The 144,179-nt window shown below is 44.9% G+C and overlaps 1 protein-coding gene across 1 annotated transcript; it reads right to left on the bottom strand.

Moving 5' to 3' along the window:
• Positions 1-44,326: 44,326 nt before the first annotated feature.
• LOC115136850 (stAR-related lipid transfer protein 13-like) lies at positions 44,327-134,003 on the bottom strand. The gene is given in 18 exon segments (XM_065024512.1): positions 44,327-46,252; positions 46,385-46,561; positions 46,769-47,265; positions 47,525-47,639; positions 49,189-49,402; positions 49,602-49,800; positions 49,919-50,078; positions 50,208-50,378; positions 50,741-51,785; positions 51,788-52,148; positions 53,123-53,186; positions 56,426-56,507; positions 59,701-59,772; positions 106,342-106,372; positions 115,055-115,225; positions 117,514-117,663; positions 122,484-124,095; positions 133,605-134,003. Coding segments are annotated over 17 exon segments (5,049 nt in total). The 5' UTR covers positions 123,906-124,095; positions 133,605-134,003; the 3' UTR covers positions 44,327-46,134.
• Positions 134,004-144,179: the final 10,176 nt, after the last annotated feature.

Here is a 144,179-nt window from a genome sequence, read left to right as displayed (position 1 = left end):
CAGCACTGGGAAACAGCAGAGCCCAGCACTGGGAAACAGCAGAGCCCAGCACTGGGAAACAGCAGAGCCCAGCACTGGGAAACAACAGAGCCCAGCACTGGGAAACAACAGAGCCCAATACTGGGAAACAGCAGAGCCCAGCACTGGGAAACAGCAGAGCCCAGCACTGGGAAACAGCAGAGCCCAGCACTGGGAAACAGCAGAGCCCAACACTGGGAAACAGCAGAGCCCAGTACTGGGAAACAGAGCCCAGCACTGGGAAACAGCAGAGCCCAACACTGGGAAACAGAGCCCAGCACTGGGAAACAACAGAGCCCAACACTGGGAAACAGCAGAGCCCAGCACTGGGAAACAGAGCCCAGCACTGGGAAACAGCAGAGCCCAGCACTGGGAAACAGCAGAGCCCAACACTGGGAAACAGCAGAGCCCAGCACTGGGAAACAGCAGAGCCCAGCACTGGGAAACAGCAGAGCCCAGCACTGGGAAACAGCAGAGCCCAGCACTGGGAAACAGCAGAGCCCAGCACTGGGAAACAGCAGAGCCCAGCACTGGGAACACAGAGCCCAGCACTGGGAAACAGCAGAGCCCAACACTGGGAAACAGCAGAGCCCAGCACTGGGAAACAGCAGAGCCCAGCACTGGGAAACAGCAGAGCCCAGCACTGGGAAACAGCAGAGCCCAACACTGGGAAACAGCAGAGCCCAACACTGGGAAACAGCAGAGCCCAACACTGGGAAACAGCAGAGCCCAGCACTGGGAAACAGCAGAGCCCAGCACTGGGAAACAGCAGAGCCCAGCACTGGGAAACAGCAGAGCCCAACACTGGGAAATAGAGCCCAGCACTGGGAAACAGCAGAGCCCAGCACTGGGAAACAGCAGAGCCCAGCACTGGGAAACAGCAGAGCCCAACACTGGGAAACAGAGCCCAGCACTGGGAAACAGAGACCAGCACTGGGAAACAGCAGAGCCCAGCACTGGGAAACAGCAGAGCCCAGCACTGGGAAACAGCAGAGCCCAGCACTGGGAAACAACAGAGCCCAACACTGGGAAACAGCAGAGCCCAACACTGGGAAACAGAGCCCAGCACTGGGAAACAGAGACCAGCACTGGGAAACAGAGACCAGCACTGGGAAACAGAGACCAGCACTGGGAAACAGAGCCCAGCACTGGGAAACAGCAGAGCCCAGCACTGGGAAACAACAGAGCCCAACACTGGGAAACAGAGCCCAGTACTGGGAAACAGAGCCCAACACTGGGAAACAGCAGAGCCCAGCACTGGGAAACAGCAGAGCCCAGCACTGGGAAACAGCAGAGCCCAGCACTGGGAAACAGCAGAGCCCAGCACTGGGAAACAGCAGAGCCCAGCACTGGGAAACAGCAGAGCCCAGCACTGGGAAACAGCAGAGCCCAACACTGGGAAACAGCAGAGCCCAACACTGGGAAACAGAGCCCAGCACTGGGAAACAGAGCCCAGCACTGGGAAACAGAGCCCAACACTGGGAAACAGCAGAGCCCAACACTGGGAAACAGCAGAGCCCAACACTGGGAAACAGAGCCCAGCACTGGGAAACAGCAGAGCCCAACACTGGGAAACAGCAGAGCCCAACACTGGGAAACAGCAGAGCCCAACACTGGGAAACAGAGCCCAGCACTGGGAAACAGCAGAGCCCAACACTGGGAAACAGCAGAGCCCAACACTGGGAAACAGCAGAGCCCAGCACTGGGAAACAGCAGAGCCCAGCACTGGGAAACAGCAGAGCCCAGCACTGGGAAACAGCAGAGCCCAGCACTGGGAAACAGAGCCCAGCAGAAACAGCAGAGCCCAGCACTGGGAAACAGCAGAGCCCAGCACTGGAAAACAGCAGAGCCCAACACTGGGAAACAGCAGAGCCCAGCACTGGGAAACAGCAGAGCCCAGCACTGGAAAACAGCAGAGCCCAGCACTGGGAAACAGCAGAACCCAGCACTGGGAAACAGCAGAGCCCAGCACTGGGAAACAGCAGAGCCCAGCACTGGGAAACAGCAGAGCCCAGCACTGGGAAACAGCAGAGCCCAGCACTGGGAAACAGCAGAGCCCAGCACTGGGAAACAACAGAGCCCAGCACTGGAAAACAGCAGAGCCCAACACTGGGAAACAACAGAGCCCAGCACTGGGAAACAGCAGAGCCCAGCACTGGGAAACAGCAGAGCCCAACACTGGGAAACAGCAGAACCCAGCACTGGGAAACAGCAGAGTCCAGCACTGGGAAACAGCAGAGCCCAACACTGGGAAACAGCAGAACCCAACACTGGGAAACAGCAGAAACCAGCACTGGGAAACAGCAGAGCCCAGCACTGGGAAACAGCAGAGCCCAGCGAGGTTGTGTGACTGGATTACAGATGAACATACAGCATGTGATGATGATCACACCGGGGTAAACAAACACAGGAACAACACAAAGGACAACTCTCTGTTGAAACACTGTAGAAATTAGAGGGTTACAGTCATATTACTGTTGAGACGTAAACACGTGATCCGGTCTACACAGATACAGTATACTCTCCTCCATGCTATCACGTGGACATATAGATGGTCCAGAATGATCAACTCCACCGCTCAGTCAGGTGTGATCTATGGCAGATCTATTTCCAGTCAATAGGGCATCACATTACTCTGCTCCCTGACCCATGACCCAGCATCATGAACATCTGGCCCGCCCCTGTTCATCATGAGAAAACAGATGTCTGTCCATGTGTGGGAGTTTCCACCTCCTTTGCTACAATGCACGCACACATGAAATCCTCTTCCTCCTGTCCTCCCCATCCTCCTCTCCTCCAGCTGATTCAGTTGCACCAATTTATTTTATCAAACAGGTCATGATATCAAATCAGTAGATCCTTTGTGAGTGCTAGAAAGACCTGTGTGATTTATTGAACAGGAACAGAACAGGAAGGTTGTCTCTGAGGCAGAGAGGAGAGATGTCCTGAGTACCAACAAATCAACCTACAGAGAAAAGAGAGGGAGTAGAGAAGGAGGAGAGAGGGAGGAGAGAGAAATGATAACGGGGAGAAAAGAGGGGAAATAGAGAAATGAGAGGGAGGAAAGAAGGAAAGAGAAGAGAGAAATGAGAGGGGAGAGAGGGAGGAAATAGGGAGTCTAATTACCAGGGAGGAGAAAGTGAGAAAAAGAGCGCTAGAAGGGGTGGGAGGTGAGATGGAGAGAGGGATGGGAAGAACAGCAGTAATTTTCATCACCTTCTCTCCACATAATAAATCAGGGGGAACATGAAATGTATTAAATCCCAGAAGAACCAGCCAGCTTCATTTATCTTAATGCTCACTGCTAACATTACCTGTAGAAGCACAAGTGCCATGACATTTACTATCTGAAAGGAAATGGAATAAATTGTATAAAATAGTGGAATAAATGGAATGTTATATCATTGTCCAAGGTACACGAGAAGATTATCAAGGTAAGCATAAATCCTGTAAAGAAGACATTGTATCAACACCAATACACCCTACAAAGCCAGAAGAGGAGAAAGGAAGTCTAACGGAGCTCTAGAGGAGCCTTGAGGATGTGCCATGACCAGGCCATGCAGTCTCTGAAAAGGGTCAGCACTGCAGATCAACATAGGTCCTTGTCAAAAGTATTGTGCTAAATTGGGACAAACTGCTTAAAATTCTACCTAGCCGGAAGTGGTTAATCTCATACTTTTAGTCGTATCTTATGTGCGCCGCCAACACAGGGAGAAGTGGGAAATTGAATTGAAAATAGAACTTACCAAGGATTGGAGTGAAAGCGCTATAAAAAGTAATGTGGGGTCAAGGGGTCTGAATACTTTCAGAATGCACTGTATATGTTGTATATATATTCACTGTCTCATTTATAACATGTTAACATTCATTGTTTTCAAACCATGACATATGTAGGCCTATGCATCTTATATTAATAGTATTTTATTTTATGTATTTATTTGTATTATTATTCATAATTGTTTTCCCGGGATGGAATGTGAGGGTGGGACAGGGGTAGGTGGGCACGAGTGTGGAGCTGTTCTTTGTAAAAAAAAGAAATATAAAAAAACAATCAATGGTGCAATTTTAATCTTTAATTAAAGAAACTAACTAATTAGGGAATGAAGGCCATTTGGGATGAAGAAAAGTGAAAGTGCGTCTGACTCCATACAGACAGACACTAGCTGCCTGTCAGTATTTCAGCACTATGGACAGTTCCTCTCTGGTGAAACCTCATTAAACCTCACAAAGCTGCAAGTGTAGAGCCCCACTGATCATGCTGCCTCACTGCACAGACAAAAACAGGTTAACAGACATGTAACATGCTAATGACATACTTTATATGAAGTGGCCTCTTCCAGCCTTCTGGTCCGTGGCAGGGCCTGTTAAGATGAACAGCCAATCAACAGATAGCAGGTCTCTTTCATCTCTGGCCAGCCTCATACTAAAGCCCATAGGCTGGCAGCCATGCTGTGTGTGTGTGTGTGTGTGTGTGTGTGTGTGTGTGTGTGTGTGTGTGTGTGTGTGTGTGTGTGTGGTAAAAGCACATCAAAGCCAGTGATCCTGGCCTGCTTCTCTTAAACTTCAGTAGAGGCGAGAGTAAGAAACCACTTAGTATTTTGTCCACCAATTAATCACACCCTGGGGTGGATCCTAAGGTCAGTACAGAGAGCTCCCAGAGACACTGTGTTCTACCTCCCTAACCCACCAAGTCACTTCACATTCACAGCTCACTGTGAGGGACAGAGACACAGGTCTGCTTCCCCATCTGAAGGCTTTTCAGCTCAGTTCCTTTCCTCTCCATTCTTCTTCCTTTCCATTCCTCTCCTTTCCTTTCCATTCCTCTCCTTTCCTTTCCTTTCCATTCCTCTCCTTTCCTTTCCATTCCTCTCCTTTCCTTTCCATTGCTCTCCTGTTCGCTCCATCCATTCCTCTCCTCTTCACTCCTCTCCACACAACCCCTGCCCTTCTATCTTCCTGCCACTCTCTACTCCTGTGGGTATCTCTCTCCCTCTCTCCATCTCTTTTCCAGTGAATACTCAGATTGTCAAACAGGTTGAGTAGCGAGCGTTGCCAGTCCAGAGCAGGAGAGAAAATTAAAAAGCAATCTTGCAGGAAATAAATCTGGTGGAAAGGAAGAGGGGCTGAGATGTGAAAGGAATACCAGGAGGTCTGGGGAGTGTCGCTACAGATTACAGAACACATACACACACGGGCCTGCTGAGTTCAAAACCACACCACATACAGTAGGTACACACACACCACATACTGTAGGTACACACACACACACCACATACTGTAGGTACACACACACCACATACAGTAGGTACACACACACACACACACCACATACTGTAGGTACACACACACACACACACCACATAGAATATTAGAAGACATGCATAGAAAAACCTATTATACAGCATCTCAACATGCAGACAGACATCATGGGAGATGCTGTATGTTAAGATAACATATGGAATTGTTTTAACATTTTCATACCATGGATCATTTAGCTATTTGATTTTAATTTTAGGAACACTTTATGAGTCCAAAACATATGTAAACAATATTTGATAAAATATTGAATTAAGAGTTTACTACTATAGCCCATAGAAACTCATTGAATAACACATTCATTAAAGGCAAAAAAAAGTCAGTCAAAAAATTAATCTTAAGGAGTAAGGTTTTGAAGTGTCTGTCCTATATCTAGGAGATTTAAGAAAGCTCAGGAACATGTGTTATTTTTACACATATTTAACCCCTTATTTTTGTAGGCCAAAACTACCTCCATACTTCCATTCGTTTGTATGGGTTACCTTCAGGCGAGTCCCGTGACGCTATAGGCCTTTTCGTGAGAAGAGCGAATTTGACAAACACCCCTGTAGCTCGGCCACCTTCCACCACAGATGTGGAAGGCTGACATAGGTGGATATGGTAGATTGAGACTCAGTCCATGCAAAAAAACTGATATCTCTAGTTTAATGTGACAGATTTGGATGGGAATTGTTTTATTATGTTACTTAGAATGACGCAAAGGTGCGTCAATAGACTCTTAAGAATTAAACAACTCCATGATTGGGAGTTGCAAGGACTCACGGTACAATATGTGTGTGTGTGTGTGTGTGTGTCTGAAGGTGAGGAATAAGTACAGATGCTTCGCCGCTGTTTCCTGTCAGATCGTCTGTCTGTCTTATTAAAGATACGCCTGGAGCCATCTGGTGCTCACGCTCACACACACACACACACACACACACACACACACACACACGCTGTTGTTCCACAATGAAAGAAAGGTTTAAAAAGAGTCACAATCAATCATTATCACAACCAAACCTACAACAGTTGGGATATCTAGCGGCAGTATATTTATCTGTGATATCTATTCACTGTATATCTATCCTCTGACACATAGATGCATGCTTCAGTGCTCCAGTCACCTTGGAGCAGCTCTGCACTGCAGCATTCATCTGTGCACACCTCACCTTGGCTGGGGGTTGCATGGTGCAGTGGGACAGGAGTTCTCCTGTCTCTCGCTCACAGCAGAACAAAACAGAAAAGCAGGTGAGGTCACCCAAGCCTGTCTAATCATCTCTGCTAATTGAACAGCTCCAGTCAGGATAAGAGTTGTCAGAGTCATTAACCTCATTAACCTGCAGATACACTTCCCCGTTCTGTTCCATTATACTGCTATCACAGACACAGACTGGAGGCATATGGAGAGGGATAGCTGGGGGAGAGAGAGTTGAAGGGATCCCTACTGTAAAGTGGTGTACAAATGTAGGATCTTAATTTGATCACCCTGTTGCAGGAGAACTTTGCTGCAATGCAGGAAATGTAAAACTTTTAGAACATTTAAAATTGCTTCTGAAGTTTTGAGACTTGATTTTCCCTTACGTAAAATGTATCAACCCCTACATAACTCTCCATTAACTACAATCCACATAAGAATTCACATTTCCTTCTGTAGCAAACTGTCTCAGATTAAGATCCTACATCTGTATAGAGAGAACAGAGAGAGAGAAAGGGAGGAGAGGAGAGAATTGCCTCTACAGCCCTAAACAGCGATGAGAGAGAGAGCAGCGCACTGCAATGCAGAGAGAGAGAGACAGAGAGAGAGAGAAAGAGAGAGAGACAGAGAGAGAGAGAAAGAGAGAGAGAGAGAGAAAAAGAAAGAGAGAGAAAGAGAGAGAGAGAGAGAGAGAGAGAGAAAGAGAGAGAAAGAAAGAGAGAGAAAAAGAAAGAGAGAAAAAGAAAGAAAGAAGAGAGAGAGAGAGAGAGAGAGAGAGAGAGAGAGAGAGAGAGAGAGAGAAGAGAGAGAGAGAGAGAGAGAGAGAGGAGGAGTCACCAGGCTGAGAGGAGGACCAGGACATCATGTACTCCAGATAAAACTCCACACACACTTATAGCAGCTGAAAGTCATAATCTCAGGATTATGATCTAAAGTAGATCCCTCAAACTCAGCTCTGGACCTTGAAGCTAGTTCCACTGCATTCTTTTCATTGTTCCCCTCTTATCAGAGACTGAATTAGACCTGGGACACCAGGTGGGTGTAATTAATGACCAGGTAGAACAGAAAACCAGTAGACTCCAGACCTCGTAGGGTAATAGTTGACTACCCCTGATCTAGATGAGAACTATCCTTCAGAATCTCTGAACCACAACTCACATTAAAACACAACTCACATTAAAACTCAACTCACATTTATTTTGATATACAGTACCAGTCAAAAGTTTGGACACACCTACTCATTCAATGGTTTTTCTTTATTTTTACTATTTTCTACATTGTAGAATAATAGTGAAGACATCAAAACTATGAAATAACACGTATGGAATCACGTAGTAAGTAAAAAATTCTTCTTTGATTCTTCAAAGTAGCCAGCCTTTACCTTGATGACAGCTTTACACACTCTTGGCATGGAAAAAACTATATTGTTCCCGCCCCAGCTGGATGTCCTTTGTCATAATATCAAACACAACAACATCAGAACAACAGTAAAACAACAGTAAAACAACAGTAGAGATGTTTGTTATTCTGTTAAGTCTCAGTGTAAAACTGCAGAGGGAATGATAGAGAAAAGTACATTAGAAATAACAGCCATTTCAGACAGAAATCAAACAGTGCTGTTAATGAACGTATGATGGAGAAAAGAGGTCAAGTCCAAAGCGGCCAGTCAGAATCAAACCTCATCAGGGCCTCCCGAGTGGCGCAGTGGTCTAAGGCACTGCATCGCAGTGTTACTAGAGATCCTGGTTGAAGTCCGGGCTCTGTCGCAGCCGACCGCGACTGCGACCAGGAGACCCATGGGGGGGGCACACAATTGGCCAAGTGTCATCTGGGTTAGGGGAGGGTTTGGCTGGCAGGGATGTACATGTTCCATCATGCACTAGCGACTCCTGTGGTGGGCCGGGTGCAATGCATGCTGACACGGTGGCCAGGTGTACAGTGTTTCCTCAGACACATTGGTGTGGGCGTTATGTCAAGAAGCAGGGTGTCACGACTTCTGCCGAAGTTGGTGCCTCTCCTTGTTCGGTCATCGTCACCGGCTTTCTAGCTGCCACTGATCCACGTTTCTTTTTCTATTTGTTATGTCTTGATTGTACACGCCTAGTTCCCATTAAGTTACTATCATTTCCCTATTTAACCCTCTGGTTCCCATTCTGTTTTGTGAGTGATTGTTCCTCGTTTATGTTAGTCTTTTGTGTTAGAGTTTGTTATTCCCTGCGTGAATTTATTTTGGCTGATTTATTTTTCAGAGTAAAGTACGTTGTTTTACTCAGTTCTTCGTCCTGCGCCTGACTCCGTCCTCACCTGTGCACAACTGACAGTTGACACAGGGTTGGGTTGGGTTTCAGAGGATGCACAGCTCTCTACCTGCAACAAGACTCTAACTACCAACTGGGTACCATGAAAAACGGGTAAAAAGAATAACAATTTAAAAAATATTAAGATTCTAAAAAGATTCAAACCTCATCGCCTTCCATTACAGACACCAGGAACCATGGAAGAAATTAAATTAGCCAGACAGTGTATGTGTGTGTGTGTGTGTGTGTGTGTAACTATACTTGTGTGTCATGGTTCCTCCTGGCATCAGAGGGTGGCAGAGACTACCCTAGAAACTTTTATTAGACTCGTGTGTCTTATTACGCGCTCCAACAGGTATATCTCACTGGTCATCCCAAAGCCAACACCTCCTTTGGCCGCGTTTCCTTCCATTTATCTGCTGCCAATGACTGGAACCAATTGCAAAAATCACTGAAGTTGGAGACTTATATCTCCCTCACTAACTATAAACATCAGCTGTCTGAGCAGCGAACCGATTGCTGCAGCTGTACGCAGCCCATCTGTAAATAGCCCATCCAATCTACCTACCTCATCCCTATATTGTTTTTATTTACTTTTATGCTCTTTTGCACACCAGTATTTCTACTTGCACATCATCATCATCTGCACATCTATCACTCCAGTGTTAATTTGCTAAATTGTAATTACTTCGCTACCATGGCCTATTTATTGCCTTACCTCCTCACGCCATTTGCACACACTGTATATTGACTTTTTTTCTATTGTGTTATTGACTGTACGTTTGTTTATTCCATGTGTAACTCTGTGTTGTTGTTTGTATCGCACTGCTTTGCTTTATCTTGGCCAGGTTGCAGTTGTAAATGAGAACTTGTTCTAAACTGGCCACCTGGTTAAATAAAGGTGTGGGGGGGGGGAAATGTTTATGATTGTTTCCCCTTTAAGAGAGGTGTGTTTTCTGTTTCCTTTTGTTAGTTCTTGAATTCAGTTTCCTGTATGTTTACCCCATGTGAGTTTCGAGTTTTAGTGTTTGTTGTTTTTGGTTTGAAGTTTTCTATATTATTACGTTCTCCATTATTCAAGTAAAGGTATTACGTTTTTCCCAAGTCGCTGATTCCTGGTCTGGTGCATTCTCTGCTCATGGGTTCAACTCTACCACGTCACATTGTGGGGATAAACACAAATTTGAGCAACTGGGGACATTTTCTTAGTCCCCACAAGGTCAAATGAGACTTCTAGGGAGGTTAAGGTTAGAATTAGTGTTAGGGTTTGAATTAGGTTTAGGTTTAGGGTTAGGAGCGAGAGTTAGTTTTAGGTTAGGAGATAGGGTTGGGGTTAAGGATAGGTTTTGGGGTTAAGGTTAGGTTTAAGATAAGGGTTAGGGTTATGGTTTAGGGAAAATAGGATTTTGAATGGGACTGAATTTTGTGTCTACACAAGGTTAGTTGTATAATACTGTGTGTGTGTGTGTGTGTGTGTGTGTGTTTGTGTGCTTCTAGAGCAGTGTGACTGATGGCTTTGTTATGTTAGGTGTTTATTTGATGATGTAATTATTTCTCGTCTGTAATTACTTCTCAATGATGCTGTAGAACAGACTCAGTCTCAATGTAGAGCTGGCTAAGCCAATAGTCTAACTAACACATGCCTGTCCTTCTCTTTTATACACACACAATAACCTTAGGGCGGAGTTCTGATGGGAACAGTCACCTGGGAAAGTCTAACGACAGATTGAATGGCCAGCCTGGGTCGGGAGGTGGGTGTGTGTCGCCTGGCAGCATGGGGCTGGCAGAGCAGACAGGTGGCAGAGGCATAGCTGTAGAACCTGACAGAGCTAACAGAGACAGAGAGAGAGAGCGAGAGAGAGAGATAACAGAGGTGTTCACAGTGAGAGCTGCTTTCTACCTTGGTCTCTAAGCAGCTCTACAGACACAAACAGAATGTTTACTGATCGTATAAGACACACGGGGATCGAAAACAGGGACGTACAGTACCAGTCAAATGTTTGGACACACCTACTCACTCAAGGGTTTTTATTTTTACTATTTTCTACATTGTAGAATAATAGTAACGGCATCAATACTATGAAATAACACATGGAATCATGTAGTAACCAAAAAAATGTTAAACAAATCAAAATATATTTTATATTTGAGCTTCTTCAGTTAATGCCTTGATGACAGCTTTGCACACTCTTGGCAATTTCTCAACCAGCTTCATGAGGAATGCTTTTCCAACAGTCTTGAAGGAGTTCCCACATATACTGAGCCCTTGTTGGATGCTTTCCTTCACTCTGAAGTCCAACTCATCCCAAACCATCTTGGGTTGAGGTCGGGTGATTGTGGAGGCCAGGTCATCTGATGCAGCATTCCATCACTATCATTGGTCAAATAGACCCTAAACAGTCTGGGTTTTAGCTGTTCTTGCCATAATATGGACTTGGTCTTTTACCAAATAGGGCTATTTTCTGTATACCACCCTTACCTTGTCACAACTGACACAACACAACACAATTGTCTCAAACGCATTAAGAAGGAAAGCAATTCCACTTTTAAGAAGGCACACCTGTTAATTGAAATGCATTCAAGTTGACTACCTCATGAATCTGGTTGAGAGAATGCCAAGAGTGTGCAAAGCTGTCATCAAGAATGGCTACTTTGAAGAATCTCAAATATAAAATATATTTTGATTTGTTTAACACTTTTTTGGTTACTACATGATTCCATATGTGTTATTTCATAGTTTTGATGTCTTCACTATTATTCTACAATGTAGAGAATAGTATATAAAAAAACTAATAAAAACTGGAATGAGTAGGTGTGCCCAAAATGTGGACTGGTGCTGTAAGTGTAAACGTTATTGCTCTCTGGTGGTTCAGAGCACAACAGCATTGCACAAACCATTACATAATGAAAAACAGAGCTGGAATATAAATGTATGCGTCCCATGTGCGCCACCCTATTCCCTATATAGTCCACTACTTTTGACCAGAGCCGTATGGGCCCTGGTCAAAAGAGTTGTGCTAAATAGGGAATAGGGTACAATTTAAGATATACCCAAATCATGTTATCATGGAGCATTACAGGGTCCTGAACCAATACAAGGTCTCTGTAGCCTAGGGGATAAACATAGCCCACATCCATATAAAACAGTTTTTATTACTACCACAGTATTTTCATTATTTTTCATTGCATTCAATTACTACATTATTGCGACAGAAAGAGAGAGAAAATCAGATCACTGTACTACAGTCACCAGATGACTGTCACTGCCTGATGAGGGAGGTGAGTGCAGAGATCTGATTGGCTACCCTGAGGAACTGACCAGTCAGGCTAGAGGAGAAGCCCTACCCTCCAGATGGACTCAACCCACACCTCCTTTATGTTGTTTTAACTACCCAGCGATACGCTTGATCTCATATCTGCAACTGGAACCTAGTCTCCACATGACTGTCCAGGTTAGAGCTATCACACATCTCAATGCAAAAACTCTCTCTCTCTCCCCTCCCTCTCTCTTTATTTATCTCTTCCCCTCCCCCTCTTTCCCTCCTCAGTAATGTAAATTACAGTTTCTTACAGTAGTTGTGACATTTGGGAGACTGAGGTTGCACCCCAAATGGCACCCTATTCCCTTTATGGTCAACTATACTTTTGCACTATACTGCCCTATGGGCCCTGGTCAAAAGGAGTGCCATATAGGGAATAGGGTACCATTTGGGATGCATATAGGTCTTCATGATTCAGCTCCCAGGTATTGGTAGACTGGGAGACTTCGATCTTATTATGTGGCAGGCCAGTCCTCTATTCCTCCCCTCACTCTACTCCATTTCACCTCTCACTCTCTTTCCCTGCTCTTATGTAGAGCACACTCAATCAGCTCAGGGCTGCTTCTGCTGATGTGATATGAGCATGCCTTTCAGAGCTAATGTCAGAACTGCAGCTCATTCTTTCTCACTGCGTTTTGTTCTCACAGTGCAGAGGGTGTGTGTGTATATGTGTTGCTGTCTGTGTGTGTTTATATGTTTGTGTAGCTGTCTCTGTGTGTGTGTGTGTGTGTGTGTGTGTGTGTGTGTGTGTGTGTGTGTGTGTGTGTGTGTGTGTGTTGTCAGGCAGGCAGTGAGCGAGAGGGATTTGATAGCTTCCGGCAGCATGCTTGTTTCCCTCCCTGCTGGACCAGTGTTCTGTGTTCTGGAGCTAGTTTATGAGATTGAGTGTGACCTGCTATACGAAGGTCGACCTGACCGTGTCACAGTGGATAGAGGGAGGATGGAAGGGAGGGAGAGAATGAGAGAGGGAGAGAAAGGGAGGGAGGGCTTGGTATTCTGTGCAGTTCTTCAGTTGGACACTCCAGGCAACTCCAGAAGTGATCTATTGTAAAACAAAAAGTAGGTCTGACTCCGTTTAATCGACTGGCCGATTGTTTGGTCGATAGACTGTTGGTTGACTGAGATTTCTTTAGTCGAGCAGTAGCAAAAAATAATAATTTCATGGTGTACTAGTAACCGAAAAGTTGCTCTATCAAATCCCCGAGCTGACAAGGTAAAAATCTGTCGTTCTGAACAAGGCAGTTAACCCACTGTTCCTATGCCGTCATTGTAAATAAGAACTTGTTCTTAACTGACTTGCCTAGTTAAATAAAGGTAAAATAAAATACATTTTAAAAAATGACCACCTGTCTGTGGACTAATCCATTGTGGAGGCCGTGGGGATGGCACAATCCATCACTAAGACATGTGCTGCTGAAGTTGTATATGGTTATATTATATAATAACTAACTATGTAAATACTAATGTACAATTTTTTTTAAATAAAAAATGCCGTGAGCACCAAGCCTCACGCACCCACAATATGTTGGATTAACAATTTCACAAATTTGGCGTTTTTTTAAATTGTATCTTTGCTATGCTGTAATAAAGTCTTTACACTTTTTTTGTTCATTAGAACAGCCTCTGGTATTACTTAGAATGTATTTACTGTTGTTTACACTCTTCCAAATTGTCTGAAAAATTATATTTATAATAATAACCCTCATTTTTCTTGATCACCTTATTGTTATTATTTTTACTGCTACTACCACTATCATCATAATTAGTAATGTCATTATCATTAGTAGGCTAAGTATAGCAGCCTTGTATAACCACCATCGAGCTGTAGGACAAAGTGTGCATCCTGTTGAGTCTTAATACCATAGCTTACTTAGACATATATTTCAATAGTTATATAGACTACTGTATCAATCAATCATCTGTTCATGTCATCACACAGCATATGTGTAACGAACACGAGGGGAGACAGAGCTGGTTTCATGCGCAGGGCGCAGCAAGTGTTTATTGCAAAGGACCACAGGGGGAGGCAGGCAGCTGGGTCCAGGGGCAGGCAGAAGGTCATACACAGGAGGAGGCAGGTAACTGTGTCCAGGGGCAGGTAGAAGGTCATACACAGGGGTTCCAAAAGGGCAACAGTACAGGCAGGGAAAAGGCTAGTAACGTAGTCCGGGAGATCAGGCAATAGGTAGATGACAGGAAATCCGGCTAAAGTACAGGCAGGGAATAGGCAAAAAGGCATCATTAGTGAGGCAGGCCAAAATTATCTTACACGGGAGGAGTAAATCACGGGAAAAACAGAGCTCCGAAAGACATGTGTCACAAAACAAACTATACCTCACACAGATGGGGTGCAAAGAACTGAAATAAAAAAAAGTGTGTGATAATGACTTACAGGTGTGTGAACAGGTGATTAGAATTCAGGTAATTGGGATCTGGAGAGTGAGCTGCGTTCAGGGGATCAAGGTGTTTGAGAGTGTGAGCTGGAAAGTGGGCTGGAAAGTGAGCTGCGTTCAGGGGATCTATGTGTTTGAGAGTGGGAGCTGGAGAGTGAGCTGTGTTCAGGGGATCTACGTGTTTGAGAGTGGGAGCTGGAAAGTGGTCTGGAAAGTGAGCTGCGTTCAGGGGATCTAGGTGTTTGAGAGTGGGAGCTGGAAAGTGGTCTGGAAAGTGAGCTGCGTTCAGGGGATCAACGTGTTTGAAGGTGTGAGTTGGAAGCAGACATTACAATATGAGTCATTCATGATTTGAAATGCAATCAAGCATTTTACTTTCTAAAATAAAATAAAGCGACCATTGAATAATTAGAGTAAATAAATAGAATGTGTCTATATATGGAAAAATACACGTTCAAACATTTTGACCAATCGATTGGACTAAAAAACAAACAGCTCTCAGTTGACCAAGATGTGTTTTTGTCGGGGACATCCCTAGTAAAAAGTCTGGTTTATGGTCTTCACTGAACTGGAATAATTATGATGATTATTATGCTAATGCTCATATATATTGCATGTTCATCAGATCTGCAATCCTGGCAGGAAATAAGAGTTAGGGTATGTCCCAAATGGCATCCTATTCCCTAATAGTGCACTGATGTCAGACTACTCTCCCCATTGAGAGATGATGACCAGTATGTTCACATTTACATGTTAGTTATTTAGCAGACGCTCTTATCCAGAGCGACTTACAGTTAATGCATTCATCTTAAGATCGCTAGGTAGGAGAACCACATATCGCAGTCATAGTAAATACATTTATTCTCAATAAAGTAGCTATCAGCAAATTTAGAGTGGGTGGGGGTGCTGTGGGATTATTTAAGATACTCTTTGAAGAGAAAAGCATTGCAAGTTTGAATTTTTTTAAGTTAGTGGGAGAGGTTGAAAAAGTATTGTTATCGATCAATAATAACACACCTCTTGGCATTGACAACTCAGATGGAAAGCTACTGACGATGGTAGCTGACTCCATAGCCACTGCTATCTGTCATATCTTTAATCTGAGCCTAGAGGAAAGTCTTTGTCCTCAGGCCTGGAGGGAAGCCAAAGTAATTCCACCACCCAAGAGTGGTAAAGCGGCCTTTACTGGTTCTAACAGCAGACCTATCAGCTTGCTACCAGCTCTTAGCAAACTGTTGGAAAAAGTACAATGCTATTTCTCTGCAAACAAATAACAACATAATTTCAGCATGCTTATAGAGAAGGGCACTCAACATGCACTGACACAAATGACTGATGATTGGTTGAAATACATCAAACAACAACTAAATATTGTCATATACACATGGTTAGCAGATGTTAATGCAAGTGTAGCGAAATGCTTGTGCTTCTAGTTCCGACAGTGCAGTAATATCTAACAAGTAATCTAACAATCCCCAACAACTGCCTAACACACACAAATCTAAAGCGGTATATGAGAATTGGTACATGTAAGTATATAGATGAGCGATGGCCGAGCGGCATAGGCAAGGTGCAGTAGATGGTATAAAATACAGTATGTACATGTAATATGAGTAATGTAAGATATGTAAACATTATAAATAAAATACAGTATATACAGTGGCAAGAAAAAGTATGTGAACCCTTTGGAATTACCAGGTTTTCTGCATAAATTGGTCATCAAATTTGATCTGATCTTCATCTAACTCACAACAATAGACAAACAGTGTGCTTAAACTAATAACACACAAATTATTGTATTTTTCTCATCGATATTGAATAGATAATTTAAACATTCACAGTGTAGGTTGGAAAAAGTATGTGAACCCCTAGGCTAATGACTTCTCCAAAAGCTGATTGGAGTCAGGAGTCAGCTAACTTGGAATCCAATCAATGAAACGAGATTGAGTTTGCTATTCACAAGAAGTATTGCCTGATGTGAACCCTGACTCGAACAAAAGCGATCTCAGAAGACCTAAGATTAAGAATTGTTGACTTGCATAAAGCTGGAAAGGGTTACAAAAGTATCTCTGAGAGCCTTGATGTTCATCAGTCCACAGTAAGACAAATTGTCTATAATTTGAGAAAGCACTGTTGCTACTCTTCCTAGAAGTGGCCATCCTGCAAAGATGACTACAAGAGCACAGTGCAGAATTCTCAATCAGGTTTAAAAGAGTGTCAGCTAAAGACAGAAATCTCTGGAACATGCTAACATCTCTGTTGACGAGTCTACAATAAGTAAAACACTAAACAAGAATGGTGTTCATTGGAGGACACCACAGAAGAAGTTTGTGTGCACCTGGATGTTCCACTGCGCTAATGGCAAAATATTCTGTGGACAGATGACACTACAGTTGAGTTGTTTGGAAGGAAGGAACACACAACACTATGTGTGGAGAAAAAAAGGCACAGCACACCAACACCTCATCTCAACTGTAAAGTATGGTGGAGGGAGCATCATGGTCCGACCATCACCCCTGGTGAGACAAAACTGCGACTTGTCAGTGAAGAGCCCTTTTTGCCAGTCTTGTCTGGTCCAGCAATGGTGGGTTTATACCCATAGGCAACATTGTTGCCTGGGTGTCTGGTGAGGACCTGCCTTACAACAGGCCAACAAGCCCTCAGTCCAGCCTCTCTCAGCCTATTGCGGACAGTCTGAGCACTGATGGAGGGATTGTACATTCCTGCTGTAACTCGGGCAGTTGTTGTTGACATCCTGTACCTGGCCCACAGGTGTGATGTTCGGATGTACCGATCCTGTGCAGGTGTTGTTACACATGGTCTGCCACTGCGAGGACAATCAGCGGTCCGTCTTGTCTCCCTGTAGCGCTGTCTTAGGCATCTCAGAGTACGGACATTGCAATTTATTGCCCTGGCCACATCTGCAGTCCTCATGCCTCCTTGCAGCATGCCTAAAGCACATTCACGTAGATGAGCAGGGACCCTGGGCATCATTCTTTTGGTGTTTTTCAGAGTCAGTAGAAAGGCCTCTTTAGTGTCTTAAGTTTTCATAACTGTGACCTTACTACTTACCGTCTGTAAGCTGTTAGTGTCTTAACGACTGTTCCACAGGTGCATGTTCATTAATTGTTTATGGTTCATTGAACCATGGGAAACAGTGTTTAAACCCTTTACAATAAAGATCTGTGAAGTTAATTGGATTTTTACAAATGATATTTGAAAGACAGGTTTCTTTTTTTGCTGAGTTTACATCTAGAAGAATGAAAACAGAGGAGAGTCAGCTTTGGCAGTGCGGAGAGCCTCTGTGACACAGAGAAGAGCAGTCTCGGTTGAGTGACCAGCCTTGAAGCCTGAATGGTTAGGTTCAAGAAGATCGTTCTGAGAGGGATATCGAGAGAGTTGGTCAGAGACAGCACGCTCAAGTGTTTTGTAAATAAAAGAAAGAAGGGGCTGTTTTGATGTTAGAGGGTTAGAGTGTTGTTTTCTTGAGGAGGGGAGTGACTCTGGACATTTTGAAGTCAGAGGTCAGGGTTGAGTTGATGAGGAAAGTGAGGAATGGAAGAAGGTCTCCAGGGATGGTCTGGAGAAGGTAGGAGGGGATGGGGTCGAGAGGGCAGGTTGTCAGGTAGCCAGACCTCACTAGTCGCAGTATTTCATCTGGAGAGAGAGGGGGAAAAGAGGTAAAGGCGTAGGTAGCTCTGTGTGAGTCGGACAAATGGACTCAATAGGCTGAGTGAATGAGGAGCGGACGTTGTCAACCTTCTTTTCAAAGTGGTTGACAAAGTCGTCCGCTGAGAGGGAGGAGGATGGGGTGGAGGATTAAGGACAGAGGGGAAGAGTTTCCTAGGGTTAGAGGCAGAAGTTCAAAAATGTATAGTGATTGAAAGTGCCTTTAGCAGTGGATACAGAAGAAGAGAAGGTAGAAAGGAGGGAGTGAAAGGAGGATAGGTACTTCTGGAAGTTTAATTTTCCTAAATTTTCACTCAGCTGCCCTGTTCTATAAGCTCGCAATGAACGGGGCAGGAGGGGAGGGCCAAGTCGGCCCAGAAGGAAAGGGGACAGTGCAACTCAAAGGATACAGAAAGGGAGGAGCATCTGGTCAAAGATGCAGAGTCAGCAGATAGTAGGGAGAAGGATTTAGTAGACAGAAGAGAGGATAAGATATAAGATGAGAGAGTAGCAGGAGAGAGAGAGAGTGAAGATTGCAGCGGCACATGACCATCTGAGTAGGGCCCGAGTGAGTAGGGTTGGAAGAGAGTTGGAGAGAAAAGCAAACAAAGTAGTGACCAGAGACATGGAGGGGGGTTGCAGTGAGATTAGTAAACGAGCAACTTCTAGTGAAGATGAGGTCAAGAGTATTGCCTGCCTTGTGAGTGGGAGGTTACTGGGAAAGGGAGAGGTCAAAAGAGGAAAGGAGTGGAAAGAAATCCATTGAAGTCAGACGATGGGGATGTTAAAGTCACCCATTTCAATGAGTGGTGAGCCATCATTAGGAAGTTTGCCTATCAAGGTGTCAAGCTCTTTGAGGAACTCAGGGCACCTGATGGGCAACAGATGTCCACTCAAGCTTAACATTGTTGTCAAGTGACAGTGACAGCATGGAATTCAAATGAGGAGATGGACAGGTAAGTGAGGGGGAAAAGAGAAAATCTCCACTTAGGAGAAATGAGTAGCCCTGTGCCACCACCACAATGACCAGATGCTCTTGGATTATGAGAAACGTAGTCAGATGAAGAGAGAGCAGCAGTGTTCTCTGAGGTGATCCATGTCTCTGTCAGGTGCAACAAGTCAAGGGACTGAAGGGCAGCATAGGCTGACATGAACTCTGCATTCTTGACTGCAGATCGGCAGTTCCAAAAGCTGCTAAAGACCAGGAATTCCACATGGGTTGGGTGTGCAGGGTACACTAAATTAGAAGGGTTGCAGCCAAGGGGTGGGGGTAGTGTCTGTAACGCCTACAGGGAGAGGAGCGAACAGGTATAGAAATCACACACATAGTTGCCAAAGCTACAAAAGAGTCAAATTAAATCTGAAAATAACTAGTTAAGATGCTCAAGTGAGAGAGTGGTGTGGAGCCTTCTTCTCATTCCTTCCTCAAATAACTCGGCAGAAACACTCGTCAGAACAGTCTGTGGCAACGGTCTTAGTTTTGCAACTGCCGCTGATAAAACAGAGGAGACTGAAGTACTAACACGAATCCTTTCCTTGCAGATGTGAATAGCACACCACTCATAACTAATTGTTGATTGCCTAGGATAGGAGAAACCACTCCCCTTCCAATACAACCACTGATTATGAAGACAACAACATTCACAAATTGCCCTGCCCATTCATTCTGGTTGATGTGTCAACCATTTACCAGCTAGTTGATAGCAGTTAACAGTTCACACACCAAGTAGGCTACTGGGAAGACAGGCAGCACTTAGAGTAGATGGCCCTAGCTACGTAGCAAAAAGACAGCACAAGACAACAGATTAAGACAAAAATGATACCTATCACTCCTTGAGATATCAAGAGATATAGAATGAAGCATCATTTTTTTTTTGCATGACATAGACTAACCAGGTGAATCCAGGTGAAAGGTATGATCCCTTATTGATGTCACTTGTTAAATCCACTTCAAATCAGTGCAGATGATGGAGAGGAGACAGGTCAAATAAGTATTTTGAAGCCTTGAGACATGGATGGTGTATGTGTGCCATTCAGAGGGTGAATGGGCAAGGCAAAAGGTTTAAGTGCCTTTGAACGGGTTATGGTAGTAGGTGCCAGGCGCACCGGTTTGAGTGTGTCAAGAACTGCAATGCTGCTGGGTTTTTCACCATCCAAAGGAAACCCAACCAACTTGACACAACTGTGGGAATCATTGGAGTCAACATGGGCCAACATCCCTGTGCTTTCGACACCTTGTAGAGTCCATGCCCTGATGAATTGAGGCTGTTCTAAGGGCAAAAGGGGGTGTAACTCAATAATAGGAAGGAGCTCTTAATGTTTTGTACACTCAGTGTACATTTTATGTCACACTCTCAAACTTTTACATTTTGCATGAGCTAATAGCTAATTCATTTGTTTTCAAAACAACATTAAATGTGTTTCTTGTTTTGATTCACTCATGCACATGTAAAGAAAACTTGTCAACTGTAATATTATCTTTACATTTAACCACCCGATCTGAGTAATAAAAACACTGAAGCTTTGTTGTTTGAACTTTCTTCCCCTCTCTCTCCATCTCCTGGAAGCGGAACACAGAACCAGCCATTTAGGAGATCTGTGTACACACACACACACACACACACACACACACACACACACACACACACACACACACACACGCCTCCTCTCAGAGCTTGCTGATCCCCACAGAGAGACAAGAGGAGACAGATAATCGGCAGATTGGACAGCACAGTGTGTGTGTGTGTGTGTGTATATAAAAGGACAGCCAACAGAGACACTGTGATAATAGAATACAAGGCAGAGAGAGAAAGAGGCCTGGATGGGAACATCCAGGGAACATCAGGCCCAATAGAACCAGAACCAGGCAGAGACTGTTCTCTGTGATAACAGCCTACTAGCAGCAGGCTTAAAACTGAGCCTCTGGAGAGAGATCTGGGCCCATATCCACAAAGCGTCTCGGGAGTGCTGATCTAGGATCTGTCTAACAGCAGAGATACTTTGCGGATACATGCAGGCTTCCTTTGAGATGGAGATAGCTTTGTGAGGCATATTTGTTATGTTTATGAATGCTCTATAAAGCCTTTATATCATATCAGGTTGTTAGTTTAAATGTGTTGTAATGCTTCTATCTAACCATTCTGAAGTCAAATGTTTTCCCCTCAGTCTTGATATAATCGTAACCCTGGGACTAAGGACCCTGGGACTTAACACCTCCCTCTGCAACTGAATCCTGGACTTCAGGACAGGCTGCCCACAGGTGGTAAGGTTAGGTAACAACACATCTGCTAGGCTGATCCTCAACACGGGGGCCCCTCAGGGGGACGTCCTTAGTCCCCTCAGGTACTCCCTGTTCACACACGACAGTGTGGCCAAGCACAACTCCAACATCATCATTAAGTTTGCTGACGACACAACGGTGGTAGGCTGATTACCGACAACGATGAAACAGCCTATAGGGAGGAGGTCAGAGACCTGGCAGTGTGGTGCCCGGGCAACAACCTCTCCCTCAACGTGATCAAGACAAAGGAGATTATCGTGGACTGAGCACACCGGGTAGCCATACACCCCCGAGCACACCGGGTAGCCATACTCAAATGGCTACCCAGACTATTTGCATTGACCCCGCCCTTTTTTAAAACAGTGCTGTAACTCGTTTTTTTATCTATACATAGTCACTTTACCCCTACCTAGATGTACATATTATCTCAATTACCTCAACTAACCTGTACCCCCACACATTGACTCTGTAGTGAGGTGCGTACTGGCGGCAGAGAAGTCAGGCGCAGGAGAGCGCAAAGTGATTTACAACGGTGTCGTTTAATATCCATAAACAACCGTCAACAGAACAATACAATAAATGGGTCACACAAAACCCGGTAAATACCAGCATACCGTGCATAAGCACTACAAGAAACAATTACCGACAAGGACATGAGGGGAACAAGAGGGTTAAATACACTACATGTAATTGATGGAATTGGAACCAGGTGTGATGGAAGACAAGACAAAACCAATGGAAAATGAAAAGTGGATCAGCGATGGCTAGAAGGTTGGTGACTTCGACCGCCAAACGCCGCCCGAACAAGGAGAGGGACCAACTTCGGTGGAAGTCGTGACAGACTCGGTACCGGTACCCCCTATACAGTGCCTTGCGAAAGTATTCGGCCCCCTTGAACTTTGCGACCTTTTGCCACATTTCAGGCTTCAAACATAAAGATATAAAACTGTATTTTTGTGTGAAGAATCAACAACAAGTGGGACACAATCATGAAGTGGAACATAATTTAGCACGCCCAATTTTTCAGTTTTTGATTTGTTAAAAAAGTTTGAAATATCCAATAAATGTCGTTCCACTTCATGATTGTGTCCCACTTGTTGTTGATTCTTCACAAAAAAATACAGTTTTATATCTTTATGTTTGAAGCCTGAAATGTGGCAAAAGGTCGCAAAGTTCAAGGGGGCCGAATACTTTCGCAAGGCACTGTATATAGCCTCGTTGTTGTTATTTTATTTTGTAACCATTTTTTTTATATTTTCTTAACTCTTATTTTTCCTTACTGCATCGTTGATTAAGTGCTTGCATTTCTTTGATTTGAGCATGATAAGAGAACAGAACCATTTTGAAAGGCTATGCCTCAAATAATAATAATTAATTGGATTTATACAGCGCTTTGATCCCAATATAGGGCACTACATTTGAACAGGGTCTATAGGGTTTATAGGGAATAGGGTACCATTATATAGGGAATAGGGTACCATTTGGAACACAGACAACAATAACAGAACAGACCCATTGTGAAGCCAGACAGACAGTTGAACTCAGGATCCAGATCAGCTCCTCGGCTGATTTCAGAATGCAGCTCCTTTCCTTAGCATGCAAGGCGAAGCTGGCCAGACTCAAACACTTCCACATGTCACTACAGATATTCTCATTGGCAGTTCAGGGACACACTCCACAGACAACGTGCACTACAAGTCAATGAGGCCAGTCAGCTCAGAGGCCTGCAGGTGGTTGGAGCCAGGGCTGAACAGAATGGGAGTCAGTCAGGAGAGGACACTCTGGGATTGGGGAATGTGGGATGTTAATAGGCAGGGGTACATGGTTTTAACTGTCATCAGGTCTGTGCTGTAACCTTCATGGGATATGGATTATTCTTTCTTGAATTCTCTATGAGAACAGGAGTGTGAGGCCTGAGGGATAGAGCCTGAACAGACAGACAGACAGTAGCTTGGTCAGTGTTCATAGTTTAACACACCCATGTGAGGGATGTCCCAGACTTCCAGAACAAGCAGACAGACATACAGCAGATAGCAGGAACCTATCCTGTGACATCAGTGATTGCAACCCAAATGAAACCCTATTCCCCATATAGTGCACTACTATTAACCATGGCCAATTGAGCTCTGGTCAAAAGTAATGCACTATATAGGGAATAGGGTGCCATTTGGGATGCCCCCTCTCTATACAGAGCAGGACTATTACTTCCATAGAGACTCTGTATTCTGTTTAAAGCAGGAGGTATCGAGGCCTCCTGTGTCTTCAGCTGAACATAGACAGCCTGAGAAGAGGTTACAATTTATACAAGACAAGAAGCTAGTCTAAACAGGACTAGCAAGTCTGTGGTAATTAAAATGCTGAGGTGTTTAGATAGAACACACAACGTCCCCCAGCTCTCATGGATGGTAATGAAGCCTCAGTTTGTGTCCCAAATGGTGGATGGGCCATGGTCAAAAGTACTGCACTATATGGGGTTCTGGTGAAACGTTCTTGTCAATTTGGGACGCATCCTCTGTTGACCGGAGATGTTAACAATGTCTACAATATGACAAGACATTGTTCTCTGATGAGACATACTTCCTATTGTCATTGGTAACATCAAGCTGGCAGCAGGTATGTGTGGCTAGGCTAGCCACTCTCAGTGTGCGACGGAAATGCCTCAGAGCAAGCCAAGGACGTGTCAATGCAGTGTGATGTTTCTGCAGAGAAGCCCCTAATCCTCTGAGCCATCCTAATATGGTTTGGTCCTCCTCTGGTGCTCTGGGGATGAGAGAGAGAGACCGTGCTGAACTGAACCTTTAATGCAGTGTTTCCCAACTCCAGTCCTCCAGTACCACCAACAGCACACATTTTTGTTGTGGCCCCAGACAAGCACACCTGATTCAACTTGCCAACTAATCATCAAGCACTCAATGAGTTGAATCAGATGAGTTGGTCTCGAGGACTGGAGTTGGGGAAAAGTGCTTTAATTAACCTAAAGAAAACGTATTTCCAGGCCTATTTACTGCCTGTTCTCTGCTGCTACTCTACCCAATCTCCAGTCTAAGACGTGTTGTTACTCCAAGGTCAACAGAGGTCAGAGCATCAGAGAGCGCATCCCAAATGACACCCTGTTACTTATATAGTGCACTACTTTTGACCAGAGCCCATAGTGCTATGGTCAAAAGTAATGCACTACATAGGGAATAGGGTGTCATTTGGGATGCACAGAGAGCACCAGGCCAGCTGGCTTCCTGCCACCAGAAACACAGCTCTCTGGGGAGCAGTGGGAGAAACACAACCTGGGTTGAGTTATTCACCTGCACTGCAGCTGCCACTACCACAAAGCCCTAGCACACACACACACACACACACACACACACAAAGCATCCACCATTTCTTCATTGCACTTCTTTAGATCCACACTCTTAGAAATAAAGGTGCTATCTAGAACCTAAAAGGGTTCTTCGGCTGTCCCCATAGGAGAACCATTGTTGGTTCCAGGTAGAATCCTTTTGGTTCCATGTAGAACTGTTTTGGTTTCCAAGTAGAACAGTTTTGGGTTTAATATAGATCCCTTTCCACAGAGGGTTCTACATGGAACCCAAAATGCTTCTACCTGGAACCAAAAAGTTTTTTTACCTGGAACCAAAAAGGGTTCTCCTATGGGGACAGCCGAAGAACCCTTTCGGAACCTTTGTTTTGAAGAGTGCAGAGATGATGCAGAGCGCAGACCTTCTTCACTGAGCCCAGAAGTAGGAAACTATCATCATAATGCACAGAATTGGGGCAGACATATTCAAGCCTCTCCAAAGATGGAGGGATTTTCTGTCAGAAGCCTGGAAATGTGCCATGTGCTTTTCAGCGCTGCAACAATAACCCCAAAAATGAGATAGGAACATCTCCATATGGAAAACGGATTGTCTAGATGAGAGAGAACATTGGACCCAAATACGTTTTCTCATTTCTGTCCCAACTGGCAGAGAATGAAACATGCTCCTAACACTGAAGGACTATGGCACTGTTACAGCCACTATGCTATAAGAGGCCTGCAGCATTCACGATAAGAAATATTATAGAGTCACATACAGATGCAGGATCTTAATTTGAGCCAGTTTGCTACAGTAGGGAAATAATCCTGCAGCAACAGGAAATGGGAATTATTATGTGCAATATAATAAATTTACATTTTTGTAGGGTTGATACATTTTTTGTTAGGGCAAATCAAGTCTGATATTTCAAAGTGGAAATACAAACTTTAGAAGCATTTAAAAACTTAAATACACTACAAGTTTGCATTTCCTTCTGTGCAGGACAATTCTCAGCAACAAAATATTAATCAGCTTAAGATCCTACACCTGTAGCCTTGTTTCTCTTTTGTATAATACAACAGTATAAATCCTTGTTATTTCTCTCTATACTGGTTGAGGAAGTGTCCCAAATGGAACCCTATTCCCTATTGGCCCTGGTCAAAAATAGTGTGTATAGGGAATAGAGTGCCATTTGGGATGGATCCTATGCCTTGCAGCTCAAAACAGAACAATAGGCAATAAGGGGATAAATAACCACAGGGCTGCCAAGCTGAAATCCTACATTTTCTTAATTAAACTATGGGAATGGAACATGTTCAATTGTCCATTACTCTCTCATGAATATATGTATGAGCCACATATCTTAGTTAGAGGCAAACTGGAATTAAATGACACTGGAATCAGCAGTTTCATAACACAGACGTGTCTTAACAGTGTTATTGTGTGGAAACAAAACACAAAGCGGATTTGAGTTCTTTAGGAAAACATCATTATGTTCTCATCCAGAGTCACATTTATTTATTTTCAAGCTATAGAGCCCCAAAGTGGAGTGTCATAATACCCATAAAACCTAGCGGTCAAACAGGGAAATGGTTCAAATAATTTTCCACCCTTATTTTAGGGGATTTTAGAAACACTTCAAATAAGGGCTGTGTTTTGTGTAGGCTTATCGTGGCGTGACATTTGATAAACTTGCACAAGACAGTTCACAGTATTGGCCATTTAAAGAAATGTAGCTACTTTATTCATTGCTACATTTAGCTAACATTAGATAGCTAATCCAGAGATTCTTACCTTTGACTCGATTTGGCAGTCTCGTCTAGATCATCATGGCATTTGTAGTTCTTTCTGATAGCCACATTAGCAGCTAATTAGCGTTTCATTTTGGGGGGGGGTAAATAAATCAAATTGTATTTGTCACATGCGCCGAATACAACAGGTGTAGTAGACCTTACAGTGAAATGCTTACTTACAAGCCCATAACCAACAATGCAGTTAAGAAAATGCCAAAAACAAAGTAAGAGATAAGAATAACAAATGATTAAAGAGCAGCAGTACTCATTGAAGAAGAACATTATGTACAAAACCAGTTACGAACAACGCGAAAAGACAAACAACATAGCACGGTTGGTTAAGGGCCAATGAGACGGCCGCCCTCCCCTCCGGCGCCATCACTTGTCAAAAGTACAAGCAGAAATATTGATAAAAGTCACCTTGACATAGAGAGATTTACACAGTTATCAAAACGCCACGCCAGGGTATGTCTACATGGAACACAGCCCTTATTTTAAGTGTTCCTAAAAAATAAAAAAAAAACGATTTGAAAAATGAATGGTGGTAAAACGATTGGAACCATTTCCCTGTTTACCGGTAGGATTCATGGGTATTATAACTCATACTGTGGTACTCTATAGCACACAATATTGCATACAGCAGGTTTTTAAAAGGACAAAAGAGTTTGGTCTGCTTCGTGTTTTCATTTTTGACGTGGAAAAAATATTGCAATACTGGTATTGTCACAACCCTAGATGACTTACATGCCCTGGATGCCTCATTAGCATAAATATGCATATCTATTTCCAGACAGAAGCAGTCGATGATAGTGGAGATGGAGGAAGATGACACCAGACAGAAGGGTGAGAAGGTAAGGTGTTTAAAGAGGTAATTAGAGGGATTGATATATCTTAAATAATCCTCCCTACGTGGAAAAATCATTGGATTTGCAAAAAGTCATCAACGTAAGGGAATGTAGTCTTTTTTACCCAACATTTAACCTAAATCCAATGACATGTCAAATGTTTTGTTTATTTCACGTTGAATTCACACTAGTTGACAACTCAACCAAATGTAAATCAAAACTAGCTAGCCAGTGGGTTGTATTACTTAGTTATCTTCTGGGGTGGAGTAACATAGTGTCTAAGTTATAACCCAAATGTTGAAATGATTGGCTAATGTAAATCTTTTTTTCTTCCCTGTGGTGGGGGGTTTAAGTTTTTTATTAATGTCTACAGAGAAGTATTATAAAATGTATTGGCAAAAACACTGTCTGCATCCCAACTAACACCATATTTCCAGATATAGACCTAGTGCAGCCCATCTCCTCTCTCCTCTTCCTACTACCCACCTCTCCTTTCCTCTTCCTCTCCTTCTGGAAGACAGCAGGCAGCAGCCATATCCTCACCCCCACCTCTCCTCCTTTCCCTTCTCTGCTCTCCTCCTCTCCACTCTTCCTCCTGCAAGACAGAAGCCAGCTGTGCCCCCATCTCATCCCCCAGAGCCCCATATCCCCTCTCTCCTCCTTTACTCTCCTCCTCTCCTCTGTTTCTCTCCCCCTCCAGCCATCTGTAGCCCTATTTCCTCTCCTCCTCTTCCCCCTCTCCTCTCTTCCTACCAGCTTTGCCCCTGGTCCCCATTACCCAGAACAGGAAGGCATGGCCTACAGCCCTCTTATGCTAATGTGGGGAGGCAGTGAGCACATAATGTTCCATCAGGGCCATGCTAATGTAGGCAGCTGCCAAAAAATCCCCCATCAGCAATTCTCCAGGGTTACCACGCATGAACGAGAGAGAGAGAGAGAGAGATCCATGGCCTTTGCAGTGGCTTGTGGCCCATCTCTTTAACAGCTCCTCTGGGCTTTAGTGGTTTGTTTCCAGCGACATAGATACTTCATCCCAGACACAACACAACATAGGGACACAACACAGAGAGACAACACAGAGAGGAAACACAGAGACACAACACTGGGACACAACACAGAGAGACAACACAGAGAGGAAACACAGATACACAACACTGGGACACAACACTGAGAGACAACACAGAGAGGAAACACAGAGAGGAAACACAGAGACACAACACTGGGACACAACACTGAGAGGCCAAAGCTGCTGGCTGCCATCTCTCAAATGGCACCCTATTCCTTATATGAAGCACTACTTTTGACTGGGGGCCTGGTAAAAAGCTGTGCACTATGTAAGGAATAGGGTGCAATTTGAGACACATGCACTGACTCCCACAGTAGCAGAGAGGATCTAAACAGTCAATAAAATCGAATTAAATAAAATAACATTTTATTAGTCGCATACACATATTTAGCAGATGTTATTGCGGGGGTAGTGAAATGCTTGTGTTCCTAGCTCCAACAGTGCTAGTGTAGATTTGTCACTATAACCTGGAGCATGGTATGTAAAGGGACTACATGACATCACTATAGAGAGCAGTTGGAATGAAAAGGCAGATCACTACAGAGGAAGAGGTCTACTACAGAGGAAGAGGTCTAAACTAAACAGATGTCAGACTAAGCAGGCTTTGGTAGATTCTTTTTTTCACACAAGAAAATACAAAACAATGTGATCAGAGTTTAAAAGGAAAACTAAATGAGCATGTGCAGGAAAGGTAGAAACCCCTGGGAGGCTTGTAAGATACCTCCCCATTTCAAATTATATGGAAGAAATGTAAATGTAAACAAGTAGTAAATAGATGTAAACAATATGTAAATAGATGTAAACAATATGTAAATATATGTAAACAAGATGCAAATAGATGCAAACAAAGGCAGGAGGGTTTCAGCGGAACTGCAGGCAGGTCTACTATAAAAGGGAATAGGGTGGCATTTGGGTCACAGTCCTACTTGTCTGCTCTGTCTCACCACCAGGCTGGTCTATGTTACTTCTGCCCCGTCACTCCGGCTGCATCGACCCAGGATTGATCCCTTCTGCCTGGGACAAACAGGAGGCTGCTCTGGGACAGCACAGATAGACTGTGGTTCCTAATTAAAAGGCTATACTGCTGGCTGCTATAGCCATTCCTTTATTCCTAGTCAGTAGATTGTACGGGGTTGATGTGTGTTGTGAACAGGCCCAGCAGCCCAAGGGCTCCATTGTAGTGTTTCAACTTCAACCAACCGCGGGAATTTAAAAACAATCAAACACGCTCAGAGGGCCTGCTGGGTTTGGGATTTGTTGTTTAGAGAATGAATATTCCCAATGTGAGTCGAAATGTGTTCTGAAAATCAACAATATTTTTTAAGACTCACGTTTCCCCATCCAAGACATGAGCCCATAGTGGGAGAGAGAGAAAATGAGAGAACAAGGGAGAGAGAGAGAGAGAGAATGTCTGTCCCAGAGTGCAACAGCAGCAGTATGGCAACATGGCTTTAACCCAGAGAAACTCATCCAGAGAAACTGGGACAACATGAATTTTAGATGCCTGCCATGAAAAACAAAAAGAAGCATCTGAACTGAGAAGCAGGAGAAGAAGGAGGAGGGAAGTCTCCCAGAAGCCATCACCACTGAGCTGAGCAGAGCTGAACAGAGATCTGATGTTAATGTAGTGGTAAATCAACCCCTACTCTCCTGATTGATACAAAGCTATTCCCTCTAGATCTGATACAACCACACATCTATCTATGATCTATCTATCTACAGACAACCCACCACAGGGCTGTTGTAACAGTAGACGCTTGTTTCAAATATGTCAGCCAGCTTTTGGTCTTTTGAAAATAATTTCTCTTGAGGAAAGTAACATCATGAAAGAGACATGCATACTGACACAACATATGTTTTCATCCAGAGATGTGGAGCTGTGATGTCTGTTTCTTCACGTCAGACCCTCCTAGCTCTCTCAGCCTGAGTCCCAAATGGCATCCTATTCCCTACATAGTGCACTTCTTTAGATGAGAGCCCTGGTCAAAAGAAGTGGACTATATAGGGTAAAGAGTGCCATTTGAGATGCAATCACACTCACAGTCCGGCCCAGCCAATGAGAAGAAGGGGGATGTTAATATGTGACATAACATTGGCATGTTTACATGTTGTACTCATTATTTTCTGGCAGTGTCATCAGAACCTCCAGACTGTTGTCTACTTCCTGGGTGAAGAGCTGACACAAGCTGAAATATGCCTGTCCATTCCTCAGATACGTTCTGAATGTCCATGTCTTCAGGTAAATGTTTAACTTAATTCTATGAAGCTCAAATTCCAGACAAGACAACAGGACAGAAGTCTCCCAAGCTGTAACCATGTCTTCATCACCTCAATATGCCTTTTAATGGGAATTGAAAGATCATGGCCCAACTAAGTACATCCAGTAAATGTGGCTGAAGGTTTCAATTTGCCTCAGGCAAAAAACATAAACATCAGTAACACGTTTGTTGCGAGAAAATAAACTGCTTTTCTCAGCAAAATATTGATGTGGGGACTAGCAGCATGAAGACCAAACAGGGACTGTGGTTTTCCATTGTCGTTAGTTCCAGAACGTTGCTCAATGAAAATTATAAGAGGCTGCACAGTGTTGGTTACCAAGGCTGATTTTGAGCTTAGCCTGGGATCTATCCCAATGGTACCCTATCTAGTGCTCTACTTTTGACCAGAGACCTATGGACCTTGTTCAAAAGTAGTGCACTATATAGGGAATAGGGTTCTATTTGGGACATGGCCCTGGTATTTTCTCTGTAATGTCGGTCAAAGGCTACTAATCCAGACAGGTATGTAGCACTACAGGGGGCAGGGCGCATTAGAAAGTTTCCTGTACTAAGAAGCATTATGACCCAGTAACATAACAGATACAGACAGACCAGGCCTAATGGCAGCCTATTCCTTATTTAGTGAACTCCTAAATATGGGCCCAGGTCAAATGTAGTGCAATATATAGGGAATAGGGTTCTATTTGGGACGTACCCCAATACATACCGGATTTCTGACCATTCAACTCTGCTCCCAGTGTCACGCCCTGATCTGTTTCACCTGTCCTTGTGATGGTCTCCACCCCCTCCAGGTGTGGATTATTTTCCCTGGTGTTTTTATCCCTGTGTATCCGGTCTCTCTGTAGCAGTTCATCTTGTATGTTCAAGGCAACCAGAGTGCTTTTCCCATGCGCCTGCTTTTCTATTCTTACTAGTACTCCCAATTTTGACCTTTGCCTGTTTTTCTGGACTCCATTCCCACCTGCCTGACCATTCTGCCTGCCCTGACCTCGAGCCTGCCTGCCCTGACCTCGTGCCTGCCTGCCATTCTGCCTGCCCTGACCTCGTGCCTGCCTGCCCTGACCTCGTGCCTGCCTGCCATTCTGCCTGCCCTGACCTCGAGCCTGCCTGCCATTCTGCCTGCCCTGACCTCGAGCCTGCCTGCCATTCTGCCTGCCCTGACCTCGTGCCTGCCTGCCATTCTGCCTGCCCTGACCTCGAGCCTGCCTGACCATTCTGCCTGCCCTGACCTCGAGCCTGCCTGACCATTCTTCCTGCCCTGACCTCGAGCCTGCCTGACCATTCTTCCTGCCCTGACCTCGAGCCTGCCTGACCATTCTGCCTGCCCTGACCTCGAGCCTGCCTGCAATTCTGTACCTCTGGAACTCTGAACTGGTTTTGACTTTTTGCCTGTCCACGACCATTCTCTTGCCTACCTCTTTTGAATTGTTAATAAACACCTTGGACTCTAACCATCTGCCTCCTGTGTCTGCATCTGAGTCTCGCCTTGTGCCCTTATATCCAAACTGTATATACCCACTAAGACTATCAAGCAGCATGACATCCTAAACAGACACGCAAGTACACACACTGCTTTGTCATGTTTAGACAGCAGGATATAAGCCATGTGACAAACAGTAGCCTGAGTTTAGTCACATCACTATTACTGATTTACATTTAGATTTCAACTTAAATCATGGAAAATATAAAGATGAGAAATAGTGATCCTTACACTGAGACTGAGTGCTTAGACATTGCATGCATGGGCGGTCCTTATGAATATGGGGCTGTCGTTGTCTGCATCCCAAACAGCACGCTATTCTCTATATAGGGAGCCATTTCAAACACACTTTTATATTACTGCAGCAGCAAGGTCACTGGGGCTGTTCTCCTGGGGCCGTATAGATGAATAAAGCTGGTACACTAACACAGTTAGGCTACACATCACACTGTTACTGTAGGCCTACTGCATCATCTATCACACTGTTACTGTAGGCCAGCTGCATCATCTATCACACTGTTACTGTAGGCCAGCTGCATCTATCACACTGTTACTGTAGGCCTACTGCATCATCTATCACACTGTTACTGTAGGCCTACTGCATCATCTATCACACTGTTACTGTAGGCCAGCTGCATCATCTATCACACTGTTACTGTAGGCCTACTGCATCATCTATCACACTGTTACTGTAGGCCTACTGCATCATCTATCACACTGTTACTGTAGGCCAGCTGCATCATCTATCACACTGTTACTGTAGGACTACTGCATCATCTATCAAACTGTTACTGTAGGCCAGCTGCATCATCTATCACACTGTTACTGTAGGCCTACTGCATCATCTATCACACTGTTACTGTAGGCCTACTGCATCATCTATCACACTGTTACTGTCGGCCTACTGCATCATCTATCACACTGTTACTGTAGGACTACTGCAGCATCTATCACACTGTTACTGTAGGCCAGCTGCATCATCTATCACACTGTTACTGTAGAACTACTGCATCATCTAAAACACTGTTACTGTAGGCCAGCTGCATCATCTATCACACTGTTACTGTAGGCCTACTGCATCATCTATCACACTGTTACTGTAGGACTACTGCAGCATCTATCACACTGTTACTGTAGGACTACTGCATCATCTAAAACACTGTTACTGTAGGACTACTGCATCCTCTATCACACTGTTACTGTAGGCCAGCTGCATCATCTATCACACTGTTACTGTAGAACTACTGCAGCATCTATAACACTTACTGCAGGCCTACTGTATCATCAATCACACTGTTACGGTAGGACTACTGCAGCATCTATCACACTGTTACGGTAGGACTACTGCAGCATCTATCACACTGTTACGGTAGGACTACTGCAGCATCTATCACACTGTTACTGTAGGCCTACTGCAGCATCTATAACACTTACTGCAGGCCTACTGTATCATCAATCACACTGTTACTGTAGGTCTACTGCATCTTCTATCACACTTTTACTGTAGACCTACTGCATCATCTATCACACTGTTACTGTAGGCCTGCTGCATCATCTATAACACTTACTGCAGGCCTACTGTATCATCAATCACACTGTTACTGTAGGACTACTGCAGCATCTATCACACTGTTACTGTAGGACTACTGCATCATCTAAAACACTGTTACTGTAGGACTACTACAGCATCTAAAACACTGTTACTGTAGGACTACTGCATCATCTAAAACACTGTTACTGTAGGACTACTTCATCATCTAAAACACTGTGACTGTAGGACTACTGCATCATCTATCACACTGTTACTGTAGGCCTACTGCATCATCTATCACACTGTTACTGTAGGACTACTGCATCATCTAAAACACTGTTACTGTAGGCCAGCTGCATCATCTATCACACTGTTACTGTAGGACTACTGCAGCATCTAAAACACTGTTACTGTAGGACTACTGCAGCATCTAAAACACTGTTACTGTAGGACTACTGCAGCATCTAAAACACTGTTACTGTAGGACTGCTGCATCATCTATCACACTGTTACTGTAGGCCTACTGCATCATCTATCACACTGTTACTGTAGGACTACTGCATCATCTAAAACACTGTTACTGTAGGCCAGCTGCATCATCTAAAACACTGTTACTGTAGGCCAGCTGCATCATCTATCACACTGTTACTGTAGGACTACTGCATCATCTAAAACACTGTTACTGTAGGACTACGGCATCATCTAAAACACTGTTACTGTAGGACTACTGCATCATCTCTCACACTGTTACTGTAGGCCTACTGCAGCATCTAAAACAATGTTACTGTAGGACTACTGCAGCATCTAAAACACTGTTACTGTAGGACTACTGCATCATCTAAAACACTGTTACTGTAGGCCTACTGCATCATCTAAAACACTGTTACTGTAGGACTACTGCATCATCTAAAACACTGTCACTGTAGGCCTACTGCAGCATCTAAAACACTGTTACTGTAGGACTACTGCAGCATCTAAAACACTGTTACTGTAGGACTGCTGCATCATCTATCACACTGTTACTGTAGGCCTACTGCATCATCTATCACACTGTTACTGTAGGACTACTGCATCATCTAAAACACTGTTACTGTAGGCCAGCTGCATCATCTATCACACTGTTACTGTAGGCCTACTGCAGCATCTAAAACACTGTTACTGTATGACTACTGCAGCATCTAAAACACTGTTATTGTAGGACTACTGCATCATCTAAAACACTGTTACTGTAGGACTACAGCATCATCTAAAACACTGTTACTGTAGGACTACTGCATCATCTAAAACACTGTTACTGTAGGACTACTGCATCATCTAAAACACTGTTACTGTAGGACTACTGCAGCATCTAAAACACTGTTACTGTAGGACTACTGCAGCATCTATAACACTGTTACTGTAGGCCTACTGCAGCATCTAAAACACTGTTACTGTAGGACTACTGCAGCATCTAAAACACTGTTACTGTAGGACTACTGCAGCATCTAAAACACTGTTACTGTAGGCCTACTGCAGCATCTAAAACACTGTTACTGTAGGACTACTGCAGCATCTAAAACACTGTTACTGTAGGACTACTGCAGCATCTATCACTAGCAGCCTCTGATCCATCCATCAGCCATCCATCAGCCACCCATCCCTCACCTTGTCAGCCACCCCGTAAAACAGATGTGGGATAGGAAGTGTGGCAACGTGCCAGCTGCCACCCAGAGACACCACCAGCCAGGCAGAATGGTGATGGGGATCTGCGGTGGCTGACCAGAATCATAATCATATTCTAGATGACTAGTTCTCTGACCTAGTCAGTAATATCCAGAATATGCTAATGTAAATACACTGTGTACTGGTCCCTGATCTTAGCATTATTGGGTTTCAGAGAAGCACTTTATGAACATGGTGTTATTACATATTTAATGAACTGCTGGGACAAACTACAGGTGAAGAACAGACTGCTGATCAAAACAGGTTTTTAATTTTGTTTAGTCCCCACACTCCCTCAATGGTCATTTTTCTCCCCCACCCCCTCAACAGTCTTTACTCTGCCTTATTTATTCTACACTGCTACAGTTGTTATTGTACATAGCATATAGTGCTATTTATATTCATATTGTTGTTGTTTTTATTACCATTTAGATCATTTTAATTAACTTAGTCCTGCATCTTGGAACTCGAAGCCTAAGATTTTCACTGTACCCAGCAATCACACCTGCAACCCTGTACATGTGACTATTAAACACTGAATCTGAATGTTGCTAAGTGAAAAAGTCCTGATTAATCTCATCCCTCATTAAACAATCAAATTCCTGGGTAGTATTCACTAGAAACCAAACGGAAGAAAATAGACCTGAACTTTTCCAATAAGAAACGGTCATTTTCGTTTACAAAATTTTTTCAGTTGCGAAACGTTTTGCTACGGTGTGCATTAATGAATACAACCCTGCTGAATGAAACCCACCTAGAGGGGAGACTTAATTCATTATGACACGTTATCTTATTTACAGCTTTATTCAGACTGGCTTCTATAGAGAAGATAAACGAGCTAACCAGGCTTAATGAGCTGAGATGATGGAAGGTGGCACCGTGGGGCAGGATACTGCCTTATAGCATCACAACACAGTGTTGCAGCATCTGTCTGATAGGAGGTTCATTATTCTCCTCCATGGGACAGTGTGCAGTTGATGTGTCAGAATGGATTTGAACCCTTTAAGACCCAGGAGTGGTGTTCCATCATCTAGGTTGGCCCCCCAATGGTGGAACAAACACCCTCACGACGCCAGGACAGCGGAGTCAATCACCACCTTCCGGAGACACCTGAAACCCCACCTCTTTAAGGAATACCTAGGATAGGATAAAGTAATCCTTCTCACCCCCCTTAAAAGACCTAGATGCACTATTGTAAAGTGGCTGTTCCACTGGATGTCATAAGGTGAAAGCACCAATTTGTAAGTCGCTCTGGATAAGAGCGTCTGCTAAATGACTTAAATGTAAATGTAAATGTAGGTTGCATCCCAAATGGCACCCTATTCTCTATACTGTAATGTCCAGTACTACTTTTGACCAGGGCCCATAGTGCACTATATAGGGTGCCATTTTGGACATAACCTAGTCTAGATCGAGGGATGGCCAACTTCAGTTCTCAGCCATATTTATCCTTTAGTTTAACTAGGCAAGTCAGTTAAGAACAAATTATTTTTCACAATGACAGCCTAGGAACAGTGGGTTAACTGCCTTGTTCAGGGGCAGAACGACAGATGTTTTAATTGTCAGCTCAGGGATTTGATCTAGCAACATTTCGGTTACTGGCCCAAAGCTCTAACCACTTCGGCTACCTGCCCCCCAAAATACCCTAGTTATTCATAACACTAGCTAGATTCAACATGCCAGTCCATAAGTTCAGGATGCATGTACACATCAAGATCATGTGTACAAGGTTTTTACATGGCCTCATACGATAGATCACTATGGTCAAGTTCCTTCCCAAGTACATTGCAAATGCATGCAAGATCTTACAATGCCTGGATAGGTACTGTATTTTTAACACATCAGCTAACCACATCATATGATATTACCATCTGATGCCCGACTGCATAGTCGATGATGACGACATAGCACGCAACCATTGGTTGACTCAATGCAATGCCTGCAAATCTAGTCGGGCAGGAACTTGACCTATATCTCTCTTCCCGTCCTACTCCACCTCTTCCTACTCCTCCTTTCATCCTTTCATCCACTCATCATTGTCAACCTGATCCTACTTGACTCTGCTCTCAGTCGCTCCACGTCTCTCTCTCCATTGTTCTGTAATCAGACTGGTCTCTGTTCAGAGTCCTGACCCTCTGAATCATTCATTCATACATACAGGAGAGACACGATTAGCATTATATTAGCATTATGCTAAAATGTTCCCTCCATCCCACTGTCTCTCTCCAATTGAGACCGTGCTGCTACGGTATGTGTTCATCCAATCTCAAGTGAACTGTGGGGATATGAATCAGACAGATGCAGCCCTGCACACTCATATGGTGCATCCAAAATAGCACTCTATTCTCTTTATAGTATACTGGTCAAAAGTAGTCCACCGTATAAGGAATAGGGTGCCATTTGGGATGCATTCTACATCTCTACCCTAGCCTGCTTGTGTCTGTTTTCCATTACAGCAATCACCTTTTTAGATTCCATTTTTGCTCTTTAATAATCCCTAATTGAGTGTTATGCTATTCCTTCTAGTTCTCATGCACTGTAGTTTCTCCTGCCTGATGACAGAGACGTGTGAATGGAACCATTAGTTAGAGGAGAGGAGACATTACTCAGAAAGAAACATAATGTTCTCCATACAGAACTGTTCACCATCATACACACTGTTTCATCATTACCAGGGGCACATTAAAAACACACCTCCTGACATGCAGCACTAAAAAACATCACATGAAACACAGTATGTTCACACATGGAACTCTATTCCTATAGTTCACTACTTCTGACCATAGGGCTCTGGTCAAACATAGTGCACTATATAGGAAATAGGGTGCCATTTGTGACTCAAATACAATTTCCACTTCTACAAGGAGTTGATGGATGATGGTTAATATAGACAGTTTTTCCATCCAACACATCTCTCTACAAATGAAAGCTATCATATGAAACAACTATAGCCTATTAGGACTGATATTTCACCATTTACCCAGATATATTAGACAGGAAGCCTAAGAGGCCAAATGGGAACTATTAGTGAAATATGATGACTGAATGGACTAGTTCCATCTTCATACCTGCAATAGCCACCATTAAAGTTGCCTCTTATGCTTCTACATCTGCATTGCTTGCGGTTTGGGGTTTTAGGCAGGGTTTCTGTACAGCATTTTGTGACATCGGCTGATGTAAAAAAGAAAAGGCTTTATAAATACATTTGATTGATTGATTGGTGAAGTCTGAACTAGGCATCAGTCACAGTTAGGATTTACTGTTACTACCAGCCTTCACTAGCCAATGTCCACCTATATATATACACACACACGTCTATGTCAAATCAATCAATGAAATGTAATTTATAAAGCCATTATAACATCAGCCATGTTAGCCACAGAGGAATCTTCCCCATTGAAAATGATCACAATTTAGTCTCAATTTCACACTGAGTGCCAAGTTCAACTCCACTAAGCTGAAGCCTGTCAACAGATTGGTCCATCTCCTGGAAACATTCATATCATGTTTCCAATTTGAGCTACTGCCATCCCTGGGGTCCATATGGTCATGATAATGGGTGGTATTGTGGTGGCTGATAAAATATTGTGGAAGAGCAAAAGGGTCAGTCTGTGAACACCACGGCATGAGTCTGCACCTGATGCAGAGGGGCTGTAGACATGTGTCAGTGTGCTGGGGATATCTGGTGTGTTTCTTGTTCCCCTGGTGATTTATTTTGACCATTATTTAACTAGGCAAGTCCGTTAAGAACAAATTCTTATTTTCAATAACGGCCTGGGAACAGTGGGTTAACTGCCTGTTCAGGGGCAGACAGATTTGTACTTTGTCAGCTCAGGGGTTTGAACTTGCAACCTTCTGGTTACTAGTCCAACACTCTAACCACTAGAGCATGACAGAGTATACAGGTGGAATGGGTCTTGCAGCCAGACCACAGCAGCACACATCTCTGCCCTGTACCTGCTACAGACACATGCATGAACACACAGACAGACAGACATACAGACATACAGACAGAGACAGACAGACACACCCCACTGGGCACAGACGTCAGTTTAACATCTAGTTTTGATTGACATTTGGTTGAGTTGTCAACTGACGTGAATTCAATGTGAAATCAACAACAAATGTCACCATGTCATTTAGGTTAAAAACTTGGGTGAAACAAAATAGGAAAAGCCCTTACATTGATGACTTTCTGGAAATTCTATCAGTTTTCCCACCTTCATTCAACATCACTTTTATTTTTGGGGTTGAAATCACGTGGAAACAACATTGGCTCAACCAGTTTTTGCCCAGTGCGACACCTTTTGTGGTCCCATCCACCACATCAGATCGGGGCACCATGTATCTGATCTGATGTGTTCTAAATATTGCAAATGGGTCATGTTATGTTAGCTGTCATCTTCAGATGTTGAAATGTTGTCTAACAAGCACAAACTCAAATGAGGAAACAGTCACACTCCATAAGAGTTCAGAGTAATGCCTCAATCCCTAATAAGAATGAACCCCATCTCTAATAACACCCTATCTGTAATCTCTAGTTACATGTTCTCTAGACTACAATATCAGACCTGTACAGAACAGAACACATGCAGCAGCAGCAACCCCCGTTTTGCCAGGCATCGAGTCATCCACTGAGACCCTGTGCGTGTTGATGATGTGTTTGTTGCATGGGTAAAATGCTGTTTCTGAAATGGTTTATATTTCCTTACCAGGTTGAGCACAGTCTCCACGATATCCCTGTTGCTAACCTCCCCCACCTGGATCAATCCGATCAGAACCGCGAATTTCATCTTGATATTCCGGATGGGCACCTGCGGGTTGATTATCCCGCCCGGTAGAACCATAGAACCCGAGCCAGATACCATTATTTTCCCGGTACCAGAGCACCCTTGCTGCCCACGAGCCGGGGGGATTTCACGGTCCGAAAGAGACACAGCTCCCGGCATCTTCACCGCCGGCCTCTCACTTGTCGTGTCCATTCAACCAGATCGATATCACCTGCTTTAATCGCTGTTCAACTGCATCAATTAATTAGGATACAAAATAGAAGATTCTGGAAGAACCTGACGAAAGGGAAACCCCTATATTGTTTACATCCACTCTCTCTGCCGTGCCCGAATAGGAACCGCAATCTGGTAACAATTTATTGAGCGTAGAACGAGCAGTGTCCTTCCCTGTACTCCGACGTCTTCTGTTAATCTGAACAGATTGAAGCTGAACAGCGCCGCAACCGCTGCAGGGTCTCTGGGCTATGGCTCGGTCATGTTGCCCCCTGCCTGCGGGAAGAAGCGCGTCACATGAGGTGTATGTCATTTTAGGAGAGAATACTTTAAAGGGATTCAACAAAGCCCTTTACAGTTGAATTGGTTGTGAATCAGTCCATCTTTGTGGTTGTATTGCTGTCTAAACTTAATTTATCAAAGCAGTAGCCAATAGAAGGGAGGAAAAGGTTACTCAAAAGCTTTTTAGTGAACGCGCCAGTAACACAATAGAGAAAGCACTTTATTAAAGATTAGATTGTGAAAAGCTATGCGGGTAGTTTGAATAATTATTTTATTAAAGGTAGCCTAAATACAAGTGGCACTCTATTTCTCTTTATAGTCCACTAGGCTCTGGTCAAACGTGCACTAAATAGGGTGCCGTTTGCGACTCATTTTCTGAGTTATACGAGTCATACAATGGGAGGACACTATTCTTAACATTTCTTTTTACTTCCAGACAGCTTCACCGTAGTATATCATTCATTCTATTGAACCATTACTGCACCAAATGTTGGAAAATAAAAGAATACGGAATTACTGTACATTTCCTGTTTAAATTTAAGTCATTACAATAAATCATTTGAATGAATCACCCTTATTCCTTGTGTAATTTCTGCACAAAACCACAATCACACACACAGAAAGAGAGAAAGAAAGAGAAGACACGCATGCACGCGCACACAAACACAGACAGCAGAAATGACTGCACTGTCAGAGCTAGAAACACAAGCATTTCGCTACACCCGCAATAACATCTGCTAAACATGTGTATGTGATTTAATTTGATTTGACACACACACACGTCAGGGTAAGGCTGTCTACTTGTCTTTTATTTAATTATGTAAATAGGACTCCTGGTGTCTCGCAGCTCATTGAACAGTCCATAGATGTGGAAGTGACCTTGGAGAGTCTTCCTGCAGAACCACAGAAGAGCAGACAGAACAGAAATAACAGGTTTGGGGGAAATTACTAATAATGTGTCCCTAATGGCACCCTATTTCCTATATAGTACACCTCTTTGGACCAGGACCCATAGGGCTCTGGTCAAAAGTACTGTACTATGTAGGGAATAGGGGCCACTTGGGACGGGACCCTGGTCAAAGTAATGCACTATATAGGGAATATAGTGGCATTTGGGACGCCAAATAAATCTGTAACCTTATGAATCCAGTCTGTTTGATGAAGCTGTATTGTTCAGAAATCAGATGATGCTATCTAGTGGATAAATAAATACATTATTTCAGTGAATATGGGAGGAAACAATATATGGCCCAATCCCAAATCAACCCCTAGAACAGGGGTGCCAAACTTCATTCCACAGAGGGCAGAGTGTCTACGGGTTATTGATTTTTCCTTTCAATTCAGACCTAGACAACCAGGTGAGGGGAGTTCCTTACCTATTGTTGAACTTAATTAACCAATCAAGTACAAGGGGGGAGTGAAAACCCATAGACACTTGGCCCTCCATGGAATTAGTTTGACACGTGTGCCCTAGAACCATCCCCTATGCACTTGATTGGTGTATGCAGTATGGTGAAACATGTGCCTAGCAAATCAGAGTGCAACTTGGAGCTATTACAGTATTTCTCTGCCTGTAAAATCCTCTCATATCGCCACAAGTGCACAGGGCATAGGGTCTAGGGGTCAATTTGGGATAAGCCATCTTTTGTGATCCCTCCATCATTAATCTGATCATTTCAATAAAAGATATTCCATATGTATGAAACACAAATAAAAAAAATGTACAACCCTGAGTTGAGAGATAAACAGACTGAAGGTTGTAATGCACAGTATGACCACCAGGGAGCAACAACATCCTGTAAATAATAAATAATCATCATCATTTGGTGGGTGCTTATATTTGTCCTATTTCACACATGCATAAGTGTGTATTAATACACGTGAGATTTGTAAATCGTTTCTTTTTACATATTCTAACTTCCCCTGAGACACCCTCGGAGAGTGGAGTCAAAGCCAGGGTCTGCCATTATCAACGGCGATCCTGGAGAAATTAGGGTTAAGCCTTGCTCAAGGGCACATAGGCAGTTTTGTCTTCCACCCTGTCAAAAAAACTGGGTGCTATTTAAAGGAAATATTTCAAGTTTGGTATCACTCTGTTCTCTCCCTGATTCCATTCCACTATGTGCTCCCAGGCCTCGCTGGCCATTGTGTTCTTTTTTATTTATTCATTTATTTTTACTCCGTTTTCTCCCCAATTTCGCAGTATCCTATTGGGAGTTACAGTCTTGTCTCATCGCTACAACTCCCGTACAGACTCGGGAGAGGCAAAGGTCGAGAGCTGTGTGACCTCCAAACACAGCCCAACCAAGAAGCCAGCCGCACCAATGTGTCAGAGGAAACACAGTGCACCTGGCAACCGTGTCAGCGTGCACTGCGCCCGGCCCACCACAGGAGTCGCTATTGCGCGATGGGACAAGGACATCCCAGCCGGCCAAACCCTCCCCTAACCCGGACGACGCTAGGACAATTGTCGCCGCCCCATGGGTCCTCCGGTCGCGGCCGGCTGCGACAGAGCCTGGACTCGAACCCAGAATCTCTAGCCTCGACGGTGCTCATCTCCAGCTAACTCTGTTCTGGGACGTTTTCTTGACCTCATCCCAGGCGGTTTTTGCCTTTTTCATCTCTTCCTCATTCATCCTTCTCCATGTCTTCTTTAGGCGGCCTGTGACTGTGTGTGGTGTTGTGGTATTCGGGAGAGAGGTATGTAAACATGATCTGGTATATTGTTGCTGTCTGTGTCCCTGACATCACATGGGTGTTCTCTATGGTGTGGAACAGCTATGTGGGGTCAGGGGTGAAAGGTCATTAGAATGCTGGGAGGCCAGTAGATTGTTATAGATGGTCTTCTTTTGGTTTGGTTAAAACAAATTCCCTGAAGATAAGTTGACTGAGAACAAAATCTCATTTACTGCAACAACCTGGGGAAAAGTTATAGGGGAGAGGGGTGATGAATGAGCCAATTCAAAGCTGGGGATGATTAGGTGGCCATGATAGAAATTTTGCCAGGACACCGGGGTTAACTGTTACGATAAGTGCCATGGATCTTCAGTGACCACAGAGTCAGCACACCTGTTTTAACGTCCCACCTGAAAGACGGCACCCTACACAGGGCAATGTTCCCAATCACTACCCTGGGGTATTAGGATCTGTTTTCTGCTTATTTTTTACCAGAAGTAAGATTGACTGGCCCTCCAACACCACTTTCAGCAGCATCTGGTCTCCCATCCAGGGACCGACCGAGTTTGACCCTGCTTAGCTTCAGAGGCAAGCCAGCAGTGAGATGCAGGGTGGTATAGAGTAAAGGTTTGGAATGCATCCCACATGGCACAAAACTAGGGCTTTGGTCAAAAGTAGTGCACTATGTAGGGAATAGGGTGCCATTTGGAATGTGAAGTAGAAAACACAACATGTGAGGTGAGGTGTTGACTAGCAGAACATACAACTCTGAAAATAAACAAACTACAAGTGGAGTGAAAAGAGAGCGACTTTCAACTAAGCAAATTCCCTTAGAGCAATTAAGTTTCTATTCTAATCCATTCTAATTGCATTTGTCTGTGTAAAAATAAACACGCAATATAAACGTTTCATAAACATTTTTTACGTTGTTTAATTAAAAAATCTTGTCTCTGGAACTAAACTGAAGCTCAGTCCAGCCAGCTCTCTACAGCAGGTCTGGAGATCAAACCTGAGTCACATGGGCTCCTTCCCAAATGGAATCCTATTCCCTACATAGTGCACTACTTTTGATCAGAGCCCTATGGGGGTTCTGCTAAAAAGTGGTGCACTATATAGGAAATAAGGTGCCATTTAGGATGCAAACATAGTTTTCAACCTTAAACACTAAGGTCATATAGAATAACATTACAGCCATTCAGACACACACAGCACTGTTAAAGCCCAGTAAAACCAGCTTACAGATTAGTACCGTATGAATTACAATAACAATGATGCAATGCTGGAATCAATATATAAGTTGTAGCATTAAGCCTTTCAAATATACAGTATATACAGCTAGTATGCTTACATGTATGTTTTCACACACACAGATATATACAGACACATGCGTACACACACAGCATATCTAACATAAAGCATGACATTTTACATGAATAAAATAACATACAGCTTCCCAGAAGCTTTGAAGAGCTTAAATGTCCTAGACATAACTGTAATACTAAATACTAATGGACATTGGGAGCATCATTCTGTTCTCCTTTCGGTCATAATAATACAAATAATAATAATAATAATAATAATAATAATAATAATAATAATAGGTTAATTATAATCATTTGATAATAACATCCTGATAACGTCTTAATAACATCCTGCACCTAAGAAGGTCTTCTTGTGTCGTTGTGCAGAGAGTCCAGAGAAGCTCCATACTTTCTTCGGTCTCTGTGTTCTGGCATCACATGTCAAGACAGACCAACATGAGCGTTAGCCGTGCACAGTAACAGCAGATCACCTGCTGGGGTTCAACAACCGGTGGTGATTAAACATGTGGAATCGTGGGGAAATAAATAAAAAATGACGACTGATGTTCGGCGGTCAGATGCGATAGGGCGGCCACCCCCTGGTTTTAACCATTCCTCAGCATGGTCTATTTTATTCTTTAGCGCTGCAGCTCTGCCTATTGGCTTCATGACTCTATGAATATATACTCCTCTAGCACCAGACATGGTTGGCAGGCCATGGAAGGCATGGATGGGTCTAGCACCAGACATGGTTGGCAGGCCATGGAAGGCATGGATGGGTCTAGCTCCAGACATGGTTGGCAGGCCATGGAAGGCATGGATGGGTCTAGCACCAGACATGGTTGGCAGGCCATGGAAGGCATGGATGGGTCTAGCTCCAGACATGGTTGGCAGGCCATGGAAGGCATGGATGGGTCTAGCTCCAGACATGGTTGGCAGGCCATGGAAGGCATGGATGGGTCTAGCACCAGACATGGTTGGCAGGCCATGGAAGGCATGGATGGGTCTAGCTCCAGACATGGTTGGCAGGCCATGGAAGGCATGGATGGGTCTAGCTCCAGACATGGTTGGCAGGCCATGGAAGGCATGGATGGGTCTAGCACCAGACATGGTTGGCAGGCCATGGAAGGCATGGATGGGTCTAGCTCCAGACATCATTCTCTAGTGTAACAGACGTCACTGTGCTTCCTTGGTATAGCTTCCTCACTCACAAATCCTTACTGGACCAGCATCTTGACAACGTCTTAGCCAACTTCGCTACCGAAAAGTTAGCAGTTCGATAGCACATGTGGAGACATTTAAGGCTGGGGAGTGAGGTTACAAATCCAACTCGGTTAGACTGGTTCTAGGCTAAGCAAGGTTGGGTCTAGTTCCCTCCAGGTATGTGTGGGTCTAGCTCTATGGATGGAAGACTCTAATGTCAGATCTTGGTCTCTGGCCCCTCTGTGCTGATTGGTTGGAAGGAGTTGCGAATACGAGCAGCTTCAGCAGCACAGAGGTGACCAAAGGCCTTGTTGTACCACTCTGGACTCCTCCCCCTGGATCAACAACAACACATGGTCAGGTTCAAACAAAACCAACAACAACAACTACAACAACTACACAATCTTCTGAAAATAATGAACTATATTTATACAGTATATGCTAAGGTATGTTAGGTGTGGACTCACTTGAGGTCCACCCTGCAGATGTGAGTGAGTCTGGACTTCCCAGAGCCGCAGGGTTCTAGAAGGTAGTTGGACTCTAGAACCACGGCCCTCACCCCACCGACCCGGGGACAGTCCTCATGTTCTACAGACACACAGACCAATGCGCATGTCCCCTTGGGAAGGTCAGTCCTCCACGACCTGACAGAAAGAGACAGAAAGAGAGACAGAGTCAGCTTCATTCAGTACAGACAGGTAGAACAGACAGGGCTTTATGTTGATGTGTGCTCTACAGAAACAACAAACATAGCATTTAACATGCTCTTGGGGATTCACCTTTCCTCTAAGTTGAAATGTCAATGTCAAAATTCTAAATAGAAACACGCACACGCAAACCCACACACTCACCGTAGGACCAGGAAGTCTCTGCTGGGGTGTGGGGGCATGCGGTTGAGGACATAGTGGAACACCTCAGTGTGTCTGTCCAGAGTCTCAGCTACCTTCCACTGTAGCAGGTCCACATCCCACAGGTGGCGCTCTCGCAGCACACGGTTCAACAAAACCGAGGGAGGGGCCTCCACTTCCACCGCCACACGCCACTGCCGCAAAGGGTTCCCATCACCCACCTTCTTACAGTAGAGCTCAGTGTTGTCTGAGCTGGTGCAGGACACCCAGCCCTTAGCCTTCTCTCTGGCCTCCTTCAGGAGCTCCTGCAGCCTGCTCTCTACGTAGCTCTGGTACAGGTTCTGCGGTCTGGTCTCGGAGTGTGTCTGGCAGGGTCTGGCCTCTGTCTGGTAGGACGCATCGTCCTCCTCCTGCTGTCTACAGAGCTCCTCTAAGGTGGGAGCGTGAAGGTCCGCCTCCACGTACGAGTTCCTGGACTGAGTCACCATCTCGTGAGGAATCTGATTGGTCGGAGAAGAAAGATCAATCAGAGATCAGGTCGCTAAGGATAAGAGTGTCTGATAACTGACAAAACATGTTTTTAAATGGTTCGCACATAAAAGGCTGAAGGAATAATGCTTTATATCTTACCTGTCAGCAGGTATGAGCCTTTTTAATGTTTTATAATGAGACTTAGAACATTTTATGAAATCCAATGTATCTAAGGCATGTTAGTAGCATTGTTGATTAGTAATGAAGTATTCTATTCAGGTCTATTACCTCAAACAGTCGGTTGCACTCTATGATCATGTGGGCGAGTCCCTGCGTCGCGGCAAGGTTCTCATTCAAGTCCTTCTGGTCGGGCCGGCCTGTTGTGTACTTCCTCTGCATGGCCCTGAGGATCATGAATAACAGTTACTAACACAGCAGAGGATCATGGGTAATGAGACAATTATGAACACAGCAGCCAGAGTCCATCAGCCGAGGTGCCAAATGAACGCATTAACTTTTTCCCTCTCTCCCACTGAATACAGGTAGTTAACCTCCCTCCCAACCTAAGAGAGTCCACCATGCAGCTGAGACACCCACTCGTCACAGCTCCTCTCCCTCTCTCCCCTCTCCTTCCCATCCCTCTCTCCCTCCCATCCCTCTCTCCCTCCCATCCCTCTCATCCCTCTCTCCTCTCCCTCACTCTCCTCTCCCTCCCACTCTCTCCTATCCCTCCCATCCCCTCTCCCCTCTCCTCTCCCTCCAATCCCTCTCTCCTCTCCCCCCCATCCCTCTCTCTCCTCTCCCTCCCTCCCATCCCTCTCTCTCCTCTCCACTCCCATCCCTCACTCTCCTATCCCTCCCATCCCTCACTCTCCCTCCCTCCCACTCCTCTCCCTCCCATCCTCTCCCTCCTCCCTGCCATTCTCTCCCTCTCTCTCTCCTCTCCCTCCTCCCTGCCATCCCTCTCTCCCTCCTCTCCCTCCTCCCTCCCATCCTCCCTCCCATCCCTCTCTCTCCCCTCCCTCCCATCCTCTCCCTCCTCCCTCCCATCCCTCTCTCTCCCTCCCATCCTCTCCCTCCTCCTCCCTCCTCTCCCTCTCTCTCCTCCCTCCCTCCCCTCTCTCTCTCCCTCCCATCCTCTCCCTCCTCCCTCCCATCCTCTCCCTCCCCCCTCCTCCCTCATCCTCCTCCCTCCCCTCCTCCCTGCCATCCTCTCCCTCTCCCTCCTCCCTCCCTCCCCCTCCTCCCTGCCATCCTCTCCCCTCTCCCTCCTCCCTCTCCCTCCCTCCCTCCCTGCTCCCTGCCATCCTCTCCCTCCTCTCCTCCCCCTCCCTCCCTCCCTCCTCCTCTCCTCCTCCCTCCCTCCCCCCCACCTCTCCCTCTCTCTCCTCCCTCCCATCCTCTCCCTCCTCCCGGTCATCTCCCTCCTCTCCCTCCCCCCGGTCATCACAACATCTCTCTCTGCATGCTGTCCCTTTGATCCTGTAATCCTTAAAGAATAACTCCCACCAGTTAGTTAAATGAGAGGCTCCTGTTTGTACACAGCGTGATGTCATAAAACACTGTTTTAATGAGTACCCTGGAACTCCAGAACCTTCTTAATAAAAACAGGCCAGAACCAAATAGCCAGTCTACTGTAGTTAGTTATTCCACTGTAGTTGACCCCTGATGCCTGAGCCAGACTCCCCCTGGTTAACATCAGTCTTCATAGAGACCTAGTTAGGAGGACATCACCACTGGCGTGTCTAAAAGGAGGGCATACTGTATATAGGATCATTATTTATTATAGAGCACAGCAAGGTGACCCAAATACAAGACCCAGTGGGTTATAGTTATATCAGTCTATTATACACACTTCTGGAGGAACAGTCCATGGTGCCTCGTTTGGTCTTACTTTAGGGCTGATCAGGTGATGTTTGTGTGTGTGTGTGTGTGTGTGTGCGTGCGCGTACCTGGGTGAGAGGTTGTCCTTCTTCAGGATGTTGAGGTGGAACAGGGACGGGGCCAGACACACAGCGATGTTCATGGGAGTCATCTGGTTCTCCTCCACAGAGGAAGTAACATCAGACAGGAAGCAGAGCAGCATCTGGAGCACCTCCCTGTTCTCGTCTGACATCAGCATGATGGCCGTCTGCACAGCCTGCAACCGCTGGTCCTTAGGAACATCTGGAGGGAGGAATCGATTGAGGGAGGGAGGAATAGAAGGAGGAGAGGACAGGAGAGGAGAAGAGAGGAGAGAGAGGGAATGAGACAGAAATAGTGGTTGGAATTTCCAACCATGGGAGAGATACCGTAGTATGATTTGTCTGTCTGTGTGTGTGTGTGCATGGCGCGCGCGTGTGTGTGTGTGTGTATCAGTCCTTACACTGGTAGATGTGTAGGAAGGTCTCTCCCAGCTTGCTGGTCAGTAGAGGTTCAGGCAGGTCTCTGAAGAACTGTTTGACCATGTCTGCTACGTCATACGCCGACTGGTCCTCGTAGCTGACATCATCAGGAGACGACTCATTCATCTGTCTCAGCGCCTGGATACGAGACTTCACACCAGACTTACGGAACAGACCCACCTACAGACGGAGTAGAGCAGAACGTTTAGACAGACAGACAGACCTGGTCTACACACTGACAGACTGACCGGTTCTACGGAGAGTGAGACTGACAGTCTACAGTCTACTGACAGTCTACCTGGTCTAGACACTGGCTCCTGAGGTATCGGAGGGCCTGCTGCAGGCTGAGGGGGAGGGGCTGACCAGAGCGCTGGACGTGAACGATCAGAGGAACACCAAACACATTCTTGTCCTTGTAGTCAGGAACCTTCATCCTCTTCATGAACTTTGGAACTGACCTGACAGAGAGACAACACAGGATGAGTCCCATGTCTACTCACACACACAGGATGAGTCCCATGTCTACTCACACACAGGAATAGGGTGCAGCCTCGACAGGCTTAGCTTGAATGATTGATAGTACCCACCAGGTCCATCCGTGTTTGTTGGACATGGAGTATTTCTCCATGATGGCAGTGAGGCGGAGGAGAGAGAACTTCTGCAGCAGGCTGAGCTGGCCTGCTGATTGGTTGGTGATCTGGAGCGAGGCCACTGAGTGGCTGAGCCGGTTGGACATCTGGAAGCTGGGCCATCGCAGACTAATGCCAGAGAGAGAGAGGACAACAGTTAGTATAGGTTCCAAATTGCACCTTATTCCCTATATATTGCACTACTTTTGACCAGATCCCCAGAGGAAAGTATGCAGGGAAAAGGTGCATTATGTAGTGAATAGAGTGCCATTTGGGATGCAGGCTTGGACAATGATGTCAACTTGAAAATGTGTAAATGTATCAAACTACTGAAACTGGCCACAAATCATTCACTAGACTTCACCTCTAAAAGGCGGACGTTTTGAGTAAGTATTCAGCACTGTCAGTACGGAAATAACGACAGGATAAGGATTTCTACAAGGAGCTAAAAACTGAGATGTTAATAATAATTTGAGGACTATGATTCTTACCGGTTGGGTCTGGTTAGTGATGCTCCCACCCCTGAGTCCCTCCTCTCTCTATGTCCTGTACAGTGAGTCTCAATGAGGGACACGCCGTCTCTGTCCCCGTCACTGGATGTGCTCTGTCCCTCCAGAACAGACGTCCCCTCAAAGTCCAGCGTGATCTGGCTGGATGACTTCAGACCTGCAGGCTGGATCCCCTGTCCGTCCAGGCCTGCAGAGGGCAGAATGTTCTTGGACCAGCGGTCCACTATCTGCTGCAGGCCGTTGACGTGCTGCAGGATGTCATCCAGGTGGGGGAACAGGTCTTCCTTCTCCAGGTCCAACAGGTCTCCAGTAGAGGCATAGAGGTGAGACCCAGGGACATTGTCGTACACACTGATCCTACTGCCCCGTGGGCAGAACTGGGTGAGCGGACGATGGTAGAACTCCCTCGGGTTATAGGTAGGTTGGGGGTTGGACTGGGGCTCCAGGCTGTCTCCAGGCTCTCTGTGGCAGGGGACAGAGGCCCCCAGGATGGGGGAGAGGCTCTCTATGGACAGGGCCTTGGGGAAGGTGCCAGGCTTGTGGTCTTTGGGGATGTGGACCACCAGGTTCTCGTAGGAGCGGAACTCGTTACGCTGATTGTGTTCGGCCACGCCCCTCTTCCCCTGGGCCACGCCACCGATCCGCTGCAGGCTGGAGAACATGGCCAAGTCCTCCAGATACATGCCACTGCGCTTGGCGTCGGACCGGTCCGTCCGCTGGGAGTGGGGCTTCCTCTCCTGCAGACTGGGGGATGAGACAGTGCTGCCGCTGGAGTGGCTGCCCTCGCTGCTGGAGGGGCACTGGGGGGTTAGCCCTAGGATAGGTCCCCCAGTGGTTACCTCCGCCCCCGACCTGTCCCCATTGGTGATCTCCACGCAGCGCAGCGTCTTCAGGGCCTGTGGCTCTGTCTGCAGTACCGGAGCGCTGATCACCAGCTTCTTGCAATGCCCCCTACCCAGCGTGTCCCGGGAACGTAGGGTCTCCATGCGGTGCAGGAAGTCCTTGGCTCGGGTCCGTCCAGCGCGGCCGTTTTGGCGGGCAGCGAGCCGTAGTAGGGGAGGTGCTTAGGGAGGTGTGGTAGGGTAAGGGAGGTGGAGTCAGGTTCAGGCATCGCTGCAGAGTAGTAGTTCCGGTTAGAGCTGTCGGAGTCCTCTGTGCTCACAGCCTGGTGGCCACTCCCCCCACTGCTCTCACTGTGGAGAGATGAGACCTCTGGTTCGCTGAGGTCAGTTAGAACACTCTCGCTACTGGTGGTGGTCTGCAGACCCTGCCCCTCCCCCTCACTGGGACTATGCCCCTCCCCCTTTAGTCTGGACCAGCGGCGGCTCGTACACTCAAACGTCCATCTGTCACTGATGGCAAACAGGTCCTCCTCATCAGAGTCTTCACTCTGAATACACAGGGAGACAACACAAAATCAATTATCAACACATGATCACCTAGTCAGGTAGAAATCTAAACCTGTTAACAGTTACATGAACACACTCATCCGAGTCTTCCCTCTGGACACACAGGAAGGGAGAAGACCCATAGCGCTGTCAGTACACCTTTATTAACACATGGTAACAAGATACAATCCGACTGATTGGTTGTATTTATAAGCTGATGGGGCAGCTGTATCTAGATATTTTGATTGTGAGATCTGTGAGGGTGTGACATCACAGCCTGTCTGTATCTGTATCTGGTCCAGGAAGGAGAGGCAAATGTCATTTGCGTTTTTTTCCAAACAGTAAAAAACGGAGCCAGAGGATGTGTCTGTTCAGTTATAATCACATTACAGTTCTATATCGATCACATAATCATGACGATATAACAGCACTTATCTGGTTCTACAGCCATAAATAAACCAATAGGAAACATCCTGAAGCCTAGAGGGGCTTCTCTCCACACTGAAGGAAGAGGTGATGTGTGCGTCCCAAATGGCACCCTATTCCTTATACTAAACTTCTTTTGATCAGGGCACTGGTCAGAAGTAGTACCGCCTTTAGAGAATATAACAATGGACAGATCTCACATGTCACAGGATCTGAGTTAGAGGGGTGGAAGGATAGAGGGGTGGAAGGATAGAGGGGTGGAAGGATAGAGGGATGGAAGGATAGAGGGGTGGAAGGATAGAGGGGTGGAAGGATAGAGGGGTGGAAGGATAGAGGGGTGGAAGGATAGAGGGATGGAAGGATAGAGGGCTAAGAGGAGGAGTAGTTTTGTGTTGGCCAATATCTTCAGTATTCATTACCATAATACCTTAGAAAGGTATACATAATATCCTTTGACTAAAGCTGTTATACATTTATCACTGCGCAACTGAACAGGATCATAGTGGTCATAATATAGAATAATATAATAATAATTAAAACCTCGACTTACCTTTTTCTTAGGGAGGTTGACGTCTAGTTTCATAGAGGCACACTTGTTCAAGGTGTTGAGTCGCCTGGAAGAGAAACAAGCCAAATGGATGTAAACAATAACATCAGAGTTCATCCTTCTCTCCGAGAGAAGTCACCAGGAATAGACACAGTCAGCCAGTGTAGTTCGATCTGTTCTCCAGTCCAGGAGCTAAATGACTGTGGGGCTGACGACTACACAGCCAGAACAGTCCAAACCTAATCATGCCTGCTAACTGCGGCTAATAGCTTAATGGGCAGATGCTCTGGCCTCTCTATCTTCCTGCCTGTCTGTCTGCTTCTGGCCTCTCTCTCCCTGACAGGGACCTAATTGGTGAAGACTGCTGAGGTCCTGAGGGGCTGAGGGTAGCCTGCTGTGGTAGTCATTAGTCTATTCGCCTGTGGTTCACAGAAATTCTCCAGCAACACCTAACGGACTAGTCTATGTTGCTTCCTCAGCTGCACACAGACTTCTTGTTCATGCTCCCTCTTAGTCACTCTCTCCTTCTATCCAGTAGAATTCATAAACACAAAGGAAACTAAGTTCATGTTGATATTATTGGGGCGAACCAGCTCTAAACAGCTCCATAACTGTTAAAGTTGGTTTCAATTCAATCTCACCCACAAATTGCTAATTGTAACAATGGGAATTTACAATATACCTCACAACAGTAGGAGAGTATGGGCCTGTGGGACAGCTAGCCTGGCAGAATGTAGGTGAGTAGGGGTCTGTGGGAGAGCTAGCATGGCTGAGAGTAGGAGAGTAGGGGCCTGTGGGACAGCTAGCCTGACTGAGAGTAGGAGAGTAAGGGCCTGTGGGACAGCTAGCCTGGCAGAATGTAGGGGAGTAGGGGTCTGTGGGAGAGCTAGCCTGGCAGAATGTAGGGGAGTAAGGGCCTGTGGGACAGCTAGACTGACTGAGAGTAGGAGAGTAAGGGCCTGTGGGACAGCTAGACTGACTGAGAGTAAGGGCCTGTGGGACAGCTAGACTGGCTGAGAGTAGGAGAGTAAGGGCCTGTGGGATAGCTAGTCTGGCTGAGAGTAGGAGAGTAAGGGCCTGTGGGACAGCTAGTCTGGCTGAGAGTAGGAGAGTAAAGGCCTGTGGGACAGCTAGACTGACTGAGAGTAGGAGAGTAAGGGCCTGTGGGACAGCTAGACTGACTGAGAGTAAGGGCCTGTGGGACAGCTAGATTGGCTGAGAGTAGGAGCGTAAGGGCCTGTGGGACAGCTAGCCTGACTGAGAGTAGGAGAGTAAGGGCCTGTGGGACAGCTAGACTGACTGAGAGTAGGAGAGTAAAGGCCTGTGGGACAGCTAGACTGGCTGAGAGTAGGAGAGTAAGGGCCTGTGGGACAGCTAGTCTGGCTGAGAGTAGGGGAGTATGGGACTGTGGGACAGCTAGTCTGGCTGAGAGTAGGGGAGTATGGGCCTGTGGGACAGCTAGTCTGGCTGAGAGTAGGAGAGTATGGGACTGTGGGACAGCTAGTCTGGCTGAGAGTAGGGGAGTATGGGCCTGTGGGACAGCTTGTCTGGCTAAGAGTAGGGCAGGCTGGCCTATTGTAGAGGTAAATAAGGCAGAGACAATCAGGCCAACAAGCTGCCCTGCCTAAAGCAACAACAACTACAACTACAGAGGAAAACATAACAACACATTCCTAACCAATCCCACGGAGAAAGGACAAAATAGTGCTCGATGGAAGATTTGTGGTATGATAGTCGTAACGTTTTACCACTCCAGATGCTGTCCCATGCAGGGTTCATGTGGATTCAGTGACAGTGAAAAGCCAAAGACGTGCATGTCAATTAAGGCAGGCCTCCGCACCTCTCTGATTCAGAGGGGTTGGGTTAAATGCGGAAGACACATTTCAGTTGAATGCATTCAGTTGTACAACTTACTATGTATCCACCTTTCTCTTTCCCTTTCCCAGATGTAGCAGAGTTAGACGAGGCTAGCCTCCTCCTGCTGCACTGGAGCCACCAGGATACAGTAGGGCTGGAGATCTGTGTCCCAAATGGTACCCTTTTCCCTATATAGTACACTATTTTGACAAGGGCCCATAGAGCTCTAGTTAAATGTATGGCACTATAGGGAATAGGTTGCCATTTCAGGTTAGTTCCCATGGCCCTTACAGAAGCTGTTGGAGCGTGTAGAGCCTATAGAGAGTGTTGAGGGCCCCTAACTTCTCAAGACTAAAACGCTTTGACTATAGAGCATAATAGAGCCTGAATAACCAGGGATCAAAGAGAAAACAGCAGTGGAGAGTGTGACATACTGTATGTATCTGTTCCTCTCAGCTCCATGGTCAGTGTGAAGGCAGGAAGTGTCACTCTGCTCACCACACAGTGACAGGCAGACAGCATGTTTTACCAGTCTCCCCTGGCTCCAGGTGACCATAAAGAAGAGTCAGGGATGGTGTATGGGGGTGGCACTCACAGGGAGACCGAGTCACAGGGAGGTGGGAGCTGGGAGGCATTGTCTCCAGGGCTAGTTTGGAATGCAGATGAGTTGCTTAAGTGTTGTTTATCGTCACAGTGTGTTAGGTTGTGAAGGCAGCCCTTCCCTCCTCCTACCTTGGTTTCATCCCAAATAGCACCCTATTCCCTTTATAGTGCACTATTTCGACAAATTCCTATGGGCCCTGGACAAAAGTAGTGCACTATATAAGGAATAGGGTGCCATTTCAGACGCAGACCTTCTCTCTGCTGACCGTCTCTGGGGAAAGTTTCCATAGCAATATAGGGCAACATGGAGAACTAAAGGGCTGTTTTGAACCCAATCAGAGACAGTTAATGTCTTGGCATAGCAGAGGGGAGGTTGAGCTTGACTACTAGTCTTGCCAGACAGAAGCAGGTTAAAATGGGCACAGACATAACTATTGATTTTCTGGTCGATTAAACAATGCCTATTTCAATTTGATCTTACCATAAAATCAAAAGTTATTTCACTATATTTAAGTTAGCTGGCTAACGCATTGATCTTACTTTGCAGTATACCCCTCTGGTCTGGCAGGTTGGCTCATCTGTTGTGTTGCTGTTTTGTCCTGTGTCGTCTGTTTAGTAAAGGACTCCTAGATGCGTGAGTGACGTGCTTGTTGTTCACAAGTGATTATCGCTCTGTCAGTTTAAGTGATGTAGATCCATTTCACATCCCTGAGGCTCAAACACTCAGCTCTCTCTGGTGTTACCTCACTGACTGGCATACAAACTCACACATTCAATGTCAACTGAATGACACTGCAATCGGTATGGAAGCCGTCTGGAAAATCCAACCAGGTTTAATCCACTCACCTGCAGAGAGGTTCCACCAGGTCGTTGTCCAGAAAGTCATGGTCTTTCTTCACAGGAGAGATGTCGATGGGGAACTGAGAGTCTGAGGAAACAGATTCAACTCTGCTCTCAGATGAAAGATAAAAACATTTCTCCTCTGTAGTTATCTAGCTCCTTAATAGGGCAGCAAGGCTGGAAACACGTGGCACTTTTTAACTCAGGAAGTTAAACAGAAGAGCTCTGGGAAGGAAAGCACATTGTTTCCAGAGAGCTATCCAGGGGTGGGCGAGAGAGAGAGAGAGAGAGAGAGAGAGAGAGGGTTTGCCCAAATAACGGCGCTGAGACGTTGAGCAGTAGCAGCATTACGTCTGTCTCTGGGTATTGGCCTCCTGTTATGTAACACACAGCAGTGTCCCAAATGGCACCTCATTGCCCACATAGTGTACTACTTTTGACCAGGGCCCATAGTCCACTATGTAGGCAATAGGGTACCATTTGGGACACAGCCACAGATTCACTCCAGACCCTCCATATTACATTCCACTGCATTCATGTGGTACCATGAACTGTTTTATGAAAGCAACGTAGCGTAACGTCTGTCACATAAGGAGAAACACAGATATCAGAATACACTCAGACAGGTCTGGGTGCTGGGAGCCGCAGCCGGCAGGAATTTGGAAATGGTTTCAAAATGCAGTTATTTTACACTCAATATTCACGTCTACTCATCAGTGTCTACCTCAATACAACAGCTTCACCTGAATTGAAACACTACAGTCTTGAAAAACGTTGTTTCCTTTAGTGAGCAGGATGTATGGAGCTGAATACAGGGGGACAACATGTGGATAGCACTTCTTTCCATACACACTAATCCAACCGCAGTAGTGGTGAGGAGAGCTGGCTGCTTCTAAACCATGATGATAAAACGTTTTCTCATGACCTCTTTGTTTTAGTGTGCTGGACATGTTTGGGTCGTAACTCTAGCCAGGAACTATCCAGACCAAAGCCCAGCCGAGTCTCTCGCTTTCTCTCTTTCTGCAGTCCTCCTGTCTCTCTATCACTTATCTCTCTTCCCTCCCGTGAGAGGAAAGGAAATGAGTGGAGAGGACATGAGAGGAAAGGAGAAAACTTAAGAAGAGAGGACATGAGCGGAGAGGAGGGGAGAGGACATGAGAGGAGAGGACATGAGAGGACATGAGAGGACATGAGAGGACATGAGCGGAGAGGAGATGAGAGGACATGAGAGGAGAGGACATGAGAGGGCATGAGAGGACATGAGAGGAGAGGACATGAGAGGAGAGGACATGAGCGGAGAGGACATGAGCGGAGAGGACATGAGAGGACATGAGAGGACATGAGCGGAGAGGACATGAGCGGAGAGGACATGAGCTGAGAGGACATGAGCGGAGAGGACATGAGCGGAGAGGACATGAGCGGAGAGGACATGAGCGGAGAGGACATGAGCGGAGAGGACATGAGAGGAGAGGACATGAGAGGAGAGGACATGAGCGGAGAGGACATGAGAGGAGAGGACATGAGAGGAGAGGACATGAGAGGAGAGGACATGAGCGGAGAGGACATGAGAGGACATGAGAGGAGAGGACATGAGCGGAGAGGACATGAGAGGAGAGGACATGAGCGGAGAGGACATGAGAGGACATGAGAGGACATGAGCGGAGAGGACATGAGCGGAGAGGACATGAGCTGAGAGGACATGAGAGGAGAGGACATGAGCGGAGAGGACATGAGCGGAGAGGACATGAGCGGAGAGGACATGAGAGGGCATGAGAGGAGAGGACATGAGAGGACATGAAAGGAGAGGACATGAGCGGAGAGGACATGAGAGGACATGAGAGGAGAGGACATGAGCTGAGAGGACATGAGAGGAGAGGACATGAGAGGAGAGGACATGAGCGGAGAGGACATGAGCGGAGAGGACATGAGAGGAGAGGACATGAGAGGACATGAGAGGAGAGGACATGAGAGGAGAGGACATGATAGGACATGAGAGGACATGAGAGGACATGAGAGGACATGAGAGGACATGAGCGGAGAGGACATGAGCGGAGAGGACATGAGCGGAGAGGACATGAGCGGAGAGGACATGAGAGGACATGAGCGGAGAGGACATGAGAGGAGAGGACATGAGAGGAGAGGACATGAGCGGAGAGGACATGAGAGGACATGAGCGGAGAGGACATGAGCTGAGAGGACATGAGCTGAGAGGACATGAGCTGAGAGGACATGAGCGGAGAGGACATGAGCGGAGAGGACATGAGCGGAGAGGACATGAGAGGAGAGGACATGAGAGGACATGAGCGGAGAGGACATGAGAGGGCATGAGAGGAGAGGACATGAGAGGACATGAGAGGAGAGGACATGAGAGGAGAGGACATGAGCGGAGAGGACATGAGAGGACATGAGCGGAGAGGACATGAGCTGAGAGGACATGAGAGGAGAGGACATGAGAGGAGAGGACATGAGCGGAGAGGACATGAGCGGAGAGGACATGAGAGGACATGAGAGGAGAGGACATGAGAGGAGAGGACATGAGCGGAGAGGACATGAGCGGAGAGGACATGAGAGGACATGAGCGGAGAGGACATGAGAGGAGAGGACATGAGCGGAGAGGACATGAGCGGAGAGGACATGAGCGGAGAGGACATGAGCTGAGAGGACATGAGCTGAGAGGACATGAGCGGAGAGGACATGAGCTGAGAGGACATGAGCGGAGAGGACATGAGCGGAGAGGACATGAGCGGAGAGGACATGAGAGGAGAGGACATGAGAGGACATGAGCGGAGAGGACATGAGAGGACATGAGCGGAGAGGACATGAGAGGACATGAGCGGAGATGACATGAGCGGAGAGGACATGAGCGATGAGCGGAGAGGACATGAGCGGAGAGGACATGAGCGGAGAGGACATGAGAGGAGAGGACAGGGGGGGCAGGGCAGTGTAAGAGGAAGACAGACTATGCCAGATAATTCGCTCTTCATATAGAAACTCTACATCAAAGTTAAAATCAACAGTGGCTCATTTCACAACAGAGGTTACGTTTCAAAATAAAACTTCCGTTTTTGTTTTATAGTTGGTCTATTATGACTTTATTACCTTATTATAATGTGTCTGTTATGATCAAACCATTCTCTCCCACAATAATACATGACTGGAGAGGGGAGCTGACAGTCAAATGTGTGTGTGTGTGTGTGTGTGTGTGTGTGTGTGTGTGTGTGTGTGTGTGTGTACCAGTGTTGCATTGTTATGGTGGGTTATTGGCTGATTGAGTTAACTACCTTCAAAGAGCTGAGCGTATTGGGGGAATCCTGCCGCTCGTAGCCAATCACACGCCTCCTTTGCCTCGAGTTCTGAAACAGAAGAAGAAAACATGTCTTGTCAGTCAGAGTAACAGAAATAAACAGTATGTCCAACACAGAGTGGTGGGTAGGGGGTATTCACTGAACAACAACTTTTATGCACTCACCATGGATGGTTGTTCTCTTGGAAGAACAAAAAACAGAAGCAGAGTTGAGATTGAAACCATATAGCTGTTAGATAGTATGCAAGATAACCATTTCACTGTACTGAATGTGACAATAAAACATCAACTAATACTGAGGTCATAAATAGTTGGTCCCTCAGGTACACCGGCATAAAACCTTATATGACTGTCTGAGGTCTGGTCTCTAAGCTTCTAACTCTCCTAGCTTGGATTATAGGGCTATAACCTGACCACAGAGTTCTGTGAGGGGCGGCAGAAATACAAGTCAGGATACACTGCTGGACAGCAGAGGGATCAGGACAGGAAGACATTGGATATACATTTCTAAAACTGCACCTTAAAAGTCATATCTATCATTTTTATCGTCTCAACACTGCATTTTGTTTATCTCAGTTTTACAAAATATTAGACTTGTCAAACAGAAGAAATCTACAAATCATGCTAAATATAGGTATCATAGCAAAGCATAGGCAGCAGATCAAACTGTCCTGGACAGACAGTCTTATGTTCTCTAGATACACTATACAAAAGGTATGTGGCCCCCAATTCAAATTAGTAGATTTGGCCATTTCAGCCACACCTGTTGCTGACAGGTCTATACAATTGAGCACACCGCCATGCAATCTCCATAGACAAACATTGGCAGTAGAATGGCCTTACTGAAGAGCTCAGTGACTCAACATGGCACCGTCATAGGATGCCCCTTTCCAACAAGTCAAATTTCTGCCCTGCTAGAGCTGCCCCGGTCAACTGTAAGTGCTGTTATTGTGAAATGTCTAGGAGCAACAAAGGATCAACCGTGAAGTGGTAGGCCACACAAGCTCACAGAACAGGACAGCCGAGTGCTGAAGCGCGTAAAAATCGCCTGTCCTCGGTTGCAACACTCACTACCGAGTTCCAAACTGCCTCTGGAAGCAACGTCAGCACAATAACTTTTTGTCAGGAGCTTCATGAAATGGGTTTCCATGCCCGAGCAGCCGCACACAAGCCTAAGATCACCATGCGCAATGCCAAGCATCGGCTGGAGTGGTGTAAAGCTCGCTACCATTGGACTCTGGAGCAGTGGAAACATGTTCTCTGGAGTGATGAATCACGCTTCACCATCTGGCAGACCTGACGGACGAATCTGGGTTTGGCGGATGCCAGGAGAACGCTACCTGTCCAAATGCATAGTGTCAACTGTAAAGTTTGGTGGAGGAGCAATAATAGCCTGAGGCTGTTTTTCATGGTTCGGGTTAGGCCCCTTAGTTCCGTAGCGTTCCAGTGTACGCTACAGCATACAATGACAGTCTAGATGATTCAGTGCTTCCAACTTTGTGGCAGCAGTTCGAGGAAGGCCCTTCTTGTTTCAGCATGACAATGTTTAATTTAAGTATCCAGCCAGCCTCCTGACAGAGCAGCTGTCCTGTAATAGAGCAGCTGTCCTGTAATAACCCTAACCCTGTCCCCTACAGGTGACCCCAAGTTGTGACCCCTGTTGTGGGGTCATGACCTGACCCTGCTGACACCTGAGGGGTGACGTCCCCTCTCTGGTTCCGAACTCTTGACTCACAGGACAAGAAGCAGACAGACCTCTCACGTCTAACTAACAGAACTGACCCCTCTCTCTCTCTTCTCTCCTCTCTCACTCCACCCTCTCCTCGCTCACTCTCACTCCTGCCAATCCTCCCTCACTCTCACTTATTCTTGTCACTTCTCTCCTCTCTCTCCTCAACTTACACACACACACACACACACACACACACACACACACACACCACTCTCACTATAGAATCGATAGGCTACTATAGCAAACATGGAGAAAGAATGAATGAAAATATTCTCACCTACCCAGGACTGGCACTACAGACAGGTCTGTTATAGAAGTCTATTCAGATCCCAAACCTGTCCTCCTCTTCCAATATGATCCCAACTCCACAGTGAAGCTGTTAGCCTAGTGCATTGAAGCAGTATACTCCAGGCAAGTTGGTGTGTAGAAGGACGAGCTAGTGTTAATATCACAGCAGATCAACACAATAGGAACATCCTTCAGCCCATATCCCTCGACAGTCACCTCAACAATATGTCTAGTGTGAATAAAGAGGACAGAGGACCACTCCACTCAAAAGAGGTATCCCAGCATGTCTGTTCCCGCCCGTCTTTGTCTGACGCTCCGTGACGCACTAGTCATTTATCACAGTTCATCCCACCTGGGTCTCCATATAGAACTGTCTGTGACAGAGATAACCTTTCACTGTAACTTCATCTGTCCTGTCTCTACCCCACCTTTCTCCAGACCCCGGCCTGTGGCTATACTGTACCCCACCCCCTCTCTCCAACACAGTGACCATCGTCTCTGTGACTCACCTGTGTTGTGTCTAACCTGTATCATTACAGCGCTGTGTCCACATGTCAGTGACTAGGGACTTTGGTCCATAGACAGACAAGTCTGACCACCAATTGAATAAATATTAGCAGTTCCCAGAGGGAGAGGGTATGCACCAAATGCCACCCTATTCCCTATATTTTAGAGCACTTTTGACCCGAGCTCTATGATTCCATATAGAACTGGTCAGAAGTAGTGCACTATAAAGGGTTTAGGGTACTATTTGGGATGTAGAGAGTGTCCTTGGATGACAACGTCCATGTTTACCTCTACACCCACGTCAGATCCCGGTTTACTCCAACGGCCTCCATAACAGGGTCACATCACAGGTTGAGTCAACATGGGAAATCTTCCATAGATAACTGACACTAACCTGGCCAACTAGACAGTTCTTAGTGGAATTAAGTATCCGCGTGCTCAACTCTATCTCAGTAAATGTCTTTGAGTGCAGTGTTGTAAGGATACAGGATAGAAAAGGAAAACCTCCGGTCACTTTCACTAGTCTTAAGATCGCAGCATCAGTGGTTACAGAAGTGAAAGAACTAAGACTTTCCATGAGTTCAGGTCTTCCTCTCTCTTCCGACTAGCCTGTCCTGACAGTTGTACATTGTATTGAGTACAGTAGAGTTCAGGTCTTCCTCTCTCTTCCGACTAGCCTGTCCTGCCAGTTGTACATTGTATTGAGTACAGTAGAGTTCAGGTCTTCCTCTCTCTTCCGACTAGCCTGTCCTGCCAGTTGTACATTGTATTGAGTACAGTAGAGTTCAGGTCTTCCTCTCTCTTCCGACTAGCCTGTCCTGCCAGTTGTACATTGTATTGAGTACAGTAGAGCCATATTGTTCTACTGCACCACATGGTGAGAGTGCCTCCATCTCCATTCTCGCCGGAGGTGGGACTGTTGGCAACAGAACAGGGAATACGATCTGGGAATTCCACTGTCCTGTCCTGGGCATTCTGTAACAGAATCTCAAGACATTCTGTTCCAACTGACGTTCCGACGTACCTTCTCCAGGGAGAAAAGGCTGCTGCGTCCCAAATGGCACCCTATTCCATGTATTTTGCTCTACTTTTGACCAGGGCCCATCAAAAGTAGTGCACTATACAGGGAATATGGTGCCATTTGGGATGTAACCCTGGTCTGGCAACGAGTCAGGACGGGAACTGCTTGTTACTACACAACCATGGCTGTACAACTGTGTACAGTGTAATGTTGCATCGCAACAATGACATGAAACCCAGCACGGTGGAGGGACAAAGGTCCAAAATGCCACCAGCAGTACGTTTGTTACTAAGGTGAGGGTGTGCTTGTGTGTGGCCGACTAACCTATCCCTACAGGGGATACGACTTCCTCTCCTTACGCAACATCATTCCCTTTATAGGAACATTCCCTGGCAGTGTCCCAAATGCCACTTTATTCCCTATATAGTGCACTACTTTCCCTATTGAATATATAGTCCATACAGAGCTTTTTGGGACACAGTCAGTGCAGTAGGAACATTTTGTTATGAAACGAACATCAGATCTGCGGGCAGATAGCTAGTGTCCTAAGGGGAAGCGATGGCACACTTGGTCTGTGTGCGTCTGAAGTGGCACCCTATCCCTATAATATAGTGCACTACTTTTGACCAGGGTCCATAGGGATGCAGACTTGGAGAGTGGCTGGTGGAGGGTTGAGCTGAACCTGCTAGTGCAAGCCCTAACCATAACCCTAACCCTAAGCCTGTCTGGCTGGCTGCCAACAACAAAGCTAACTGGTTAACTGTTAAGTGCGTAGATCAACGCCTATATAACATCATATAAAGAAACATGCTCCTTGTTAAAATAAATACAAATCACTACACTGGACGTGTCTAAATTCTAAAGAAGTCGAGATAAATTATCCCTATATTAGTCCAATCCTAAATATTACTCCGTAATGATGTAACAAACAGATTGTGGTTTACTCACTGGTTATCTTCATCATACAGTCATTAGGATGTACACATTCCAATACAGTGGTTCTACAGACGTTCTACAGACGTATTAGAGATGTTTCAGAGTTTCTGGGCATCTTTCTCCTCTTCCCACGCAGCAGTAAGTAACGTTAGACTCCCTCCAGTACCGCAGCCTGCTGCTCAGAGATACTGATCTCTACTGATCCCTCTCACATCCAAACCTCCCTTCTCTCCCTCTCTCTTTCCATCTACCCCCAAACAGCCATGTGGCCACCCCCTGATATCTCTCCAACTCCACCCCTTTCTGGTGCTCCCCACTCTTCTCCCCTCCTTGTACCCCTTATCCCTCCACTACACCACCTCTTCCCCTCCTCTACCCCCCAGTACCCTCCAACCCAGCTCTGCCCACTACATCTCTTTCAGCACATTTTTTGGCAGAGAACATCATGCCAGGAGCCAAGCAACAGGAGCCGTGTGTACTAATGTCTGTGTGCAATGTGGGACTTTTCTCTCCAAAGATGTAATCCCAATGAAACCTCAGCACTACAATCAAACGCTACATGAGAAAGAGTATAGTTTGGATCCGTGGCTTGAGAAGCCTTTACTCATCCCAGACCTTCTATCTTACCCCTCTACCACCTCCTCCCTGTCACATGGCCAGAGAGCTGGACATTGTTTGCTTTAGAGGGGGGAGTAAGTGAGAAGGATGGAATGGGAGGGAGGGAGGGAGGGAGAGTTTCTTGGAGTCCAGATGTTTTTCCATTAAATCGACAGAAAGGAAAAGCGTGGGCAGCTAAAGTGGGGAAAACCAAAGCATGACATAAAACCATGACATAAACCGTCAACAATCAGCAGCCATGAATCATACTGGCATCCTCGATCAGCGTCTAACATGGCACGAGAGAAAGAAAGAAAAATGAGAGAGAGAGAGAGAGAGAGAGAGAGAGAGAGAGAGAGAGAGAGCAAGCGAGAGCTGTGGCTATGAAAACACGAGTTTGGTGCACTGCTCCCCTGCTGTCTGACTACCCTGGGGAAGGCATCAGGAGTGGCAGCAGCCTGGTTACAGACAGACTACTGCTGCACACAATGATGATCACACTACCTTACAGTAACAGCCCGAGGCAGACAGACAGACAGGAGGAAACAGTGTGCCACTTCTTGTCAACCACAACCTCACATGTCTCATGTCTGAAACAAGCCAACATTTCCTCCTGTCTCTGTCTAACATTTCCTTGTCTAACAGAGTTCAATTGTGCATGGACAATAGGAAGAGCTAAGTGAGGCTTCAATTATTGTCTATAAAGAGTAGTCTGTAGCCTCAATGGAGAGAGCCTGAGTGACTGGTTGTACTTATGTAGTTGTACTGCACACAGAACCAGGAATAGGCAGTAGTAGGTCCAGTGAGAGCCTAGCAGAGTGCTGGCGAGGCAGTAGATGGATTAATAATATAGCCTAGCCGCAGGTTCTGCCGGTAGCCCTCACCCTCCTCCTGTGTCCCCTCCCTCCCACCCGTCCCCATACCCCCTACCATCTTCCAAGCCCCGGCTTCAGGCTCAGCCCCCAAGTCACTCTGCCAGTGTCGTGGGAACAACGTGGGTCTATTTTTCCATTTCAGGTTTTAATTAACCTCCCCCCATGTCTCCATCATGGTCCCCTTGCCACCCTCAGGGCTACATCCTAAGACCTCTCCACCATCACTACACACAATATCCCCCTCATGCCCCCATACCACAGCCCATACAATACCCTCTATCATAACCGTACCAGGAGGTGCCACTGCCACTCACTCGCTAATCTACCCAACACCATGTGTGGCGAGAGAGTGAGTCGGAGTGAGATAGAGAGTCAGTGAGTGAGTGAATGAGTGAGAGATAGTGTGTGAGTGAGTGAATAAGTGAGTGAGTGGGAGTGAGATAGAGAGTCAGTGAGTGAGTGAATGAGTGAGAGATAGTGTGTGAGTGAGTGAATAAGTGAGTGAGTGACAGTGAAAGGGTGTGAGAGAGAGAGAGAGAAACAGAGAGAGCTTATTGATTGTCAGTGTCAACAGCAGGATAACAGGAGGACATGAGCTACAAATCTGAAGGATGCAGGCTGCTGTTGTTGACCTGGTCTTGTCCCAAATGGCACCCTATTCCCCAAACTGTTAGAAAAAAAATAGCTATCTAGGACCGAAAAGGGTTCTTCATTTATCCCCATAGCAGAACCCTTTGAAGAACCCATTTTGGTAATCCTTTTCAGTCCATGTAAAAACCCTTTCCACATAGGGTTCTTAATGGAACCAAAAATGATTTTTACCTGGAACCAAAAAGGGTTCTCCTATGGGGACAGCCAAAGAACCCTTTTGGAACCCATTTTTCTAAGCGTGTATATAGTGCAATACTTTTGACCAAAGCCCTATGGACCCTGGTTAAAAGTAGTGCATTATGTAGGGAATAGGATACCATTTGGGATGCATACCAGGCCCGAAGCCTGCCAACTGGGTCAGAAGTCAGTTTCTCTGAAGGGCCTGTACTGTATGTATGGAGCAGAGTATGTGAGCAGAGTTGAGCTGTCGGAAATCCCGCTCCTCTAAAAACCACTCCAACCTAACAGGGGGGAAAAACAGCCCCACCAAAGTCGCTCTAGTCATTAAAATCACAATTCAACCAACACCCATCTATTTTCTGACTACCTAGCTCTACCATTTGGTTTTGAAGTATTGAAACCAAACCATATGATGTGAATGAAAAGTTGTTTAATAAACATGAAAGGGTAAATGTAAGAAGCAAACATCATTTCAAATAGGCTACATGTCATATTAAACAGCATGTAAACAGTAAATAGGTCAGGAGCCAGACATTATGAATACACTTATTTCAAGGCTATTCTACAAAGAAATATCCCCTCCACACTTGCAGAACCACTGGGGATGTTTAACACCCTTTTGGCTGCTCTTGACAGGCTGGGCAGAGATGCAGAGTTGTTGTTTTTATGTTCCTATAGGTAGGATTTTAGGCAAAATAACCAAATCAGTATGGAAAGCTCCTTGACAGTGGCAATATGCCAGGCCTATAGAGTCCAAATCAATTATGGCCTATAGAGTCCAAATCAATTATGGCCTATAGAGTCCAAATCAATTATGGCCTATAGAGTCCAAATCAAGTATGGCCTATTGAGTCCAAATCAAGTATGGCCTATTGAGTCCAAATCAATAATGGCCTATTGAGTCCAAATCAATAATGGCCTATTGAGTCCAAATCAATAATGGCCTATTGAGTCCAAATCAATAATGGCCTATTGAGTCCAAATCAATTATGGCCTATTGAGTCCAAATCAATTATGGCCTATTGAGTCCAAATCAATTATGGCCTATTGAGTCAAAATCAATTATGGCCTATTGAGTCAAAATCAATTATGGCCTATTGAGTCAAAATCAATTATGGCCTATTGAGTCAAAATCAATTATGGCCTATTGAGTCAAAATCAATTATGGCCTATTGAGTCAAAATCAATTATGGCCTATTGAGTCAAAATCAATTATGGCCTATTGAGTCAAAATCAATTATGGCCTATTGAGTCAAAATCAATTATGGCCTATTGTGTAGATAATATAACGGAAATGAACGCACTATTTAAGAGATCTGATGTTTAGTTCATAAATACTTTGTTACAATGACACACTTAGTTATCTATCCACCTCGTTCATTTCTTTTAGCATGTGCACGTAGTATGTACACCATCATGCTTCAGGATACCTTTCTTTTCAGATTCCACAATGATTATTTAATTTTGGACACTACATCACCTCACTCCCTCTCTTGTTCTTGGTCCTCATCTTTGTCACATTGATTTAAATACCTGCGTGTTTTATCAGTTTCTTCATGAAAATATTTAGCGAACTCCATGACAGTAGCTAAAGCAAGGGGATATAGCAGCACACAAGTAGACTACAAATGCATGCTGGGCCGGGAATGCCCTCAGCTGGTGAGGTGAGTGCTACTGGAGACCAAATTGGAGCTGTCGAGAAGGCTGACGCTCCAGCCTTTAGGAATCTCGCTCCACTCCAGCTTCGCTAACATACTCTGGTATGGAGTTGAAAGAAGAACAGCTGTAGCAACACTGCATTCACCCCGTGGAACAGCTCAGAAGATCACCCAGAAAGACCAGCCTTTCATCACGCAGGATAACAGCTCTTAAACGGACTCTATCTTCCAACATAGTCACCAACCCTTTCACCCAGCACAGAGCAGACCTCCAATGCTGTTAGAACCATAGCTACATTAGACAACACAGTGACACATACTATGTCTCAACTACACAAGACACATACAACAACATACCTGGGCAGTCACTCACACACCTACTACCACTGTCTACTATGACAACAGCACCAAAACATCCAGTGCCCACAGAGATGTAAAAACTCCTTCTGACTCTGACTTCCCTACATGGCTGCTGCCCCTTTAGTGTAAACCCAGTGAACCTTCTAGAATGATGTTTCCTCAGGGGGCTAAAGACATGGGGTGTTACTTCAAGTTGTTTTCAAAACGCAGACATCACATATGTTCTAAATCAGTGCTGCTACACAGTGAGGACTGGTCCTAATCTCAGAGCTATACCAGGGCTTTCCATTTCTTCAACCACCACTGTGATTTACAGACCTGTTCCTGTCTGAGAGAAGGATGGGGCAGTGGTCTGGTCTCACAGGGTAGTGGTGTTCCTGTCTCCCCACTACTCCTGACAATAGTACTGCCCAGATCTAAACCTCACCCTGACCCACATGAACACATTTCTCACGTCCTGGAAGAGAGGCCTGTATCAGGAAACCTCATGGCCCCAGGCAGGGCTGAGAAAACACCTCTACAGATCCTGTCCTTCTACACTCTCCACAGCCCCTCACACCTCTGCCCCACTCAGCCAGCAGCTCCAAACAGAACACAAATCAATCCGCCATGCAGTCTAACGAAAGACATACAGTGATCACTCTCAAGCTTTAGCCCCCAGCTCCAGTGTTTCCCCCAACCTTAGCCCCAAACCCCAGCCTGCTCTATAACCCCAGCCCTCAGCTTCAGTCCATCCCCCAACCTCAGCCCCAAACCCCAGCCTGCTCTATAACCCAAGCCCTCAGCTCCAGTCCATCCCCCAACCTCAGCCCCAAACCCCAGCCTGCTCTATAACCCCAGCCCTCGGCTCCAGTCCATCCCCCAACCTCAGCCCCAAACCCCAGCCTGCTCTATAACCCCAGCCCTCGGCTCCAGTCCATCCCCCAACCTCAGCCCCAAACCCCAGCCTGCTCTATAACCCCAGCCCTCAGCTCCAGTCCATCCCCCAACCTCAGCCCCAAATTCTACATAAACACTTCCAGGCGCTGGACCAGGACCATTTTCCCACACATGCTAAAGTTGTTTTGACAGCTATCTTGGAGGCCCTTCATGGAGGAGAGAAAAACAAACTCTGGCTTTTGGAGATTTCCTTTTTCATTTCAACAAGTCTGTCACCCCTCTCTGTTCAGGAATCAGAACATATGACGCAAATGGTACCCTATTCCCTATATAGGGCCCATAGGGCTTTGGTCAAAAGTAGTGCACTATGTAGGGAATATGATTCCATTCGGGATGCATCCAGAGCGTAAGTTGTTAACGTTAAGAGATAATCTTAGTAGTTCAGCATGAGGACATAGAAACACTCCCATACCAGATGACTAAGTTCCAGAATAGTGACATAATAACTAGCTTCTTAATGACTCAGTAGTTCTTCTCTCAGAGGAACAATAACATCAAACAGCCTTTTTACCTTCTGTTGTTTTTTGTCTACGAGACAAAGAGCAGATTTCTTCAACTGAACATCAGCATGACAAATTCACAGACCTGTGTGAGGCCAGAGAGATATAGAGTAGAGAGGTGTAATACCTGTGGCAGAGGTACTGTATATGGCAGGCTGTAGAGAGAGAGAGAGAGAGAGAGAGAGAGGTACCTGTTGGCATTGGTGGGTCTCTGGGTCCAGATACAGGGTGAGGAAACAGACTCCAGGCAGAGAGAGCGAGATGGTCCCCACACCACACCACCGCAAGCCTGGCTGTCCTCCTGCTACTGCTGCCACCACTACAACAGCCTTACTGACTGTCTCTCTCTCTCTCTCTGTTCTCTCTCTCTCTCTGTTCTCCCTCTCTCTCCCCTCCTACCTTCCATCCTCAGTCCTGTCTGCTCTGGGATTTATCAGATGCCACTATCCCCCTATCCCTTTCCTCCCCCTCCCTCTCCAGTGCAGTCTGTAACACAGCTGGGTTCTATGTAGTTAGTAACCTTGTCCTCCTGCTAATGGACATGCATGTGCTCCACTTTGACAGCAGCCCTCTGTAAATCAGTCACCTATTATAAGCAGTGTGTGTGTGTGTGTGCGTGCGTGCGTGCGTGCGTGCGTGCGTGCATGTGTACACAAGGTAATATAATGTTTGTTTCTGGCAATGCTGTTTCCCTGTCATAATGTAAGCCTGTATACTGTAATTCTCCTGTCTTTGATAGCATAGCAAACACTGTCATTTGGTTTTCCATGAGCTGTGTAATACAACTGGAGAAAGATCATCATGAATTACTGACAGACAAACAGACTCTGTTAACTCTGTCCCAGAACCACAGCTATCACACAGACAGGGCTAGGAGGAGACACACACACACTCCATGTGGTAGTGCAGTTACACATTAATACCAGAGGAGGGCAGCAGAAAGGATGAACCCAATGACCTGAGGAAACCGAGTGGAACATTGATTACAGGCTACTGAATCACCAGGAGGCACAACCAATAACCTCTCATCTAACATATTATTCCACTCGAATTGCCATGAAAACACCATGTTTATTTTCAAACACACACGCGCACACACACACACACGCAAGCGCACACACAAATACAAAACACACACTCCAGCTGAGGTTAATGTAAAGATCAACAGCTCTGGATTTCACTTTCAACAGACACAATCACAGTCCTCAGTTAATAAATGATCTTAATAAAGCCTTATTTCAATAACTGTTACTGAGATATGTGTTAATTATATACATTGTTATTGACTTGATTTGTGCCACTTTGTATTGGGGAATTATTTGAGCATTTCCACTCAGGAATGTGATTGACCTTTGAGTTGAGCTGAGCAGTGAGAGTTTTCCAGCCTGGTTCTGTTAATATATGACTTGTGTGTATCGTTACACTGGATATCAGGTATGTAGTCAATCATTAGCCTGCTCTATGACTGGGCTGGTCTGCACATGACAGCTGTCAGGTTAGACACACAGGCTATAGGAGAGGCAGGACTGCTGCTAACTGGGACCAGGGTTATCATTTGGGCCGTAGCCTGTGCGTCACATCGCTTTCCCTATAGAAATAGATAAGAAGTCCTGGTCTGCCACCATCAGGGTCGTGTTGAGTAGGGCACAACGTAGGCTCTGTCACAGGCATTCACGTCACCTTGGAAACCGGAGGGGCCCAAGGCTAGGCACATCAGCATCAGAGGCAGCACCATGCTCCACTATAGTCATGAGATCTGAATGTGACATCTGCATACCAGTGATGTGGTCATACAGATTTACAGTCTGTGTCGTCACTAAGCAGCATAGAACATGATCCTCCCTGTGGGACAAAGACACTCTGAGGATCACGTGTTTAAAAGTTTTCCATGGTGATGGTCACTTAAATAGGTCCTCAGGGAATTTCCCATTAAACAGAACACATCTATTCTGTACCATGAATACATACGGGAGTATTAGACCATGTGTACATGATCGAGCATTTCATCATGACTCTGGACCTCTGGGTAAACGTGGAGATGAAATAGGCTACTTCCTGCTAAGGTATCATTAATATGATCAACATGGCTGTATTTTATTGGGGCTCATCGGGGTGTCTAGCAGGCCGGGAGCCTGGTTCTATGATACATAATAACCCAAGTCATATTGCTGCTGTACACAACCACCAAGTCATGTAATGTATACAATAACCTTGCACCTTCAGTCCACACTGCTAGTTATCGCAGTCCTCCTGAGGAGACAGACAGACAGATTCACTCCAGGATATTACAATACAGCTGCCAGGCTGTAACTCCTACCAGTAGGTCAGGTGCCAACAGTGTCCTGAGCCCTGAGACAGAGGGAGAGAGCTAATGGTCTTCACAGAGAGAGAATGGAGCCCCTGGCTGCAGCAAGAGATTCACAGGGGGGTCAGATGGCTGTTATGAAGGGTCACTAGAGGGTCAGGCTCGGGGGTCTGCTCGGAGGTCAGACTGAACAGGAAGACCCGTACCAAACATAGATCCCTCAGTGAAGACATGAAAACAAACCACGTCAGCGAGCCAGCCTTTCGTCATGGTTTAGTGTTCTACCACAGTAAAGCACCATTTCAGCCAGTCTTTAAAACCCAGGCAGCCATCTACAGTATATCACCACTACAGATACAGGTGCAGGTATAGATATAGACATAGGTAGAGATTTAAAGAGATAGAAATATGCAGACAGTTTGTCAGGAATTTAGTCTTGATTAACACACCAGGTCCAAAGCCCCAATGTCCACTACTCCAGACATTATCAACGCTAGAGATCTAACAATGACTGTTGCATTAGCTCTGACCGAGCAGTTGACCAATCTTCTGGCTTCCTCTCTGCTCTGTGGAGACAGATTATTTTAGAATGGGTTTGCCAGTAGAACAACCTCCAAGCAACTTGGAGTTAGTATGAAAATAACTTTGGGTGTTAGGCTGAGGAATTTAGCAAGGAATTCAAGTAAGCAAATCAAGAATCTAGCAGGAAATGTCCCTCCATGGTGGCATGAAAAGGTCATTGACTGTGGACAGAGGGTGTAGTGTGTACTGGCAGAGGGGGGGAAAGGGGCGGACAAGCACGTGTGTGAGGGTCTGTGTGTGAGTACAGGGGAATTGGACACAGAGGGCCTATATAGTTACATTTGGGTGTGAAGTGTTGGGTATTTCCACTGCCTTAGTAGCAGAAGCAGCAGATACAGGGAGAGATGCAGTCAGTCTGCTGTACAGATCTAGAGAGACAGAGTTGGGCTGCAGTAATATTGACAGGAAAGAGACACATTCCTCTAGAATAGAACCCAGGCCTCTTCCCTCATGCACATAGGCTGAGTTCCAAATCCTTCATCCTCACATCCTGCTGGAAAGAACCTGGCCTCATCCTCATTCCCTGCTGCAGTGAGGCTGGCTTCATCCATATACCCTGCAGCAGAGAGGCTGGCTTCATCCTCATACCCTGCTGCAGTGAGGCTGGCCTCATCCTCATTCCCTGCTGCAGTGAGGCTGGCCTCATCCTCATTCCCTGCTGCAGTGAGGCTGGCCTCATCCTCATACCCTGCTGCAGTGAGGCTGGCCTCATCATCATACCCTGCTGCAGTGAGGCTGGCCTCATCATCATACCCTGCTGCAGTGAGGCTGGCCTCATCATCATACCCTGCTGCAGTGAGGCTGGCCTCATCATCATACCCTGCTGCAGTGAGGCTGGTCTCATCATCATACCCTGCTGCAGTGAGGCTGGCCTCATCATCATACCCTGCTGCAGTGAGGCTGGCCTCATCATCATACCCTGCTGCAGTGAGGCTGGCATCATCATACCCTGCTGCAGTGAGGCTGGCCTCACCCTCATACCCTGCTGCAGTGTCAAAGACTGGATAATTCCTTCACTCTGTGGGGCAGGAAAAACCTGATAGATATTGGACTACAGTCACTGCTCTATAGGCCTACTCTGCCAAACATTTATATAATGCATAATGGATTTGGGAATGCCGTACACTGTAGCAACTCACTTGTATGGTATGGCTACAGCAGTTGAATAGGACCCACACACACTCCCACACATCCGTAGCTGGAGTGTCACTGCAATGCCATCAGATGGGAAGCATGACTAAGATCGCTGGACAAGCTTCCCTGGAATTTGGGGTGAAATTATACAAACTCCCAGTAGCTCACCGTCACTCCCTCCCACAGTCTGTTATACTACCCGTCTCTATGGCCGGGTAACCCCCAGACCTGGTTTCAAATAATATTTGCAATGTTTCCAATACTTTTAGCGTTTGTTCTAGCCTATATGATAACCTGCAAACCTCGTCTTTCTGCACTATTGGTCCATTAAGCCAGGTAAGCTCAATCAAGCACAGATAAAGTATTTAAAATGATTCAAATAGTATTTGAACCCAGATGTGATAGCACAATCCCTCCCTCTCCTCGCCTGCTATGTCAATGGACCAGGTCAGCTGGATACAGGCCACAACAGGGCATGGAGAAGGTCAGTTCACTGGACAGACTCTAACACCACTGTCTGTGACAAAAAGGTCAGTGCATTCATAGTACCCCCAAAGAATCATCTCCATTGAAACAGCGTTTTAGTCCATGACTACGCTAAATCCATGTCCAGGAAACCAGCCCTATATGTTTGTAATGTGTGTTATGTAAAGCCCGTGACATCTCGATGGATCAATAAAGTTCAATGAAATTCCATTCTGGGGACAAAGTCAGACCTTTATGATGTACCGTGGGGACCGGAATTATTTGATCCCTTGATAATGATGAGCAAAAAAACTGTATTTTTTTAATACAAATAATGGGGGGGGGGGCATATGTTTTATTGTCACATACACTGGATAGGTGCAGTGAAATGTGTTGTTTTACAGGGTCAGCCAAAGTAGTACGGCGCCTTGCTCAAGGGCACATCAATAGATTTTTCACCTTGTCGACTCGGGTATTCGACCTCAATTCCTGGACCAATGTTCTAACCGCTAGGCTACCTGCCGCCCACACTGCCTGGAGTTTGATAAAAGGCATTGGCACTTGGATCAGAACCGGTGCTGTGGTCAGATGACATGAAAATAGAGCTCTTTGGCCACACTAGTTGTGGGTTTGGCGTTGCAAAACAGAATCATATGCAGAAAAGTACCTCATACCTACAGTAAAATAGGGTGGTTGATTTTGATGTTACGGGGTCATTTTGCTTCCACTGCTTTTGGGGCCCTTGTCAAGGTCAACGGCATCATGAACTTTACCAAGTGGATCTTTCAGCATGTCAATAACCCCAAGCTCTAATCAAAATCCACAAAGAAATGGTTAATTGATCACAAAATGTACATTTTGCTATGGCCATCTCAGTCCCCAGACTTGAACCCGATTGAAAACGTGTGGTTTTAATTGGAGAGGGCAGTCCATAAGAAGGATGAAGGATTTCAAGGATCTGGAAAGATTCTGTATGGAGAAATAGTCTAAGATCCCTCCCAATGTGTTCTCCAATCTCATAAAACATTAGAGAAAAAGGCTCAGCGTCGTTATCCTCACAAGGGGAGGATGCTGGAGTATTGACAACAGGGGAGCCGATCATTTTGACCCATATCTTGAGATTCTTTTGTATTACTTTCTCTGAGCAATTGTATTAGTACAAAATAATATCATTTTCCATATTTTTTTTTCATACTGATATTGTATTTGTTTTATTCATTTTATACATGCCTTACAAGTGAATAATAATGTGTGAGGTTTACAAAGGACAAAGCAAATATTATGTTTCTAGGGTTGGCAATCTCTATTCTTAACCCTAAGCCTAAGAATATGATTCCACAAAGTAAATGCCTTCTCCTACATGTTGAATTAAGATACAATAGCAGGAACAAAACGGTTATCTCCTCAACAGAGAGAACCTTTAAGATCCTTTCCATGACTGTGACAGCCATGAGTCATATAAGGATTAGACTTATGTTGACAAAAAGAAAAGTTACATCCAATACGACAACATACCATATTTTCTGCTATCATCGTCTCTGACCTAAATAGCTGACACACACCAGACAGCTTTGATCTGAGCAGTCAGACACAGACACATGATTCTACAGGCCTCTTCCTCCTCTACCCAAGATCATCACGATACCTCCACATGAAACAGAGTCGAAACATACCTCCACAGAACCACACAGTCTAGCTGCATCAATCAGTCAAACAACAATAACTCCAGTGTCTCGCCTCTCTATCTGTCGATCTGCCTGTCGGTCCACAGAAACAGCTAAACATGAATCCACTGACTCCTCTGAGACGTTAGAGGCCAGCTGCCTATGTCACGCTGAGAATACAGGCAGTGTATATTCTGACTCCTGCCAGGGACAGTGACTAAATGAGGACTAAACTCTTCCTGAGGCTTTACTGCTGACTGATGGAGAGTTCTCTGCTCTACTCTGAGGTGAAATGTGGCCAAGCTTCGATCCAGTTTCTGGGCCCACAGCCTGCCTTTCACACCTGCAGGGGGAGGAGGAGGGGAGACCCGCCTATATCACCTCTGTTGTAATGCATGCCCCCTCTCCCAAACATGATCCACCCCCAGGTAAGCCATCCACAGCACTCTGGGTAAAAGACAAGACACAGGGAAGGACTGTAGCTCCTCTCCTCTCAGGTCAAACTCTCTCTGTGGACTCATGTTGGACATAATAGAACCCTAATGACAGACCTGAAGGCAGGGCCAGGCCAGGGAACACACACACACACACAGTTGACTAATCCTGTGAGCAGATAACAGCAGCAGAGTAATGAAGGCTGAAGGTCAAGTCAGTCATTGTTTGACCATAAACTTATTCATATTGCTTACTGTGCTGGCTATCGCCAGGGACATTATCTTCTACGCACATATATCGTATTGCTTAATCAGTTTGTTAGTTCCTCTATTGTATTGCTACAGTGCCTTCAGAAATTATTTATAAGCCTTGACTTATTCCACATTTTGTTATAGCACGAATTCAAAATGGATTCAAGAGTTTTTTTTATTTCTCACTCACTTACACACAATACCTCCATAATGAAAAGTGAAAACATGTTTTTCAAAATGTTTGCAAATGTATTGAAAATGAGCTACAGAACTATCTAATTTACATAAGTATTCACACCCCTGAGTCAATACATGTTAGACAATCACCTTTGGCAGCGAGAATCAATCAATCAAATGTATTTATAAAGCCCTTCTTACATCAGCTGATGTCACAAAGTGCTGTACAGAAACCCAGCCTAAAACCCCAAACAGCAAGCAATGCAGGTGTATAAGTCGCTCTGGATAAGAGCGTCTGCTAAATGACTTAAATGTAAATGTAATGTAAATGAGCACGAACAGCTGTGCGTCTTTCTGGGTATGTCGCTAAGAACTTGGATTGTACAGTATTTGTACATTATTCTTTAAAGAATTCTTCAAGCTCTGTCAAGTTGGTTGTTGATCATTGCTAGAAAGTCATTTTCAAGTCTTGCCATATATTTTCAAGCCGACTGAAGTCAAAACTGTGACTAGGCCTCTGAGGAACATTCAATGTCATCTTGGTAGGCAACTCCAGTGTATATTTGGACTTGTGATTTAGGTTATTGTCCTGCTGAAAGGTGAATTTGTCTCCCAGTGTCTGTTGGAAAGCAAACTGAACCAGGTTTTCCTCTAGGATTTTGCCTTTGCTTAGCTCTATTCCATTGATTTTTATCCTAAACAACTCCCTAGTCCTTGCCGATGACAAGCATACCCATAACATGATGCACCCCCCACCATGCTTGAAAATATGAAGAGTGGTACTCAGTGATGTGTTTTGTTGGATTTGCCACAAACATAACGACATTGTTAATCCAGTCCCCACTGGCCTCATGGTGAAATCCCTGAGTGGTTTCCTTCCTCTCTGGCAAATGAGTTAGGAAGGACGCTTGTATCTTTGAAGTTAATGGGTGTATTGATACAACATTCAAAGTGTAACTAATAACTTCACCATGCTTATTCAATGTCTGCTTTTTTTAAACATCTACCATAGGTGCCCTTCTTTGCGAGGAATTGGAAAACCTCCCTGGTCTTTGTGGTTGAATCTCTGTTTGGATTTCACTGCTTGACTGAGGGACGTTACAGATAATTGTATGTGTGGGGTACAGAGATGAGGTGGTCATTCAAAAATCACGTTAAACACTATTATTGCATACAGAGTGAGTCCATGGAACTTATTATGTAACACGTTAAGCACATTCTTACTCCTGAATTTATTTAGGCTTGTCCTTACAAAGGTGTTGAATACTTATTGACTCAAGACATTTCAGCTTTAAATGTTTCATTAATTTGTAAACATTTCTAAAAACATAATTCTACTTTGACATTATCGGGTATTGTGTGTAGGCCAGTGACACAAAATCTACATTTCATCTATTTTAAATTCAGGCTGTTAAACAACAAAATGTGGAACAAGTCAAGTGGTGTGAATACTTTCTGAATGTACTGTAGGTCAGCTATCAGGGTTCAGGTGGGGCTGATAAGGAATAGCGTGTCATGCTCCCAACACACTGCACTTCCTGTGCTGTTGCCTTAACTTGCGTATCTTATTTAGGATCAATACAACAACACAGCTACCACACCAAATGACACATTATGTCTTACATATCTAGGGAATTGTGCACATAATCAACCCTCTGGTATGTAGGAACACTGTGGTGTGCTAGTCTAGAACAACAATATTATTATTATTTACACAGCTTGCTAAATGTGTTATTACGTTAAGCAACACTAGAGTTACTTCCTGGCTGACAGAGTACAGCACCTTGCCATGTCCTTACACACTGACAGACACTAGCTAGCGCTCATGTCCTCACACACACTAGCAGAGCAGGGCTGCTGCTAGATCAAGCTATAGGCTGATTAGATAACCATGACAGACTATGGCTCTCTGTCGCTGAACTTCACAGAGGAACAAGGAACTATCTGATTGTCCTTCACAATGTCTGTCTACACCAGCCTTCATATGGTCAACATCCACCATCATAATACTATGAGTGTCCAGAAGTTCTCATACTTAGAGTTTCCACCACCACTCCCACTACAGTATCTACTCAACTAGCTCTAGTCCTGGGTGTTATGTGCGGCTTGCTGAAGCTTAAGGCTGTCAGCAAACAGTACATAACACCCTGAACCAGAGCTATCACTCCTCCTCCTACCTCCAGCTATCCTCCGGAGTAGCTGTTGCCGGGCAATGATGCGTCCCAGGCGGTATCCGGAGCGACGGCGGTGGTGGTCCATCCTTAGGTAGATATCCTGGCTCTCTTGGGTCATACTGCCCAGACAGTCCTGGCTGTCCTGACTCATACTGCTACCCAGAGACTCACTGCCTGGCCCCTGGGGCTCAGAGTCTCTGTCAGACAGATCCCTGTACATGACTACTACTACAGCACTGGCACTGCTAGACTGACTGACACACACACTACACTGGCCCCTGACCGATAAACACACTCTCTCAGACAGGATCCAGCAGCAGAAGGCTTCACATCCAGGCGCTAGCAGCCCAGTATGATCTGAAAGGCTGGGGCTCGGAAGGAGAGCTGAGAGGCTAGAGGGGAGGGAGGAGGAGTGCCAGCACAACACTACACCTCTCCAGGTCAGGTGACCGGACAGCAGCCAGTGGCAGATCAGTACTTGGAGTACTGCCCACCTTGCTGAGCTCTATCCAGTGTCTGTGAGAGAGGGAAAGGAACCGACTGAACGCTGGTCTGGAGGGAAATATAAATACCAGAAGAATGCCTGTGAACTGAGTAAGCACAGAGAGGAGGGAGGCAGGAGGACAAGACAGAGAGGAGGAAATGGGAGGGCTTAGAAAAACAGTACTGTTAGGACCCGCCCTGCCCAAAACAATCCTACGCTGTGGAGAGTGGACCTGCACACAGGTGCCAAGTTTAGTCAGGATAAGGGAGTCTCTTTGCCATGCTGAGTAGACAGAGGAAAAAGAATGAAGAGAGTGAAGAGAAGGAGAGAGATGAACGAGAGGGAGAATGCCAATATCTCCTCCCCACCCCCACCATTCCACAACAACCCCCTCTCCACCCCCAGGCCCCTTCCCACGCCCATACTCCAACACCACTCCCCGCCCGTCTCCATTCACAGTGGGGGTCAACAGGACAGGAAGCCTGTGGCACCTTGTGAAGAAGAAACCATTGAGCCTAAACACCTGGATTATAATGAATCTCAACTCTACACTGGTTAATACAGACCTGAATAAGGTGGTTACTGGTTAATACAGACCCTAATACGGTGGTTACTGGTTAATACAGACCCTAATAAGGTGGTTACTGGTACTGGTTAATACAGACCCTAATAAGGCGGTTACTGGTACTGGTTAATACAGACCCTAATAAGGTGGTTACTGGTTAATACAGACCCTAATAAGGTGGTTACTGGTTAATACAGACCCTAATAAGGTGGTTACTGGTTAATACAGACCCTAATAAGGTGGTTACTGGTTAATACAGACCCTAATAAGGTGGTTACTGGTTAATACAGACCCTAATAAGGTGGTTACTGGTTAATACAGACCCTAATAAGGTGGTTACTGGTTAATACAGACCCTAATAAGGTGGTTACTGGTTAATACAGACCCTAATAAGGTGGTTACTGGTTAATACAGACCCTAATAAGGTGGTTACTGGTTAATACAGACCCTAATAAGGTGGTTACTGGTTAATACAGACCCTAATAAGGTGGTTACTGGTTAATACAGACCCTAATAAGGCGGTTACTGGTTAATACAGACCCTAATAAGGTGGTTACTGGTTAATACAGACCCTAATAAGGTGGTTACTGGTTAATACAGACCCTAATAAGGTGGTTACTGGTTAATACAGACCCTAATAAGGTGGTTACTGGTTAATACAGACCCTAATAAGGCGGTTACTGGTACTGGTTAAAACAGACCCTAATAAGGTGGTTACTGGTTAATACAGACCCTAATAAGGTGGTTACTGGTTAATACAGACCCTAATAAGGTGGTTACTGGTTAATACAGACCCTAATAAGGTGGTTACTGGTTAATACAGACCCTAATAAGGTGGTTACTGGTTAATACAGACCCTAATAAGGCGGTTACTGGTACTGGTTAAAACAGACCCTAATAAGGTGGTTACTGGTTAATACAGACCCTAATAAGGTGGTTACTGGTTAATACAGACCCTAATAAGGTGGTTACTGGTACTGGTTAATACAGACCCTAATAAGGTGGTTACTGGTACTGGTTAATACAGACCCTAATAAGGTGGTTACTGGTACTGGTTAATACAGACCCTAATAAGGTAGTTACTGGTTAATACAGACCCTAATAAGGTGGTTACTGGTTAATACAGACCCTAATAAGGTGGTTACTGGTTAATACAGACCCTAATAAGGTGGTTACTGGTTAATACAGACCCTAACAAGGTGGTTACTGGTTAATACAGACCCTAATAAGGTGGTTACTGGTTAATACAGACCCTAATAAGGTGTTTACTGGTACTGGTTAATACAGACCCTAATAAGGTGGTTACTGGTACTGGTTAATACAGACCCTAACAAGGCGGTTACTGGTTAATACAGACCCTAATAAGGTGGTTACTGGTTAATACAGACCCTAATAAGGTGGTTACTGGTACTGGTTAATACAGACCCTAATAAGGTGGTTACTGGTTAATACAGACAATAAGGTGGTTACTGGTACTGGTTAATACAGACCCTAATAAGGTGGTTACTGGTTAATACAGACCCTAATAAGGTGGTTACTGGTTACTGGTACTGGTTAATACAGACCGTAATAAGCTTTCTGGTTCATTAAAACAGCCCCACTACAATAGCCCGAGTGTCAGACTGTTTCTGCTCTCTAGAGCACTAAATAGATCTTGGACCAGGTTCCCGCCACAACACTTGAGAATGAGATATGATGATAAGATACAGTTGTCAACAGTGAAGTTTAAACTAAATAGTAATAAAAGTATATCTTGAGACTTGATAACTTTCCAGTAGTGTTTTTGTGTTTGGAACAGGATGGAACAACAGAAGTCATCATTCACATTTAAAATAGAGTCCACATCCTAACAGAGCACACCCACTCACTCCCCGTCACAACGGGCCACTCTGGTGGTTTCCAGCCTCTCAACACACAGCCTGCCTGTGTAACCTGCAGCACAGGGCTCCACATGGGACTGGAACAGGACAGGGGTAGGAGTGGGACTGGGCCTGCTAGTAAGCACACCACCAAGATAAACAGCCTCCCAAATGGCACCCTATTCCCTTTAGTGCTCTGGTCACAATTAGTGCACTATATGGGGAATAGGGTGGCGCCATTTGGGATGCAGCCAAACAGCCCCTGTCCCTCTGGCTGGTAGGACCCTCCAAGGGCAACAAAGACCACCATTCACCCCTAGCTCACTTCAGAGCCCCCCAACCCTCTGCATGCACTACCTCTGGCTTTGACTGGCTACACCAGGAGCTGTTACACTGTGGTACTGTGGATAAGCTGTTTATTCAGGTTGACTACTGTTAAACACACACACACACACACACACACACACACACACACACACACAGAGGGGGTGGAGGTCCTTGTCTCTGGTGTGTTGGGTGGCTGCACTGTTCTGAGCGTTCCTGTAGTCTGAGCTACGTGATGCTAGGTGCTCTGTGGTGCTAGGTGCTCTGTGGTGCTAGGTGCTCTGTGGTGATAGGTGCTCTGTGGTGATAGGTTGGAAGTAGTATTACTAGGTGGCTGGAACCAGGACTGATCAGAGAATAGAGTCAAATGGGTAAATGTTTAGGCTCTGGTCTGGTTTGATGTGGCGAGTGACTCAGAGATAGACGCTGGTAGCCCTGCATGGCTCTGGCTTTGGTCTGGCTCCTGTCCTGTGGTAGTCTCAGAATGACAGATGAATTCCACCCCATGATCTAAATAATCAACCCTTTAGACTGGGTCTGATGCTGGGCTGCAGTAGGAATGTCCTCTTTGATTCTAAGAACTGAGGACATTTCAAAGAGAGAAACCCTAGGACAGATATGACTGTAGCAGGTGCTTTCACTTTGAGGACACAGCAACCACAGTCTTGTCTGGGAGTCTCTTATTCATGCCAAGCACATGTTCTAGAGCAGGTGCTAACTGAAGAGAGCCTATATCCCTTATTATAAACTGGGTGGTTCGAGCCCTGAAAGCTGATTGGCTGACAGCCATGGTATATCAGACCGAATACCAAAACAGCTCTAATTACGTTGGTAACCACCTCGGGGAGTTGTGATATATGGCCAATATACCACGGTTAAGGGCTGTGTCCAGGCACTCCGCGTTGCATCATGCATAAGAACAGCCCTTAGCCGTGGTATATTGGCCATATACCACACCTCCTCAGGCCTTATTGCTTAAACGACCCTCAATGTCAGCCAGGTCTTCTCATGGAGCTGGATTATAGGACATGTAACAGATGTTAGAATACCTCCTCAGTAAAAACACAACCAACAGGCATCTCTATGACCAGACCATTGCCAAAGAGGGGCTTGTACTCAGTGGTCTCATAGAAATGTAATAGATGTGTTAGAATGATGACTCATTATGACAGTTAAAAGCAATAGACCACCAGTCAGCCAGGTCTGATCGACGCATGCACACACACAGGCCAGACACTCAGCTGTATCCAGCCAAGCCCAGCCCACAAACGGCCCCTCATTGTCCTACTGTATGGATAATTTGACTGGCACCACCTAGTGGTGTACTCGGCTCTCTACACACACAGACCAGGCTTCAGGAGCTCCTTAGAAAATACAATATCATTCTCCCAGCAAGCAGCTCCAGCTGTATTTTAAATCTCTGACAGAAAGGTACCTGAAGGAAATAACTCTCAGTGGATGTCCCAAATGGCATCCTATTCCCTGTATAGTGCACTACTTTTTTTAAATACCAGAACCGTATAGGCCCCTGGGTCAAAAGTAGTGCACTATATAGGGAATGATATTTGTGATGAATAATCTTCACATTTGAATTATGAGGCAAACTAATCGAGGAAACATCCTATAACCATTAAGTACAGCCTTCAGCAGCAGTGACAGTAGGGGGTCTGGTCTCTAACTCACAGTTTCAAACCTCACCTACATGCTTAGCTTCAATTCACATTGGGATAATAATGGGTCTTGCTTTGGTGCTACACGTGAGAACATTACTCACATATTTTGTGATATTGTTTTAATTTCATCCAAATGAATCATTATAACCAACCAGCAGTGAATAAGAAGTCAAACTGTATTATAAACAAACGAATAATTGAGAGGGAGGTAAATCCCATGTGACACTAAGGTAAGTACACCTGGTGGACACGTGTTAATGGGTATGATTATTGTAGAAGACTAATTATGAGGACAACTGTGCAGAATGTATTCTGTACATATAGCCTGCATTTACACAGGCAGCCCAATTCTGATCTTTTTTTCCACTAATTGGTCAGATCATCGATGAAAAAGATCTGACGTGAAAAGTCAAAAGACCAATTCGTGAAAAAAAGATCAGAATTGTGCTGCTTGTGTCAAACACCCAATGAGCGGTATGATGAATAGTTTAAAGCACCAATCAGCAGTAGAAACAATAACAACGCGTTGTCCCCGTCCCAGATTAGTTAAAGAGCTGAGGATGGGGGTGGATAAATGGCCACATAGACTGAGCTATGGATGCAAGGACTGACCATCCATGATATCAATTATAGTTGTAACCATGTTTTGAGGCTATATCGTTTTTGTTGACATTAACTTTGTTAACAGACATTGCAGTAAAACAAGCCTATATGTTGGGTTCTGGTGCGGTGTGGCAGTTGAACAAAGCTAATATGAGGTATTTATAAGATATATTCTTCAAGAGTCAATGAATCTAACAACTGTTGATTTCCCCTTTACATTCTCTTGGTTCATTGTGATTAGAAAATTAACTACAACGGCCAGATTTGTAATTTAGTGGGCTTATTAAACTACTTGTTTAATAAAACCATGTTAGAAACCGTTCTGTGCTCAAATCTGTCAAATATATTTTTTAAATATAACAAAATTAAGAATGGGTATTTTCTTACAACAAATAAAATCAAATAAATATTGTGTGTATTCAATACTACACGGATACTTTTTGGAGACTGACCTGCGAGTCTTCGATCCCTGACATTTTTCCATAGTAGATCCCAGGCTTTCGACGTGGAATCGCGCAGCGTCTCACTGAAACACCGCCGCAGCTTCAGTTTCATCGACTTGCTCTTAGTTGTCATAGTAAATCCGTGAGTCCACCATAATAAATCAAATCCCGGTCCTCATGAACCAATTATTGGTTCATTCACCTGGATTTACCACCTGCGCTCGCGGCGATGCTTCCTCGCCTGATTAGTACTGAGTTACTGCCACAGAGTGTAACCATTAATTAACCAGCCATACATTTAACCAACGAACAGATGTTCCGTATTAAGTATCCATCTTTGCCAAGTCATTCAGTTAAACGATATTTAACTCACTCCCTAGAAAAGGTCCGACCGGACGATTCGGCAGCCCCCGTGCCAGACAAAGCTAGGAGCAGATGTGTGGCTGTTTGAAGTTTCCACCACGGTGACGGTCAGTCTGTATGCATAGATAGACTATACTAGCAGCCCTCTCTCCCTACCTCTATCTTTCACCCCTCCACTTCCCTCCCTCTCTTCTTCCCTCTCACTCACCAGGCTACTCTCACTTTCACTACACTTAACAGAGCATTCACTCTTGTGACTAATAGGTAATGACCATGGAATGTTACAGGAAAATTGGAATTAGGGCTACATCAAAATGGATTCATAAAGATGTCGGGTTTTATGTAAAAATACAATTTAAACAAGTGAGTTAAAATGAAGTGTCTTTTTGTTTCTGATACACAAACCTATCAGAGGTCAAACCCCCCTGAAGGAGAGGAAAGGTTAACCTTATTGACTTTGCTGTGTCAATACCACACCCGACATCATAGTGACTTTGCTGTGTCAATACCACACCCGACATCATAGTGACTTTGCTGTGTCAATATCACACCCGACATCATAGTGACTTTGCTGTGTCAATACCACACCCGACATCATAGTGACTTTGCTGTGTCAATACCACACCAGACATCATAGTGACTTTGCTGTGTCAATACCACACCAGACATCATAGTGACTTTGCTGTGTCAATATCACACCCGACATCATAGTGACTTTGCTGTGTCAATATCACACCCGACATCATAGTGACTTTGCTGTGTCAATACCACACCCGACATCATAGTGACTTTGCTGTGTCAATACCACACCCGACATCATAGTGACTTTGCTGTGTCAATACCACACCCGACATCATAGTGACTTTGCTGTGTCAATACCACACCCGACATCATAGTGACTTTGCTGTGTCAATACCACACCCGACATCATAGTGACTTTGCTGTGTCAATACCACACCAGACATCATAGTGACTTTGCTGTGTCAATACCACACCAGACATCATAGTGACTTTGCTGTGTCAATACCACACCAGACATCATAGTGACTTTGCTGTGTCAATACCACACCCGACATCATAGTGACTTTGCTGTGTCAATACCACACCAGACATCATAGTGACTTTGCTGTGTCAATACCACACCCGACATCATAGTGACTTTGCTGTGTCAATATCACACCCGACATCATAGTGACTTTGCTGTGTCAATACCACACCAGACATCATAGTGACTTTGCTGTGTCAATACCACACCAGACATCATAGTGACTTTGCTGTGTCAATACCACACCCGACATCATAGTGACTTTGCTGTGTCAATACCACACCAGACATCATAGTGACTTTGCTGTGTCAATACCACACCAGACATCATAGTGACTTTGCTGTGTCAATACCACACCCGACATCATAGTGACTTTGCTGTGTCAATACCACACCAGACATAGTGACTTTGCTGTGTCAATATCACACCAGACATTATTGTGACTTTGCTATGTCAATACCACACCCCACATCATAGTGACTTTGCTGTGTCAATATCACACCAGACATAGTGACTTTGCTGTGTCAATATCACACCAGACATTATTGTGACTTTGCTATGTCAATATCACACCAGACATCATAGTGACTTTGCTGTGTCAATATCATATTAAGTTCAACTCCAGATATGATTGTGACAGAGGACAGGGAGCAACAACCGGTTCAGACTGTAGTAGAGTACTCCATGTGTCTTCAATAGCTTTCATATACAAAAACATCAACCGCTTTATGGAGTTAATGGCCTGGGGGCGCCATGAGTAAAAGTACAGTGTAATAACTGTCTTATTCCCTGTTCAGCCTATGTCTGACCTATCATATAATGTCAACCTAGCTAATCCTCAGCAGGCAGTGATACAGTAATACAATTCTCTCAGATATATAATATACAATGACCAGCTGAAAACTGACAGACAGCTTCTATAATGGATAGTTCTGACCTGGCCCCTCTCTCTCTGCCTCTCTCTCTCTCTCTCTCTCTCTCTCTCTCTCTCTCTCTGCCTCTCGCTCTCTGCCTCTCTCTCTCTGCCTCTCTCTCTCTGCCTCTCTCTCTATTTCAATTTAAGGGGCTTTATTGGCATGGAAAACATGTTTACATTGCCAAAGAAAGTGAAATAGATAATAAACAAAAATTAAATAAACAATGAAATATTAACAGTAAACATTACACTCACAAAAGTTCCAAAAGTATAAAGATATTTAATATTATGTCATATTATGTCTATATATAGTGTTGTAATGATTTTTTTTCCCGAATCTCAGCCACACTACACACTGCCCTAACCCATCTGGACAAGAGGAATACCTATGTGAGAATGCTGTTCATCGACTACAGCTCGGCATTTAACACCATAGTACCCTCCAAGCTCGACCCCGCCCTGTGCAACTGGGTACTGGACTTCCTGACGGGCCGCCCCCAGGTGGTGAGGGTAGGCAACAACATCTCCACCCCGCTGATCCTCAACACTGGGGCCCCACAAGGGTGCGTTCTGAGCCCTCTCCTGTACTCCCTGTTCACCCACGACTGCGTGGCCATGCACGCCTCCAACTCAATCATCAAGTTTGCGGACGACACAACAGTGGTAGGCATGATTACCAACAACGACGAGACGGCCTACAGGGAGGAGGTGAGGGCACTCGGAGTGTGGTGTCAGGAAAATAACCTCACACTCAACATCAACAAAACTAAGGAGATGATTGTGGACTTCAGGAAACAGCAGAGGGAACACCCCCCTATCCACATCGATGGAACAGTAGTGGAGAGGGTAGTAAGTTTTAAGTTCCTCGGCATACACATCACAGACAAACTGAATTGGTCCACCCACACAGACAGCATCGTGAAGAAGGCGCAGCAGCGCCTCTTCAACCTCAGGAGGCTGAAGAAATTCGGCTTGTCACCAAAAGCACTCACAAACTTCTACAGATGCACAATCGAGAGCATCCTGGCGGGCTGTATCACCACCTGGTATGGCAACTGCTCTGCCCACAACCGTAAGGCTCTCCAGAGGGTAGTGAGGTCTGCACAACGCATCACCGGGGGCAAACTACCTGCCCTCCAGGACACCTACACCACCCGATGTTACAGGAAGGCCATAAAGATCATCAAGGACAACAACCACCCGAGCCACTGCCTGTTCACCCCGCTATCATCCAGAAGGCGAGGTCAGTACAGGCGCATCAAAGCTGGAACCGAGAGACTGAAAAACAGCTTCTATCTCAAGGCCATCAGACTGTTAAACAACCACCACTAACATTGAGTGGCTGCTGCCAACACACTGACTCAACTCCAGCCACTTTAATAATGGGAATTGATGGGAAATGATGTAAAATATATCACTAGCCACTTTAAACAATGCTACCTAATATAATGTTTACATACCCTACATTATTTCTCATATGTATACGTATATACTGTACTCTATATCATCTACTGCATCTTTATGTAATACATGTATCACTAGCCACTTTAACTATGCCACTTTGTTTAAATACTCATCTCATATGTATATACTGTACTCGATACCATCTACTGTATCTTGCCTATGCCGCTCTGTACCATCACTCATTCATATATCTTTATGTACATATTCTTTATCCCCCTACACTTGTGTGTATAAGACAGTAGTTTTGGAATTGTTAGTTAGATTACTTGTTGGTTATTACTGCATTGTCGGAACTAGAAGCACAAGCATTTCGCTACACTCGCATTAACATCTGCTAACCATGTGTATGTGACAAATAAAATTTGATTTGAAATATGTGTCTCTAATATGGTCATACATTTGTCAGGAGGTCAGGAAGTGCTGCTCAATTTCCATCTCATTTTGTGGGCAGTGTGTGGCCTTCGGCTGCCTTTCTCAATAGCAAGGCTATGCTCACTGAGTCTGTACATAATTAAAATATTTCCTTAATTTTGGGTCAGTAACAGTGGTCAGGTATTCTGCCACTGTGTACTCTCTGTTTAGGGCCAAATAGCATTCTAGTTTGCTCAGTATTCTCTTTTTGTTTTCTCACGATTTGGTTTGGTCTAATTGTGTTGCTGTCCTGGGGATCTGTGGGGCCTGTTTGTGTATGTGAACAGAGCCCCAGTACAAGCTTGCTTAGGGGGTTCTTCTCCAGGTTAATTTCCTCTGTAGGTGATGGTTTTGTTATGGAAGGTTTGGGAATCGCTTCCTTTTAGGTGGTTGTAGAATTTAACGGCTCTTTTCTGGATTTTGATAATTAGTGGGTATCAGCCTAATTCTGCTCTGCATGCATTATTTGGTGTGTTACGTTGTACACAGAGGATATTTTTGCAGAATTCTGCATGCAGTCTCAATTTGGTGTTTGTCCCATTTTGTGAATTCTTGGTTGGTGAGCGGACCCCAGACCTCACAACCAAAAAGGACAATGGGTCCAATAACTGATTCAAGTATTTGTAGCCAGATCCTAATTGGTATGTCACATTTTATGTTCCTTTTGATGGCATAGAAGCCCTTCTTGCCTCATCTCTCAGATCGTTCACAGCTTTGTGGAGGTTACCTGTGGCACTGATGTTTAGGCCAAGGTATGTATCGTTTTTTTGTGTGCTCTTGGGCAACGGTGTCTAGATGGAATTTGTATTCGTGGTCCTGGCAACTGGACCTTTTTTTTAACACAAATATTTTTGTCTTACTGAGATTTACTGTCAGGGCCCAGGTCTGACAGAATCTGTGCAGAAGATCTAGGTGCTGCTTTAGGCCTTCCATGGTTGAGGTACCAGATCATCAGCAAACAGTAGACATATGACTTCAGATTCTAGTAGGGTGAGGAAAGGTGCTGCAGACTGTTCTAGTGCCCTCACCAATTCGTTGATAGGGTGGGGCTTAAGCTGCATCCCTGTCTCACCCCCCGGCCTTGTGGAAAGAAATGTGTGCGTTTTTTGCCAATTTTAACCGCACACTTGTTGTTTGTGTACATGGATTTTATAATGTTGTATATTTTTCCCCCAACACCACTTTCCATCAATTTCAATAGCAGGCCTTCATGCCAAATTCTCAAAAGCTTTTTTGAAATCAACAAAGCATGAGAAGACTTTGCCTTTGTTTTGTTAGTTTGTCAATTAGGGTGTGCAGGGTGAATACGTGGTCTGTCGTACTGTAATTTGGCAAAAATCTAATTTGACATTTGCTTAGTACATTGTTTTCTCGTACATTGAAATGTACGAGTCTGCTGTTAATGATAATGCAGAGGATTTTCCTAAGGTTGCTGTTCACGCAAATCCCATGGTAGTTTTTGGGCTCAACTTTGTCTCCACTCTCTCTTTCTCCCTCTCTCCGCGTCCAGCTGGGATAACATTACTTAATTTCCACCAGGATATTCACTGCTCATTTCTCTGCCCTGGTATAGGGTTCAGGCTGAATGACACTGCAGGGTCAGCTCCAGGCTATATCTTACTGGAGAACAACACACTGCAGGGTCAGCACCAGGCTATATCATACTGGAGAACAACACACTGAAGGGTCAGCACCAGGCTATATCATACTGGAGAACAACACACTGAAGGGTCAGCACCAGGCTATATCATACTGGAGAACAACACACTGCAGGATCAGTACCAGGCTATATCATACTGGAGAACAACACACTGCAGGGTCAGCACCAGGCTATATCATACTGGAGAACAAAACACTGCAGGATCAGTACCAGGCTATATCATACTGGAGAACAACACACTGCATTGTCAGCACCAGGCTATATCATACTGGAGAACAACACACTGAAGGGTCAGCACCAGGCTATATCATACTGGAGAACAACACACTGCAGGATCAGTACCAGGCTATATCATACTGGAGAACAACACACTGCAGGGTCAGCACCAGGCTATATCATACTGGATAACAACACACTGCAGAGTCAGCCCCAGGCTATATCGTACTGGAGAACAACACACTGCAGGATCAGCTCCAGGCTATATTTTACTGGAGAACAACACACTGCAGGGTCAGCACCAGGCTATATCATACTGGAGAACAACACACTGCAGGGTCAGCACCAGGCTATATCATACTGGAGAACAACACACTGAAGGGTCAGCACCAGGCTATATCATACTGGAGAACAACACACTGCAGGGTCAGCACCAGGCTATATCATACTGGAGAACAACACATTGCAGGGTCAGTACCAGGCTATACCTTACTGGAGAACAACACACTGCAGAGTCAGCACCAGGCTATGTCATACTGGAGAACCTCACACTGCAGGGTCAGTATCAGGCTATATCTTACTGGAGAACAACACACTGTTGCTCTCTCTTTAAAGGCTAATAACTATGCAATGCATGGAACTCCTCAGCAGTGACCTGCTTGTTACTATTTTCAGCTCCACTTGTTCAGGCCCCATTGGGCAGAATGCCACCTGCAGGAACACACACACACACACACACACACACACACACACACACACACACACACACACACACACACACACACACACACACACTGAATTGACCCCAACCTTGGTTTGAAACCCTCTACCACCCAGAACAAAGGTTGTTGTTATCTCTGTAGAATATTATGGGTAGACTGAGACAGAGAGCGATTGTAGGGGTGGGGGGAGTGAGGGAAGCAGGGAAGGAGGAAGATGCAGAGAGAGGAAATATCAATCATCAGGAACAGGGCTTCCCCCTCTCCCCTCATCTCCTCTCTGACTCTCTCAATGTTTGTTTTGGACAGGCCATTTCACAAACCACTCACTTCTCATCTCGTTGAGAAACTGGCAACTTCTCAGAGAGCTAGTTTACTTCTTTGCTCTCTCCCTTTCTTTCTCGTGTGTGTGTGTGTGTGTTCGGAATGTTGTCCGATCGGCACGGTGGGAAAATCCCAGATGTGGGGAAGCTGATTTTGCTCTGTGATTGGATGATGAGGTCCCATGCCACACCCCCTCAATAGTCGGGGGGATTACACTCCCAACCGAATGGAAACAAGACGCACCAGGGAACTCACACGCCCACAACTCCCCCCTCACCCCACTCTTACAGGCCCGTCTCAGTCATGCACTGCACATTTCCTGAACATATATTCCCAAGATGCTATTTTTCCAGAGGAGCAACTTGTCGTCTTAATGTAGGTGAAAATGAGGAATTAGGGGTTAGAGAGAAGGAGCAGGGTTCTCCAGAGAGAGCCTACACACACACAAAGACACACACATACCATTCGTTTTGGTATTTTATTAGGATCCCCATTAGCTGTTGCAAAAGCAGCAGCTACTTTTCCTGGAGTCCACCAAAACATGAACAGTATGACAGTAAGTCAGCTTGCTGCTAAAGTATGTAACTTTTAATCGTACTAGACTGTAATAGACTGTTAGTTTCAGGATCGTAATAGTGACTTTGAGTGACCACTCAAAGGCCTACAAAGTGGCCTCAAGAGAGAGAGTGTAACTGGCAAGCCAAGCTAACATGACTATTGTTTCTTCACTGTTAAACAAGAGGAGAATGACATGGCATGTAATGTTGTCAAGCCTGGATCTGTTAAGGCTCTGTTAGGCACTATAATCCATGGGAACCCATTTACTGTCTGCACCTCCTGGCTTTTATTAGCACTGAACCCCCCACCCCCCTATCCCAACACACGCACGCAGACGCACATATGCAGCATACACACACACCTACAGTGGGGAGAACAAATATTTGATACACTGCCGATTCTGCAGGTTTTCCTACTTACAAAGCATGTAGAGGTCTGTAATTTCTATCATAGGTACACTTCAACTGTGAGAGACGGAATCTATAACAAAAATCCAGAAAATCACATTGTATGATTTTTAAGTAATTAATTTGCATTTTATTGCATGACATAAGTATTTGATCACGTACCAACCAGTAAGAATTCCGTCTCTCACAGACCTGTTAGTTTTTCTTTAAGAAGCCCTCCTGTTCTCCACTCATTACCTGTATTAACGGCACCTGTTTGAACTCGTTACCTGTATAAAAGACACCTGTCCACACACTCAATCAAACAGACTCCAACCTCTCTACAATGGCCAAGACCAGAGAGCTGTGTAAGGACATCAGGGATACAATTGTAGACCTGCACAAGGCTGGGATGGGCTACAGGACAATAGTCAAGCAGCTTGGTGAGAAGGCAACAACTGTTGGAGCAATTATTAGAAAATGGAAGAAGTTCAAGATGACGGTCAATCACCCTCAGTCTGGGGCTCCATGCAAGATCTCACCTCGTGGGGCATCAATGATCATGAGGAAGGTGAGGGATCAGCCCAGAACTAGACGGCAGGACCTGGTCAATGACCTGAAGAGAGCTGGGACCACAGTCTCAAAGAAAACCATTAGTAACACACTACGCCGTCATGGATTAAAATCCTGCAGCGCACATAAGGTCAAGCCATGCTCACGCCAGGGCATGTCCAGGCCCATCTGAAGTTTGCCAATGACCATCTGGATGATCCAGAGAAGGAATGGGAGAAGGTCATGTGGTCTGATGAGACAAAAATAGAGCTTTTTGGTCTAACTCCACTCGCCGTGTTTGGAGGAAGAAGAAGGATGAGTACAACCCCAAGAACACCATCCCAACCGTGAAGCATGGAGGTGGAAACATCATTCTTTGGGGATGCTTTTCTGAAAAGGGGACAGGACGACTGCACCGTATTGAGGGGAGGATGGATGGGGCCATGTATCGCGAGATCTTGGCCTTCCCTCAGTAAGAGCATTGAAGATGGGTCGTGGCTGGGTCTTCCAGCATGACAACGACCCGAAACACACAGCCAGGGCAACTAAGGAGTGGCTCCGTAAGAAGCATCTCAAGGTCCTGGAGTGGCCTAGCCAGTCTCCAGACCTGAACCCAATAGAAAATATTTGGAGGGAGCTGAAAGTCCGTATTGCCCAGCGACAGCCCCGAAACCTGAAGGATCTGGAGAAGGTCTGTATGGAGGAGTGGGCCAAAATCCCTGCTGCAGTGTGTGCAAACCTGGTCAAGAACTACAGGAAATGTATGATCTCTGTATCTGCAAACAAAGGTTTCTGTACCAAATATTAAGTTCTGCTTTTCTGATGTATCAGATACTTATGTTATGCAATAAAATGCAAATTAATTACTTAATCATACAATGTGATTTTCTGGATTTTTGTTTTAGATTCCGTCTCTCACAGTTGAAGTGTACCTATGATAAAAGATTACAGACCTCTACATGCTTTGTAAGTAGGAAATCCTGCAAAATCGGCAGTGTATCAAATACTTGTTCTCCCCACTGTATGCACGCACGCACGGACACTCACACAGACAAAGAGAAAGAGATGGAAGAGGAAAGGGGGTGGATTGATAATGTTTTGTGAAGGATAGATTACATACAGTACCAGACAAAACTTTGGACACACCTACTGATTCAAGGGTTTGTCTTTATTTTTACTATTTTCTACATTGTAGAATAATAGTGAAGACAAACTATTAAAAAAACACATATGGAAACATGTAGTAACCAAAAAAGTGTTAAACAATTCAACATATATTTTATATTTCAGATTCTTCAAAGTAGCCACCCTTTTCCTTTCATGACAGCTTTGCACTCTCTTGGAATTCTCTCAACCAGCTTCACCTGGAATGCTTTTCCAATAGTCTTGAAGGAGTTCCCACATATACTGAGCACTTGTTGGCTGCTTTTCCTTCACTCTTAGGTCCAACTCATTCCAACTCAAACCATCTCAATTGGGTTGAGGTCGGGAGATTGTGGAGGCCAGGTCATTTGATGCAGCACTCCATCACTCTCCTTCTTGGTCAAATAACCCTTACACAGCCTGGATGTGTGTTTTATGTAAATGGCCTGTTGAAAAACAAATGATAGTCCCACTAAGCGCAAACCAGATGGAATGGCGTATCGCTGCAGAATGCTGTGGTAGCCATGCTGGTTAAGTGTGCCTTGAATTGTAAATAAATCACCTACAGTGTCACCAGCAAATCACCCCCACACCATCACACTTCCTCCTCCATGCTTCACGGTGGGAACCTCACATCTGTTCACATACTTTGCGTCACACAGCGGTTGAAACCAAAAATCTCAAATTTGGACTCATCAGACCAAAGGACAGATTTACACCAGTCTAATGTCCATCGCTTGTGTTTCTTGGCCCAAGCAAGTCACTTCTTCTTATTGGTGTCCTTTAGTAGTGGTTTCTTTGCAGCAATTTGACCATGAAGGCCTGAATCACACAGTATCCTCTGAACAGTTGATGTTGAGCTGCAATTTCTGAGGCTGGTAACTCCAATGAATTTATCCACTGCAGGTAACTCTGGGTCTTCCTTTCCTATGGTAGTCCTCATGAGAGCCAGTTTCATCATTGCGCTTGATGGTTTTTGCAACTGCACTTTAAGAAACTTTCAAAGTTCTTGAAATTTTCCAGATTGACTAAAATATTTTTGTATTTGTTTAACACTTTTTTGGTTACTATATCAAATCAAATCAAAATCAAATCCAAATTTATTTGTCACATACACATGGTTAGCAGATGTTAATGCGAGTGTAGCGAAATGCTTGTGCTTCTAGTTCCGACAATGCAGTAATAACCAACAAGTAATCTAGCTAACAATTCCAAAACTACTACCTTATACACACAAGTGTAAAGGGATAAAGAATATGTACATAAAGATATATGAATGAGTGATGGTACAGAGCGGCATAGGCAAGATGCAGTAGATGGTATCGAGTACAGTATATACATATGAGATGAGTATGTAAACAAAGTGGCATAGTTTAAAGTGGCTAGTGATACATGTATTACATAAAGATGCAGTAGATGATATAGAGTACAGTATATACGTATACATATGCGATAAATAATGTAGGGTATGTAAACATTATATTAAGTAGCATTGTTTAAAGTGGCTAGTGATATATTTTACATCAATTCCCATTATTAAAGTGGCTGGAGTTGAGTCAGTGTGTTGGCAGCAGCCACTCAATGTTAGTGGTGGCTGTTTAACAGTCTGATGGCCTTGAGATAGAAGCTGTTTTTCAGTCTCTCGGTCCCAGCTTTGATGCACCTGTACTGACCTCGCCTTCTGGATGATAGCGGGGTGAACAGGCAGTGGCTCGGGTTGTTGTTGTCCTTGATGATCTTTATGGCCTTCCTGTGACATCGGGTGGTGTAGGTGTCCTGGAGGGCAGGTAGTTTGCCCCCGGTGATGCATTGTGCAGACCTCACTACCCTCTGGAGAGCCTTACGGTTGTGGGCGGAGCAGTTGCCGTACTAGGCGGTGATACAGCCCGACAGGATGCTCTCGATTGTGCATCTGTAGAAGTTTGTGAGTGCTTTTGGTGACAAGCTGAATTTCTTCATCCTCCTGAGGTTGAAGAGGCGCTGCTGCGCCTTCTTCACGATGCTGTCTGTGTGGGTGGACCAATTCAGTTTGTCTGTGATGTGTATGCCGAGGAACTTAAAACTTACTACCCTCTCCACTACTGTTCCATCGATGTGGATAGGGGGGTGTTCCCTCTGCTGTTTCCTGAAGTCCACAATCATCTCCTTAGTTTTGTTGACGTTGAGTGTGAGGTTATTTTCCTGACACCACACTCCGAGGGCCCTCACCTCCTCCCTGTAGGCCGTCTCGTCGTTGTTGGTAATCAAGCCTGCCACTGTTGTGTCGTCCGCAAACTTGATGATTGAGTTGGAGGCATGCGTGGCCACGCAGTCGTGGGTGAACAGGGAGTACAGGAGAGGGCTCAGAACGCACCCTTGTGGGGCCCCAGTGTTGAGGATCAGCGGGGTGGAGATGTTGTTACCTACCCTCACCACCTGGGGGCGGCCCGTCAGGAAGTCCAGTACCCAGTTGCACAGGGCGGGGTCGAGACCCAGGGTCTCGAGCTTGATGACGAGTTTGGAGGGTACTATGCTGTTAAATGCTGAGCTGTAGTCGATGAACAGCATTCTCACATAGGTATTCCTCTTGTCCAGATGGGTTAGGGCAGTGTGCAGTGTGGTTGAGATTGCATCGTCTGTGGACCTATTTGGGCGGTAAGCAAATTGGAGTGGGTCTAGGGTGTCAGGTAGGGTGGAGGTGATATGGTCCTTGACTAGTCTCTCAAAGCACTTCATGATGACGGAAGTGAGTGCTACTGGGCGGTAGTCGTTTAGCTCAGTTACCTTAGCTTTCTTGGGAACAGGAACAATGGTGGCCCTCTTGAAGCATGTGGGAACAGGAGACTGGGATGGGGATCGATTGAATATGTCCGTAAACACACCAGCCAGCTGGTCTGCGCATGCTCTGAGGGCGCGGCTGGGGATGCCGTCTGGGCCTGCAGCCTTGCGAGGGTTAACACGTTTAAATGTTTTACTCACCTTGGCTGCAGTGAAGGAGAGTCCGCATGTTTTGGTTGCGGGCCGTGTCAGTGACACTGTATTGTCCTCAAAGCGGGCAAAAAAGTTATTTAGTCTGCCTGGGAGCAAGGCATCCTGGTCCGTGACTGGGCTGGTTTTCTTTTTGTAATCCGTGATTGACTGTAGACCCTGCCACATACCTCTTGTGTCTGAGCCGATGAATTGCGATTCTACTTTGTCTCTATACTGACGCTTAGCTTGTTTGATTGCCTTGCGGAGGGAATAGCTACACTGTTTGTATTCGGTCATGTTTCTGGTCACCTTGCCCTGATTAAAAGCAGTGGTTCGCGCTTTCAGTTTCACGCGAATGCTGCCATCAATCCACGGTTTCTGGTTTGGGAATGTTTTAATCGTTGCTATGGGAATGACATCTTCAACGCACGTTCTAATGAACTCGCTCACCGAATCAGCGTATTCGTCAATGTTGTTGTCTGACGCAATACGAAACATATCCCAGTCCACGTGATGGAAGCAGTCTTGGAGCATGGAATCAGATTGGTCAGACCAGCGTTGAACAGACCTCAGCGTGGGAGCTTCTTGTTTTAGCTTCTGTCTGTAGGCAGGGAGCAACAAAATGGAATCGTGGTCAGCTTTTCCGAAAGGAGGGCGGGGGAGGGCCTTATATGCATCGCGGAAGTTAGAATAGCAATGATCCAATATGATTCCATATGTGTTATTTCATAGTGTTGATGTCTTCACTATTATTTTACAATATAAAACCCTGGAATGAGTAGGGTTGTCCAAATATTTTACTGGTACTGAAGATTTGGTCATTCATTCTTATAATGATGTGGATTTCCTGGCCATGCTCATGGTTTTATCCAGGATAGGAGTCATCAGAAGTAATGTGGCATTTTAAATGACAAAAGTTTAAATACAATGTTACTGATGAAGGTTTCTAGTTGTAGTTTCTCACATCTTCTCCCAGGCCTAATGAAGAATAGTCTCTCTAATGACTGCATATTTAGGAGAGAGTCTTTTTAAAACCTCGGACAGTTTTTCTTCTCCTGTCAAACAGTCTGGCTGGTCTGTGGACTCAGGAAACCACAAGTTATTTTCCATCTTACCCTGTGTGGAATGTTTCATGCTCTGGTCAGGAGGAGTTCTTTATAAAGCTACACATGACGACTGGCTAGTAAATATAACACATGATGTCATAGATCGGACCGTGCTGGCCAATGAGAGGAGGGGGAGTGAATAACAGTATAATGACATGGAAACAGATTTTCCAGGAGTTCCAAGTTCTGAGTGCAGCCACTACTGACACATCAACACAGTCCAGACCTGCTGTCTATTATAGCATTTTAAGGTCGCTAAATGGATCAAAATGCTGAATGTCCTGGTCACATTCCATGGAAAACACAAACGAGCGCACACAGTGCCTTTACTGAATATAGGCCACCTTGTAGAGAACACCTGTTTTCTATTGAGGCCACAGCAACAATATCTCCATCCAGTCGGGGATCCTTCACCCACTTCACCCATTACACTATATTCTCCTATGTAGGGCACTACTTTTAACCATGGCCCATATGGCTCTGGTCAAAAGTAGTGCACTATGTAGGGAATGTGTCATGTAGTTCTGTATAGAATCTATAGATCTGTCCTGACATCCCTGTTTCTTGATCTGTTGCAGGTCATCTTCTCTGACCAGCTATCACTTTACTCCTCAACCACCCTCACTCACACACACCCTCTACTAGACTTCCCCTTACCTCGGTCCTCTTCACCCTCTGTCCCCCTCATGACCTTGACTGAAACCATACATAGATGTGATCATGAACACATCAGTAAGAGAGGGACTGTCTGATTTCAACATGCTCGCCCTCAGACTAAGTTCTGCCTCTGTTCTGTTTACAGTTCTACAGGTGATACCCCATTCTCCCTCATCATCAATTGTGTGTGTGTGTGTGTGTGTGTGTGTGTGTGTGTGTGTGTGTGTGTGTGTGTGTGTGTGTGTGTGTGTGTGTGTGTGTGTGTGTGTGTGTGTGTGTGTGTGTGTGTGTGTGTGTGTGTGTGTGTGTGTGTGTAAGCCTGGGAGCATTGTAGTAAAATAGTAGAGAGGCTGGGAAGGGGCCTAGGTTTGGGAAGGTAGCTGGGAGCGATGTGATGTGCCTAGGGTGGAACAGAGATGAGTTAAACAAAGACAGAAAAAATACAAATCTTCTGGATGATTACCAGCAGCCTGGCCTGGAGTTATATAACAGGCACTGGAGTCATCTGGACCCAGGACCCATAGCAGTGATTTAGAATACTGTATATACTGACTGAGCCAACACAGACCTGGTTTCACACCAAGATGAATGATCACACTGACTACAGCCATGTTATGGGAGTCTGGGGAGAAGAAACAGCTTGGCAGAATGCAGAACTTCACAGCAGTATTATTCCACATTATCTCTGATAATCTCTGATTTGTCACGTTGTGACCTTAGTTATTTTGTTATGTCTTTGTTTTAGTATGGTCAGGGCGTGAGTTGTGTGGGTTGTCTATGTTAGTTTTTCTATGATTTGCTATTTCTGTGTTTGGCCTGGTAGGGTTCTCTATCAGAGGCAGCTGTCAATCGTTGTCCCTGATTGAGAACCATATTTAGGGATTGTTTCTATTCTATTGTGTTTCGTGGGTGATTGTTTTCTGTTTTCTGTTGTGTGTCTGCACCAGCCAGAACTGTTTTCTGTTGTGTGTCTGCACCAGCCAGAACTGTTTTCTGTTGTGTGTCTGCACCAGCCAGAACTGTTTTCTGTTGTGTGTCTGCACCAGCCAGAACTGTTTTCTGTTGTGTGTCTGCACCAGCCAGAACTGTTTTCTGTTGTGTGTCTGCACCAGCCAGAACTGTTTTCTGTTGTGTGTCTGCACCAGCCAGAACTGTTTCCTGTTGTGTGTCTGCACCAGCCAGAACTGTTTTCTGTTGTGTGTCTGCACCAGCCAGAACTGTTTTCTGTTGTGTGTCTGCACCAGCCAGAACTGTTTTCTGTTGTGTGTCTGCACCAGCCAGAACTGTTTTCTGTTGTGTGTCTGCACCAGCCAGAACTGTTTTCGGGTCGTTTCTCTTTGTTATTTTGGTGTTCATTTAATAAATATGGACACATACCACGCTGCACCTTGGTCCTCACCTTCTTCCACCGCCAACGGCCGTTACATGATTATCTTATTTAACCTTTATTAAAGACTGCCTACCAAAAGGCCTCCTTAGGTGACGGGGGCTGGGATTAAAAATACAGAATAAAATAAAAATATAGGACAAAACGCACATCACAACAAGCGAGACACCACAAAACATAGCATGGCAGCAACACATAACACAACAACATGGTACAAACATAGCAATACAACATGGTACAAACATTATTGGGCACAGGCAACAGCACAAAGGGCAAGAAGGTAGAGACAACAACACATCACGTGAAGCAGCCACAACCGTCAGTAAGAGTGTCCATGATTGAGTCTTTGAATGAAGAGATGGAGATAAAACTGTCCAGTTTGAGTGTTTTTTGCAGCTCGTTCCAGTCGCTAGCTGCAGTGAACTGGAAAGAGGAGCGACACAGGGATGTGTGTGCTTTGGGGACCTTTAACAGAATGTGACTGGCAGAATGGGTGTTGTGTGTGGAGGATTGAGGGCTGCAGTAGGTATCTCAGATAGGGGGGTGAGGCCTATTGTTCTTATGTTCCTGTTCTAGTGTTCCCTAGTGTTCTAGGAATGGTCCCTGTGGCAGCATCGATTGACTCCACTCAGCTTCAGCCAAGTTCATATTAATGGAGCAGAACAGTTCATTAAGAACAAATTCTTATTTTCAATGACGGCCTAGGAACAGTGGGTTAACTGCCTGTTCAGGGGCAGAACAACAAATTTGTACCTTGTCAGCTCGGGGATTTGAACTTGCAATCTTCCGGTTACTAGTCCAACACTCTAACCACTAGGCTACCCTGCCAGTAAATCCCATATAAACAAAACAGGACAGTTAGCATCTATAAGAAACCTCAAAAAGGGGCCTCCCGAGTGGCGCAACGGTCTAAGGCACCGCTTCGCAATGTTGCGGCATCACTATAGACTGGGGTTCAATCCCAGGCTGTGCCATTACTGGCTGTGTTTCCTCCGACACATTGGTTTGGCTGGGTTAAGCGAGCGGGTGTTAAGAAGCGCATTTTGGCGGGTCGTGTTTCGGAGGACGTATGACTCGACCTTCGCCTCTCCCGAGCCCGTTGGGGAGTAAAATAACAGAAACCTCAAAAAGATTGTCTACTCACAACTATTTGCTATTTATGACTAAACCATGGTATGGTGATCTCACGTGAGGATGACATGTTGGGGGTGTAATCATGTAGTGCATGATGAGGAGGACTCCTCCATGGTTAACCAGTGAGTCAGTACTCTGTAGAGTTGATCAAAGCAGCAGCCTGACAGTAGAGTCAATAGATCCAGCAGGATGCCTCAAGTCCTTATTATAGCAAGGTGAAATTGAAGCGTGAAGAGGAAGTAAACTAAAGAAGAAAGACAGTTGTACAAAGAGTCTTAAAGACGTGTCTTTTTCCTGGTGAGGGATGTCGGCTAGGTTGTTGAATGCTTTGCCCTGGAGTCATTCACAGAGAGGTGTGAGGATTGCAGTGTCTTAATAACCCAATGGAGCCTTCAGACACGGAGAGTCTTATTAAGAGAATGAACCCTTTCCAAACAGTTCTTCCTTTGTTTTCCCAGAACCACAGAATAACTGGCTTTAGATTGCACCAGTCAACACAGATTAGAGGATAAATTCAGAGAGGAGATCTGTGTGTCTGTTTGTGTGTGTTTGTTTGTATGTGTGCGTGATTGTGCGTGTTTGTATGTGTGTGTGTGTGGTCTAGGACAGTGATAGACAGTCCCCTCACTGTGAGAGAGCAGGTCAGCCAAGATGATTTTACAGACGACTGTAAAAATGTTAGTAAAATGTTCTAAAAATAAGCTGTTGGATTTGTCCCTGTCCCTGAACCTGTCCTTCTACGAGCTGAGGGAAAACAAAAAAAAATATTCTGGGTTTTAAAAACATTCTAGTGGAGCAGAAAGGTCTGGGTTTTAAAAACATTCTAGTGGGGCAGAAAGGTCTGGGGTTTAAAAACATTCTAGTGTGGCAGAAATGTCTGAGGTTTAAAAACATTCTAGTGGGGCAGAAAGGTCTGAGGTTTAAAAACATTCTAGTGGGGAAGAAAGGTCTGAGGTTTAAAAACATTCTAGTGGGGCAGAAAGGTCTGGGTTTTAAAAACATTCTAGTGGGGCAGAAAGGTCTGGGGTTTAAAAACATTCTAGTGGGGCAGAAAGGTCTGGGTTTTAAAAATATTCTAGTGGGGCAGAAAGGTCTGGGTTTTAAAAACATTCTAGTGGGGCAGAAAGGTCTGGGGTTTAAAAACATTCTAGTGGGGCAGAAAGGTCTGGGTTTTAAAAACATTCTAGTGGGGCAGAAAGGTCTGGGTTTTAAAAACATTCTAGTGGGGCAGAAAGGTCTGACGTTTAAAAACATTCTAGTGGGGCAGAAAGGTCTGGGGTTTAAAAACATTCTAGTGGGGCAGAAAGGTCTGGGTTTTAAAAACATTCTAGTGGGGCAGAAAGGTCTGAGGTTTAAAAACATTCTAGTGGGGCAGAAAGGTCTGGGGTTTAAAAACATTCTAGTGGGGCAGAAAGGTCTGGGTTTTAAAAACATTCTAGTGGGGCAGAAAGGTCTGAGGTTTAAAAACATTCTAGTGGGGCAGAAAGGTCTGGCGTTTTACCATAGATGCTTCAAGTTTCCTGTCAACATCAAATAAAATAGAATCCAATTGTATTGGTCACATACACATATTTAGCAGATGTTATTGCAGGTGTAGTGAAATGCTTGTGAGAACATAGCAACAGATATACAACAGATATACCGATCGATCGGTATAGAGTTTAAAGGCCATAAACTATGGACATCACACATCAAATACAGTCAGGCCACACAGGCCACGTTTCAAAGAGATGAGGATTCAAGTTTCTGTCTGACTTGTGATTCTCCTCACCTCTACCCCAGAGAGCTGACCACCCTAACCTCTACCCTAGACAGTGCTTGTTTGTGGTGTATGTGTGCGTGGTGTGTTTAGTCACATGCAGGGCTATTTGGGATATGGGCCCAGAGAAGTTTCCTCGGCTGGACTATGTCACTATAAAGAGGTGAACTGGTGGTTATGATGACTGCCCATAGGACCCATATGGCTCTGGTCAGCAGTAGTGCATTATATATGGAATAGGGTGACATTTGGGATGCATCCATAGATTCTGCAGACCATCTGGTCCAGTAACATGACATCATACAGTCTCTACAGTTTCCACGGTACAGCTGTCAAATATAGGCAGAGAATATCAGAGCTCAGTTAGCTTAATCTCTTTACGTCATCATCCTACTCACAGTTATTACCCTGACTGTGTGTGTCTCAAATTGCACCCTATTCCCTGTATTGTGCAGTACTTTTCACCAGAGCCCCATATATGCTATGGTCAAAAGTAGTGCACTATATAGGGAGTAGGGTGCCATTTGAGACACAACATGTGTTTCTATTGAAAACAGATGTTCTGTTAACTACGGTTCTCTTTCTGTTAAGGATTCTGACCACATCACATTGACTTTGACACTGACTTTGGTCTGGCTTACTTCAGCCATGATATGGTTCTAAAAGGGAAACGGCATGTTGAGAGTCTCGTGGTTAAATATACTGTACGCTACGAAAGCAGCATGGTAGAAACACACTGTACTAAAATATGACATCAACAGGACCATGGGGAAGGAAATGTCTTGGTTGTGTTGACAAACAGTTACTGAAGTCATCAACAAACTAAACACTACATAAAGTCCATAGATTTACAACCATTACTCTAGGGTTAGCGTGCTGTAGCTGTGAGCAGTGATATGTCACTCTAGATTACCCTGGTGTGAGTGGTGTTCATTCACAGAGCTGTAAAGTTGTCTGTTAAGAGCGCGTCATATTACAGCCAGACCACACAGCAGACATTCCTACCTATAGGGGAAAGTGATGGAATGTGAACAGGGTCTCCTGTACATTATTGACATACCCCCTGTTATACACCCCCCGCTCATAGAGTTCATGTGAGAGTGGAACCTGAGACAAAAATGGCATCGCCCATCGCCCCCAGCTGCCCCCAGGGCCACATCACGACACGACAAATAGTTCCCTCAGCAGTAACTATGTAGTACTAGTAACAATGGCATGCCTCCTAATTTTAACTGCGTCCTGCCAAGCCATGCATAAATAGGCCTTTAAAATAAAAGCCTGACCGGCTGTGTGTCGGGAGGGACATTCTCTGGACATTCTCCAGACACTCCTGGGGAGTGAAACCTGGACCCTGGCTGGTACACCTGTCCCCATCCGTAACTCACAACCACATTGTTTCAGAGCAACAGCCGTACCACCCTGTGGAAGACAAGCCTTATGTGATTGACTGGTTTTGAAGCCGTGCGGGTCTTATGCATGCTAAAATACAGTGTTAGCCCGCTGAGCTAAAGTCCAGGCATTGGCTCGGGGAGCTAATGCAAGACTTCAGGTCTCATGCAAGGTTACTCATCACCCGAGAATGGTTCACCGAACCACCTCTGTTAAACTTGGAATACTCCCTGAAAGACCCTGGTCTAACAGAGTAGACTCTGGCTAAAAGAGCAGACCCGGAACTAACAGAGCAGACCCGGGACTAACAGAGCAGACCCTGGACTAACAGAGCAGACCCTGGACTAACAGAGCAGACCCGGGACTAACAGAGCAGACCCTGGTCTAACAGAGCAGACCCTGGTCTAACAGAGTAGACTCTGACTAACAGAGCAGACCCTGGACTAACAGAGCAGACCCTAGTCTAACAGAGCAGACCCTGGACTAACAGAGCAGACCCTGGACTAACAGAGCAGACCCGGGACTAACAGAGCAGACCCTGGACTAACAGAGCAGACCCTGGACTAACAGAGCAGACCCGGGACAAACAGAGCAGACCCTGGTCTAACAGAGTAGACTCTGACTAACAGAGCAGACCCTGGACTAACAGAGCAGACCCTGGTCTAACAGTGCAGACCCTGGACTAACAGAGCAGACCCTGGACTAACAGAGCAGACCCTGAACTCAAAGAGCAGACCCTGGTCTAACAGAGCAGACCCATGACTAACAGAGCAGACCCTGGACTAACAGAGCAGACCCTGGACTAACAGAGCAGACCCTGGACTAACAGAGCAGACCCTGGACTAACAGAGCAGACCCTGGACTAACAGAGCAGACCTTGGGCTGACAGAGCTAACCAGGGCTGCTAAAGACAATATAAAGACAGTGATTATGTCCCAAATTGCACCATATTCCATATATAGTGCACTACTTTTGAACAGGGCACATAGGGCTCTGGTCCAAAGTAGTGCACTATGTAGGGAATAGGGTTCCATTTGGGTCACGTGTCAGATTCAACACACAGCCTGGTGAAACACGTACACGTGAAAAAAGCCTTACCTGCTCCTGCATTGGTCATCTTACTGCACATCTGCAAACAAAGAGAAACAGACAATGGTTCGTCAGACAACAACAGAGTGTACCGCAGCCCTCAATACCGCTTTAACTGCATGGCTTAAACAAACAACTTAAACAAACAACAAAACAGATTGGTTGAAGAATACACAAACAACTTTTCAAAATGTTAGAAATACTACAGTGAGTCAGGTATCAGTGGCATCCTAGTAATGTCACAGAGGATATATTCAGAGAGGAGAGGAGTAATGAACTCAATTGTATCCTAGTAATGCCACAGCCATAAAGAGTTCAGGGTTAATGACTGATCTATCAGGCTGCTGCCTGCTTTACTGTGTTACCATAGAAACCTGATGGCTGGTTCAATATGGACAGCTGGCTCATGTTTGTACATCACTTTAGTATTTATAACATCCTCTGTCTAGTGTTATTAGACCAACTTAGACTAAACACATGGCAATAATCCCAAATGGCATCCTATTCTCTATAAAAGTGAAATACTGTTGACCAGGGTGCACTATAATATGGTGTTTTACATTGAGACTTACCCCCACACCAGTGAGTCGCCAGTGTTTAATGTTAATGTAAGCTCTAGCGTTATCATCAGGAGTGTGACACTAACGACTTGTGGTGAGCAGAATCAACAACCTCTGCCTCATTCAAGACTTTTGCTTTCTGAGAAGGTGTTAAAGTTCACAGTTAGCGTTTGTTATGTAAAATGCCTGTTGAAAAGTACCAGTGGCCTGGGCTTGGCCCCAAGTCATGGCAGGTCCACCGGAGCCATGGCCCAGGGAGACACGGGTGCCGGTCCACATAGGTAGAAACAGAAGGCTGAGTATTTTGGGTATAACACCTGGTTAAATCCCCATTGGACACTCACCATAAGTAATTAGGCCTGTGTGTCTCCAGAGACAATACGTTGTGATTTTAGAGGACAGTTGGTGGTTGTGGATCTCCATGTGTGGCTGGACAGGATCTTTGCCACAGCCAGAATAGTGCACTATAAAGGGAATAGGGTGCCATTTGGGATGTACTCATAGTAGAGCAGCCTACAGTATGAGGAAACACATCTTTTACAGAGAGTAGTCTTGGTCCAACAGCAGAGGAGTGAGGTGGTTAACAGGTGGAGACATACAGGAAATATTCGGTCTCAGGCAGAACACTATCAGGTGAAGGGACTGATGTTGTTACCCAAGTATCTCTGCTTATTGACTGTGAGATTCAGCATAACAGGGTCAAAATTCATTATTACATTTCTGTCCTCTTCAGTCATAGGGTTGGAGAACAGAAGCAATGCTGACAGTGTCTCTCTCAGCTCTCTGCTCTAAACAATTATCTCATTCTGCAGACAGAGGAAACTAGGTGTGAGTACCAAATGGCACCCTATTCACTATATAGTGCACTACTTTTGACCTGGGCCCATGGAGCTGTCGAAACTCTAAACTGACGTGTGTTAACATAATAGATCTATTAACAGGCTCTGACCCACATCTACAAATAAAGCTGTGATGAAAATTTGCCTTATAGAACTGACTGAATGGCCCCAATGGAGATATCAGTCTGTCTTTTACTCACAGGGGCTTCAAAGACTGTCCTAGACTTCTGTCTGTCCCTCGACAGCCCATATAAAGTCCTGTTAGTGTCCTTCCATTTTCCTCTTCATTGATATACAGTGCCTTGCGAAAGTATTCGGCCCCCTTGAACTTTGCGACCTTTTGCCACATTTCAGGCTTCAAACATAAAGATATAAAACTGTATTTTTTTGTGAAGAATCAACAACAAGTGGGACACAATCATGAAGTGGAACGACATTTATTGGATATTTCAAACTTTTTTAACAAAAGAAAAATTTGTATCCAAATCCGGCTTTAAACTTCTTCACAACAGTATCTCGGACCTGCCTGGTGTGTTCCTTGTTCTTCATGATGCTCTCTGCGCTTTTAACGGACCGCTGAGACTATCACAGTGCAGGTGCATTTATACGGAGACTTGATTACATCATTAGTCATTTAGGTCAACATTGGATCATTCAGAGATCCTCACTGAACTTCTGGAGAGAGTTTGCTGCACTGAAAGTAAAGGGGCTGAATAATTTTGCACGCCCAATTTTTCAGTTTTTGATTTGTTAAAAAAGTTTGAAATATCCAATAAATGTCGTTCCACTTCATGATTGTGTCCTACTTGTTGTTGATTCTTCACAAAAAAAATACAGTTTTATATCTTTATGTTTGAAGCCTGAAATGTGGCAAAAGGTCGCAAAGTTCAAGGGGGCCGAATACTTTCGCAAGGCACTGTAGTTATACCCATAGACTTAGATAGACATCGCATCATTGTGTATGTCCCATTATGGCGTCTGTGAGAGAATGGGCAGAGCACCATTGAGGTCATCTCCATTTTGAAGAGGTACATTTTCTTCTTCTACAACTTCTATAAGTTGGCAAACAAAGGGTGCGTACTGCCACCTGGAATGTGTTGTTTGAACAGGTATAAATCCAAGGTTGGCGATTTACTGCCACCTGTAGATATGGAATGTTTGCTCACAAGTATAATGTGATGTCTGATCCCTCCTGGTGACCTGGATGGAATTATGTGATCCTTCCACAAACCATAGGAAGTCTCACCCAGTTTACTACTTCAAAATGGTGAAAGTCCTCAATAGCGCTACCCATGCTAAAACAGGCCTTTGGACACTAGAATGGTGTCTATGGTTATACCACACCACCTCAGTTCTGAGCATCCACCACATGTCGGGTTATGGGTTAGAGGTCAGGGGTCAGGTGACAAGACACAGAAAGAAGACAGCCCTATCAGGAAGCTCCCTCTGCTACAACAACCAACATTTTTATATGGACTGACATGTCTGGTCTTTAGTGATTGATAACTGGTCTGCTGCATTGACTAAATAAAAAAAACTAGTTCAGAAAAAACAAGTGGAAAACATTCCTAATCTAACAGGCTATGGAACATGTCCATGCTCTACAATAGTACTATCTGAGATGCTGCTATACATTGTAGCTGGCAATGGGATGATGTACAAAGTTCACACGAGATCTGGAAGGAATTACATAATTCCCATCATGCATTTCTTTACGTTCTCTTTCCTGCGTTTCCCAACTCTTCCCTTCCCCCATGTGGTATATGTGGAGTAAACTCCCAGCCCCGCATAGAGCCCTGTGGTCTATGTAGAGTTAACTCCCAGCCCGCACAGAGCCCTGTGGTCTATGTAGAGTACACTCCCAGCCCCACACAGAGCCCTGTGGTCTATGTAGAGTACACTCCCAGCCCCACACAGAGCCCTGTGGTCTATGTAGAGTACACTCCCAGCCCCACACAGAGCCCTGTGGTCTATGTAGAGTACACTCCCAGCCCCACACAGAGCCCTGTGGTCTATGTAGAGTAAACTCCCAGCCCCACACAGAGCACTTTGGTCTATGTAGAGTAAACTCCCAGCCCCACACAGGGCACTTTGGTCGATGTAGAGTAAACTCCCAGCCCCACACAGAGCACTTTGGTCTATGTAGAGTACACTCCCAGCCCCACACAGAGCCCTATGGTCTATGTAGAGTACACTCCCAGCCCTACACAGAACCCTGTGGTCTATGTAGAGTACACTCCCATGCGTCCAAAATGGCACAAGTAGTGCACTATATAGGGAATAGGGTTGCATTTGGGATCGATTTAACAGTCCTGAACACTCCCAACCCCACAAAATGAAGTCTGAGGTTACTCCACCAATCATTCATTGTGTTTAATTTGGCATGCGCAAATCACATTTGCTAACAGAAACAGGCAGAGAACCCCCAAACTAATGTCTGATAATATATAACCAAACCTATAGCTGTATATGGCTGCCTCCAAAATGGCATCCTATTCCCTACATATTGCATTGCTTTTGATCAGAGCCCCATGGGCCCTAGACAAACGTAGTGCACTATATAAGGGGGAATGAGGTGTCATGTGGGACGCAGCCTATTTTATATGGAACGATCCAGGCCTCTCATCATAGCTCAGGGCAGGGTAGGATGGATGACTTCTCTCCACAGCCATTACTCTTCTGTGGCTTCTAACAGCCGTGCTCTAGAGACTCCCTCTGGGCCTCTACACCAAGGCATAGCCATGATCCACAACCCCTAACTCATAACACGTAACTACGGGCTGAAACTCACAGGACTGAACCCATCTCTCTCCACAACATTCAGAAATTTGTCTCGGTTGTAAAATAAAATCTATGTCCCTGGGAAAATAACCCTAGTTTTACTCTCAAAGTCTAAGAAAAAATAAGGGATAGAAAGAGATTGTTGGGTGACCTAGAAGGTGTCCCAGTAGACCAGCCAGTAAACCAGTAGACCAGCCAGTAGTCCAGCCAGTAGACCAGCCAGTAGACCAGTACACCAGTAGACCAGCCAGTAGACCAGCAGACCAGCCAATAGACCAGCCAGTAGACCAGTAGACCAGCCAGTAAACCAGTATGCCAGCCAGTAGACCAGTAGACCAGCCAGTAGACCAGTAGACCAGCCAGTAGACCAGTAGACCAGCCAGTAAACCCGTAGACCAGCCAGTAAACCCGTAGACCAGACAGTAGACCAGTAGACCAGCCAGTAGACCAGTAGACCAGTAGACCAGCCAGTAGACCAGTAGACCAGCCAGCAGACCAGTAGACCAGTAGACCAGCCAGTAGACCAGTAGACCAGGCAGTAGACCCGCCAGTAGACCCGCCAGTAGACCAGTCAGTAAACCATTAGACCAGCCAGTAGACCAGTAGATCAGCCAGTAGAACAGTAGACCAGCCAGTAGACCAGTAGACCAGCCAATAGACCAGTAGACCAGTAGACCAGCCAGTAGAACAGCCAGTAAACCAGTAGACCAGTAGACCAGCCAGTAGACCAGCCAGTAGACCAACCAGTAGACCAGCCAGTAGACCAGCCAGTAGACCAGCCAGTAGACCAGTAGACCAGCCAGTAGACCAGCCATTAGACCAGCCAGTAGACCAGCCAGTAGAGCAACCAGTAGAACAGCAATTAGACCAGTAGACCAGCCAGCAGACCAGTAGACCAGACAGTAGACCAGTAGACCAGCCTCATCCCTCCCCTCTTCTATCCAACCCCTGGACAGATGGGAAAACACCTGGCTATATTTAGAACACTTCCTCAATGGGTCACAACCAATAAGAAGACTTTCTTATCGGGGCAGCTGGGGGATTACGGGGCTATGCCATTTTTGTCTCAGGTTGTGTGTGTGTGTCTTTTGATGCTTTGACCCTCTGTCTGCCAGGGTCATCAGACCAGCTCCATCCTGCCAGGTTCTGAGGAAGAACTATCTGTCTCTGTTAGAAGTGTCAGGTCTCAGGGCACACGTGGAATGCTGCAGTTGCAGTCATGTTGAGACACACAGGAACACAGCAACATGTGCTGCAGGACATTCCAACACAGAACACCTGACGGTCTCACCCTCACGTATCAAACACGTGGCACATACCTGGCGGACTCACCGTCACGTATCCAACAAATAACACACACCTCACAATCACTATGCATTGGGTTCAGGTGGAGATGGAACCAGAATGTTAAGAATAAAATACCCTTTCCATCTAGCAAACCATTGTGGATGGGAATCTGCATGTCAATACAACAAGGGCCATCTTGAGACCACCTTAAAAATTGTGACCCTAACCTAGAGACCGGCAGGGTCTGGGGGAACAGCCATAACAACGTCCTGTCAAAAGCTGACTCCAAACATTCTGTAAGCGTTCCTAATGCCACCCTATTCCCTATGTAGTGCACTGCTTTTGGTCAAAAGTAGTGCTCTATATAAAGAATAGGGTGTAATTTGGGACGCAGGTTGGGATGCAGCCTCTCTATCAGCTCATAACCTTCCAGTCACATGACATGCTGCAGTAGTTAGTTACCATGGTCAGATTATCCTGAGACCCTCAACATGACAGCAGCAGCTTAGACTCTAACATCACGTTCTCTCTCTCCACTGCTTTCACACCCACTCCAGAACTCTCATGTAAGAGGCTGAGGGGTGTGTGCATGCGGTAGGGCTGGTCTAGATTCTGGAGTCAGCCTGGGGCTTGTAGAAGAGTAATCCTTTGCTTATCATTAACCCTGGCCTGAGGTCAGTGTTACAGAGCATGGCGTGCACACGAACACACACGCGAGGAGACACAGTGTTCCCCGGCCAGACGTTGGAACCATTGTGCAGTAGTGTGACAGTGGGTTAGAGTTAGGACATTGTGTACGGTGTGAAGGTGGTCTCCATGCAGCCTGTCTGTCTCTGACTCAGACCTTGGTGGTGTTCCGCAGCTTTCTGACTCTGTAATCTGCTCTGAGACTCTGAGAAGCAGACTGCATCAGGACTGGAGAGCACAAAGCCACATCGTTCTGTTCCCACCAATATAATTAGTCATTCCCCTGTCGAATCTGATCCTCATCCAGACATGGTACCTATACAGACGCAGGCCGTTAGCAGGGTTTCCCCACAGCCGCCACAAAACATACCTAGCCCCACCTCTCCATTGTTTCCCTTGCTAAACCTGTCTAATAGGCAGACTAACACCAGACCTGGGGACAGTAAACCACTCACACACACACTTCCTGTGTATACACTGTGTCAAACAAGGAAGAGAAGAGGATACAACGGACAGCTCTGCTGTGGACTTCTCATTATGTACAAAACAGTGCCATTCTTAGTTTATCAATTACATTTCACAGCTAATAAGAGGAATGTTGTTTAAGTTAGCAGACAGAAAATCTATTTAAAATACTTTCTGTAGCTAGCTGAAGGCAGCCTGAATATAAAATGGATTAAATTGAGCTTTTATGCCACTGGCCTACACACAATACCCCATAATGTCTAAGTGGAATTATTTTTTGAGAACTTGAGTCATTAATTATTCAGCCCCTTTGTTGTGCCAAGCCTAAATAAGTTCAAGACTAGTGTTTAACGTGATATTTGAATGACTACTTCATCTCTGTACCCCACACATACAATTATCTGCAAGGTCTCTCAGTTGAGCAGTGAATTTAAAACACAGATTCAACCACAAAGACCAGTTTTCCAATATCTCGCAAAGAAGGGCACCTATTGAGCATGGTGAAGTTATTAAGTACACTTTGGATGGTGCATCAATACACCCAGTCACAATAAAGATACAGGCGTCCTTCCTAACTCAGTTGCCGGAGAGGAAGGAAACCGAGATTTAACCATTGAAACAGTTACAGAGTTTAATGGCTGTGAAAGGAGAAAACTGAGGATGGATCAACAACATTGTAGTTACTCCAAAATACTAACCTAAATGTCAGAGTGAAAGAAGGATGCCTATACAGAATATAACATACTTCAAAAACACGCATCCTGTTTGCAACAGGGCATTAAAGTAAAACTGCAAAACATGTGGCAAAGAAAGTTACTTTGTCCCTGAATACAAAGTTTTAGGTTTGAGGCAAATCCAACACAACACATCACTGAGTACCACTCTTCATATTTGAAAGCATGGTGGTGGCTGCATCATGTTATGGGTATGCTTGTCATCGGCAAGGACTAGGGTGTTTTTTAGGATAAAAATAAACCGATTAGAGCTAAGTACAGGCAAAATCCTAGAGGAAAACCTGGTTCAGTCTGTTTTCCAACAGAAACTTGGAGACAAATTCACCTTTCAGCAGGACAATAACCTACAACACAAGGCCAAATATACACTGGAGTTGCTTACCAAGATGACATTGAATGTTCCTGAGTGGCCTAGTTAATGTTTTGACTTAAATCGGCATGAAAATCTATGGCAAGACTTGGAAATGGCTGTTTTATAAATTATAATGTGCAAAGCTCTTAGAAACTTACCCAGAAAGACTCACAGCTGTAGTGTTTCTAACATGCATTGACTTAGGGGTGCAAATACTTATGTAAATGAAATACTATATTTTTGTATTTCTTTTTTTTATACATTTGAAAAAAATTCTAATAACAAATTTTCATTTTGTCTTTATGGGGTATTGTGTGTAGATGGGTGATATATTTTTAATATTTTTTAAATATTTATTTATTTATTTTACCCCCTTTTTTCTCCCCAATTTCATGGTATCCAATTGTTTAGTAGCTACTATCTCATCGCTACAACTCCCATACGGGCTCGAGAGAGACGAAGGTTGAAAGTCATGCGTCCTCCGATACACAACCCAACCAAGCCGCACTGCTTCTTAACACAGCGCGCATCCAACCCAGAAGCCAGCCGCACCAATGTGTCAGAGGAAACACTGTGCACCTGGCAACCATGGTTAGTGTGCACTGCCCCCGGCCCGCCACAGGAGTCGCTGGTGCACGGTGAGACAAGGACATCCTTACGGGTCAAACCCGGATGACGCTGGGCCAATTGTGCACCGCCCCACGGACCTCCCGGTCGCGGCCGGTTACGACAGAGCCTGGGCGCGAACCCAGAGTCTCTGGTGGCACAGCTAGCGCTGCAGTACGCGCCCAGGAGGCCGATGGGAAAGATAATTTTCATTTTTAATCTATATTGAATTCAGGCTGTAACACCACAAAATATGGAATAAGTTAAGGGGTATGAATACTTTCTGAAGGCACTGAGAATTCGCTTATGATATCTAAATCACATTGTTTCACCCAGACCCAGACAGACAGGTACACAGGCACAGAGTAAGCAGGAGTCAAAAGGACGAGGGAGAGTCTCAGAGAAACTTACGACTGTCTTCCTGGTCCTGGCTCTGGTTCCTATGGCTGAGATACGAGGGGCCGTGGTCTTGTGTTGGTCATGTCTGGGACATTCTCCTGTTTCTGGTTCCCCTCGCTGCAACAGTGCACTGTCCTTCTCATTAAGAGATTGGTTTACTGCCGTCCCAGACACAGCTCCACACTGCAACAACAGCACAATAACAATCGTCAACACTGGATCCTTGCCTGTCTGTCTATCTGCTAGTCTTTCTATCAGTCTGTCTCTGGGATGGTCAGCGGCAATGTACGCAGTCTTCAGCTCAATTTCTATCGGACAGACAGTGACAGACAGAGACAAGGCAGCCTGTTAATCGTCCACTGAAAGGACAAAGAGTGTGTCCTTGTCAAGTCCCTCAAGCCTGTCGTTAGTTAAAGCTGTCTCTCTGAATGTGTGTTATGGCTGCTGATGGGATGCCTTCAAGCATGTGCCCCTCTGCTAACCACTCTGTAACCATTCCTAACGTGCTCAATCATACAAACAACCTCCTCTACCCACACAACAAGACCTCTGTGCTGATCACATACAGAACCATACAGGCCTCTTTCTGTTGTTGCCCTCTGCTAACTAACTGCTGGGGTATTTCATCATGCAAGCCTCCATGAGAGGAGTCTTATGTAGGACCAGAGCTACAAGGTCCCGGTAACAACATCTCCACACAATGGCTGTCTGTCTGTCTCCGCCCCGCCTGGCCCACCACCCTGGCCAGACTACTGCTAGACACACCACACTATAGCAGCTTTTCTAACAGCCAGCTCCCTCCTCTCCCATCATAAAATGGACGCCTGCAGCATTCAGAGAAGCAGAATCAAAGACAGCCTGATAATGGCCATAGTGTCCCAGACAGACAGCTTCCACTATATGACAACATGCTGTGTATGTACAGTATATCAACATATATCACAGTTATCCTTAAGTTTATGACGGAACAGTCCTACCCAGACCTACAAGCTTCTGAGGCTGCATCCCAATGGCACCTATAGGGCTTTGGTCAAAAGTAGTGCACTATAAAGGGAATAGGATGCCATCCTGAGTCTAGTATGTTTCCTAGATTAAATGTATGTTAGCTAGGTGAATGTATGTGTATTGTAAAGTACATGATTTAGCAGCATGGACTTAGAGTCCTGTTAGACACCTGTTGAATGACTATAACAATAATCCATCAGGATTTCCTCTTCACAAAGCTCAGTAAATTGATTATAGACAGCAGAGAGCATGAAAAAGCATGTCGCATCATGATAGGCTGCAAAGGAATGTATAGATTTCCCAAATGTATCACTGGTTAGTACATGGCTCACATTTCAGTCAACATGGTCATGTCACCTGCTGTCTGTCTGCGTGCGGTTCAGTGTGTGTGTGTGTGTGTGTGTGTGTGTGTGTGTGTGTGTGTGTGTGTGTGTGTGTGTGTGTGTGTGTGTGTGTGTGACTGACCTGTTGTCTACGTGCTGTGCAGGGTGTGTGTGTGACTGACCTGTTGTCTGCTTGCGGTGCAGGGTGTGTGTGTGTGTGACTGACCTGTTGTCTGTGTGCTGTGCAGGGTGTGTGACTGACCTGTTGTCTCTGTGTGTGTGTGTGTGTGTGTGTGTGTGTGTGTGTGTGTGTGTGTGTGTGTGTGTGTGTGTGTGTGTGTGTGTGTGTGTGTGTGTGTGTGTGTGTGTGTGTGTGTGTGTGTGTGTGACTGACCTGTTGTCTGCATGCGGTGCAGGGGTGTGTGTGTGTGTGTGTGTGTGTGTGTGTGTGTGTGTGTGTGTGTGTGTGTGTGTGTGTGTGTGTGTGTGTGTGTGACACTGACCTGTTGTCTGCGTGCTGTGCAGGGTGTGTGTGTGACTGACCTGTTGTCTGTGTGCTGTGCAGGGTGTGTGTGTGACTGACCTGTTGTCTGCGTGCGGTGCAGGGTGTGTGTATGTGACTGACCTGTTGTCTGTGTGCTGTGCAGGGTGTGTGTGTGTGTGTGACTGACCTGTTGTCTGTGTGCTGTGCAGGGTGTGTGTGTGTGTGACTGACCTGTTGTCTGTGTGCTGTGCAGGGTGTGTGTGTGTGTGACTGACCTGTTGTCTGCGTGCTGTGCAGGGTGTGTGTGTGACTGACCTGTTGTCTGCGTGCTGTGCAGGGTGTGTGTGTGACTGACCTGTTGTCTGCGTGCGGTGCAGGGTGTGTGTGTGACTGACCTGTTGTCTGCGTGCGGTGCAGGGTGTGTGTGTGTGTGTGACTGACCTGTTGTCTGTGTGCTGTGCAGGGTGTGTGTGTGTGACTGACCTGTTGTCTGCGTGCGGTGCAGGGTGTGTGTGTGACTGACCTGTTGTCTGCGTGCGGTGCAGGGTGTGTGTGTGACTGACCTGTTGTCTGCGTGCTGTGCAGGGTGTGTGTGTGTGTGTGTGTGTGTGTGAGTGACCTGTTGTCTGCGTGCTGTGCAGGGTGTGTGTGTGACTGACCCGTTGTCTGCGTGCGGTGCAGGGTGTGTCCGAGGGGGAGGATGATGCACTCAGAGCCTCCTCTATGTCCAGGTTGAGCTGGTCCAGTTTCCTCATCAGCTGGCTCATAGACTCACACCACAGGGTCTGAGGCTGGACCAGGGGAGACTCCTGGGGGAAGAGAAAGGTAGGGGGGAGACCGTTATTAGACAACACTGGAGGAACCTATAAATTCTGCAGAAATAGACTATTGTGACACCATGTACAAAGCCGGAGCATGCAGTGTCAGGAACAAAGGTAAATGAATTAGGACGACAACAATCACTACTCCGTAGTTGGACAGGAAAAAAACAAGATCATTCAGAGAGCTACGATTTAATTCTCTGGATAATAACGTTGAAATCGTTCAGATAGTTGGAGAAGGTTATGAGCACCAGGTGACTAAACTAAAAACTAAAAATACATTTAAGAGATCATTAGAGGAGCAGAAAAATACTTTTATAAATGTCAGAGTGAACGTAAACAATACAGACCAGCATAGAGGGAAATGTGATATCTTCACCACCTAGTTCTTAGCAGTCTTCACAGATCTTAACCTACAGTCCAGATCCTCTAACACAGCTCATGTTTGTCTCTGTGTGTCCCAAATGGCACCCTAGTCCCTTTATAGTGCACTACTTTTGACCAGGGCCCATAGGCACTATATAGGGACACATCCAGAGACAAACATGTTAGAAGATCTGGAGATCTCTCTCTCTCTCTCTCTTTGAGACCCTTGTTGCGCAACAGTGTGACTCAGAAGTCAAGCAGCCGACACAAAGCCATTCATTAATTTCCTGGAATTAAACTGCGGAACTGTTGTCTGTGTTCTGAGTGTGTCTGTCTGTTGGAGTCCCGGCCCCCTGAAACCTCCTGGCCCCTGGCTCTGTGTTCTGTCTGTTAGTGCCCCCAGGAGCCCCTGTGCGCCCAGCTCTTTCTCCATGCTGCATTAAAACCCCTCTCCTCCAAACAATCATCCTATTGATGAGTGTGTTCTCTAGAGGACCTACTGTAGTAGTGCTGGTGTCTGAGCCATTGGTGTGACCCTCCCATTGGCCTCCTGTTCTTCCTGCTTCAATGTAGAGGCAGTGAGTCTCAGTCACAACATACAGTAAATAGGCGTGATTTTCCCTCACTATTAAAATCGTGATACTTTTTTTATCTAGTCAAAGCCATGACGTTTTGGCCGCCAACGGCCTTCATCAGAATGAAAACAAAATGGGAATGGACAATAAAATATAGGAAATACAGTTCAGGAGAAACTGTAGGGACAGGGAACTAGAGGTGGTAAAGCATCTAGAGAGTTCCTACAACATAAAGGTGTTACTAGTAGTGATCAGAGCAGAAGTCAGTCCACCTAGGGTCAGCTGGTTCACCTCTGACCGGGGAAACGCCTCAATCTGTCTATCTGTCTGTCTCCCTGTGCTATATCTGGAACACACTAGAACACAATGTCTCCTACTGTCTCTCTTCTCTCTGACAGCCACACACAGTGCTGCCTGCCCGCCTCGGAATGCTGACACTTTTTCTCAGAATGAGTGGAATTTCAGAGAAGGCTTGAAGCTGAGAGAGACTACCCATGATTCCTTTCACCTCCTCTTTCTGGCCCCATAAATAGTGAAAAACACTGATGCCATGGCAATGCTGTCGGCATGAGACAGACAGTAGTGTTATCTTCAGGGGAAAACTAAACGTGAGAGGGACGATATCTTTATCAGGGTAAATTGGCTACATTGTAAACCCCAAGGCCGGGTCTTTGACATGACAATGAGGAATGAAGTGTGTGAGCTCTGGGCACTGTGCCTGGACCATACCACCCACTGAGAGAGGCATAGATTACCAGGCAGGGAGAGGGTTGATTCGATTGATGATTGGGGTAGAAATGGAGCAGGGTGGCATGTGAAAGGGAACAACGGCAAGGCGAATAGGTTACTCAGCTGAAAAATAGTTCAAACCCATTCTCTCCTAACTTTCTAGGAGTTACCTGCTAAGTTCCCAGGTCTATCCCTTGGTGAGAACAGGCTTCTACTCTGCACTGAGTCACACCAGTAGAATCTTTTCACTTCTAAACTAGATAAAGATAAACAACATCACAGAAACATGTCTTTTTACAGTATACACAAACATACCATAACCAACTGATTGATGCACAGAGAGAGAGAGTGGGAGAGAGAACTAGAGAGAAGTGTGCATAGGCCATGTAGGATTACTATGTAGCAATGGTGCCCTCAGATGGCTAGCATGAAAAGCTGTAGTTCAAACAGGAGTGTTGCCTGTCAGAGCCCCTGGTTGCGTCCCAAATGGCACCCCGTTTCCTATTTAGACCAAGGCCCAGTTTAAACCAGTTCCAGGTATTTAAAGCACTCCTCCTCCCTTTCCCCAAACAACCTTTATGCTCACAAACAGCCCATTCCCAGTGTTGTGTCATACAGTCTGTAAAGCCTGCCAGGGCTATCAGCAGAGGCAGTGGGTGTGTTCCCTAACCTCTCCCCTCTGTTTTATGTTCTAATCTCCAGGGTTAGGGTTGCTATTTTATTATTCTTGGGGCGGCAGGTTGCCTAGTGGTTAGAGCATTGGGCCAGTTACCGAAAGGTTGCTGGATCGAATCCCTGAGCTGACAAGGTAAAACTCTGTCGTTCTGCCCCTGAACAAGGCAGTTAACCCACTGTTCCCCGGTAGGCCATCATTGTAAATAATAATTTGTTCTTAACTGACTTGCCTAGTTAAATGAAGGTTACATTATATGTCGGGTTAAGCTGAGGAATGACAGCTATGCACTGTCAGAGATCTGGTGTCCCTGACACAGGTAAACCATAGGTGTATGATGTAAACATGATTCATCAACGTCCAGAAGAGACTTTTAAAGTCCAGTAAACCTTGGAAGATGGGGTCACTCACAGTCTGGTAACTAGCATTAAACCTGGAGGGATGGAGTCACAGTCTGGTAACTACCATTAAACCTGGAGTGATGGAGTCACAGCCTGGTAACTAGCATTAAACCTGGAGGGATGGCGTCACAGTCTGGTAACTACCATTAAACCTAGAGGGATGGAGTCACAGCCTGGTAACTAGCATTAAACCTGGAGGGATGGAGTCACAGTCTGGTAACTACCATTAAACCTGGAGGGATGGAGTCACAGCCTGGTAACTAGCATTAAACCTGGAGGGATGGAGTCACAGTCTGGTAACTACCATTAAACCTGGAGGGATGGAGTCACAGCCTGGTAACTAGCATTAAACCTGGAGGGATGGCGTCACAGTCTGGTAACTACCATTAAACCTGGAGGGATGGAGTCACAGCCTGGTAACTAGCATTAAACCTGGAGGGATGGAGTCACAGTCTGGTAACTACCATTAAACCTGGAGGGATGGAGTCACAGCCTGGTAACTAGCATTAAACCTGGAGGGATGGAGTCACAGTCTGGTAACTACCATTAAACCTGGAGGGATGGAGTCACAGCCTGGTAACTATTAAACATGGAGGGATGGAATCACAGCCTAGTAACTAGTAAACCTGGAGGGATGGAGTCACAGCCTGGTAACTAGCATTAAACCTGGAGGGATGGAGTCACAGTCTGGTAACTACCATTAAACCTGGAGGGATGGAGTCACAGCCTGGTAACTATTAAACCTGGAGGGATGGAATCACAGCCTAGTAACTAGTAAACCTGGAGGGATGGAGTCATAGCCTGGTAACTAGTGAACCTGGAGGGATGGGGTTACAGCCTGGTAACTAGTAAACCTGGAGGGATGGGGTTACAGCCTGGTAACTAGTAAACCTGGAAGGATGGAGTCACAGCCTAGTAACTAGCATTAAACCTGGAGGGATGGAGTCACAGCCTGGTAACTAGTAAACCTGGAAGGATGGAGTCACAGCCTGGTAACTAGCATTAAACCTGGAGGGATGGAGTCACAGCCTGGTAACTAGTAAACCTGGAGGGATGGAGTCACAGCCTGGTAACTAGTACACCTGGAGGGATGGAGTCATAGCCTGGTAACTAGTAAACCTGGAGGGATGGAGTCACAGCCTGGTAACTAGTAAACCTGGAGGGATGGAGTCACAGTCTGGTAACTACCAAGACCAGAGGGACGGTTGGGAGAAAAACACCACAGAGCTGCTGCAGTATGGCTCCCTATTCCCTATAATGCATTACTTTTGATCGGAGCCGAGGAATGCACTTTTGACATTATAGGGGAGAATGAAGCTGAATAAAGCTGTAGATACTGTTGTTTAAGGTTAGACTAAGTTCACTGTTACTGTAATAGACACGATGATGCCTGTGTAGGAGCTCTGACAAAACAGGACTGGAGGGAAAGCAACGGCTGTTTAAGGATGTCTGCATTCCTGCAATGCCTGCTGGGTTTTGTGTTTTAAAATGCTGGGGAAAATGCTAGATTTTCAATGTACTCCTACAAACTCATTCCAATAGAGTAATATCTCAGAATGCAATAACAACAAACAGTGGGGAGCAGACTATTGAAAGTGTTTGTATAGCAAAGCACTGTGTTTGTATTGAGCCTAATGGGAGACATCTGGGGCCTTTTTGTATCAAGCATTTCAGAGTAAAGGAAAGGGGATACCTAGTAGGCTGGGTCTTCCACATTTAACCGAAGAACTGCTCATAGATCAGCACTCCTACTCTAAGACCCTTGATACATATGGCTCCTGGCCAGGAGGCAGGAAATACACAGCCTGGGGGAGCAACAGTCACGTCTCCTCATTGAGAGAACAGGCTGGATTATATTAACATACTGTATCTAATGGTGTTAAACTACAGTTAGTACACAGTCCCTAAACCTGACATAAACGTTCAAACACATCTCTACCGAACCACTCAACAAAGACATGAATATTACATCAATATGTGAGGAATATAGGTGGGACTATCTTTACAGTTGTGTCTCGAAAATACTGTAATGTCTGTAATGACTGTCAACAAACAGTAGCCTACCTCTGTGCTACTGGTCTCAGTCTTAGCCTCGTAGCCGCCGTGGTTCTGGTTTTTGGAGGAAGAAGAGGCGGAGAGGTGGGAGCTGGCTGAAGTGTTGGTTGGAGAGCTGACTGGTGCCTCAGCCTGGGGATTCAGAGAACTTCTCTTCTGAACTACTTTGTCTCTGTTGCTGCTCCTTCTTCTCCGACTGACCAGGAACTCCCTGCTCTGAAGCAGCTCTGGGAATATGTCGTCATCATCCCCATCTTCATCAACATCACCTTCATCATCCTCCTCTGAGGAAGACTCCCTGCAGTCGGAGCTGTCATTGATGAAGACACTATGGTCGGTGCTAGAGTGACAGGTGGAGGAACTACAGGTGTAGTCTGAGAAGGTGATGGAGCTAGGTTTGTGTTTGATGATGCGGGGGTGATCGCAGAGGCCTAGCCCCACCAAGGGGGCCTCAGAGATGGCTATGGGGAGGGAGGGTGGTCTGAAGGGATCCATGTTGTTGTCCACACTGACCACTAGAGAAGGGATGGAGCTAAAAGTCTCTGATTGGACCACAGAGATAGTGACATGGCTGACCTCTGCCTCTGATTGGACCAGAAGGGTATGGATATGTCCTAGAGGGAAGGGCACATGGTTGTCTTCTGTGTGTTCCAGATCAGTAGGGACATGTCCGTTATCCATAGGCCCCTCTGAGTGGTCCTCAGGCTGGCTGTCTGTTTCTGTCCATCTGGGTGACTCCTCCTCTAGCTCCATGTCGCTCTCTGGCTGGCTGGGCGAGGTATGCCCCAGCTCCATGTCCTCTAGCTGACCAGAGAGGTTAGCATCCAGGAAATGCCCTGATTCTACAGGTCTGTCACTGTCCTCAACCTCCAGGTTTCCCTCTATCTTAGGAGCAAGAACATCCACATCTCCCTCTATCCTAGGAGAAGGAACATTGGAGGCAAGGCAGGGGTCCTCAGCTGGAGAAGTACTGTGTAAATCCAATCCATTGTTATTGGCATCATCAGGCGATAGTGATGTCACACTGCCTGGCTCACTGAGGAGACCCCCGGGACAGACGATCTGGAGAGGGTCTAGAGGGTCAGGCGGGGAGACATCAGAACCAGACTCTACTGGTCCTGCTGGCCCTCCAGTACTAACAGCTAGTTTTCCCTCTATCCCAGGAGCTCCAGTCCTGTTATAGTCACTGCTTAGTGGTCCAGTCAAACAACCATCCTCACCTCTCTTTGTGGAGCTGTCGTCATCATGAGAAGACTCTGAAGCACATTCTGAGGAGGACTGGTGTGTCTGTGTCTCTGGTTGTGTCTGTTGCTGTGCCTGTGTCTGTACCTGTGTATGTGCCAGTGTCTGTGGTGAGAAGGTCCTACCAGATGATGCTGACATGACCAGAGACTGTCGCTCCTCCAGAGTAACCATCAGAACTGTGTCCATGTTGTCTCTACAGTCTGTTACGGTGTGTTACTAGGGAACAGGTAGTCTGGTGGTGTGACTGGTGGTCAGGTAGATCCAGAGGGACTGCTGTCTGATGTAAGAGCTATATGGATTTGCCATGTTCCTATCAGACCACCTCAGCACCTGGATCAGCAACACCAACTTTCAAACCGATCAAACAGAAGATCCCCTGAAACAAGATACAGCATTAAAAACTAAGAAGACACAGTATTAAACAAAGAGAGAAGATAACGTTACAACATTAAACAAACAGAGAAGATACAGTATTAAACAAAGAGAGAAGATAACGTTACAACATTAAACAAACAGAGAAGATACAGTATTAAACAAAGAGAGAAGATAACGTTACAACATTAAACAAACAGAGAAGATACAGTATTAAACAAAGAGAGAAGATAACGTTACAACATTAAACAAACAGAGAAGATACAGCATTGGAGAGGATAAAGAGAAGATACAGAGAAGATACTGCATTTGAGAAGATACTGCATTAGAAAAGATGTTGCATTAGAGAAGATACAGCATTAGAGAAGATACAGCATTTACAGAGAAGAGAAGAAGATACTGCATTAGAAAAGATGTTGCATTAGAGAAGATACAGCATTAGAGAAGATACAGCATTGGAGAGGATACAGAGAAGATACAGAGAAGATACTGCATTTGAGAAGATACTGCATTATAAAAGATACTGCATTAGAAAATATGTTGCATTAGAGAAGATACAAAGAAGATATGGCATTAGAGAAGATACAGAGAAACTGCATTAAAGGAAAATACTGCATTAAACAAACAGACAAGAAAATGCATTAGTTTCAAGCCATAAACATCTTACAATGACATTGCTCAAAGACGGCCTGCTGTCCTCGGGTTCAGATCCATCACACACATCCATTTCAACTAAAAGAATAATAATAACTTTACCTTTAAGCACAGATATACCAAGCTAGTATTCTGTGTGTTTCTTTTTTCCCCTTCTGACTCTCCTACTAGCAGTGAACTAACTACTACAGCTAAAGTGAAGCCAGACAGTCCAGCAGAGCTAATATCCAGGCTGTGTCCCAAATGTCTCCCTATTTCCTATATATTGCGCTACTTTTGACCAGTGTCCATAGGGCTTTGGTCAAAAGTTGTGCACTATGTAGGGAATAGGGTGCCATGTGGGACAGAGAGGAGCTGCTAGCTGTGAATCTGAACATCTGGCTGCAGTCGCAATGTTCAAGTCTGGATCTGTTTCAAACACTACAGCAGTGACATCTCTGCACACAGGAATCTAGCTATTCTGTCCAGCAGCTGATGCACACACACACACACACACACACACACACACACACACACACACACACACACACACATACACACACACACACACACACACACACACACACACACACACACACACACACACACACACACACACACACACACACACAAATTCCATAAGCACTCCACTCTGTGTAGGGGATAACCATCTGTTCAGGGTACAAAGGGAGGCTTTTCTCAGACTGCTCTTTCCAAACAAGCTGACAACAAAGTTACATCAGTAACTGCATTCCCTACATTTCACAGATAGATACACTAACCCCAACTGTGAGGTCTTGGTACAGCTTAAACACAGTCATGAATGCCTTTGCAACTGTCCTTCAATTCCCTGGAGAATAACTTTGCCTTCTGTATGTATGGAGAGGTTGACGTCTATTGATTAGTATGGTTGATCTGTATGGTGTAATGGACGATTCTTTATTAGTATGATTGATCTGTATGCTGTAATGGATGATTATTGATTAGTATGGTTGATCTGTATGCTGTAATGGATGATTCTTTATTAGTATGATTGATCTGTATGCTGTAATGGATGATTATTGATTAGTATGGTTGATCTGTATGCTGTAATGGATGATTATTTATTAGTATGATTGATCTGTATGCTGTAATGGATGATTATTGATTAGTATGGTTGATCTGTATGCTGTAATGGATGATTCTTTATTAGTATGATTGATCTGTATGCTGTAATGGATGATTATTGATTAGTATGTTTGATCTGTATGCTGTAATGGATGATTATTTATTAGTATGGTTGATCTGTATGGTGTAATGGATGATTATTTATTAGTATGGTTGATCTGTATGCTGTAATGGATTATTATTGATTAGTATGGTTGATCTGTATGCTGTAATGGATGATTCTTTATTAGTATGATTGATCTGTATGCTGTAATGGATGATTATTGATTAGTATGGTTGATCTGTATGCTGTAATGGATGATTATTTATTAGTATGATTGATCTGTATGCTGTAATGGATGATTATTGATTAGTATGGTTGATCTGTATGGTGTAATGGATGATTATTTATTAGTATGGTTGATCTGTATGGTGTAATGGATGATTATTTATTAGTATGGTTGATCTGTATGGTGTAATGGATTATTATTTATTAGTATGATTGATCTGTATGCTGTAATGGATGATTATTGATTAGTATGGTTGATCTGTATGCTGTAATGGATGATTCTTTATTAGTATGATTGATCTGTATGCTGTAATGGATGATTATTGATTAGTATGTTTGATCTGTATGCTGTAATGGATTATTATTGATTAGTATGGTTGATCTGTATGGTGTAATGGATGATTATTTATTAGTATGGTTGATCTGTATGCTGTAATGGATTATTATTGATTAGTATGGTTGATCTGTATGCTGTAATGGATGATTATTTATTAGTATGATTGATCTGTATGCTGTAATGGATGATTATTGATTAGTATGTTTGATCTGTATGGTGTAATGGATGATTATTTATTAGTATGGTTGATCTGTATGGTGTAATGGATGATTATTTATTAGTATGGTTGATCTGTATGGTGTAATGGATGATTATTTATTAGTATGGTTGATCTGTATGGTGTAATGGATGATTATTGATTAGTATGGTTGATCTGTGTGCTGTAATGGATGATTATTTATTAGTATGGTTGATCTGTATGCTGTAATGGATGATTATTGATTAGTATGGTTGATCTGTATGGTGTAATGGATGATTATTTATTAGTATGGTTGATCTGTATGCTGTAATGGATGATTATTGATTAGTATGGTTGATCTGTATGGTGTAATGGATGATTATTTATTAGTATGGTTGATCTGTATGCTGTAATGGATGATTATTTATTAGTATGATTGATCTGTATGCTGTAATGGATGATTATTTATTAGTATGGTTGATCTGTATGCTGTAATGGATGATTATTTATTAGTATGGTTGATCTGTATGCTGTAATGGATGATTATTTATTAGTATGGTTGATCTGTATGCTGTAATGGATTATTATTGATTAGTATGGTTGATCTGTATGGTGTAATGGATGATTATTTATTAGTATGGTTGATCTGTATGCTGTAATGGATGATTATTGATTAGTATGGTTGATCTGTATGGTGTAATGGATGATTATTTATTAGTATGGTTGATCTGTATGCTGTAATGGATTATTATTGATTAGCATGATTGATCTGTATGCTGTAATGGATGATTATTTATTAGTATGGTTGATCTAAACCCAATATGAATCCAGCCTCAAACCATACAGTCTCATACAAATAGGATGACACACACACAATAATACACAGTATGTTCACATGGAGGGAGAAGAACACAGTGACACCAACACGTGTGCAGGGTTTTCTTCTGCCGTTGAAATCCTTGGACGGGTCGCCTAACGTTGTGTTTTTCAGGTCGCCCAAACAGTGCTTAACATTTTTTACTCATTTTGTGGATTAAAAAGCAGTTCAACAACTAAAAACAGATATAGAGTATGTAGAAAAGATAATGGACCTGTATATCTTTAAATCATTTCATCTTTGAGAACTAATAATCACCAAAATAACAGCTAGACAGTCAGGCAGGGAGAATTGAACATTCCCAAAACAATGAATTTAGTATTGATTTTGTTATTATGTTTAAGCAAAATAACACCGCATTAGCCATGGCCAAATGCATAGAATGACAGGAAATAAGCTTTAAAACTGCAAACATTTCTCTCAGCTCCATGGAGACATTTATAGAATAGCAGGAAATTGGCTTAAAAATTAAAAAACGTCTCTACACTGGCAAGATGGGGGGCCTCTAAAATGCTCTCTAAAATTCAGCTGTGCTGACAGGCAGACTGCGTTCCTGCCACGAGCCCTACAACACCCCTGCCACATCCAGGTTACCAAGATTTACCAGGATTTCCCGCCAAAACTCATTCCCTTTTTCTGTGATAAATAACTGCGAGAAACCAGTAAATTATCGTAAATGATTTCTATGAACATGGTGATGTGGAATGGAACTGTTAAATGATCTATTTTGGCTATGGCCTTCTGCTCTACTATCTGCATGATCAATAATCAACGCTCAGGACGGGTGCGTATTTGTAGCCTACCGTAATTACTTCCACAACAAATGTGCCATTTATTCAAAGCGCACACATTCTTCATGCTGAAACTGTACACGCGACCTTGAAATGCATGGTATGAGCTTCATGCTTCTTTCCAATAAATGCAGAGGGTCTTATTCTGGTGACATGATGATCGATGCCTGATTGCCATTTTGACAAATAGTGGTTCAAATGCGATGGAAATACAGTGCATTCGGAAAGTGTTCAGACCCCTTCACTTTTTCCACATTTTGTTACGTTATAGCCTTATTCTAAAATGGATTTACTCAGTACTTTCTTGAAGCACTTTTGGCAGCGCTTACAGCCTTGAGTGTTATTGGGTACACCTGTATTTGGAGAGTTTCTCCCAATATTCTCTGCAGATCCTCTCAAGTTCTGTCAGGTTGGATGGGGAGCATGGCTGCGCAGCTATTTTCGGGTCTCTACAGAGATGTTAGATCGGGTTCAAGTCCGGGTTCTGGCTGAAGCCACTCCTGCGTTGTCTTGGCTGTGTGCTTAGGGTTGTTGTTCTGTTGGATGGTGAACCTTTTCCCCAGTCTGAGGTTCTGAGCCTTCTGGAGCAGGTTTTCATCAAGGATCTCTCTATACTTTGCTCCGTTCATCTTTCCCTCGATCCTGACTATTCTCCCAGTGCTGACAAACATCCCCACAGCATGATGGTGCCACCACCATGCTTCATCGTAGGGATGATGCCAGTTTTCCTACAGACGTGACGCTTGGCATTCAGGCCAAAGAGTTCAACTTGGTTTCATCAGATCAGGGAGTCTTGTTTCTCATGGTCTGAGAGTTCTGTAGGTGCCTTTTGCTGAGGAGTGGCTTCCGTCTGGCCACTCTACCATAACGACCTGGTGGTGCTGCAGAGTTGGTTGTCCTGGAAGGTTCTCCCATCTCAATGGAGGAACTCTGGAGCTCTGTTATAGTGACCATCGGGTTCTTGGTCATCTCCCTGACAAAGGCCATTCACCTCCAATTGCTCAGTTTGGCTGGGCGGCCAGCTCTAGGAAGTGTCTTGATGGTTCCAAACTTCTTTCATTTAAGAATGATGGAGGCCACTGTGTTCTTGGGGACCTTCAATGCTGCAGAAGTTTTTTGGTACACTTCCCAGGATCTGTGCCTCGACACAATCCTATCTCAGAGCTCTACGGACAACTCCTTCGACTTCATGGCTTGGGTTTTGCTCTGACACGCATTGTCAACTGTGGGAACTTATATCGGGAAAAAAAACGTATATAGACAGGTGTGTGCCTTTCCAAATCATGTCCAATCACAGGTGGACTCCAATCAAGTTGTAGAAACATCTCAAAGATGATCAATGGAAACAGGATGTACCTGAACTAAATTTCGAGTCTCATAGCCAAGGGTCTGAATGATTATGTAAATAAGGTATTTCAGTTTTTTATGTTTAATACATTTTGCAAAAAAATTCTAAAAAATGTTTTTTGCTTTGTTATTATGGAAAATTGTGAGTACATTGATAGAGAAAAATATATATTTTATCTATTTTTGAATAAGGCTGTAACTTATGTTAAACGTGAAAATTGAACATGAAAATTTTAAACTGCAATATGGAACTTTTTGGCTGACTGTCACGTTCTGACCATTATTTTCTATGGTAGAGTAGGTCAGGGTGTGACGGGGGTTTTCTAGTCATTATTTTTCTATGTGGGGTTCTAGTTTAGTTTTTCTATGTTGGTGTTTGGTGTGATTCCCAATTAGAGGCAGCTGGCTATCGTTGTCTCTAATTAGGGATCATATTTAAGTAGCATTTTTTCCACCTGTGTTTGATGGGATATTGTTTTGAGTTAGTGTATGTTACACCTCTTAGTTACGGTTCATGGTTTGTTTCGTTCTTTCTTTGTTGTTTTGTGCGTTTCTAATAAATAATATGTGGAAACCATATCGCACTGCAGCTTGGTCCGATAATTATTCCAGCGAACGTGACACTGACCCGACAAAATTCACATAGAAATTAAAGCAAGTCTAAGAAGCGTTAGATCTGTTCTATGTGTTATATTTCTATGCTTCCCGCTTTGTTTAATTTTTGCATCTGTTACTTTCTGTTTTGTACACCAGCTTCTGAAAATACAATATGTTTGGTTATAGAAAATATAGTTCATTGTGGTTTGGATGACTCTCTACACTATACTTGCTTGTTTTGCCACATAAACTGAAATTAGTACTGAGTCAAAGTGCAGGGGTATGCGGTAATTGAGGTAGATATGTATAGTACATATAGGTAGGGGTAAAGTGACGAGGCACTTTATGCAAAAGGACTCAATGCAGATTGTCCAGGTAGCTATTTGGTTAACTATTTAGCAGTCTTATTGCTTGGGGGCAGAAGCTGTTCAAGGTCCTGTTGGTTCCAGACATGCTGCATCGGTAACGCTTGCTGTGCGGTAGCAGAGCTATCCGTCTCTGACTTGGGTGGCTGGAATTTTTGACAATTTGTAGGGCCTTCCTCTGACACCTCCTGGTATAGAGGTCCTGGATGGCAAGGAGCTCGGCCCCAGTAATGTACTGGGCCACACCCACTATCCTCTGTAGAGCCTTGTGGTTGGATGCCAAGCAGTTGCCATACCAGGCGATGATGCAGCCAGTCAAGATGCTCTCAGTGCAGCTGTATAACTTTTGAGGATCTGAGGGCCGATGTCAAATCTTTTCAGTCTCCTGAGGGGAAGAGGTGTTGTTGTCCCTTCTTCATGACTGTGTTGGTGAGTGTGGACCATGTTAATTCCATAGTGATGTGGACACCGAGGAACTTGAAGCTCTCAAACAGCTCCACAGGCCCGAGCATGCCCCCTATGTGGAAGGGGGCATGCTCGGCCCTCCTGTTTACTGTAATTCATGATCAGCTCCTTTGTCTTGCTGACGTTGAGGGAAAGGTTATTGTCCTGGCACCACACTACCAGTTCACTGACCTCCTTCCTATAAGCTGTCTCATCGTCGTCTGTGATCCAGCCTACCTCCGTCGTGTTGTCAACAAACGTATTAATGATGATGTTGGAGTCGTGCACGGCCATGAAGATGTGTTGTTGCCTACCCTCACTACCTGGGGGTGGCCTGTCAGGAAGTCCTGATAATGGAAAATAAGAATCTCAGGAGCTTGACTTCTTTATTCAATTCCATTATATAGTCCAATTATGTGTAGCCAGAGGTCTCACAATTCATTCATTTTATTCTGTGACAAACATTTTAAAACAAGACCTTGACCATTGACTAGAAATTACTAGAAATATTATAGATTTTTAGGCTAACGAATGATAATGAATGCAATAAGAAAATGTTAGCTTTTACGTCAAATATATTCTACGTTAGAAAGGAACATAATACATGGCTTATCTGTTATCTGCAATGCAGAGCTTATCTGTTTGATTAGCGGAGAATCCGATATGTTCTCTCTAACAAAATCACCACAATAAGATAAGCGGGATATCATAAACAGCTAAAACTTTCCCAAATTCCCCAGATAGACAGGTGCATGGGGAGAGAAAATGACAAAGATGCATATTTCAATCAAAGGTAGGCTAAAATCATTGATACGAATCAATACCAGAACAACAGCAAGGGACCTTGTAAAGATGCTGGAGGAAACAGGTACAAAAGTATCTATATCCACAGTAAAACGAGTCCCATATTGACATAACCTGATAGGCTGCTCGGCAAAGAAAAAGCCACTGCTCCAAAACCACCATAAAAAAGCCAGACTACGGTTTGCAACTGCACATGGGGACAAATATCGTACTCTTTGGAGAAATGTCCTCTGGTCTGATGACACAAAAATAGAACTGTTTGGCCATAATGACCATCATTACGTTTAGAGGGAAAAGGGGGAGGCTTGCAATCCAAAGAACACCATCCCAACCGTGAAGCACAGGGGTGTCATGATTCCCGCCGAAGGTGGTTCCTCTTCCTGTTCGGGCGGAGCTCGGCGGTCGTCGTCGCCGGTCTACTAGCTGCCACCAATCCCCTTTCTGTTTCAGTTAGTTTTGTCTGATTTGTTACACCTGTTTCTTGTTTGGGTTTTGATTTGGGCTATTTAAACCAGGTTTGCCCGCCTGCTTTTGTGCGGGCTTGTTTTTCTGTTCATGTGGTGTGTATTCTCGTGGACTATTTTCTCCGGACTGTTTGGTCCTGCTTTTGGGCTGGTTTAAGTGATGCGCCTTAGTGTTTGGTGTTACCGTTACTTGTTGTTCTGGATTAAAAGATCACGATTGAACTACCTCTGCTCTCTGCACCTGACTTCTCCACCCACTACTCCTAGAAGCCGTGACAAGGGGTGGCAGCATCATGTTGTGGGGGTGCTTTGCTGCAGGAGGGACTGGTGCTCTTCACAAAATAGATGGCATCATGAGGCTGGAAAATTATGTGGATATATTGAAGCAACATCTCAAGACATCAGTCAGAAAATTAAAGTTTGGTCGCAAACGGGTCTTCCAAATGGACAATGACCCCAAGCATACTTCCAACGTTGTGGCAAAATGGCTTAAGGACAACAAAGTCAACGTATTGGAGTGGCCATCACAAAACCCTGACCTCACACCTATAGAACATTTGTGGACAGAACTGAAAAAGTGTGTGTGAGCAAGGAGGCTTACAAACCTGACTCAGTTACACCAGCTCTGTCAGGAGGAATGGGACAAAATTCACCCAACTTATTGTGGAAGGCTACCCGACACATTTTGACCCAAGTTAAACTATTTAAAGGCAATGTTACCAAATACTAAGTGAGTGTATGTAAACTTCTGACCCACTGGGGATGTAATGAAATAAATAAAAGCTGAAATAAATCAATTCTCTCTACTATTATTCTGACATTTCACATTCTTAAAATAAAGTGGTGATCCTAACTGACCTAAGACAGGGAATTTTTACTAGGATTAAATGTCAGGAATTGTGAAAAACTGAGTTTAAATGTATTTGGCTAAGGTTTATGTAAAGTTACGACTTCAACTGAATATATATATATATATTTGCAAAAAGATATATGAGGGATTGGAAGTGATGCAAACGATTACATTGATGGAAGCTACAATCTATCTGCCATAAATAATAATAATTTAAAAATAATAATTTAATAAACTGTCTCAAAGGGCTATGAAAACAGAAAACAGACAGAGAATGGAACCCTATTCCCTTTATAGTGCTCTACGTTTGACCCGGGCCGATAGGGATTGGTCAAAAGTTGTGCACTATATAGGGAATAGGGTGCCATTTGAGATGCAAGTAGAGTCTTACCTGTTAGGTGGAGAATAGTCATGTTTGTTGTCTAAACAGACAAACTGAGATCATAGCAACAAAACACTGGAGAGAGACAGTCCTAGTGGAACCAAAGTTCTCTTAAGACACAAGAGAGAGCAGGAGAGAGAATGAGGGACTAGGAGATTCTCTCAGAAGAGACAGAGGAGCGAAAGTAAAAGAGAGAGAGACAAAAGTGAGAGAGTAGAAGAGAGAGAGAAAAGAGAGAGAGTAGAAGAGTCTCCTGTCAGAAGTGCAGCCACTGTGTTTCCAGTCAGCATGTCAAGCAGGTCTTCCTCTGCAGGGCAACACTGTCATCTCAACTATCCCTCTATCTGTCCTCCCTCAGGCTAGTGGAGGTTAGCGCTGGCTATCTCTATGCATGCCGCTAGCGCTCTGACTAAGCCATTCAGAATATGCGTAAGGGCATGGAGTGTGAGAGTGAGTGAGTGTGTGTATTTGTGTGGGAGGTGGAAAGGGGAGGAGAGAAGAGATACTGTAGGAGAGAGAAAGATGAAGTGGGAGTGAGAGAGGGAGTAAGGGAGAGGAGCAGTATTCGGTATTTGGCACCGTAAGAGAGCAAGGTAATATGTGGTTCCAGCTAACACAACATGTTCGGATGTGAAGACAGAGTGACCTCATAGCTGTATTGTTACTGGACTCAGAGTGTGTGTGTTGTGTGTGCGTGTCATCCTATATGGACGCAACAGCATGGCAGTCATTCCTGAGGCGCAGTAGAGTAGATTACTACTGAGGAGGAGCGGCACTATGCCTTGATATCCAGCTGTAGCTGGTTAAAATATAAAGACACAGATAGCACAGATAAGGAATTCCAAAGGATCCTCTCAGGGTCAAAGATATACTGCTATGTTGTAGGGGAAAGTGTCAAACCGATATATAATAAGGTATGTGAAGTATTTGCCATAATGATAGTGCCTTGTTTGTGCCCCCCCCAAAAAAAATTAATGTGAAGTTAGTCATAACTAATCTACTTTATGCTGTCCATTACTGAATGACAGACTGGAGTCAGACTGGAGTCTGTCATTCTGTCATCAGACAAGCAAAGGAAGGAGTCTGAACTAACCTGACCTCTGATCCAGAGAAGTCCAGGGGGAACAAAGCTCTGCCTGCACTCAGTAGGATATAGATTCACTCTTAGAACTAACTAGAAGCCTGTCATATAGAGCTCCTCAGAGGGTGATATGAAGAGTAAACACACACTCACACATTAGGAGGGTATTCTACTGCTGCTGTCTGCTGATTGGCTGAGTGTGTGTTGTTTGCATTTATGAGGGGCCTCCTGATAGGCTACAGTAGTTAAGGAAGAATGCCAAAGGAGCTCACTTTCTGTAAATCACCCTGGAATCCACTCCACACAGAGAGAGAGAGAGAGAGAGAGAGAGAGAGAGAGAGAGAGACTGCAGCTTCATTCATTCATAACCTCTCCTCACCCCCTCTTCTCACCACTCCTCACCCCCTCTCCCTGATCTTCCTAGCCCATCCTCCTCCCTCATCCTCTCTCCTCCTCTCTCTCGAAGCCATAATCACAAATCAGCCCCTGCTGCACTCTGACCTCCTCCCAGTCTTACTCTCATTCATTTAAAAAACTCTGCTATCCACCCATGGCTATCTTTCTCTGTCAACAATAGTTTCCAGCCATCTTCTTTGAAAGCTGTTCTATGCCCTGCTGTTGTCACGGCACTCCGTACATCTAATTTAAGGTGTTTTGAGCAACCAGCCCTGCCTTAACATTCTAGTACATCTAAACATCAGAGAACAGTTGTCACGCCCTGACCTTAGAGAGCCTTTTTATTCTCTATTTGGTTAGGTTAGGGTGTGACTAGGGTGGGCAAAGTTGTATTTTCTATGTTGGCCGGGTATGGTTCCCAATCAGAGGCAGCTGTCTATTGTTGTCTCTGATTGGGGATCATACTTAGGCAGCCTTTTTCCCACCTTAGTTTGTGGGATCTTGTTTTTGTATAGTTGCCTTGAGCACTGCAATACTGCACGTTTTGAAATATTCTTTGTTGTTTTAGTTGTAAGTTTCACTATTAAATAAAATGTGGAACTCTACGCACGCTGCGCCTTGGTCCACTCATTTCAACAAACATGACAGAAGATCCCACTACCAAAGGACCAAGCAGCGTGGCCAGGAGGAGCAGAGATCCTGGGCCCGGGAGAAAAGGGAGTGGAGGACATCATGGACATGGGAGGAGGTTATGGCAGGAGACAAGACCCTGCCATGAAAGCAGGCGGAGGCCGTGAAGGAGGATCAACGACGACTCCGGGGTTCGCAACCACGACGGAAGCCCGAGAGGCAGCCCCCCCAAAAAATTTGGGGAGGGCACACGGAGTGGTCGGCGGAGCCGAGGGTTGAACTCATTTCAACGAACGTGACAACAGTCATAAACACAGGAAACACTACTGTTACTGTATGCTTGCACAGTATTGTCATATCTACATTAAATGTGCTATAGTTGTAAGGAAAAAAGACACTCTTAAAAAAAAGGGTTCCAAAAGGGTTCTTCGACTGTCCCCATAGGGGAACACTTTTTTATTCCAGGTAGAACCGTTTTGAGTTCCATGTAGAATCCTCTGTAGAATGGGTTCTACATGGAACCCAAAAGGGTTCTACCTGGAACCAAAAGGTTTCTACCTGCAACCAAAAAGGGTTTGTCAAAAGGTTCTCCTATGGGACAGCCGAAGAACCCTTTAAGGTTCTAGATAGCACCTTTTTTTCTAAGAGTACATAGTAAAGGTTAAGATGTTTTCTTTGGGTAAAATATTTCATACAGTGCCTTTGGAAAGTATTCAGACCCCTTGACTTTTACCAAATTCTGTTACGTTATAGCCTTACTCTAAAATGGATTAAATAAATAAAAAAACTCAGCAATCTACACACAATACCCCATAATGACAAAGCGAATGTATTCTGAATAAAAAACAGAAATACCTTATTTACATTAGTATTCAGACCTTTTGCTATGAGACTCGAAATTGACCTCAGGTGTATTGTCCGTAGAGCTCCGAGACAGGATTGTGTCGAGAGACACAACTTGGTACCCCTTCTGGGGAAGGGTACAATAACATTTATGCAGCATTGAAGGTCCCCAAGAACACAGTGGCCTCCATCATTCTTAAATGGAAGAAGTTTGGAACCACCAAGACTCTTCCTAGAGCTGGCCGCCCTGTCAAATTGAGGAATCAGGGGAGAAGGGCCTTGGTCAGAGAGGTGACCAAGAACCCGATGGTCACTCTGACAGAGCACTAGAATTCCTCTGTGGAGATAGGAGAACCTTCCAGAAGGACAACCATCTCTGAAGCACTCCACCAATCAGGCCTTTATGGTAGAGTGGCCAGACGGAAGCCCCTCAGTAAAAGGCACATGACAGCCCACTTGGAGTTTGCCAAAAGGCGCCTAAAGACTCTCGGACCATGAGAAATAACATTCTCTGGTCTGATGAAACCAAGATTGAGCTCATTGGCCTGAATGCCAAGCGTCATGTCTGGAAGAAACCTGGCACCATCCCTAAGGTGAAGCATGGTAGTGACAGTATCATGCTGTGGGAATGTTTGTCAGCAGCAGGGACTGGGAGACTAGTCAGGATCGAGGCAAGGATGAATGGAGCAAAGTACAGAGAGATCCTTGATGAAAACCTGCTCCAGAGCGCTCAGGACCTCAGACTGGGGCGAAGGTTCACCTTCCAACAGGACAACGACTCTAAGCACACAGCCAAGACGACGCAGAGGAGGCTTAGGGACTAGTCTCTAAATGTCCTTGAGTGGCCCAACCAGAGCCCGGACGTAATCGAACATCGATGGGGAGACATGAAAATAGCTGTGCAGCAAAACTCCCCATCCAACCTGACAGAGCTTGAGAGAATCTGCAGAGAAGAATGGGAGAAACTCCCCAATTACAGGTGTCCCAAGCTTGTAGTGTCATACTCACTAAGATTCGAGGCTGTAATCGCTGTCAAAGGGGCTTCAACAAAGTACTGAGTAAAGGGTCTGGATACTTATGTAAATGTCATATTTTTTAAATATTTGTTTAACCAAAAATGTTAAAATACCTGTTTTTACTTTGTTTTTATGGGGTATTGTGTGTAGCTTGATGAAGGGTGAAAATAATTTAATACATTTTAGAATAAGACTGTTAAGACAATAAGACACATAACAAAATGTGGAAAAAGTCAAGGGTTCTGAATACTTTCCAAAGGCACTGTATAGCGATTGTCCTGGGTTGTTTCACATACAATAGTGTTCAATGGCGATTGAAACTGAAAAGAGTCAGAAGTCCTGTGTGGCTCAGTTGTTAGAGCACGGTGCTTGCAATGCCATGGGGGGTTGTGGGTTTGATTTCCACGGGGGACCAGTGTGAAAATGTATTCACTCACTACTGTATGTCGGTCTTGATAAGAGCGTCTGGTAAATATGCAGTGTAACTAGAGAGATATGGAGCGAGTGTACATTAGATAGAATGGTCCCCTTTTGGTTCTGTTGCGTGCTGCTAGGTTGAATGACATTCCTTAGTGGCCTTGGTGGTCCTATCTGTGTTTGCGTTGGCTTTGTTGTTGTCTGAACAAGCAGATAAAAAGCTCACAGAATGCATAATACATTGCTTTTGTTTACTACAGTGTCTTATACGGTCTGCTATGATAGACTGTAGTCTGAGTTCTGACCTCTGTGTGCAGAAGGGCATGACTTTGGAACGAGACAAAAAGCAGGAAAACTCCAACCAGTTCAGTAGCCTGCTACTAAATAAATGGAGCTACTCTCCCTGAACTATACCGAACAAAAATATAAATGTAAAATGCAACAATTTCAAAGAATTTACTGAGTTACAGTTCATATAAGGACATTTCTAAGAATTTATCGAGTTTCAGTTCACATAAGAAAATCAGTCAATAGATATGAATTCATTAGGCCCTAATCTATGGATTTCACATGACTGGGAATACAGATATGCATCTGTTGGTCACAGATACTTTAAAAAAAGTAGGGGTGTGGATCAGAAAACCAGTCAGTTTCTGGTGTGACCACCATTTGCCTCATGGAGCGCAACACATCTCCTTTCCATAGAGTTGGTCAGGCTGTTGATTGTGGCCCGTGGAATGTTGTCCCACTCCTATTCAATGGCTGTGCGAAGTTGCTGGATATTGGCAGGAACTGGAAACTGGCTGTTGTACACATCGATCAGAGCATTCCAAGCATGCTCAATGGGTGACATGTCTGGTGAGTATGCAGGCCATGGACGAACTGGGACATTTTCAGCTTCCAGGAATTGTGTAGTGATCCTTGCGACATGGGTCTGTGTATTATCATGCTGAAACATGAGGTGATGGTAGCGGATGAATGGAACAATAATGGGCCTCAGGATCTCGTCAAGGCATCTCTGTGCATTAAAATTGCCATCGATAAAATGCAATTGTGTTTGTTGTCCATAGTTTATGCCTGCCCATACCATAACCCCACCGCCACCATGGGGCACTTTGTTCACAATGTTGACATCAGCAAACCACTCGCCCACACATCATGGTTGTGAGGCAGGTTGGACGTACTGCCAAATTCTCTAAAACAACGTTGGAGGCGGCTTACGGTAGAGAAATTAACATTAAGTTCTCTGGCAACTGCTCTGGTGGGCATTCCTGCAGTCAGCATGCCAATTGCATACTCCCTCAAAACATGAAACATCTGTGGCATAGTGTTGTGTGACTATACTGCACATTTTAGAGTGGCCTTTTATTGTCCCCAGCACAAGGTGCACCTGTGTAATGATCATGCTGTTGTATCAGGTTCTTGATATGCCACACCTGTCAGGTGATTGGATTATCTTGGCAAAGGAGAAATGCTTACTAACAGGGATGTAAACACATTTGTGCACAACATTTGAGAGAAATAACCTATTTGTGCATATGGAACATTTCTGTGATCTTTTATTTCAGCTCATGAAACATGGGACCAACACTTTACATGTTGTGTTTATATTTTTGTTAAGTGTAGAAGAAGGAGAGGGAGAGGAGAGGAGAAGAGGGGGGGAACTCATTCTTCCCTTTGCCAGCTCTTATGAACAACATTGGGGCAACAGTTGGAGGAACACGTTGAACAATTGCCTGCTTTAATGAAAGGCTGCCTTTATCTTCATCTGGTCTCATCTGGCTCAGCTGCTGAGGTGAAGAGGTCCTGGTTGCGTCCAAAATGGCACCCTATCCCTTATATAGTGCACTACATTTGACCAGAGGCCCTGGTCAAACATAGGACGTAGGGAATAGGGTGCACTTTGAGACACAGCTGGGTTAGGGTTAGGAGGTTAGGAGTGGGAACAGCTCTAGTCAAACATATCTGGATGTTTCGAAAGGAGGCTCTCGCTGCCCTGCTGGAAAACAGACTTGTTTGTTTCCACGGAGAAAGAGAGAGCGAGAGTGAGAGAGGAGGAAAGACTAAATGACAGAAAAGAGGGAACCTGGGCTGAAAAGCAGTTGAGTCGAGCCGTGCTATGCGGAGCTTGGTTTAGACTCTGTCTGCGTCCCGTATTACACTATTGGGCTATAGTCAAAATAGGGAATAGGTTGCCATTTGGGACATTGCCATAGAAGCCATAGAATCTGCAGGGTCAGTCAGAGAACTGAACATGACCTGACATAAAGACACAGTCACACTGAGCACTAGGGACTAAATACATCAAACACAAGAGCTTATGTAATTGTCTCAATCCTAACTGGCTAATGTAATGACAGTACCTACTTTCTAGCCATGAACTAAAATCTTACAACAACTGTGTATGTGTGTGCGTGTACTTATGCATGTGTGTTTGTGTGTCTGTGTGTGTGTCAGTGTGTGTGTGATTCAGGAGGCAGAGTTGATGGGATATTGCTCTGCTGGTGAGCAGTGAGCAATGTAGAGCCGTTTCCCCATACCACAGGCTGCTATGACAGCTATGTGAAGGCATGGTCGGAGGGCCTAGGAGAGGCTGCCAAAGACAACCAACAGCTACAGATGCAAGCCTGCCAGGGCCAGAAACAGGAGACTGCTGTTTCTCTATAGTTGATTACAATGTTTCTACTGGGTATTTCTATTTCATTTTCCTTTAAGATGTGTTTTTTACTATTCGTCTCTTGTGGAATGACAGCAAACATTTCATTGAACAATCTCTACTGTTGACCAATCACAGACGAAGGGGCGTAGACTTCGGCTACTGACTTCGGCTTGCCTTGAGAAAAAATGTGTGGCCAAACAGCAGAAGAAAACCTTGCCGAAACAAACAAAAACGTCACAAAATGTTGTCGTAATATGTGCACAAACTGTTCTGAACTGTTTCGGATGGGAAGCATGCAGACGCTTTTAGGGTCTGAGATGAGGGCTCATTCAGTAATAAATCTCTCAGTAAACTGGGACACCACTCCTAACATTGCATGCTAACCACCAGCTAAATACTGCTATTACCACAAGGCTGCACAGCATATTTTCATCTGTCAAGAGCATTGCCTTTCCTCTATATTCTCTCTAATCAGTGGAATGAACCAGACTGACTGTCAGGACAGGAGAGGAATGGGGCAGAGGGGGGGTTCAACCATACAGCCAGCTGCAACATGTGGCTGTATGGTTGAGGGCCTGCTGCCTGCCAACAACAAAACATGTTATTGTTGTGCTCAGACTTCTCTTCACTTAACTTCAAACTTGTGTAAAACCTCTAAGATCACCAACCCAAACAAGACAATAAGCATATCTGGGGCTGCATCCATAGAGCTCTGGTTAAAATTAGTGCACTATATACAAAATAGGGTGCCATTTGTGATGCAACCTGGATGTCAGACATTACATTTCAAATGATACTCTTACACAACAGTCACAATATTTACACCACCCAAGGACAATGAATAAAATACCACAAGGAGACAACGCTCTTTTGTAGAACATTGCAGCAATACCTCTGTCCTTGACTCAATATTGTGATTCCATTCCCATTCCTTTTATATTCTCCTGCAGATTCCCAGCATTCCAGAGAGCATGGACAGATGTTCTGTGTTATGCCTCCTCCCAACAATCTCTCTCTCTTTCTCTATCTTCGGAGGGGGGGGGGGAGGAGGATTTTGTGGTGTTATGAAAATAAATTAGTAGTCACAATAACTAAAAATACAATTCTAAAGTCTGTTTCTCTCTCCTCCCTGCTACACCCCCCCCCCCACCCCCCACCCCATCCAGTGGTGTAAAGTACTTAAGTAAAGTACTTGAAAGTACTACATTTGTGGAGGTATCTGTACTTTATTTCACTATTTATATTTTAACAACTTTTACTTTTACTCCACTACATTCCTAAAGAAAATAATTACATTACTTCCTTACATTTTCCCTGACAACCAAAAGTACTCGTTACATTTTGAATGCTTAGCAGGACAGGAAAATTGCCTAATTCACACACTTATCAAGAGAACATCCCTGGTCATCCCTACTGGGTCTGATCTGGAGGACTCACTAAACACACATGCTTCATGTGTAAATTACATCTTAGGGTTGTAGTGTGCCCCTGGCGACCTGTAGATATTTTTACTTTTACTTTTGATTCTTAAGTACATTTAAAATCAAATACTTTTAGACTTTTACTCAAGTAGTATTTTACTGGATGACTTTCACTTTTACTTGAGTCATTTTCTTTTAAGTTATCTTTACTTTTACTCAAGTATGAACATTTTGTACTTTTTCCACCACTGCCCCATCTCTGCATCTCAATCTCTCTTTCTGTCTCTCTCTTTTCCGTGCCCTCTCTCTCTCTCCTCTTTGCCATTTCCTCTGTATCCTGATCCAGCATCATAAATTGCTATCTTCATATTCAGAGACAGATAACTAGTACACTGTAATGGAAAACTGTAATTTATACAGTAATTTGGGGTATTACCAACAGGAAAATATTGTGAAATTTTACTGCGCATACTGTAAATTATGGTCCATTCTGGCAAAATGTTGTTGGCAGGGAAAGAATTGCTTTATTTCGAATGGTACAGTAATTTCAACCCACAGAATGCAGTACCATATCATATTTCTGGAGCACCAAAAACCATTTGACCACTAGTAGGTGCATGGTATTGTTGTTTCTGGCTCATTAACATATTTTGAGGTGTGCCTTGTAATTGGCTGTATTTGTTGCATCCTTTAATGAGAAGGCTGTACCAATTTAACTTGTGTGGTTATAGTGCTCCATCAACTTCAATGGTATAAGGGACAGATTGGAGTGACAGCGGGGTTGAGAATTTTGCTATGTCCTTTTGGTATTTTTTGCCCTGTGGTCGCTGCCTGTTTGGAAGCCTTTGTTAAGTCTCTAGAAGTGCAAGTGATATAAAACACCAAATATTCACTGTAATGTGCTGTAATGTGTAAACATAGTACTACCAAACAGCCTGCTTGCAGCAATACCATGTAATTACAGCAAAATACTGTGAAAAACAAACCCCATCTCCCCTCAACAAATTTCATTCATTCAACCATCCATTATGATTACAGTAGCATTTACTTTTTTTTACAGTCGATTACAGTACATTTACAGTATTGTAGTGTGTGTCATTACACAGTGCTTGCTTTGATACCATATTTAGATTACAGTAGATATACTGCAATATGAAATACAGAAATGTACTTACCAATTAACTGCCTATAAATTACTGTCAAATTCACGGCCCCCTTTACATTGTAGCCTACAGTGCTACAGATGGTTTACTGAAACGTTTGATTTACCTCAGAGAGAGAGAGAGAGAGAGAGAGAGAGAGAAAAGTCTTTATTGATGTGAATTTGATTCAGAAGAACCAGGCTGTCTCAAATGGCACCCTATTTCGTATTTAGTGCACTACTTTTAACCAACCTATAGGACTCTGGTCAAAAATTTATATAGGGAGTAGGGTACCATTTGGGAGGGCCCCAGAAGACAATGGAGGAGAGGCTTGGCTAGACCCTCCTCCTTCTCCCCTAGGGACCACAGATTATCAATACAGGTGTGTCCTTAGATGGCACCATATTCCCCATTTAGTGCACTACTTTGACCAGGCCTATTGGGATTGAGCCATAGTGAATTAATTGTTCTAATCTTCAGAGTGCAGTTAACTGTTATCCTTTGGATACCCAGGAGACTGGACCTGCATCTCATTTGGTTTATCTGTGGCTAACAGCAGCTGGTAGCATCAGACCTAAAACAGAGATTACTACTGAAGACTAGCTTTTAATCTTTAGATGGAAAAATAGAATTGAATCTCATTATGCTTTATTGCAATGTGTCACCCTTATCTTTGAGAACAGGCTAGGCCTTGAAAGAACTCACACATGTTGTAGTGTGTTGTGTTAGATATTACACTGTGATAAGAGATAGTTTTGCATATAAACAAACTGGTGCATAAACTAGTGCTGACATGAACAAATAATTACAGACATTGGGGTCTTCCCAACAATCTAAAGTAATGTCAGACTCTTTATCCCAGTCAGGAGAGAAGGAAGAACAAAGATTACACATAGTTTGCATCCCAAATAGCACTCTATTCCCTATATAGTGCACCACATTGGCTCTGGTCAAAAGTAGTGCACTACATAGGGAATAG

This window comes from Oncorhynchus nerka, linkage group LG11 (assembly GCF_034236695.1).
Source record: "Oncorhynchus nerka isolate Pitt River linkage group LG11, Oner_Uvic_2.0, whole genome shotgun sequence".
Taxonomy (NCBI): Eukaryota; Metazoa; Chordata; class Actinopteri; order Salmoniformes; family Salmonidae; genus Oncorhynchus; species Oncorhynchus nerka.
The sequence above is the reverse complement of the archived record's forward strand: the minus strand, read 5'-3'. Positions and strand labels throughout refer to the sequence as shown.